Genomic DNA, 144,179 nt, shown 5'->3' on the forward strand with positions numbered 1-144,179 from the left:
CGACGCAGATTGAGGATTCCCAGGTATGTTTTCTGTTAAGACCTTTGTGTATGTCTAATGGTTTCTTTTTTTTTCCTTTAGGTCGTGTGGCCTTTTTTTTTTTTGCAGGGCGCGACGCAGATTGAGGATTCCCAGGTATGTTTTCTGTTAAGACCTTTGTGTATGTCTAATTGCGCCTTTTCTTTTTTTTCTAGCAGGGCGCGACGCAGATTGAGGATTCCCAGGTATGTTTTCTGTTAAGACCTTTGTGTATGTCTAATTGCGCCTTTTCTTTTTTTCTAGCAGGGCGCAACGCAGATTGAGGATTCCCAGGTATGTTTTCTGTTAAGACCTTTGTGTATGTCTAATTGCGCTTTTTCATTTTTTCTAGCAGGGCGCGACGCAGATTGAGGATTCCCAGGTATGTTTTCTGTTAAGACCTTTGTGTATGTCTAATTGCGCCTTTTCATTTTTTCTAGCAGGGCGCGACGCAGATTGAGGATTCCCAGGTATGTTTTCTGTTAAGACCTTTGTGTATGTCTAATTGCGCCTTTTCTTTTTTTCTAGCAGGGCGCGACGCAGATTGAGGATTCCCAGGTGTTTTCTGTTATGACCTTTGTGTATGTCTAATTGCGCCTTTTCTTTTTTTCTAGCAGGGCGCGACGCAGATTGAGGATTCCCAGGTATGTTTTCTGTTAAGACCTTTGTGTATGTCTAATTGCGCCTTTTCTTTTTTTCTAGCAGGGCGCGACGCAGATTGAGGATTCCCAGGTATGTTTTCTGTTAAGACCTTTGTGTATGTCTAATTGCGCCTTTTCTTTTTTTCTAGCAGGGCGCGACGCAGATTGAGGATTCCCAGGTATGTTTTCTGTTAAGACCTTTGTGTATGTCTAATTGCGCCTTTTCTTTTTTTCTATCAGGGCGCGATGCAGATTGAGGATTCCCAGGTATGTTTTCTGTTAAGACCTTTGTGTATGTCTAATTGCGCCTTTTCTTTTTTTCTAGCAGGGCGCGACGCAGATTGAGGATTCCCAGGTATGTTTTCTGTTAAGACCTTTGTGTATGTCTAATTGCGCCTTTTCTTTTTTTCTAGCAGGGCGCGACGCAGATTGAGGATTCCCAGGTATGTTTTCTGTTAAGACCTTTGTGTATGTCTAATTGCGCCTTTTCTTTTTTTCTAGCAGGGCGCGACGCAGATTGAGGATTCCCAGGTATGTTTTCTGTTAAGACCTTTGTGTATGTCTAATTGCGCCTTTTCTTTTTTTCTAGCAGGGTGCGACGCAGATTGAGGATTCCCAGGTATGTTTTCTGTTAAGACCTTTGTGTATGTCTAATGGTTTCTTTTTTTTTCCTTTAGGTCGTGTGGCCTTTTTTTTTTTTGCAGGGCGCGACGCAGATTGAGGATTGCCAGGTATGTTTTCTGTTAAGACCTTTGTGTATGTCTAATTGCGCCTTTTCTTTTTTTTCTAGCAGGGCGCGACGCAGATTGAGGATTCCCAGGTATGTTTTCTGTTAAGACCTTTGTGTATGTCTAATTGCGCCTTTTCTTTTTTTCTAGCAGGGCGCGACGCAGATTGAGGATTCCCAGGTATGTTTTCTGTTAAGACCTTTGTGTATGTCTAATTGCGCCTTTTCTTTTTTTTCTATCAGGGCGCGATGCAGATTGAGGATTCCCAGGTATGTTTTCTGTTAAGACCTTTGTGTATGTCTAATTGCGCCTTTTCTTTTTTTCTAGCAGGGCGCGACGCAGATTGAGGATTCCCAGGTATGTTTTCTGTTAAGACCTTTGTGTATGTCTAATTGCGCCTTTTCTTTTTTTCTAGCAGGGCGCGACGCAGATTGAGGATTCCCAGGTATGTTTTCTGTTAAGACCTTTGTGTATGTCTAATTGCGCCTTTTCTTTTTTTCTAGCAGGGCGCGACGCAGATTGAGGATTCCCAGGTATGTTTTCTGTTAAGACCTTTGTGTATGTCTAATTGCGCCTTTTCTTTTTTTCTAGCAGGGCGCGACGCAGATTGAGGATTCCCAGGTATGTTTTCTGTTAAGGCCTTTGTGTATGTCTAATTGCGCCTTTTCATTTTTTCTAGCAGGGCGCGACGCAGATTGAGGATTCCCAGGTATGTTTTCTGTTAAGACTTTTGTGTATGTCTAATTGCGCCTTTTCTTTTTTTCTAGCAGGGCGCGACGCAGATTGAGGATTCCCAGGTATGTTTTCTGTTAAGACCTTTGTGTATGTCTAATTGCGCCTTTTCTTTTTTTCTAGCAGGGCGTGACGCAGATTGAGGATTCCCAGGTATGTTTTCTGTTAAGACCTTTGTGTATGTCTAATGCTTTCTTTTTTTTTCCTTTAGGTCGTGTGGCCTTTTTTTTTTGCAGGGCGCGACGCAGATTGAGGATTCCCAGGTATGTTTTCTGTTAAGACCTTTGTGTATGTCTAATGGTTTCTTTTTTTTCCTTTAGGTCGTGTGGCCTTTTTTTTTTTTGCAGGGCGCGACGCAGATTGAGGATTCCCAGGTATGTTTTCTGTTAAGACCTTTGTGTATGTCTAATTGCGCCTTTTCTTTTTTTCTAGCAGGGCGCGACGCAGATTGAGGATTCCCAGGTATGTTTTCTGTTAAGACCTTTGTGTATGTCTAATTGCGCCTTTTCTTTTTTTCTAGCAGGGCGCGACGCAGATTGAGGATTCCCAGGTATGTTTTCTGTTAAGACCTTTGTGTATGTCTAATTTCGCCTTTTCTTTTTTTCTAGCAGGGCGCGACGCAGGTTGAGGATTCCCAGGTATGTTTTCTGTTAAGACCTTTGTGTATGTCTAATGGTTTCTTTTTTTTTCCTTTAGGTCGTGTGGCCTTTTTTTTTTTTGCAGGGCTGACACAGATTGAGGATTCCCAGGTATGTTTTCTGTTAAGACCTTTGTGTATGTCTAATTTCGCCTTTTCTTTTTTTCTAGCAGGGCGCGACGCAGATTGAGGATTTTCAGGTATGTTTTCTGTTAAAAAATTTATGCTGTCACCTGCTTGAAAAAAAATTTTGCACTGCTGAATTTGAGAATAGTGAAAATAACAACAGTTGAGACAGTGAAACAGCAGATTATAAACATCTGTCCAGTCTACAGATTAAGCTAAAATTTATATTTATACCTTATTACTTTTTTGTATTTTCCTGTAAGTGTTTGATCCAGAAATATTTAAAAGCATTCCAAATCTCCCGCATGTACATGTATGCTACTAGATTAAGACATACTTAAAACTGCAACTATTATAAACATGATATGCAGGTGCGGATCCAGAGGGGTTGGAACCCCCCCTTTTTTTTGGCCTATCAATGCATTTGAACGGGAGCATATAGCTGGAACCCCCCCCCCCCCCCCCCCCCATTACTCTGGGTTGGGAACCCCCCTTTTTAAAATGGCTGGATCCGCCCCTGATATGGTCATTTTATAACAGGGATAGATATGGTATCATATTAAAGCAGTCTTTTAAAGTAGCCCTGATTGTGTATTTTCCTTTGTATCATTCTGTATCATTTTTTATACCTCTTTTTTTCAATGGAATATCAATTATCATAGTTGGAAATAGTCCAAATAATTATGACGTCTTGAAAGGCTATTATAATTTTTTTCTTTGACGCCTTACATCGACGTCATAACGCCAAACTCATATATTCAGTTGGACTTTGATAGGGAATTTACTGCTTTATAAAAACGTTTAGCTGATTTCTCCTCAAGATGCTTCATTAAAGGTGTATAAAATATATTTTTGAACCAAACTCGGTACATTTTGACCAACCTGAATTTAATATCGATATAAGTGTAACGGGAGTGGAAGTTTCCACTGGCTTCGTTTTCCCGTTGTCTACCCAAGTTCTGGGATATCGGACAAAGTACGTAAAACTACGTAAATATAAACAAGATGTTTATTTGAAGACATACATTATGGTTGAACATACGATTACATAAATAAATATACTGAAATACGGTGGTGGCTAGTCTACTTGTCCTTATAACGTTCCATATTTGAAAGCCAAACGATATGAGCGTCTGCTCATTTCAAATCCTTAGTGTAGACTGCCCCGAAACCCGGTGAGTGACGTCATACTTATAGTTCCTATGGACAACGAGCCCGGCCGGGCACGTGCCAGAACAGGAAGTCCCGACAAGGATAATTTCATGGCCGGTCTCGGAAGAAAGAGTTACGGAACTATAAGTAATTCTAAAGTTAACCAATTTCCCCAAATAAATAGAATATAGACAAGTAAACAAAGTGACCACCATTACACTCCCCCTCTCTTAAGACATAATGTGCCCACACATTAGTCCAAAGATCGGCGAGGTATACTTACCAAAATTTAGAATACAGACACATATAATTATCAACAACAATTAATTTACTGTTAATGTCAATAAATAATTTGAAAAATAGTTCAAGGTATTCAATTGTCATTCACTAAATGTTCAAAAGTCACAAATACATCACGAGACATCATCACGGAGTACGGAATCCAATTATAAAGTTCTGGTGGAGCATCATCCAGGCATACATCTTGTCCAAAGTTCCAGGAAGGTAAATATGGTAAAATTCATCTAGTAGAGTTTCCAAATCTGTAAAGTAGTCCAAGTAAGTGTTTCCCAACATTTAATTCCATGTGGTTTAGTTACGTTAAACTTATCGGCAAAAAGGCCAATATAAAATCCAATATGTTCCCTCATTGTGGCCAGCTATCCACGCACTGAAACAATTTCAGTTTTACCACCTATATTCTGTCAGACACTGGAATAAATTAAGAAGCACATTCTTCTTGTAAAATCCTGACTCACCAAGAGTCTTAAAAAGTCTAGATACACGAGCACTGCACCACTTGATCGGGTGCCCCAATATGTAATTTTATAGGTCACCGAAAGCATATAGCCCATGGTATTATTTTAACCATGTAAAACACACATTTCTATACTAAAATCCATACAAACTGATTGTTTGTTTATTAAATATATTAAAAAATTAGAAAGTCATATAAAACAATTGGACTGTAATAATAAATCATTCCTTGTATTCCAGTAATCCCCAAACAATATCCTTAGCCATGTGGACAACATACCCATGGTGAACCAATTAAGGTTTACAATAAAAATGTATACGCAAAATATATACCTATTCTCGCGCCGTTCTAGCACCTAAGGTATTTCCAAAATTGCCTCTGTATACACCACCGAAAGCAGCTTCCAACAACAGCTAAAATAATGAGTGTACGTTCTTCTATTATCTTTATTCTAGTCACAACTCGTACAAGACAACCCTATTCCAGCTGTATGACAAAAATGTCATTTTAATCCAAATCCTCGCTATATCCACAATTTCTACATTTACCGCTAAATTAAGCCACATTGCTTAGCAACCTACATTTACCGCTAAAGCCACATTGCTTAGCAACTGAAAAGATTCAGTATTAATTTCCTCTACGTAACAATCCCCCCAAACTGAAACAATTCAGTTTATTTCCAAAGATCAACGTTAAAATAAATATCAAGATGATATTATATTATAAATATAACCGAGTACAAAAACTGTACTTTAATCCTTTTTACAATATTAAAATAAACCGGACAAATTTCCAGTATAATATCCATGATGGCACAATATAGCCTATGACTTACGGTACCACTTTTAAGTTTGAGTATTGTTAATTCCCTCCTTTCCATGCAAGAAAGGTAAATAATTGTTATTACATCCACACTGACAAGACATATATATGCAGACAATACTGCATGCCAGAAATGCAAGTACAAAATGTACTTTTTAATCCAAAACAATTTGAAGTATAATCAAAACAAATTATTTGATTTTCCAAATCCATTTATGACAATAAATATGAATACGAACCAAAAAACAGAACTAACAAATTAAACAACTTTTTCATGGTTAGAACGACAATGAGTATTCCCCATTGGTACCTCCTCCATACAAACATTCCTTAGATGGCAGGTGCTTTGACGTCGAAAATATGACGTCATATTGTAAACATGGCGTAAACAATCGCCGACTTCCTGGAAATTGAAAAGCCATAAGCTTTCTACCACGATAAAATGCAGCTAAATATTTTATTTTGATGTGGTGTACACAAAAATGTTGTGTTTGTTTTCTTTTTATGCAAGAACAGCATATTTCCTCTGGAACGTGAACAAAATGTTCACCTTGTGCTCCAATTTGGAATTTAAAATCTGGATTTCTAATTTCATTTTCTGAAAGTAAGTTACCGTGACTTAACTGTATTGTTGTACAAAACGATATTGAATGCATTACTGGTCATTGTCGGACCGGCACAAACAGCGGAAATGATAAGAAGACGAACAATAAACTGTTCGATTTTGACTCCTAGGGATACAGAAATCCCTTTTATTCCAACCATATCGCCGAAATAATGTACAAACACAATGTTTGTTTTAGTTATTGTCGTCTAATATCCCTCGGACGAGCCCCCAATGTAACGGGAGTGGAAGTTTCCACTGGCTTCGTTTTCCCGTTGTCTACCCAAGTTCTGGGATATCGGACAAAGTACGTAAAACTACGTAAATATAAACAAGATGTTTATTTGAAGACATACATTATGGTTGAACATACGATTACATAAATAAATATACTGAAATACGGTGGTGGCTAGTCTACTTGTCCTTATAACGTTCCATATTTGAAAGCCAAACGATATGAGCGTCTGCTCATTTCAAATCCTTAGTGTAGACTGCCCCGAAACCCGGTGAGTGACGTCATACTTATAGTTCCTATGGACAACGAGCCCGGCCGGGCACGTGCCAGAACAGGAAGTCCCGACAAGGATAATTTCATGGCCGGTCTCGGAAGAAAGAGTTACGGAACTATAAGTAATTCTAAAGTTAACCAATTTCCCCAAATAAATAGAATATAGACAAGTAAACAAAGTGACCACCATTACACTCCCCCTCTCTTAAGACATAATGTGCCCACACATTAGTCCAAAGATCGGCGAGGTATACTTACCAAAATTTAGAATACAGACACATATAATTATCAACAACAATTAATTTACTGTTAATGTCAATAAATAATTTGAAAAATAGTTCAAGGTATTCAATTGTCATTCACTAAATGTTCAAAAGTCACAAATACATCACGAGACATCATCACGGAGTACGGAATCCAATTATAAAGTTCTGGTGGAGCATCATCCAGGCATACATCTTGTCCAAAGTTCCAGGAAGGTAAATATGGTAAAATTCATCTAGTAGAGTTTCCAAATCTGTAAAGTAGTCCAAGTAAGTGTTTCCCAACATTTAATTCCATGTGGTTTAGTTACGTTAAACTTATCGGCAAAAAGGCCAATATAAAATCCAATATGTTCCCTCATTGTGGCCAGCTATCCACGCACTGAAACAATTTCAGTTTTACCACCTATATTCTGTCAGACACTGGAATAAATTAAGAAGCACATTCTTCTTATAAAATCCTGACTCACCAAGAGTCTTAAAAAGTCTAGATACACGAGCACTGCACCACTTGATCGGGTGCCCCAATATGTAATTTTATAGGTCACCGAAAGCATATAGCCCATGGTATTATTTTAACCATGTAAAACACACATTTCTATACTAAAATCCATACAAACTGATTGTTTGTTTATTAAATATATTAAAAAATTAGAAAGTCATATAAAACAATTGGACTGTAATAATAAATCATTCCTTGTATTCCAGTAATCCCCAAACAATATCCTTAGCCATGTGGACAACATACCCATGGTGAACCAATTAAGGTTTACAATAAAAATGTATACGCAAAATATATACCTATTCTCGCGCCGTTCTAGCACCTAAGGTATTTCCAAAATTGCCTCTGTATACACCACCGAAAGCAGCTTCCAACAACAGCTAAAATAATGAGTGTACGTTCTTCTATTATCTTTATTCTAGTCACAACTCGTACAAGACAACCCTATTCCAGCTGTATGACAAAAATGTCATTTTAATCCAAATCCTCGCTATATCCACAATTTCTACATTTACCGCTAAATTAAGCCACATTGCTTAGCAACCTACATTTACCGCTAAAGCCACATTGCTTAGCAACTGAAAAGATTCAGTATTAATTTCCTCTACGTAACAATCCCCCCAAACTGAAACAATTCAGTTTATTTCCAAAGATCAACGTTAAAATAAATATCAAGATGATATTATATTATAAATATAACCGAGTACAAAAACTGTACTTTAATCCTTTTTACAATATCAAAATAAACCGGACAAATTTCCAGTATAATATCCATGATGGCACAATATAGCCTATGACTTACGGTACCACTTTTAAGTTTGAGTATTGTTAATTCCCTCCTTTCCATGCAAGAAAGGTAAATAATTGTTATTACATCCACACTGACAAGACATATATATGCAGACAATACTGCATGCCAGAAATGCAAGTACAAAATGTACTTTTTAATCCAAAACAATTTGAAGTATAATCAAAACAAATTATTTGATTTTCCAAATCCATTTATGACAATAAATATGAATACGAACCAAAAAACAGAACTAACAAATTAAACAACTTTTTCATGGTTAGAACGACAATGAGTATTCCCCATTGGTACCTCCTCCATACAAACATTCCTTAGATGGCAGGTGCTTTGACGTCGAAAATATGACGTCATATTGTAAACATGGCGTAAACAATCGCCGACTTCCTGGAAATTGAAAAGCCATAAGCTTTCTACCACGATAAAATGCAGCTAAATATTTTATTTTGATGTGGTGTACACAAAAATGTTTTCTTTTTATGCAAGAACAGCATATTTCCTCTGGAACGTGAACAAAATGTTCACCTTGTGCTCCAATTTGGAATTTAAAATCTGGATTTCTAATTTCATTTTCTGAAAGTAAGTTACCGTGACTTAACTGTATTGTTGTACAAAACGATATTGAATGCATTACTGGTCATTGTCGGACCGGCACAAACAGCGGAAATGATAAGAAGACGAACAATAAACTGTTCGATTTTGACTCCTAGGGATACAGAAATCCCTTTTATTCCAACCATATCGCCGAAATAATGTACAAACACAATGTTTGTTTTAGTTATTGTCGTCTAATATCCCTCGGACGAGCCCCCAATGTAACGGGAGTGGAAGTTTCCACTGGCTTCTTTTTCCCGTTGTCTACCCAAGTTCTGGGATATCGGACAAAGTACGTAAAACTACGTAAATATAAACAAGATGTTTATTTGAAGACATACATTATGGTTGAACATACGATTACATAAATAAATATACTGAAATACGGTGGTGGCTAGTCTACTTGTCCTTATAACGTTCCATATTTGAAAGCCAAACGATATGAGCGTCTGCTCATTTCAAATCCTTAGTGTAGACTGCCCCGAAACCCGGTGAGTGACGTCATACTTATAGTTCCTATGGACAACGAGCCCGGCCGGGCACGTGCCAGAACAGGAAGTCCCGACAAGGATAATTTCATGGCCGGTCTCGGAAGAAAGAGTTACGGAACTATAAGTAATTCTAAAGTTAACCAATTTCCCCAAATAAATAGAATATAGACAAGTAAACAAAGTGACCACCATTACATAAGGCGTCAAAGAAAAAAATTATAATAGCCTTTCAAGACGTCATAATTATTTGGACTAAGTTGGAAACAGTGGATGTTTATAATTTGGAGCTACTCACTCTTACATATGGCAATGGTGGCCACTTCAATTGCAGTATTAAAATTCAAGGACTGTGGTACCTGTATGACGGACTCAGAGAATATCATTATGTAGAAAGTGGGCTAAAAAAACAACAGATCGAGACAACAGGATATAGACAGAGCCATGCAGTTTACATTTTACATCAATTAAAAAATTAAAATGAATTAATTTGTAAATTTTATGGTTTTGAGAAAAATAAATGTATTTCTGTTCCACATTTTAGGAAAAAAAAATTTGCTTTCCTTCTCATAGAAAAAAAAATTATCGGCGGAAGCTAGGTTCCGAAAAAAAAATTTATGACCATAATAAAAATCCCAGGCCCCCCCCCCCCCTCCAGATAAGAAAATGGTTGTTGCCTTAAATGAAAGATAAGACTTCAATATTTGTAATTCGTTGTGTCCATGTGTCCAGACACATGCATGTCAACTTTTTGCACCGGAACCTTGCCCTAATCGAAAATAAAGGTGGAATTTCCCCTTCTCGGAAGCTCTCTGGCTTTATCAATACCGGTGTCCTAAAAGTTTGAAAATGAGCAGCTAGAGTTTTCTGAATTTTGGTATGTTTTGGGATAAAAGTCAAACTTTATGCACACCAAACCTTATCGGAAAAGAGCAGGTGGATTTTTTTTTTAATTGTCATTATGTTTTGATAGACAATTAAGGAAAAATAACTGTGTTCTTCGGCCTTTATAGGACAAATTTATGGACGTTTTGGTCCCCTAATTTCACAGGCACATGTTTCTGTCAATGTGGGGTTTACTATCCATACCAGTACACAAAAAAACACATTTTTGATGCCTAATTTACCATATTTTGGGGTTGTTAAGTTTATATGATGAAACTTTTGCGTCAAATCTCAAATCAGGGGCTCATAATTTTTCTGTTTTGGGCAAATTCCTCCTCATTCTGATAAGAAATATTTCATTTAAAGGACTTATTCCAAAATATTGAGCAAAATTACAAGAAAAAACTACCCCTAAGTAATATTAGATTAAATGTTTACTTTATTTAATTGGTGTAAACACCAATTTCACATATCTTTTTGAAGGATTTGGATGGGTGGTCCTTAAAAGGACCTTTGGTTGCATGAGTTGCTGGGTTACTGTCTCATCTATGGTGCTGGTAATAGTTTTCTCTTGCAGTTAGTTCTATGGCTAAGAAAGGCAGGTACTGGGTCCAACTGTCCTTTTCTGTAAACATCTTGCTCTTTACTTTTTAGCTTGGCCTCTCTATGTTCCACTATTTTTTCCCCACTCTGTGTAACAATGTGTAAGACATCTATGTTTAACTTCAGGTTTTTTTTCATAGTCTTGCTTGTAGGTAAACTGTTTGTCCATGCTTTGCTGAGTTTCTGGCATGTTGTTTCTGTGAATTCCAGATGCCAATCTGGCCTCCATGCCTCTTGAGAAGATTACATACATTCTTAGGTAAATTCACACTCAAAGACCTGTGTTGTTGGTGGTGTTGTAAAGCTTCATACTACTAATTGCATCTTCGCTAAGCTTCATTCTCAAGATCTCTTGTAGTAACAACTTTTCTTTTTCGTCCATTTGTATGATAGTAATGTTATGACAGCCAAGGATCAAATAATCTGGGTAGGAATTTATGTGATTTTAAATGAATTTAGAAAAGTAACCTTAATTACACAATGATGTGTTCTTCTTTTGGAATTTTATTATTGATTTAATTTCATCAATGTTTTTACTTTAACAAACACTTTAGTTTTTCCAAAAACTTGCACTAATAAAAAAGTTATGAGCATTTAAATATAGAAGGTATTTTGAGGGAAATGAAAATTCCATTCCAGAAAAATGATAAAATTTTGGTGTGAAGGTTGTGCTAATTGTCTGCATTGGTCAAAGGGATTTTTTTTAAAAGTTTTACAAAACTGGAACGAAAACCTGTTGCGACTAATATTTATAACCTTTCCATCATTATTTAAAGCAAATTTGTAATATAATAAATACATGTACATAAAAATTGTAAACACATATATCATGTTATGGGGGTATTTGCAAAAAAATATTAGTTATAACTTGAGGGACTGTTAAATTTTCCGAGCCCCTAGACAAGGGTATTTGGTCTCGAGGTATTTTTAAGGTGTCATTAATAACTGTTAACAAAACTTGGAACTTTTGAAAAACTAAGTCTTTCTTCCTCAGGAATAGATTACCTTAGCTGTATTTGGCAAAACTTGAAGGAATTTTTGGTTCTCAATGCTCTTAAACATGTTAAACTTTGTCCTCTATTTGGCCTTATAAACATTGTTTGATTCGAGCGTAACTGATGAATCTTTTTTAGACGAAACATGCTCTTGTATAAATATAATATTTTGAACCTGGTATCTATGATGAGTTTATTATATTTGAAATACCATTTAGTAATACAACAAATTGCTGGCCAATCCAACAGAAATCTGATTGCCATACTTTTAATAGGGATCATACTTTAGTTGAAGTAGTTTCTCATGAGTCCATAAGAGTCCAAAATAATTTGAATGTTTTCATTATTACAGGGATTCCTTTTAAGACTTCCAACAGTTTTCAAGAATTGCAAACAATTAGAATTATTAAACCAAGTAGTTTTAAATTTAAGTTTAAATTTTGTTTAGTTTTGACTGTTATCCTTTTAAGGAACCTGGGGATTTCAAGAGTTAGTTGATGATGATCTTACACTTAATAACTCAAAATGTGGTGATTAAGTTGAAAGCATCTATCCCATTGAACTAGAGATAAAGGATACAACAGATACAATTACGTCTGCCTCATATCTTGACTTACATCTAGAAATTGACAAAGAGGGTTGGTTGAAAACAAAACTTTACGACAAAAGCATGAAAAGAGATGATTTTAGCTTCCCAATTGTGAACTTTCCATTTCTATGTAGCAACATTCCAGCAATGCCTGCATACAGAGTACATCTTCCAATTGATGCCATATTCCCTGGCTTGTATTTCCTATCATGCTTGCCTTGATAGAGGGCTGGTGCTCACAAGGAAGCTATCAAATAAGAGTTCCAAATAATGAAGTTGAGATCATCCCTTCATAAATTTTCTGGATGCCATCACAATTTGGTTCACCTTTTTTTATGGAATAACCGTTTTACAGATGATATCGGAAATGTTCCTTACATGTATGTCATTACTACAATCCCCTTCCCTTTTTACATATGTGACCTATCAAATTAAACTATTACCAGGTTTAAATGAACAACACGACCTTCTGCTTATCCTTTCAGAGCACCGTTATTACAGCTGGTTTTTGACTGTCCCACTGGTATCTTTCGCCCCTCTTTTGAGACTTCTGAAGGATCACGTTAAGAATATTTTAAAGACGAAACGCACGTCTGGCGTACTAAATTATAATCCTAGTACCTTTGATAACTATTTAAAGAATCATGGTTAAATGCTTTCCAATTTTACCCTTATGCTAGCCGAAAAGGACCATTTGACGTCTAACGGCAAAAGGCATTACTACCCTCATTACTAGACTGAACTTGTCGACCTGGAACTTAATTCATAACACTCAAGTAATATTAATCATTTCAAAATGAAAGGGTCCAGAATTGAGTATTTTTTAATCAACGGCATTGTCCTATGTTAGTTATAAATAAAGCTGAATTCTTTGATTCACAGTTTTTACAAAATATTTTAAAAGCTAAGAAAACTGTATCTTATAATCAGCATGACTTTATCAGATGACAATACCCAAAAAATACTAAAAGTTCAGGCTAAAATAAGGCTATACATAGTTATATACTGAAATTCAGTCACAAACCCATGATATCGCAGGGGTGTTCTAGTACATCTTAATAAAAGTGTAAGGGGTGGTAGAAATTGTGGGGTACTACACTTTTTGTTAAATTTTGAAAGTTTAAAATCATATATGGTATTTTTGTCTGAATTAAATAAATTATTTGTATTTTACTACTCCAGTTGCCATGGTTGGATAAAAAAGATATTGGGAGATAGTTTGGGATATTCTGGTGACTGAAAAACAGTAATTGGCGCAAAAGGACTGCTGCCCTGGTTTTGTACCAACAAAGACTGGTAGTTTAAAAGATATGTTAACATGTCAACTTAAAGCAAAGTAAAGAAATGTTATATACTGTACATCATTATTGTAATGCTCAGTTAATTATTCTTTTGCATTAAATATTGTTTCAATTATTTTTCTCAAATAGTTTTTCCATATCGCAGCCAGCAGAGCATTATTCCATGGAAGATGGTTAAAGAAATCTTCAACCAAGTCAGAAATTCTGCAGCTTTACCAAGAAAATAAGAAAGGCAAGTTTATTTAAGCCTAACAATTTCTATACATTTTCTAGTAATATTTGATAAAAATTAAGAAACTTCTTATTCTTCTTCCGAAAATATGGAGCAGTGGCGGATCCAGAACTTTTCCTAAGGGGGGCCCGCTGACTGACCTAAGGGGGGGGGGGGGGGGGGGCTCCAGTCGTGCTTCAATGATTCCCTATATAATCAACCAAATTTTTCCCACGAAAGGGGGGGCCCGGGCCCCCCAGGGCCCCACTGGATCCGCCTATGGGGAGAAGACTCCTAGTTAGGAGTGTAAAACTTACCGGGAAACAAGAAACAAAACTTTATTTTCTACATGCAAAACACTGAATTATTTTACCTGTTAAATATTTAAAGATACGTGTACCAGGTATATCAACAAGATTTACTATTAAAATTATAAAAAGTAAGCCTACAGATTGAAATATTACTTCCAAGGGGAGACAATTTCAACCAAGATTTGTTTATTCAATAAGAGATAACTCAGTAAATTATTGAGATTTTTGTGCAGTTGAAATCACGTCATTATTCTTTTACTTCTTTTTTGTATTACATCTTTATAGGAATTTTACAAACTTAAGTGTTGATATAATACTAATCTGATTTATGTAGTAAGAAATCAAAACAATATTTAGTAAATGTTATCTTGACAAGTGAAATGGATTTGTAAAATATTTAATGTATCCATTTTATTTTATTTTTAGGTTCTTTCAGTGAGATGTTTTCATGGTGTTGGCAATAAACTTTGTTGTCTTATACATCTTATACAAAGGTATGTACCAGTCTGTTATTTTGTTAAAAAAAATATATCATTTTTTTTATAGAATTTCTTTATTGCTCTAGGAATATAAGAGTTGGTCAGAACTCAGAAGTCTACTCTCATTTATCAGTACCATTATATGAGTAAATTAAAGGATATTTGTTAATTGCATAAGTAATTGCTGTGTTGCTGGATAGCTGTCTAATCCATATATTCTCAACATGTATTACCTTTATATACTATAAACCAATTTTTGATGATGAAGCATTTTATATTTTAGGTTAGCATCACAGCTTGTCCATAAGGATAGAGGCTGGCAATAGCCACTGGGGCTGACCTTTATGGTGAGAATCAGGAGACAGATTTATGAACTATTTATCTAATAGCATGTCAATGTTGATTTTTACCACTATGATAAAATTAAGAGATGCAGTGTGATTGCCAATGCAATGAGTCAATTGACACATATGACAAAGATTTTAGCAACTCATATCACTTTACCACCTTCAACAATGAGAAAAAACCTATACTGTATTGTTAACTATAAAAGTCCACATTATGAAAAATGAGAAGCATAATGGCCTGATGCAGATTTCTTGAAATTTACATGGGGAATGAAACGTAAACGCTAGAAAAATTGATATTACAACCTTTTTACATCCTTAGTCTAGTATGTATTAATTTGGAAGAAAAAAAACAACACACATTTCTTTTTAAATAGATTTTATTTGTCTCACATAATTAATAGGTTTAAAGGTTTAAATGTTTCAGCTGCCATCGGTTCACTTCTATTTCTTAGTTTGTGTCCAAAACGGACGTTGATTAGAGAAGCTCAAGATTGGACGTCGATTAGAGAATGCCAAAAAAAAGGACGTCGATTAGATAGACATAAAATTGGCCGTCGATTTGGAATGTTATTTCATTGTGTCGTCAGATTTGGACGTCGATTTGAGGAACGGATGTCTATTAGAGACCGGACGTCGATCTGAGTCTTACATATATATTATTCTTATTGTTATGTCCAGATAATTATTCTCTTGCATTAAATAGTGTTTCATTTGTATAGTTATGACTGAGATATGTTTAAGAATCTATATTTCTTTTTCAGGTAACTTCTACTGTGGCTGCATAAAAGGTTTGTGGTGGATAACTATAACAAAAATACAATGTAATTCAGACAATTTTTGTGTATGCACAACAACAACAGACCATGGAGAAAATGGCAACTCTGACCTAAAGCCACAGCAGAACCAATAGCCAAATGGATTCCACCGGTAGAAGCTAGCACTAAACAGGAAATAACTCCAAAATTTAGAATCGTAGCAGCACCATCTAAATACCCAGCCTAAACACTGGTTAACACATAAAAGACACCAGAAAAATCAACCATAGATGTACTGACAGAGAATACTTACACCTCAGCAATCCTGAAGATTAAGATGACGATGTAATATGTGTTGAAACGGCAGGATTGCAGAAATACAGTACAAACCACCACTGCTATTTAGTGGAAGAAGAACATTCATACCAGACTACCAGTAGTTATAAAAAAAAATACCAGTAATAATTGAAGGATAATTGAATGACACAAGTAACAGTACGAGGAATATATAACATCTTCACCAGTGGAAAACAGTGGACAATGATATTTTAATTTCTAAATTGTATTATTTTGAAAACTTTGCAACTTTATTAACATATTCTTTTAACTCACTACATTCAACACATAAGTAACGCAAACTAAGAGAGACAATAGATAGAACATTATGATGTAAAAAACTTTAACCAAATTAGTGACATACAAAGAGTTGAATAAAACTCAAGTTGATTACTATATTAAGGTGGTACCTAACACTACAGGGAGATAACTCTGTAAAATCAACTAAACATTTAAATTACGTTGTGTTGTTAAGGGAATATTAAGCTGCTCGATTATCAAAATAAGTGCTTGTCAAACTGCTATATAACCAGTGTAATTTTTCTGATAAGACGGTTGGTTCAAATTTTTTGAAATTTTTATATTTTTGTCAAAGGGTCAAAGTTAATACTTTGTCAAAATTTTATGAAAATTAAACGAGCCAAATTATATATTTCTTTTATAGATAGATCACCTTTTGAAAAGGTTCATTTATCATTCTGTAAATATATACATGTATTGGGTGTTAGAAAATGCTCAACAAATTTGGCAACTCAGCTTGAAGTTGGAAGGTTACCAATAGAAAATTTTATTTAAGTCCAGTCTCTACTTTATTTGGCTAGGCTACACACTAAAGATACTAATCCTCTTTTTAAAGAATCATTTGAAATTTGTAAGATGTTAGAAAAATGTTATCAAAAGAGGAATTTCAAATAAATATAAAAGCCTCTATAAAACTAATATTGAAAATTTATGTGAACATAATAAACTTTTTCTCTACAAAGATCTCAAAACAGATACTGAGACAGAAATTTACTTGTTACATTCAAACTTTGAATTTCGTAAACTTATTACGATCCTAGTCTGTAACTTGAATTAGGTAGACATAAAAAAGTACCACGAAATCTTAGATAATGTAATTTTTGCCCTATTAAAGATAATTAATGATAAATTTCACTTCTTCTTTCATTGCGTAATAAATAAAAATTTAAGAAATAATTACTTAACTGAAAATGCTTCTCAAAATCCCAACTTTATGAGTTGCACTAATAAAAAAAGCTACAATATATACTTAATCCATCAAATTTTCAACATGTACAAAGTTTAGGTACCTTTTTAAAACAGTCAATGGAACTGAGGTCAGGGGACTCCTAATATACCAGGGTTAAAAGTTTTGTGTTATATTATTATGTTGTAATTGGTATTTTGACTTGTCACTATATTTTATACTTGCAACAATTGATATATATATACATTTGTACTAGTATATATACATATGCATGAGTGTATGTTAGTTGTTTTTGTTTTAGTTTGTCACAAACGTGTTTCATTTGTTTATATGGCAATAAAGATTGTTTATTATATTGTTTGATTTGTTTAAGCCTAAATATTTTAGGGGTAGAAGTTATAGTAACTAGATATAAGAAGATGTGGTATGAGTGCCAATGAGACAACTCTCCATCCAAGTCACAATTTGTAAAAGTAAACCATTATTATAGCTCAAAGTACAGCCTTCAACATAGAGCCTTGGCTGCTGAAATACCATTCAAACAGGAAAACCAACTGTCTAATTTATATAAAAAACGAGAAATGAGAAACACTTATGAAACACATCAACAAACAATGAACATCAGGTTCCTGACTATGGACAGGTGCAAACAAATGCAGCAACGCTATAATAGGCGCTTAAAAATACTGGTCAAGTTAGTTTTTTTTACAATAATTGTTTAAGAGTTGTGGCTTGCCTTTGAAAATGGTATTTCACATATTTCTGGGCGATAGTTTTAGTCCCACTTGTGGTTTTTGTGATTTTACTTTTGACCCAATCCTTTGAAATTGTATACACTATTGTGGATCATCGAATGCAGTTTAAGGTCTATTTTTTATGGTTTTTGTAGACTTCTGTCGCAGAAAGCTCGACACAGGGATAGTGATCTGGGTAGCGTTAGTTAAACTATTAATAGCTTTATATTTTAGAAGGTGGAAGACCTAGATGCTTCATACTTTGTATATAGATGTCTTATGTTCCCTCTTTTACATGTCCATTGTCCTTGACCTCTTTTTCATGGTTCAGTGACTACTTGAAAAAAAAGTTGAGTTTTTGTAATGTTAGTTTGTCTTTTATTATGAGATATAGGATAACAATATTTGGTATGTGTGTACCTAGCAAGGTCATCATGCCTGTCAAACTTTTTTCACTTGACCCTGACCTCAGTTCATGGGTCAGTGAAATAGGTTTAGTTTTGGTGGTCAAGTCCATATCTCAGATACTATAACCAATAGGTCTAGTATATTTGGTGTATGAATGGATTGTAAGGTGTACATGTCCAACTGGCAGGTGTCATCTGAACTTGACCTAATTTTCTTGGTTCAGAGGTTATAGTTAAATTTTTGTGTTTTGGTCGGTTTTTCTTATACTTTATGCAATTATTATAGTGACTAAGTTCTATCATATTTGGTGCATGGAATGATTGCAAGGTGTATATGTCTAGCTGGCTGGCAGGTGTCATTTGACCTTGACCTCATTTTCATGTTTCAGTGGTCAAAAGGTAGGTCTGGTAAGTGCTGATTTTGGCCTCAATTTCAGGTTCATCTGACATAGATTTTGCACATTTTTTAAACACTTAAAAAGAAACCATTTCAATTGATTCAATTAGTTTAAGTGAAAGATCTCAACTGATTTTTAAAATCATTAAAAGCGCTCTGATTCTAGCTGAAATATGAAAAATCTATAAAAATTATCACTTTTCAGATGTTTTTTGTCAAAAATGAAAGTGGACGCAGGGTTGGGATCCCGCTAACATGTTAAACCCCGCCACATTATTTATGTATGTGCCTGTCCCAAGTCAGGAGCCTGTAATTCAGTGGTTGTCGTATGTTTATGTGTTACATATTTGTTTTTCGTTCATATTTTTACATAAATAAGGTCGTTAGTTTTCTCGTTTGAATTGTTTTACATTATCTTATCGGGGCCTATTATAGCTGACTATGCGGTATGGGCTTTGCTCATTGTTGAAGGCCGTACGGTGACCTATAGTTGTTAATGTCTGTGTCATTTTTGGTCTTTTGTGGATAGTTGTCTCATTGGCAATCATACCACATCTTCTTTTTTATAGCATCCGTGCTCATCCTCAACCTTTATACATGTTATGTATTATCATCAAATACAACTTACATTTCAATATTAAGAATGAACACAAATGTGGCCACTATCATTTAAGACAGAAACCGTCTAAAATTCAACTAAAATGCTAAAACTGTGAAAATTTCAGTAATTTAACATGACTCAATGATGCTAGTTCACAAGAAATGTGCATTGAATTGTCAAAAATAGCCCATATTTATATAGCAGAAGCATTCTACTTTCCAATAAATAACTAACAGGTTTCATTTTAATGATGTTGTAAAACTGCTATAATTTTGGACCTACTCCTTTAAGTTTTTGAGTTTTTGAGTTTTTTCTTATACTACTACTGTATATGCAATAGGTCAACTATATTTGGTCAATTTGGTGTATGGAAATATTTTATGATGTACATGTCAGTATCACAGGTTTTATTTGACCTTGACCTCATTTTTATGGCTCATTGCTCAGTGTATAGTTTTTGTGCTTTGGTCTATTATATATATTTGTTGCAAAGAAGGAATGTAAGCTGTACATGTCTGCCTGGCATGGTTCATCTGACCTTGACCTCATTTTCATGGTTCATTGGTCAATTTTCTTGTTTTTTAGAAACTATAGGTTGCAATTCTGTAAATATAGACAATGCAATTTGCCATAGGAACTTGGATCTTTGCAGCTAAAACTGTAACACTTTTACTAGGAAGTTTCTTGAAAAATAACATCCCAGAAAGGAAAATGTATATGCACTTCTACAGACATGTGACAGAGTTGTCAAGCCACAACAGTTTGGGTCTCATAACTGGGGATTTTTTATCAATTTTTTTTGGCGTACCCAATGTTTTTTGTGTGTTGAAACTGCATATCTTCCTTTTTTTGTAAAAAGAACTGATTCCATACCTGCAGACACCTGCCATTTTGACTTGATAATAATAGAAGATAAGGGGTTTTCAAATTTTTATTCATCATATATATTTTAAGATATGTAATAACAAGTTACAATAACAGAACAATATAAAATTTCAAACAATAGTCCCTATGTTGAATGTTTCTTATAATGTTTATACTAAAGCACTAAATCAATAAGTTATTTTACACAACAGTTAAAGCACACTTGTTTAAATGTCACAAGAGAACATGATTTTAAATAAACATATAAAGCACAGTTTTTACAAGAGCACTAATCATTGTTAAACATTAATTAGTTCAACCACAATTTAAGAAATTGACTGTTTGTATAAGGCACAAGCTGCTTTGCGGCTTTGCCTAGTTCTAATAGTACTATTTTATCAAAGGTCAAAATATAGCAGTGTGTGGCATATTTTCAACATTAATACGTCCTGAACATCTAAAATTTTAAACTGACACTAAAATTCTATCTTTACCTTCATTTTTGGACCTTATTCGGTGAAATATTTTTGATCAACAATATGAAAAGAAATTAAATTCCAAAAATTAATATATACTTACTTAAAAGATCTTAATCTTTTAGTGTTGTTTTTTTTCGTTTTCAAAAGAGAACTTACTCGTACTGCCGAGCCGGCTTCAGCTGGTCGAAATGGGCAACCAAAGTTTGAAATTTTGCCATTCACAGTTTCCATAGATCTGTTTTATTGAATTTTAAAATTTTTGTCTTTTCATTTCTTAATCTTGATTATTAGTATTTAAGAACCAAAAAAAAATCTTGAATCTTTGCAGAATATAAATTTGAAACAGGAAAAACAAAGGTCATATACACTATTAATAATGTATCGTGTGTTTTCTTAAAATATTGTCGAGAGCTTTGATTACGAATACACTCACGATAAAATCTGAAGAGTTCCTAGTAAGGTCAGGTGACCTTCGCCCATTGGTGTTTGTTGGCAATTGATATATCATAAAAAACAGAATTTAAACAATTTTTCAAGATACTTTAGATGTCATAGTTTCCAAAGGTAACATATAATCACATATATTTAATTCTTCCAGTAATTTACAAATACAAATCGTCATTAGTAAATAAAATAGAAACTAAGACGCCAGAATAAAACTTTCTACGACTATAAATAATATGCAGTAAATAATTGGAAGAAACATGACTTTAGAAACATTTGAAACATGACTTTGGAAACATTTGTCCACTTAAATATCTAACTCTGATGGAGGTTCATGGTTTTCTGCATTGTGGAGAGTTGTCATGGTAGCAATGTAGTAAAAATGATCATCACAATTTTCGAAAAAATAGGGCCATCACTCTTGGTGAATAAAGTACTGAAAGACATTGGTGTATCACAGGATAATTGAAAGACTGGTTTATTAAAGCTTCTGTTTGCCTGTCGTGGTAGCTGCACAGGTGACACTAAAGTTTTGCCATGTACCCGATATTGAGTTTTGGATATGTATCACTTGGTGTTGCATCACTATTAGTTGATGAGTTATCTCCCTTTCTGTTATTTTGTTCATTTTCCATGATGCTCAATTGAGGATAATTTGTTGCATCAAGGCTTGTATCCAGGTCCAGTCTATTATCTACAAATATATAGACTTAAAGTATATAGTGTATGCTGTAACAAGAAAGTCTTCTAGTTTGCTATTGACCAAAATTCAATTAGTAAAAGAAAATCTTTAAGGCAGAAAGACTATATAGCACATGATATAAACTATTTTTTTGGAAAAGGGAATTCTTGCAATCATATCTGCTTAAGAAAAGTTTACAATAATGAAAATATATTCAGTTTATAGATTATTCACTAAATATTTGTTTTTACATTTAAAAGTAGATCATTTTAACTTATCATAGTTTATACATATACTGTTTTCCACAGAAACAATATGATATTTATCACTGATTGAGAATAGTTTGTTTAAAGACAAATGATTTCACAAATCCTTCTATTCAGATCTACCAATAATATCTTCTTTATATTTTATTTTTACTTTAGGTTAGGTAAAAGCTTCAAAATAGAAAATAAAAAATTGGGGTCACCGACCTCGTTTTCGATTTAAAACGCCATCTTTTTTTATGGAATTAAGAAATCAGGACTTCTAGTCAATAGCAGTGTAATATTTTTTTTAAAGTTGGTATCCCATAAAACTTGTTTGTTCTGTTAACCTAGTTGTTAATACAAATTATTTTATCCATATTCTCAAATGATTTGGCAGAACATGGATCAGACTCGGAGTTGTCAAATACAAAAACTTACAATCATTATGTTAGAAGCGTATATGTTAACTTCTCTAGATGATGATAGATGGACTTTATTTTACACGTTTGCGTCCATGGTTACTGTTTTGTTGGTGTTTATCAGAAATCTAAATATTATATTCGTGTAAAAATGTAATCGCCGTACACATTCAAAATATGTATGTGCAATTTACCATATCCATATATAGGTATATATGTACGAAATGTACCTTTTGCTATAGATACATTGAATTTTGATGACATGATTGATGATTTTCATACTTTCTTAATGACTTGTGGAAATATAAATACAATTATAAACCTACCAAAGAGATTGACTCTAAAGAACAGATAAGTCCATACACGTAGCAAATTATGGAAATTAGTATTATATTATAATTTAATTGGCTCAACTTTTTGTTGAGTATCCAGATTTTGTTTCGGTTCTTGACAGCTAGTTTTGTGTGTTTTTTGTTGTTAGATTGCTGTATAGTTGACTTTCTTTTTATTCATATATTTTGTTATTTGCTGTTTTGTTGTGTGTTTCAGCTACACTAAATTCACATAATTAATGTGTATATTTAATTCTGGAACATGTCTATTATATAAAAACAATTTTCATTTTCTTCTCGGCAAATCTACCTATCAAACGATTGTCACTCTCTCCATCGGGTCAGAGGAATAACTCTCATTAACGTTTCAGGTTCGCGGAAACCGCGACGTCATAAACCGCTGACGGCATAGTACTGTTGCGCTTGTATATGCGCAAAAACAATAGAGGGATTTGTCTTTAATGTCAAGTTGCAAATATTTCAATCATATTCAAAACAGGGTTTTTTTTAATTTTAAAACAGTAGGTTTTCCCAGGGGTGTTGACTAAGACAAAGAACAAACATTTTGAGACTCACTCTATAGGAGGTATGACAGACGGGATTCCGATTGAAAAGATGATATATGCAGGGGGTGAGTGTAGGTCATCAATTTGTTGCAAGCATTTTCTAGGATGAAAAGAACCATGGGATATACCTTGATCATGTTTATCATAAATTTCTGCATCTACTATCAGGTTACTTTCCAAAAATCTCCTGCCCATTAATGCTGCTATTTCTTTAGTTATAAGAATATAATCTGTAGGCAAACCTGGAACTAAAATAGATAATAAAAAAAAACTTAGTTTCTGTCCATCATTCAATTATTCCTAAACTTCTATAAGTTGAGAGAGACTTACAAGTGTATGAAACTTTGAAGTTTATTAACCATACCCCATTTTAAAAGATTATAAGTGTCTCTATAGAAAAGTTACAAAATAAGATCGATATTTGATATTGTAGAAAATATCACAAATAATATCTGAGGATTTTTTGTACTTTCGACCTTTTATATCCTTTATCACTATCTACAGGAGTTTTGTTTAAACTTTCAATCTGGTAGAAAATGTGCTTTTCTATGCTCACTCACAATCAATGGTAAACATAAAAATTCAGTCTACCTTGTTTTTAAATTGTTTTTTTTTTCAAAAGAAGGAAGCATTGTTGATCTCAGTAAACTTGAAGGCTGTACAGTGGTCTTTGATTGTTTACATTCACTTCATTTGAACTCTGATCGATAGCTGTCTCTTTGGCAATCATACCATATCTCCTTCAACATGGATGGTTGATACAGCACAATTGCCATTGATAGTATTCCACATACAATTTACATGTATTTTCTTCTAAGTATATAATACTGTATATCATTTTTTTTCACTTTACTCCTGGCATCTAAAGAAATGCCAAAATATGACTCCACATATATTTCCTTGCATATCCTATCATTTATGGCTGTTTGAAAGACTATTAATCTGATGTACAGTAGTTGTCGTTTGTTTATCTAATCTATACGTGTTTCTCGTTTTTTTATATAGATTAGACCGTTGGTTTTCCCGTTTGAATGGTTTTACACTAGTAATTTTGGGGCCCTTTATAGCTTGTTGTTCGGTGTGAGCCAAGGCTCCGTGTTGAAGGCCATACATTGACCTATAATGGTTTATTTTTATAAATTGTTATTTGGATGGAGAGTTGTCTCATTGGCACTCATACCACATCTTCCTATATCTTTTTAATTATTGTGTCTTTTGTGTTGTTTGAGAGATCACAAGAATATGTATGTATACTTCATAAAAACATCTGATTTCATAATGTCAACACAGCAATCATTGACTGGTTAAAAATGTTTTTAATGGCGTTCCATTGATTATTGTCATCACCCTAACGTTTTGCATGTAATGTAAAAAAAAAAGAAGACATTTACACATATATTAGTATACCTTGTGTCTGTAATGTTCAAAACCTTCAACTTTATTATACTCCAATGTGGAAATTTTAATTTCCTTGAAAGTGTTTTTTCATTTGTGGTACTCATTTGTTTGATATTGATCAACTGTTCGTTAAAGTCTTATGAAAGGAGTGACTAGTGAAAAATAGTGTTTATCCAATTCTTGAACCAATGCATTTATATATCATAAATTTAGTATTCTGTGCATGATTTTATCATTTTTTAAGGATCCATATAAAGTATAATCGTCAAAAAAAAATTCTCACGATCTGTTGATTTGAAAATATGGCAGCTAATTAATTGTCGTGTTTTGAGGCTGAAGTGTACAGATTGTCACCTTATAGTAAACAATCAAAAAAGAAGCATGGATATTGAGTGCAGGTTATTCAGTGTACACCACATTTTTGAAGTTATTTCTTCATAGACAGAAAAAAATATGACAGTTATTCCTTAAATTAAAAACGTATTCATAATTTTTTTTTATTTGAAGTTTCATTTGATTTATAAAAGTAAGTTTATGTTGATTACAACTTTAACAATTCAATAGTTATTTTTTCTCATGTATTTTCCTATTCAGTGAAATTTGTACGCAGTGAAAATTTAACCTGCCATCATATCGTGAAAAAAAGCCAACACATGAAAAATCTTATATACGGTAATAATTTATATACCACAACCAACAAAATATAGATGAGGGAGAAAATCTGAGACCACTGTTTGACTTACCTAATTGTGAACTCAGTGGTTTAATCAAGTTATGGTTTTCCATTATCCACTTGACAAACTCTGATCTGCTGAAACCTAAAAAACTGTATGATTTAACAACACTAATAAAAACATAACTTCACTTCAGAAGTGTTTGCTTTGCTCTGGGAAACCTGAAAATATTTAAAAATAAAATATGAGATGCATAATTTCAAAGGTGCAGAGGTTTCTGTGTTTATATTCAATCGACATAGGAACAAACAAATCTTTTGAGTTACATTAATTTCAGAAATTATTGCAGGCATTTTTTTATTGCATATTATGGTTAAGACTAGTTAAGTATCGCAATAATAAGATCTCATTGGTTGATGTGCCTTGACATCGACCAGTACTATTTTCTAGCTATGTTAGGAAAACACTAAATGATATTGAAATGTTACTTATAAATCATTCATAAGGTCTTTGCTTACATGAAAGTACAGCCAAATTAAGCAAAAAGTTCCTATAACTCCTGTAAAAATCATTAATGACTAGAACACACCCGCGAAATCACGGGAATTAGAGCTTGGTTGAAAGTAATATAAACTGTTGTAGGTAGATTTTTTGTAAAAGATTTTGAGTCTGGAGAATTTCAGTAAAAGATTGCATGTCTGGAGAATTTTGGAAAAAGGTATCAAAATTCACAAGTACTAGAAAACAGCCCTCTCTCTTGTTTCCAACATTCGTTATTATTTTTTTTTTCTGTTAAATTCTATCATTTTCACGTTTCTGTACACTATGAACGTACGTTTACTATAAATAAAGTGTATTTGCTATTAACTATCAATTTTAAATTTCTTCTCGACTCCTAGGCGATCACTGCTATTTTATATAGAGAGTCTCCATCAAAGCGATTATTGTCCTGTCCCTGAGTACTCTTATGAAATTTTTGTCCATGTTTAAAACAGGAAGTCATGTTTGACTTAAAAGGGAAATCGCAGGCATTTTAAGCTTGGTTGAAAGTATGTTAACTATTTTAGGTTGATTTTTTGTAAAAGATTTTATGTCTGGAGAATTTAAGAAATGATATCAAAAGTCACATGGAGACAGGACAATATTTTTAAGCTCTCTCTCTCTTTTTCAAAGTCCGTGATTATTTTGTTTTCTGTTAAAGTCCATTATTTTCGAGTCTCTGTATACTAAGAACATACGTATCTATATTATAAATATTAAAGTGTATTTAATTTTCTATTAACTATTAATTCTAAGTTTCTTCTCCATAGCGATCACTGCTATATTATATAAAAAGTCCCTTTATACTATAGTAGTATATAAATCATAGTATACATGCAGATAATGGCGAAATAATTGTCCTGTATCCGTCCAAGTACTTATGAAAATTATGTGTAAGTGAAACCAAGGTTTAATAGTAGTGGTTCTTAAGATCTAAATACCACGATATCACGCTCTGATTGGCTTATTTATTTTTCATTTTTATTATCTATCATACAATTGGTTCTCAGTGTTAAAACCGGTAGTCATGTCTGTCTTAAAAGTCAGTCAGATGTTGGAAACAGTGTCCGGACGCCTTTATTTTCTTTTTTCTCACAAAATAACCCAAACTGAATACTCATAAGAATGGATGACAAATGCGACTATGCATGGGTACCTATAGGACATAGAGTATGATGATTAATTTATTGTGGGAGGAAGAGAAGCTTCACACAAAGTGAGATCTTCTCGTTTGATAGTATAGATACCCTGATTTTTCTATTCCTTGATTAAGAAATTAAGAAAAAAGAGGAGATAATCAGCCAAATAGATAAACTTAAAGCTACAGAAAGAAGTTGTGATGACCTGATGATGGTTCCCTTCCCTGATTTTCAAAATTCAAGGGGAGATAATCAGCCAAATAGATAAACTTACAGCTTCATGTAAGAGTAGCAATACCCTGATGGTTCTCTTCTGTCATAAACTTCATAAGATGCTGGAAAAACAAATATCTGAACAATTTTAATTGGATTTAAATTAATATAACAAGATGACAAATTAGTAATCACATTTTCAATAAAAGTAAATTTTCAATTTTCACTCTGATCAAATGCAATTAAAATTTGACAGTTAGCAAAAATATCTTAAACATACATTTTTATATTTCAATAGATATATATTGGGGTAAAAAATTTATTTTGGCATTAAAATTATAGATAATTTAGTAGGGAACATGTGTAAGGTACAAAGTTTCAAGTTGATTGGACATCAACTTCATCAAAAACTACCTTGACTGAAAACATTTAACCTGAAGCAAGACAGACGGACAAACAAACAAACAAACAAACAAACGAACAAATGAACAAACAAACAGACCAACTGATCGTAAAACATAATACCCCTAGGTTGAGCATAAAAACAAAATCCTCATTTTCATGTATCTAACAATGATCAAAACCATTCCTTTACATTCAATAGTTAGCAAATTCTGTTTACCTCTGCATTAGAATGTTTAGTCTATGTTTTCCCATATTCTTCAATTTTTTTTCTTCATAAAATGCAAATAAAAAATAAAAGAAGATACCCTTTTACCATTTTTATTGGTTTTAACATACCGTAAAGGCATTGTATCAAGAGCTGAGCATATTCTACAGAACCATGATCTCCTTTAAGTACCTCAAACACTTGTTTTTCAAAATTCTAGAATAAAAAAGACAATATATGACTAACAAAAAGACCTTTTATTATTAGTTAGTGGCTTTGAACTAGCTGTCAGATAACTGCAAGTACTCTCAGATCTGTTCCTAGTTTCTTTTTGTTGTTGGGATGTACAAGTACACGGTCATATCCACTTGAATTTTTGTCCATCTGATGAGTTAAGCCTTTTTCAACAGATTTTTATAATTCGTTCTTATGTTGTACTGTTATACCAATGTCCCAGGTTAGGGGGAGGTTGGGATCCCACTAACATGTTTAACCCCGCTGCATTATGTATGTATGTGCCTGTCCCAAGTCAGGAGCCAGTAATTAAGTGGTTGTCATTTGTTAATGTGTTACATTTTTGTTTTTTGTTCATTTTTTGTACATAAATAAGGCCATTAGTTTTCTCGCTTGAATTGTTTTACATTGTCATTTTAGGGCCTTTTATAGCTAACTATGCGGTATGGGCTTTGCTTATTGTTGAAGGCCGTATGATGACCTATAGTTGTTAATTTCTGTGTCATTTTGGTCTCTTGTGGACAGTTGTCTCATTGTCAATCATACCATATCTTCTTTTTTTATATTATATCAGTAGATAAAAGTAAGAACCCAAGTTTTTATTGATTATTTATAACAGAAAAAGTGTCATACTTAAATTGGATTTTTAATAAGGAAAACTTTTGAACAATTTATCTAAACAAGACCTTTGGTTTTCCCAGTTTGAATGGTTTTACACCAATAATTTTGGGTCCCTTTATAGCTTGTTGTTCATTGTGAACCAAAGCTCTGTGTTGAAGGCCGTACATTGACCTATTATGGTTCACTTTTATAAATTGTTATTTGGATGGAGAGTTGTCTCATTAGCACTCACACCACATCTTCCTATATCTAAGAATTCATAATCTAAAATTGACAAAGTTTCAAGAAAACTCGTAATGTTTAGGAACTATTATGTTTTGACAAGGTGTTGCTAAGCAATCGGATAAAATCAAGCTTAATGTGAGCTTAAAATGGTACCCTTTGCAAGGTCCACGAGTTTGCTTATGAATACCCCCAAAATAATTTGGATAAAAAAAAGAAAAAAAATAGCAATGCAATGCAAAATGTTTATGGTGAACATTCTGAGAAATTTTCAATGTAGGGGAAGTTGCTGATATTCAAAAGTTGAACAGACAAGTGAATAGACAGACGAAGAAAATAACTCACAGATGGACTCCCCATTACTAAATACTGCATGATTTTTGTACATTGTATAGAAAAAAAATCTTCTCTTTCCCATTTCTAAAGACAAACCAAGAGAAAATGATTTAATACTTTCTTATTCATTTCAACATTGTCCTCTTTTTGAGAAAGGCTAATACATAAAAGAATAGCAAATAGAAACGGTGGTTGTGTCAAAGAGACAACTACCCAACAAAAGAGCAGAGCCAGATCTGTGCTTTGGCTGGAGCCTAAACAATAATGTTTATTATTATGCCATTGAGTGAACTAAATGTCTGTGGTTTTTTATGTTTGACTTACCCGGACTATAAAAATCCAGAGAAATTCCATGACTCTTCTGTAACAGCTTCTGTATAACCACTCTTGTAATGAGTTAATGTAAGACTGTAGGAACTGTGTTAATGGTAATAGACATACTTCTACTGGTACCAATAGTCTCTTCAGGGATAGTAATACAGTCACTGCATCATTCACAAATAAATTGATCTATAATAAACAAATAATACCAGGATAATTTGTTGACTTTCCAAGAAAAATGATATATTTTTCATTCTTAGAGGATTTGATTAAATATAATAAAAAAAAATGGTATGATTTCCTATGAAACAACTCACCACCAGATACCAAATGATATAAATACATGATTATTTACCTTGTTTTAACCAGCCTTTTGAATAAAGGAACACATTAATTCTTTAATGACCTTGCTTTTGTCTGTCAATGATATGTTTACAATGTTTAAACCTTTCTAAGATAATTACCCTGTATGCCATAATTCGACACAATACACCAACTACATGTGATATATGACAGAAATCTGATGGATTCTGGGACGTCTGCTCCTTCCAATCATCACTATCTGTATAAATATGGGAAAGTAGAAAAAATTTCATAATTCATTAAATAACTTTAAGATATACATGTAGTTGTAAATCTTAATCTGCTGAGATTTCAATGAATAGTTTTGTGATCTATCTCCAGTCTCATTTAGATTTTCAAAAAATCTTTAATTAGGTTTTCCTAACAAGTAATTTTTCTCCTGGAAAATTAATATTTCCCCCTTATTGGATAACGCAGTGAAAAATTGATCTAGATTACAATATACCTGCACTTTTCTGTTGCTGTGAAACAGGGTTATACAGAGCCTTAAACTACAATATACCTGTGCTTTTCTGTTGCTGTGAAACAGGGTTATACAAAGCCTGAAATTACAATATACCTGTGCTTTTCTGTTGCTGTGAAACAGGGTTATACAAAGCCTGAAATTACAATATACCTGTGCTTTTCTGTTGCTGTGAAACAGGGTTATACAAAGCCTTAAATTACAATATACCTGTGCTTTTCTGTTGCTGTGAAACAGGGTTATACAGAGCCTTAAATTACAATATACCTGTGCTTTTCTGTTGCTGTGAAACAGAGTTATACAAAGCCTTAAATTACAATATACCTGTACTTTTCTGTTGCTGTGAAACAGGGTTATACAAAGCCTTAAATTACAACATACCTGTGCTTTTCTGTTTCTGTGAAACAGGGTTATACAAAGCCTTAAATTACAATTTACCTGTGCTTTTCTGTTGCTGTGAAACAGGGTTATACAAAGCCTTAGATTACAATAAACCTGTACTTTTCTGTTGCTGTGAAACAGGGTTATATAGAGCCTTAAATTACAATATACCTGTGCTTTTCCGTTGCTGTGAAACAGAGTTATACAAAGCCTTAAATTAAAATATACCTGTACTTTTCTGTTGCTGTGAAACAGGGTTATACAAAGCCTTAAATTACAACATACCTGTGCTTTTCTGTTTCTGTGAAAGTGTGAAACAGGGTTATACAAAGCCTTAAATTACAATTTACCTGTGCTTTTCTGTTGCTATGAAACAGGGTTATACAAAGCCTTAAATTCAATATACCTGTGCTTTTCTGTTGCTGTGAAACAGGGTTATACAAAGCCTTAAATTACAATTTACCTGTGCTTTTCTGTTGCTGTGAAACAGGGTTATACAAAGCCTTAGATTACAATATACCTGTACTTTTCTGTTGCTGTGAAACAGGGTTATACAAAGCCTTAAATTACAATATACCTGTGCTTTTCTGTTGCTGTGAAACAGAGTTATACAAAGCCTTAAATTACAATATACCTGTACTTTTCTGTTTCTGTGAAACAGGGTTATACAAAGCCTTAAATTACAATATACCTGTGCTTTTCTGTTGCTGTGAAACAGAGTTATACAAAGCCTTAAATTACAATATACCTGTACTTTTCTGTTTCTGTGAAACAGGGTTATACAAAGCCTTAAATTACAATATACCTGTGCTTTTCTGTTGCTGTGAAACAGAGTTATACAAAGCCTTAAATTACAATATACCTGTACTTTTCTGTTTCTGTGAAAGAGTTATACAAAGCCTTAAATTACAATATACCTGTACTTTTCTGTTTCTGTGAAACAGAGTTATACAAAGCCTTAAATTACATTATCCCCGGCTTAGTATATATCTAGGAATTTGATTGGTTAAAGCACGTCGTTACAAAACCCATAGCCCCTGGGTGTTGCTAACCCATATCTCCGGACGTTGCTAACCATTACCCCGCGGGAACTTCACGCAAGTTTTCCTTAGTTCCATGATTGCTCGTTGTGAAAAATTGAATTCTGTAGATTATCCATGATGTTTGTAATTAAATATTTAATTCATTAACGCCTTTTGTTCTATTATGCCGATCATTTACACTCATTTCATTAAATGCATCACTTGACTGCCACATTTTGAAGGAATGGGACTATAGAACTAGCTATGCAAATGACCCATGTTGACGTCACACCATCTATGACGTAACTCTCACAACATTGAGCGCCAAATTTGACTCATTCCAGTTTCTCTGTCTCTGTATTAAAAACGTCTTATATTTGACTACCTGCAGGGTTCTACCAAAGGTAGTACCCTACACCTCGTAAAAAAGATGTAAAATTTCCAAATTTCAATAAAACTTTTTTAGATTATGAAAAACACGTTGTTTTCACGTTACACTTTGTACCCTAATTTCCATAAAACTCGGCCGATTCGGACTAAGACCAGGGATAAATTCGTTATCTACGTTCATATCCGTAGATATGGGTATTTTATAGCGAACCCTATGATAGTTTTCCATAGATTCACCTGCAAGTTACCTGTCGATTTAAACTTTTGGCAGTTCTATTGTCCCATCTAACAAATACAACAGGTATTGTTCTCTGTGTAGTTTATTCACCAGGACCTTTAAATTTCTTCTAGGAGAAATATATCACTCATTGATTAATTTACCTGAACAAAAAATTGAACTGTCAATGATGAAAAAATACTTATACCAATACTAAGAAAGGACTCACAAAACTGCATGTGGTGTTGTATTTTTTCAAAACCAAAAACTTGTTTTTAATGTGTTCAATATTAATAATGATTTAAAAATTAAAAGTTGATTTCTGATCAAATATTCAATAAATATTTTTGTGTGTTTGATAAATAAAAATTTGAATATTATTATTTTTAAATTAAGGTCTTCATAAACATAGTCTATAAATTAACAACAACAAAAACATGCAAATTCTTTGGAAAATACTAAAAAATGTGTCTAAAATATACTTTTTATTATTAAATCAGATTTTATATTGAACAGATTGAAAATATATTAATAGTATATTGAATAAATACAATATTGCATACAGTTTATGTGAGTTTATAGAAGTATTTCAATAAAAAAACAGATAATTTTTTGGTCAGGTAAATTAATCAATGAGTGATATATTTCTCCTAGAAGAAATTTAAAGGTCTTGGTGAATGAACTATACAGAGAACAATACCTGTTGTATTTGTTAGATGGGACAATAGAACTGCCAAAAGTTTAAATCGACAGGTAGCTTGCAGGTGAATCTATGGAAAACTATCATAGGGTTCGCTATAACACCCTTCAGTACCCTGTACACCCTTCGGCTACGCCTCAAGGTGTACTGGGGTACTTCAGGGTGTTAAAATACCCATATCTACGGATATGAACGTAGATAACTTATAATATACCTGTACTTTTCTGTTTCTGTGAAACAGGGTTATACAAAGCCTTAAATTACAATTTACCTGTGCTTTTCTGTTGCTGTGGAACAGGGTTATACAGAGCCTTAAATTACAATATACCTGTGCTTTTCTGTTGCTGTGAAACAGAGTTATACAAAGCCTTAAATTACAATTTACCTGTACTTTTCTGTTGCTGTGAAACAGGGTTATACAAAGCCTTAAATTACAACATACCTGTGCTTTTCTGTTTCTGTGAAACAGGGTTATACAAAGCTTTAAATTACAATTTACCTGTGCTTTTCTGTTGTTGTGAAACAGGGTTATACAAAGCCTTAAATTACAATATACCTGTACTTTTCTGTTGACACTTTAAAAATGTTTCCTAATCTTTTATAATAGACATCTATACATTCCAACAGCATGAACACATTATTAATCCTAGTACACATCTACAAAGTAAACATTCAATTAAAAAAATATACAAATATTCCTGTATTCAATTTGTCCTAAAACGCTTAAGTTCTGAATTACAGAAATCCAAGCAAAAAATAGTTTTCATTTTTAAACTTGTGAGTGAAAAGAGTAAAAATATTAATTTTAAGCAATATATTGTATCATACTCAATTCCACTATATTTCCTTTTGTTTTATTTACTCTTTTCAGAAATAAAGAATTTTACTCTATAACAATGAACAAGAATGCACACTAAGCATCCCCTACTCATAATTTAAAGTTTGGTATGGGCAAATAGACAAACAAGATGGATGCCATATAGCCCCACTTTTGGTATATAAAAAATATTAATAAATCACTGGATCCGGCTTTATTGACAATCACTGAATTGAGCCAATTTATTAGAATCATAAATGACAAACTGGATTCTCTCTGATGGTAACCTGTCGGCTGTACTGCTTCTGATAAGGTTGTAATATAGTAATAACTCATGTGTGTGCTTCCTCAAAAAATGTACAATGTATGTTTTTCTGTATACCTTTGTTCAACTTAGGTGATACCAGAATAATATGATATACTACATCAAAAGACTCTAGAATACTGTCATATAGCTCAAATAGGTTTAATAGCGACTTTAGTCAAAGCTTGATATTATAAACTTTAGAGCTAACAAAATGCAAGATGGAAAAAAAAATGTTGAGGTTATGAATGTTTAATGATAGTTTGTAATGACATGCTTTACAAGTATTTTTCCCTCCTTATTTCTATTGGCTTTTAATAAACTGGTAGATGAAGAGTAAAGATACTCACCAAGGAACCAGTCAACTTCCTTGTCTCACTATTTGTAGTTCGTTCCACACAAGTCAAAACATAAAATGTTATTTGCATACAAGTGAAGAATGTTATTCATCATCTACAAAATAAATATTAATCCATACATGTTTTAAAGCAAAAGTATTTGATGGAAAATAATGTTATCGATTTCAAAAACAAAAGAGAAGAAAAATGATTGTTAAAAGTATCTAATCAACCTATTTTAGGACAACAATTTGCTATCAATAAATATAATTGAAAATTGAAAATAAATAACTAGCGAAGTTCATATTATTTAAGATAAAAAAAAATCTTCATCAAATACCAAACATTTATCTTTTAATATATCTTGTGTTTTAAGACACTATTTATCTTTTGCGCAGGGACAGTTTTTTTTAATGAACAAACAAATCTTCATACTCAAAGTCAATTTTTTTTTATTGTTATACAGGAATAAGACCTAACCTTTTATTCAATTTCCTTCTGGAATAAATATCTTTTTACTAGAAATTTTGAACCAAACAATTTTTTATTTTAAAGAAAATTTGACCATCCCTCCCTCCCTATCCCAACAAAAAAAGATGAATGGTTGGCATCTAAACTATTCATAGATATCTATATGAATCACTGTACCTTTATATTTGTTTCAAGTAATTTCCTCTTCATTTCATAAGAAGAAATGGAAGCCATCTGGTATGTTCCAACTGTCCACACACTCTGCACAAATGACTGACATAATGGTTGACTGAATTCCACTAGTCTTTGTAAAATAACAACTATATCCAGAACTGGACCTGATACAGGTAGTACAGCTGTTTTCTTCACCTTTGAACTTGTATTGCTACACGAGGAGATTAACCTTACAGACGGTTCTGCTTTAAGTTTATGGGCAATTGGCTTAATAAGTTTTGGACTGGCAGTTTTTATGTTCCCAAAATTTTCACTTTGATCTGAATCTAAATATGGTACAAGTGGTACAGTTTTAATATGTCATGGTTGGCCAGGTTCCTCATGTACAACATTTTTTATCACAGTTTTTACAGGATCTAGGTTGGTCATTAGTTTGAGCAATTTCAGACAATCGAATGATCTGAATCTGTATGATCCATTTTCAACGTCATCTTCATTGATGTCATTTTCAACGTCATCTGCTTTCTCTCCCTTTTTATCATTGTGTGTTTTTATCATTTACATCACTTTCATTGTCATTTCATCATTGTGTGTTTTTATCATTTACATCACTTTCATTGTCATTTCATCATTGTGTGTTTTTATCATTTACATCACTTTCATTGTCATTTCATCATTGTGTGTTTTTATCATTTACATCACTTTCATTGTCATTTCATCATTGTGTGTTTTTATCATTTACATCACTTTCATTGTCATTTCATCATTGTGTGTTTTTATCATTTACATCACTTTCATTGTCATTAATTTTAACCTCATCTATTCCATAATCCTTTTCGACACATTCTATTTTTGTAACATCATCTATTTTGACGCTTGTTTCAAAGTTGTCTATTTTATTGTCATGTTCAATACTCGCTTTTCTACCATCACCTCTTTTGAAATCATTTTCAAAATTGTCTGGGTTATATCTATGATTGAAAGAGCTGGTTGTCTTTATTGATTCAGAAGTTTTTGGTTTGAAAGCTGAGGTTTGTACAATTGATTGGGATACGTCACCAGGATGGCTCCACTGAAGTAAAACATATAACACAGGTAACATAGAACACTTATATATGAGGAAAAAGTAATATACGAGTATTAAACCATGTATTACTATTATCAAAAATTGTAGGTCATACAATTAATGTTAATTTTTTTTTTAAACTGTGTCTTTCTAAAATTAAAGAAAAAGCAAATAAAAAAACAATTTTCTGACAAATTCCAGATGGATTTGGTGTTTCGAGTTTTGTACTCTGGTACTGGCACTGAGAGCATGCTCTACATATACCTTAAGTCTAAAATAGAATTAGCGAATTAGAAATGTGAAATATCATATCATTACACTATATGTATTTAGAAAGGTTGATGCTTGTAAGACAACTGCATGTGTTTATACCGTAATATAGAAGTTTATATCTTGACATCAGTTATTCTCAAAATAACATTTAATCTAATTTCCCATACTTCAATTTTTTTTCTCATAAATCATGATGTAGTATTCATTTAATTTTATTTTCGGGGTATTAGTAATCCAAACTTAATTAATTTGCCTTGTTTGCTAAGATTTGCATAAAAATATATTAATAATAATGATATTAGAATTCAAATGTACTGTTAAGCCATAATCTCTTTGTAAAATGGTGAAAAGCTATGATAACTTTAAGTATACCTACAATATTACTGTAAACAGGTGTGGAATTAGACGATACTAGTCCACTGAACGCACTGTTGATGGATGGTGTTATTGATTTCAAAGACATTGTTCTATCTCTGGGACTGGATACAGAACTTAATGATACTTGGTATGTTGATCCAATATCATCAAAGCACTGGGTAGTAAACTGAAAAAGAGACCAACTATTGTCACAGAATTAAGGGATAGAAGGAGGTCTCAATCAAAATTCAATAGAAATAAAGCACCTATCAACATTTTCTTTAAAAAATATCCAGTCTTGAATTGCTGTGACATCAGATCAAAATGTCATTTTTAAGCAGATACACAGTTTTTAAATATATTTATGTGCTGTTCGCGTATGATTTTTGAAGTATGTAATTTATTCTATTGTGTTTTCAAAATGGTTGTAAACCATTTTTGGGAGTCATTATATAATAATTACATTAGATGTATATTTCATTATAATACCTTATTCTGATTGGCTAACTACCGATCTCGTGATATTCCTTAATCAATTGCATTACACAATGCAACTTTTCATTCATGATGACACGAGGTCCCACAATAAAGTGCACAGGTAAATGAAATAAAAACTTGATAGAAGGCGTGTTTTCATGATCCTATAGGTAAATATGTAATTATAAGTATTGAATGCTTTTTTTTGTAACTTTATAGGGTTGTAAAAGCGTTGACCGTGCGCACATGTACTTCGGTCAACGCTTTTGAGATTTAACTATCAAGGTTTGGGTAGTGATCATTGTCGTACGTTTCTTTTGTATTGAAGTTTAATTTCGTTATGTCTGATATCGAGCCTGATAACCTACCTGATATGGAAAGTGTAGAGCTGCCGTGTCAAGCTGATTCTGATGAAATTACAAATGCTGATTTGTTGTCATTGATGAAAACCTATTTTACCAGAAAGTTGACACGAATGGAGAGAAATTTTGCAGATACCACACATGATCTTGCACGAAAGGTACAGAAATCTGAGAGTTCCTTCCAGTTCAAGGGTAACAAAGTTCAGTTTGACTTAAATTCTGATATGTTGGACAATATTGATATTGCTGTAGACTGTATAGAGCACCAGAGATATGAGAAGGCCGTCAAAGTGCTGAAGGAATCGGGGAATCTTTGAAGAAAAGGAATAAGCTGATTCGTAGAGCGGATAAATCTGAAGGTGGGTGGAAAACTGTCGACAAGTATTTGAATGATGAAGTTGCTAGTGACTCTGAGGATGAGAAGCGTATTCAGGCAGCTGATTGCAGAGCAGTAAAGAATCTGTGATGGTCAAAAACGATTTGACATTGTCAGGTTTTGTTTCTAACAAGGACAAGTGTTTTATGGACACCTGTTCAAACTTTAGTTAGGCTTGGTTTCACTTGAAATTTGAAAAGTTCTTTGATGGAGTTGCCGTTAATTAAAAAAGAAAATTTTATAAATTTGATTGATGTAATTCTGTCGAAAAGCTTTTAAAGTTAAAATTAGGTTATTAGCTAAATTATGTGGAAAAATAATTTCCTTTTCACCAGCTATTGGAAATGTTACTTAAATTATGGCAAGGTGTACTTGATGCTCGTGCAAAATCTACAGTAGAAAAATATGCTGGATATTTTCAGAGATTCGTTAAATGGACTGGAAAATACTCTGAAATTAAATGTGTTTTACCCTGTCAAGATTTATATGCAGGTCTATATTTACAAAATTTAATGCAATCAGATAATCATTATAGCGTTATAGAATCCACTTTTTATGGAATTAAATGGGCACATAATCTTGCTGGGGTAGCTAATCCATGTGATTCTGAAATGGTTTGATTGACCGTAGAAGCATCAAGAAGAAAATTGAACAGACCTATAGAGAAAAAGAGTCCACTTACTTTTGATATTATGATCAAATTATTTAAAGTACATATCAGTTGGTCGTTCTCTTACAGATTTACGCCTATTAAAAATGTGTGCACTATCTTATACCGTATTTTTAAGGTATCAAGACCTTTGTAGTATAAAAACAAAGCACATTACAGTTTGTAATCAATATATAAACATTTTTATTGAGATAAGTAAAACAGACAAGACATGTATTGATATCAAAGCTTGAGACTCCACAATGTCCATGTACAATATTAGACTGCTATTTAAGAGAAGCAAATATTCACTTATCTTCTGATATGATATTTTTAGACCTTTGTCATTCTTGAAAAAATCACAGACTTTTGTTCTTAGGAAGAAAAACTATAGTTTGTCATATACCAGAGCGAGAGAATTGATTAAATGTGCATTATCAGAGATTGGTTGTAACTCTAAAGATTTTGGTCTACATAGTTTTAGATCAGGTAATGCTATACGTACAGCTGCCGCTCAAAACAATATTTAAGATAGGTTATTTAAAATGCATGGTTGGTGGAAATCAGACCAAGCTAAAGATGGCTATGTATTAGAAAGTTTACAGAAGCGTTTGTCAGTATCTCAAAATCTTGGTATATAATATGTACTTAATGTCAAGTTTGCTTTCTTTGTGCGTCGAGATGGTCATTGCGCCTAACAATACCTAAATATGTATTTAGTTTTCTATTATGACTTTATCATATAAAGGTACATATCTGAATGTGCTCAGATATGTATGCTTTACAAAAACCTAGAGAGATTTAGCACATAAATACTTTATGTTCATTTGAACACAGTGAATTTAGAACATAATGCTTATTATGTTGGTTTATGTAGATAAAGTAAAGTTATCTCCCCTTTATTAAGATTCTGATCAGTTGATGGACATGTGTTTGGAATAGCCTTCAGTATATTTCTTTCAGAACCATTACACTCATGCCAAACCTAAGTAATAAACAGTTGATAAATCAAACAATTGCAAAATTTAAATTAAAAAATTCATTTTGGTCTCTTTGTGGACAGTTGTCTCATTGGCAATCATACCACATCTTCTTTTTTATACTTGCAAGTGTGGTATTTCACTGTCAAATTGCATCAATTATATTATTATTTGTAAAAAAGCTACTGACTGTAAAAACTCTCTGCTAAGACAAAATGTTTCCATAGAGTTTTATTTATAACATAAATAATGAAAACATGTTTGTGTAATGGTACATTATCCGCTTCAAGCTTTGCACTGTTGTTTTCTTTTACTTATTCATTATCAGAGACAAGTTAGAGGGGGGGCCCTTACCTGGAAAAAATTTGGTTGATTTTATAGGGAATCACTGAAGCATGACCGAAGCTAGCTTGGCCCCCTTTTAGGCAGTCAGCAGGCCTATACCATGGAAAACCTTAATACAGTATAACATCACTTACTTTATCATTTGCCCATTTCTTGTACAAGAATTTTGATTTTCAATCATCTCCAAGGACACATTTAAAAGTGTGGGGTTGGGAATGGTCACTGATTGGATTGATAAAATCCTGAAATAGAAGAAAACAGTGTTAAATATTACTGTGTTATTAAGCTGTTTCTGCATTGGCCCTGTTTTAGATTCAAAGTTAGCTGTATTGGACCTGAGACTAATGTGCATTACAAAATCACAGATTTCCATTACAAGTCATTGGACCTTACAAAACACTGAACATCATTTAAACTTCCTTTATATGATATTAAGTTAAAAAAAAAAAAAGTTGCCACTGATTTAAGCGACATTTTGATTCAATCAATGTTCCATTCATGTTAATAATGCATAGCTGTGATTTTCTAATGCATGTCTGTAGCTAATTCTTCATTCATAATGACCAGTTGTCGAAATTTTCCTTTTATAAAACATGGGCATTTCTATACATAATGTAGTTAGTTGGTTAATAATTATCAATAATAGGCTGTTTTACAAGGTAAGTATGTTGGCAGTATTGACTATATATCTCCTATCATTGCTGCCTAAGTTATATGACTAGGACAGACTTCCGACGTGTCCCTTTCTAATTTTTCCCTTCCCTTAAAGTTAGGGGTCTGACATCATTCCAGTTATAACTAAGAGTGTGAAATAACATGTATATTGACACCTGCTGAATAATGCCTTTCTCAAAGGGCAATAAGTATCATGGCACTTCTCAGTACGTAAACAAACAAATTATAAGATATAGGTGTAATACCACCAAATCATGGTACGTCACATCCGGTTGCATACGAAAGTAGGCCTAAAAAAATATTCCCTTGAATTTGACAGTTGTAGAAAATTAACCCTGCATTTCAGTGCACTTAAATTTTTCTGAGTCGTAAATATGTATGTTGGATGTCTGAAAGCAGCATTCTTTTTTTATTTGATGGTCTTATAAAATATTTTGGAGCGTTAAGGTTACATAGTTACCAAAGCAGGTAACCAGTAAATAACAGTGTAAGAATTGGGTTGTTTACTTCCGGTGCTGGTTACTTTCTTATATGCAATGAAATGTAGTGTGAAATTTTCACTGTATCACTGGAAAGGATTAAACTTTATACATGCAAAGTATTTCTTTGGTTGAAATAAAGGTAAATACTATACAATTTTTTTGAAAGTGCCAATTTAACAAAGACTAATAGGGAAAAATCAATGGTGGTATTACACCTATAAATAAATAAAAGAAAGGGAATTGTAGCAAGTCCTTTTAAAAAGAACTACATTGACATCATTATTCATTGTGTGTCTTGCTATGCCCCATGGTTGCCTACATTTTTGTATTGCTTTTGTAAGACAACTTAATCCTTTGAGTCCCAGGACACAAAGATATGTCCATTACATATACATGTAGTTATTATTTTAATTGACTAAAGCTTGTTAATAAACAGACTGAATCCATACATATGTACAATGTGTATATATATTATACTGATATAATAATGTAACATGTCACATGCATTTTATATAAGAAGATCTCATAGATTTAAACTATTTTTTTCTCACAAACTCACAAATTGAATAAAAGTCAAAAGGATTTTCATGTTAAGCTTGTGAGTATGTGATCCAGTTTACAAATCAAATATGATATTCTTGAATGAAATAGGATTTTAATTGAGGGTCTGATCCATCAATTTTGTTTTTGAGTAGCAAACTGTCACAATGACTTCTGTACCTTAATCCAATTTGTAACATCATAAACATTATTGGTTTCAATTGCTTGGGGTTTTGGTTGGAAGCAGTTTTCAAACGCATGCATTAGTCTTGGTAGTGTAAAAGCTGCATGTTTATTCAACCATACTGAAAATCTGAAAAAAATGTTTGTTAAAATTATGTATGAAATAAATAAAGATATGTAATGTAAGAAAGCCGTTGTATTATAAAATGATGAATTTCATTTAATTGTATGATTACATGAAAGAATTAACTCATTCAAAGTAAACACAAGAGTGCACACGCTGAACTGTCTCAGCTTCTTTACCTATCATTGATATTATGTTGATAGTCTTAAATATAAAGCTACAACTGTCACATAGACTTAACCAAGAAAACTAAACATAGACCAATGAACCATGAAAATGAATACAATGTCAGATGAACCATGCCAGGCAGGCATGTATAGCTAACAATTCTTCCATACAACAAATATAGTTGACCTATTGCTTATAGTTTAAGAAAACAGACCAAAAATCAAAAACTTAACACTGAGCAATGAACCATGAAAATGAGGTCAAGGTCAAATAAAGCCTGCGTTACTGACATAGATCATAAAATATTTCCATACACCAAATATAGTAGACCTATTGCATACAGTATAAGAAAACAGACCAAAACACAAAAACTCAACTGTAACTGTAAGTGATAAATTTGTCCTGGTAAAATATGTCTGGGCGGACAAACATTACTAGTATAAAAAGTCCATGGTTACATAATTTACTAGTATATTTAGTCCGATGTTAGTAATATATGTCCCCAGACTAATTTTCCTAGGTAATCATGTCCTTTAAAATCATATAATAAATTCAATTACATTTAAACATGTGGAAATTTAAATGTTATGTTTTAGTAATGTTTAAGAGTTGCATAGTTATATTTTTGATAAAATTCATGTCCCCAGACTAATTTTCCTAGGAAATCATGTCCATGTCATTAACAGTCCTAAGTTAAAATGTCCATGCCCTTAATTTTAAAAGGTGAATATGAATGTAATATGTTTTAATATTGCTAAAGACAAAACGAAAAAGTTGTGTATCAATTTGTTAAATAATTTTCCTAGGAAATCATGTCCATGTCATTAATAGTTCTAGGTTAAAATGTCCATGCCCTTAATTTTAAAAGGTGAATATAAATGTAATATGTTGTAATATTGTTAAAGAGTTGTGTATCAATTTTTTAAATGTCCCCAGACTAATTTTCCTAGGAAATCATGTCTATGTCATTAGTATTCCTAGGTAAAAATGTCCACGTCTTTTATTATAAAAGGAAAATGTTATAAGCAATGGGAACTCAATATTCATGTTTTAATTACCGGTAGGTTATAAAGGAAATGTTCTTCATTTTAATTGGAAAAAAATAAGGAAATTTTCCAATCTTATCTAACATTTTTTTCATCTATTTTAAATACATTTTATGATACTAGTATAATAAAACTATAAGAAAAACAAGTCTTGGGACAATTTTTCCTAGGAAAACAAGGCCATTGGACATGTGACTGACGAAAAGTTTGTAACATGAGGCATCTATATACACAGTATGAAGCATCCAGGTCTTCCACCTTCTAAAATATCTAGTGTTGTAGCTGCAGCAATATCACTTTCCCTATGTCGAGCTTTCTGTGACAAAAGTTGCAGGCTCAACAATAAGCAGTTGCATTTCATTTTTTTTAGCATAATGCAAATAAAAGCATTATCCAAGGAGTTACTGTTCTAATAACTTGATATCGTGTAAAAGGCTGATTGAACCCATGACATACAATGTAATGAACTAAATGCAAAGATTTTGTCAATATCTTAATAGAGGGAATTATATTTACCTTGAAAAAAACCTGATTGATGTCTTCATGAGTGTGGCCAACCATCAAAAAAGAAACACTTTCAGTTCAACCAAGAGGCTGAGAAATCCTATTACAAATCTAGAACACAAAAAGTTATGAATTACAAATAATCATATACTATTTAAATTGAGATCAACAGTAAATAATTACATTAGATGTACATTAGATGTAAAGCGTTGACCGCACTTCATACAAAATGTACTTCGGTCAACGCTTTTACACCCCAATGAAGGTACAAAAATAAGCATTCAATTCTTAAATATTTTTTCAAGATTTACTATCTTGTTATGAACAAGTCCTATTTCTATTGATATCTAAAAAATATTTTTAAATCATCTTCATAAATTTCACCTTTAAAGTCATAAGAAACCTCAAATTAAAACTAAATGGATAGTTTTCATTATACAACTTATGTACATATACTTTTTTCTGAGAAAAATTCTTTAATTTTTCCACATTTAGAAGAAGTTTACTTATATTTAATTGCTTGCTTCCAGGAAGCAATTCACCGACATATTTTCCGTATGCATAGTGACCTGAGCGTGACCCTCCTCATGAAAATCTGGTGATAGCAATACACATGAATCTGTCATTAAAATAAACAATTATCTGATTATACATGTTAAACACGTGCTCAATACCCATGCTTTTTGTTATTTGTTTACTATAAGGCGACAATCGGTAAACGTTGGCTTCATAACAAGTCATTTAATGAGCAGCCATATTTGTTAAATCATAATTGAATACTGGATACCATTGTTTATAAAATTATCATGTTTGATTTCCCAACATGTATGCAGTTTTGCTAAGAAATTTTAACATTAACTTCTAATCTTTAAATACTAAATATCATTATTAATACATGTAGTAACATTATATTATGAATCAGTATGTAACATATATTTTCATTATTTTTGTTTTTTCTCATGACTTTATTGAAGGTGAATAATCCAAACTCCTAAATCCTTGGGGGCACTCATCTGTTTCCATCTGAGTTTTTGGACCTTAATGGAATTTTATCACTGGTCATTTCTAAAATTTCATTCATCCCCAAGCATTTCGGGGACAAATTTTATCAAATTTATTCCAGTGCCAGTTTGATAGACCCCTGCTACTTCACAAGTACATGGGCTATCCCCCAGGCAGACCCTTGCACTACCTGGCTGCCGATGAGACGCCTAGTCTCATCACCTAAGTGGAGAACCCTCGCTTCACATTCCCCGGCTTGCGCATTGTCGGGCAGGCAGGTTCTTCCTTACACTGAAGGTTGCAAGCTGACTTGCTCAGGCAGGAACTCAAAATTCCGTTTGTATGCTGAGTGTTTCTCAAGGGCCAAAATTAAATGATTTTTTAATAAATATTATTATTTATTCTAACGGTCTTTCTGCTTTAAGCCAGTATGATTTGCTGAGACTATGTTTTGGTTTACACACAGAAACCCCTTATATGTGCCTTGGTTGCTGTTTGTTTTGGAGCAGTTATTTGGTCTTTTTTGCTCATTTATGTGGGCTAGTTATCATATTGCCATGCTGACTTTAATTGAGATTTGCTATATCAGGAACCCTCAACAGTTACACAAACAAAAGATTACACAACCTCCTACTGAAACTACAGAAATAATATTCCCACTATGAGACTACAAAAAATAATATTTCCATATGAGACCACAAGAAATATATAATAAGAGTCTACAGAAAATACAATAGAACACTACAAGAAAATACAATATGAGACCACAAGAAAATACAATATGAGATAGCAGGCTACAAACACCTTTGAAGTTTGTATAAAATAGATTAAACAGAAGTAATCCTGACTGCTATACTCTAAAATATATTTCAAAACAATAATGTGTCCCCAGTACAAGGATGCCCCACACACACTATCATTTACTATGTTCACTGGACCGTGAAATTGGGGTAAAAACTGTAATTTGGCATTAGAAAAGAAGGATCTTATTGTACAGAACATGTGTACTAAGTTTCAAGTTGATTGGAATTCAACCTCATCAAAAACTTTAACCTGAAGCAGGATGGACAGACTGATGGATGGATTGTCGAACGAACGGACACACAGACCACAAAAAATAAGGCCCCTCTACTATCCTAGGTGGGAACTAAAAGAAATTTATTTCTGTTCTGTTAAGGAATAAAAATTTTAATTCAAAGAGGGGGAAATGAATTTTGAATCCAGATTTTCACCATACCTTCTAGTGTTAACTTTTGAAAAGAATAAGTTGATTGGTTGCTTAAAAAGTAAAAAATCTGAATAAGACAAAAAAATCATAATCCCCTTAAAGTTAAATGGTTGCTGACATTAATTAACTTGATGATGCTTGCTGTTGTATTTCATAAGTGTTTTGTAAAATTATAAATCATGCTGTTTCTACAATTTGATATCCTTAAAATTGCAACCGCCATCTTTGTTCATGCACCTTTTAATTAATATTATTTGATTACTTGATATAAGAAAGCATCAAGTTTGAAATACTTGAAATTATTAATAAAACTCCCTGAAAAATATTCTAATGCAATTTTTATGTAACATGTTTTTTTCATTGGTTAAAGGTTACCATCAGTTGACCAGGCGTAACTAAGGAGGGAACCACAATTTTAAATTGATTGGATCAACAAATGTTGGATTACAACAATATTATCAAAAATAAAACAACACCTACCTTAAATTCCCAATTTTAATGTGATTTTATCCGAATTTGAAATGTAGCAGTTGAAAAGATCACCAGTTTGTAGGTTTTTATATTTAGCCATGACGTCTTTGCACCAAAATTATTCATGAAGTTCTGCAATTTTTTTTCATTTGACAAATTTATACTTTTTTCAAGCTCTAATGTATTATTTCGTTTTGTAATGCATTAGAATCAGAATAACAGTACTGTAGTTGAAGAGAAATCACTGTACATTTTGATTTGACGGTCAAAAATTTCCATTTTACTTATTTACAGTCTCGTCATGCATCAACAGTAAATGTGCATTTGCAACTGTCAAATCAACAATTGAAAGATTCAAATTTTCAACTACAGTATAGTTATTCCATAAATACCATAATTTGGCATTTAAAACAATTTGTTACCTTTGCTTTAATAAATGCTGTTCTCTGGTTCTATTTAATTCCATTCTGGCATTTTGGTCCTTAGCTTCAACCATCTTGGTTTTTATCTGTGTACATATGTTACATTTTGATAGCCTTGAATTCTGTAAAAATATATTAAGAACATTGGTTTCTCCCGAGTTGACCACTTATATAGCTAAATTGTTATTTTTTTTTTAAGTGTATTATTATTGTTGGCTTCTGCATTTTAGGTATTGAAAAAAAGAAGACCTTTATCATATACTTAATTAATAGATAAATGAAATTAAAAAAATGTGGTCACCATTCATTTAAGCTCACAATCTGCCTCCGAAAGAAGCATAAATTTTTGTTAATGTCCTTTTTTTAATGTTGAACTAACAGGAGAAAGAGGTTATATCGAAATAAAAACAGAAATAAATTACAGAAATTGCTTAAATTTTATAATTATTTAGTTTATGTACAGCTTATTTTAAACAATAATAAAAAATATAGGTTACCGATGAGTTAAAAAAATATTTCAATCTTAATGCCAAAAGATGGTATTTTTGCACCAAAGGGAGATAATTTGGAGATTTTTCAATGATATAAACATTTTAAAAGTCATCTGGAGCCCAACGGAATCGATATTTTTGATTGATTTTTGTACCAGATCATAAAGCATTAACTAATAATGTAATAAATAATATGTGTGTAATGAAAAAACAAATGTTTAATTTTTTGCTGAAATTTTTGTGAGCCTCCTGAACTCTACTCTAATACTACAAAAATAGATGTGCTGGATTACATTGACTTCTTTTTTATATTACAATCCACAATGTGACATTGTGGATTCGTAAATTTTTCGTGGCTATCAATTTACACTGTTAAGGTAAAATTGTATTTTCATCAGTATATCATTTCTTGGTATTACAACAGTCTGTATATCCTCATATAAAAACATTGTACTTTGTTAAACATATAAACTTGTGGTTTTGTGTGCTAACCAAATTCCAATAAAATTGCTATCCCACTAATATTATATCTGCAAGAAAGTTATTTAGTTATCAATAATTTCTGAAATTTTTTTGAACAGCTAATCTTAGTCACCTACCAGTTCATATAAGTTGCTTTGTTAGGACTGGAGAGCCATCTTTTGACTTTGTTCTTCAACTTCAAAAGCCATCACCTATCAAATAAAACGATATCTAGTTACCATAGTGTGATAAATTATTCTGAGGAACAAATTAATAGAACCTTGCGAATAGAAAAATGTGGCAGGATTGACTCCGACAAATATGCGTTAAACTAAAACATGACATTGGGGTTAATAATTATGTGAATTAGCTCAAACCACAATTTCTTCAACAAATCAATTTGGATCCAGTTTATCTGCATTATCTCAAGTGTGACTGAAAAGATACAGTAATACGTCAAGTTAAACCTTATTATAACCAACTACATTTTCTATAGTTCTTACCTTATCATTTAGAGCAGAATTTTCTGATTGAAGTTCAGCATTTTTTGTGGCATTAGTTTCTCCATTAATTCTACTTTCTCACATTCTCTCCTTTGACACCCTTCCATTTCTATGCTTAAATCTTTATTGCTAATTTTAAGTTCTGAGACTTTGCATTTTGTGAAGCTATTGTATTTTGTGCTCTGAATAAAAAGATAAATTTTGTTTAATATCATCTACAAAAGATTTTCTGGTTTCTAAAATAAAGATTATTATTTATTGCCTAAAAAATATTGTCTTGTTTAAAAACAAAACCTGGAAAACCTTTAAATTTTCTCAGTATATAAATTAAGTTTTGTGGAAAATTGTATTACTGGCATTGTACCTTAGAGATACCTTTTAAATATTTTTCCTGGTTATTTTTTATGATGTGATAAAAGGTGCAGATCTACATTTAAAATGAGTGCATCAAAAGAAGCACCTGGTAGAAACTTAACGGATCTTTTCCCTACATTTACCCAAAATAACCATATTTTGGTGTCATTTTGGTCTCTTGTGGACAGTTGTCTCATTGGCAATCATACCACATTTTCTTTTTTATATATTATATATACCTTTTGAAATCTGATTGTAATTCATGTGTTCAGTTTTATCTTGAACTGTTTTATTTTCAATTTTCTGTTTCTGTAACATATGTTTATAAATTTATTCAAAGTTTCTTCATCTGTTTTGTGTTCCTCTTCCAAGCACATGGTTTTATCTTGGTATGTATGAAGTTCTGTAAGTGTCTAACGATGTTTCATTCTTAACTGTTCAAGTTCCTTCATGGCTGTTGTATATGGAAGCAAGTCATTTTGAACCCTGCCATTTCGTACCCGAATCTGCCATTTGTACCCGAATCTGCCATTTTGTACCCAACATTTACCATTTCATACCCACGATAATATCCATTTCGTACCCAATGGGCCAAATGCATCTACCATTTCGTACCTCATGGACTTAATACATGTAAGCTATTTTGTATCATATTTTTACATAGTTTTTCATGAATTTCGTACCTCATGGACTTAATACATGTAAGCTATTTTGTATCATATTTTTATATAGTTTTTCATGATTTTAATGGGTTTTTTTTATAAAATAAAACATATTAAATAAAATTGTGCTAAAGACGTAACAATTTTATAAAGACCGATAAATAGTTTGATTAAGCAGCATTTGGAAACTTCAATAGTTATAATTACAATTTGTTTGTTTGCAGGATTTGTCCCAACCTTGTTGCTCTTGAAACAATCTTTACTTGTATACTTGTAAGTTTCCTGACGTATAAGTGCCATTGAGGATGAGTTCCAGAGGTCCTTTCTACCAGACAAAGCAGACTAGTAGCGTTTGTTAATTTGATTGTTGGGAGAGACGAGACCAACCACTTGTATACAGATAAACAGAATTACCATATAAGCTTATGTTGTGAACACTATCAGAGAAGAGTTTCCATAGTCGAATGTGGTACATGAAGGCTTCCAAGAATGTACAAGTGACATGTCCGACTCTAAACAGTTAGTAAACGGACTTAACAGTGACCTATAGACATAGACCGCTAATTGTTCTTGATATTTGAAACTGCATGCATATATACGTTTTTGAGAGAGATTATTTATCTTGTGTCTGACGAAAACTAAATGCCTGCATGGTTATATCTTGCCATACGTTCGTGTTGTTTTGGTGAGTGTTCTCTCAAAATAGTAATTCAAAAATTGTTTAAGTGAGATCTAGATTTACACCAATACCAAATTTCGTTTATATATTTCACAAGTATATACCACGGAGAAGCTCTGAAGGTATTTACTACTTCCATTTTGTTTGCCGGGTGTTAAACATCGAGGTTTGAAGCAATATTTAATGAATAAAATGATGATGGTAGAAAGAAATATGAGCGTCATGTGGCAAATATTACATGATCTCCGACCATGAGTTGTCAATCTGTATTCCAATACAACCATATTGAGTAGCTAGTAACTTACAGGGTTCTTATGTCGTTTGACTCTGACACACATCTTTTACTAAGATGTATGAAAGGTTCTCTCTCTCTATATATATATGATATGTAACAATAATCAAACCGTTATGAAGATTTTTTTATACAGTTTACACAATCATATATAAAGAAACACAGCAACACTACAATAGAACAAATGGAAAACTGAATTATTTTTAAGTTATAACCATGCTATGCAGACATCAAGTAAGTGCAAGTGAACATCAATTAGGAACATGATGTGTGATTTTGTATAACTAAAAATATCAAAGCGAACAATAACTTTGTCATGTAAACATTTGTTTCCCAATGTGCCTCTCTTTTTATCTCCGCTTCTTTGCAATAACTATTTCCCTTTTTTGTCGATCATTTATAATAGATAAAAAAAAATGAAGAAACTATACTAATTTAAGAAATCCACTTCAAGGATTGTTTTTTTTTTAGAATGATAAATTACAACATTTGTATTATTATATGTACATGTAATAGATGAATACAATAATGAAGGTGTTAATGGGTGTACATTCATGACGAATAATGGTAAAAATTCTTGCCCATTTTTTTTCAAAAATGATGGTAAATTAACATTAGTAATTTGAGACCTCTGACGAATCACGTTAAAATTTTAATCAATTTGACGCTAACGGTAACCGAAAATGACCGTGTGTCGCCTGACAGTAAAGGACATTATAACCCTCAATAATGCTACATGTAATAGTTTTGTCTTTCTTTGTACGATGCATGAAAAGGGTTTATTTTCACTTGTTCATAATTTTGTCATTTTTTTCAGCGTCAGCGACCAAATGGTTCAATATATTGGTGGTGCTCTGTACATTCAAACAAATCTAGATGTCCAGCAACAGTTATCCAGTCTGGTTCAAATTTCAGACCAGGTTCTCATCAACACAACCATGACTAAGCTTATGGAGCAATTATCAAACTGAAGATAGTTTCACAGGTATTTCACAGGTATTTACATATTAGTTTTCATAACATACCTATGTAAATATCATTACAGAGAACATAATTTAAAATAACAGTTTACATTTCCATGTTATCAACATTTAGAATTATTTGAAAGATATACAAAAAAGGCGATGTGGTATGATTTCAACCAGAGTTCAACTGACATAGATAGAAAGAAACTATTTATATAAATTAATATTTGAGCCTGTTGATTTTACTAAATTGATCTTGTTTCATATGAAATCAAACTTAACATATTTCTCCATTCACAGTCTAAGCAAGAAGCCGCAACCAATGTCTTCAAGCCAGCAGCACAGATAGTCAATGAAGCCATGGTTAGTCATTCCGACCATACAGCCCCAGCTGGTAGCAGACCCAATGTACACAACCTTCAGACGTCAACTAACTGTCTACGTGAGAAAAGCAGACCAAAAGATCCAACAGATTTAAACTTTGAGGTATGATTTGAACTAAGTGAATGGTTTCTTCCAGTATTATCAGATTATTTACAATAATTATATTGTAACGTTCCGGGGTTTTCTTGTCAGGATATACACCCGTAGTTACTTTTGTGGGCCTCTGGTGAAGGAAGTAATAATAAAGATCATAATGGAAGTTCATTAATTGTATTATTTCTATTTAAACAATACATCAAATACAGCGGTTCAAGAAACAAAATACGTTAATAATTATATACAATAAGTAATACGGCAAGGTGCATTACTTGCACTAAGATAAATAAAACAATTGCTTGGTGCAAGAAGATCTCCTTGGTGCACAGCATTCAAATACTCAGCGTACTCGGTGCTACAAATCTACTTGGTGCACTGCATTCAACTTGAATACTCAGCTTACTCGGTGCATGCAATTCTACTTGGTGCACTGCTTTCAACTTGAATACTCAGCGTACTCGGTGCATGCAATTCTACTTGGTGCACTGCTTCTAAAAACTCTCATACTTGGTGCAGGAAAATCTACTTGGTGCACTGCATTACTTGGTGCAGCAAATCTACTTGGTGCAGGAATCTACTTGGTGCACTGCATTTAAATACTTTCACCAAGCAACTTTACTTGGTGCAGCAAATCTACTTGGTGCACTGCATTTAAGAGAGACTGCTAACTGCATGGAGGTTGTTGGAGAGAATCTCAACGTAGGAACATGCGTTCCTTACTTTATACAACGTGTGACGTAATACACAAGTTCTTCATCAACAAGAACACGTTACTTTACATTTGGCGCGCTATACTGAAACTAAGTATAAACAAATACAAAATGAATAATTACACATATAAATAGAGTCGATATATAGATTTAAAGAAGTCAGCATATAATATAAGGTCAAAGTAAGCTATTTCTTCTGTAAATTACGAATCAGAACACAACAACGGACATCTGCGTGTATCAAGTGTGGAACGAAGACCACAGTAAAATATCATCTTTCAAATCACCGGGGTGTAACAATATGATATGTAATTTATTATCCAAAATATAAATAAAATTGATATAAGATGTGGTATGAGTGCCAATTAGACATAATTGAAGTGTAAATACACAGCTCAGCAACATGAAGATTAGTGCGTCCTTCAACAATGTGCAATTTATTATCCAAAAATATAATAAAATTGATATAAGAAGATGTGGTATGAGTGCCAATGAGACATAATTGAAGTGTAAAAACACAGCTCAGCAACATGAAGATTAGTGTGTCCTTCAACAATGTGCAATTTATTATCCGAAAATATAATAAAATTGATATAAGAAGATGTGGTATGAGTGCCAATGAGACATAATTAAAGTGTAAAAAAATCAGCTCAGCAACATGAAGATAAGTGTGTCCTTCAACAATGTGCAATTTATTATCCTAAAATATAATAAAATTGATATAAGAAGATGTTGTATGAGTGCCAATGAGACATAATTGAAGTGAAAAAACACAGCTCAGCAACATGAAGATTAGTGCATCCTTCAACAATGTGCAATTTATTATCCTAAAATATAATAAAATTGATATAAGAAGATGTGGTATCAGTGCCAATGAGACATTATTGAAGTGTAAAAACACAGCTCAGCAACATGAAGATTAGTGCGTCCTTCAACAATGTGCAATTTATTATCCGAAAATATAATAAAATTGATATAAGAAGATGTGGTATCAGTGCCAATGAGACATTATTGAAGTGTAAAAACAACATTGTGCAAAACTCCAACTGCATGGCAAATATAAAACATTTTATAGCATTATACATTGTACTAATTTGTTTATTACAATAAATATACATATTAATATAATAGTATTTAGTCCCTATTTCAGACCAACTATGACTCTCTACCAGAATTTTTTTTCAAGAAAGACGTTTGTGACAGCAATCGACACCTCATTTTTGCCACTGATAGCCAGTTCGACATTTTATCTTCAGCCAAAGTGTGGTACATGGATGCAACTTTCAAGATCATCAGTAAACCATTCTACCAGATGTTTTCGATACACGCATTGCCTTCGTACTGGTGAAGATAACTCACAATTATGTCATAGGAAAGATTTTGAAGTTGAAGCAAAGGAAAAAAAAATATGAAACAAGTATAACATTTTAAACTTAGTAAAAATAAATTAAATAGTCCTGAGTCTGAATCCGGGACAGTTTTTTTTAATCACTTTCCTATTTTCTTGTGTTAAGATGACTAATTGGTAAATTTTAAAAAGCTTCAACAGGTGCAATATTTTAAGCACACACTAAATTAATTACAATGCTTCATAGATAAGACATTTACAAATGTAGTGCAGAAGATCTCATGTTTTTATCTCATGTTTTATCTCATGTTTTTGTGCTCGTTTGCCATTTTGGCATTATATGACTGTTTTTATTAGTGCTTTCTGTTTATATTCTTTTGTATATGCATACCAACAGTACAATAAAATATTTATTAGGTCTGTCTGGTTTTTTTTAATTATTCATGATTGAGTAATTGTTTATTATGCGCATTTGGACTATAGGTCTTTGAAACAGTTTTCATCAAGACAAGTAACAATCTTCCATGAGGTACAAAAAGCATACATAGTAATCTCCATGCGGTACGAAATGGTATTACATATAAATATTCGCTGAGGTACGAAATGGCATTTATATTAAACTTTCATGAGATATGAAATGGTATTACATATGAATCTTCGATGAGGTACGAAATGGCATACATATTAATCTTCCATGAGATATGAAATGGTATTACATATAAATCTTCCATGAGATACGAAATGGAATAACATATAAATCTTCCATGAGGTACGAAATGGCATACATATTAAATCTTCCATGAGGTACAAAATGGTATTACATGTTAATATTTAAAATGGTCAAGGTACGAAATGGTCAGGGTACAAAATGGTTTTTGCCAGGGTACGAAATGTGGGGTACGAAATGGTTAGAGTACGAAATGACTATAATTCTTGTATATAACTGTAAACAAATAAAAATAAATATATTGGTTATCTAGAAGTTTTATTAAATTTCTACGAGCTGTCGTTAAATTTTAATGAATTGGTACAGCACGGCTGATACCAATACTGTGGATTCCTTTTTATTCGTTGGATACCAATTTTCATGGATTTCGTGGGTACAGGGGAACCACGAATTTAAATATTCAACGAATTGCAAATTTTCTAAAGGAATGTATGCAAAGTTTGCCAAAACCACGAAATTAAATATCCACAAATATGCAAGTTTTTCTCAAAACACAAAAACTGGTACCCACAAAAATAAATGAATCCACAGTAAATAATTTTTTTAACAGTCTAAATATTTGGTTAATTGGTTATATTTGTATGGAATATGCAAATGTAACCTTTAAAATTTATGTGCTCTTTTGTGGTTTTTTTATGTTTCATAATACATGTCAATTCCAATGCACTGACTCCTGAGCTGATGATACTCCCGGAGACTAGGAGTCCACAAGCAGTGGCAGTATCTCGTCAGGGCTAGAAAATGAAAATCATATTTTATAAATTTGGTGTATTAGAGGGGCTTCTGAGATTCACCTTTGTCAGGAATACTCAATGTAAATTAAGACAGACAATAAACATTTTTATCTACCTCTTCCTTGTCTTTATTTTCTGTCTCCTGAAGTAAAAGTTCAGTCTGTTTTTCTTCAGTTGTTGATCCGGACTGTTGGATTTTATCTCCTCAGATTCCTATAACAGTTATTTTGCAATTACAATAATGAATTTCAGCAACCTTATTTAAACTTTTTCTGAACACTTAAATATGTGAGTATTTACATTATCAAGGGCAAAATACATTACAGCTATTTTTATACAACCACAAAACAATTTTTGGAATCATATAATGGTATGATGTCGTAGTCGTCTGCGTCCTTTGAAGACACATTGGTTTCCGGACAATAACTTTAGTTTACGTGAATGGATATTTAAAATTTTATAACAATGTATAAGAAGCCTCAATACCACGAAAAGAAGGTTGGGATTGATTTTCAGGATGATGTTTCCAACTGTTTATGACTGGAATAAGGGCCCCAAAAGAGGTCCTAAACAAGCATTTTTCTACTTTCAGGATAATAACTTGTGTGTAAGTATTTCAATTGCTCTGAAATTATTCCGCAATGTTTAATACCACAAGTAGAAGGTTTGGTTTCAATTTGGGGGTTATGGCGCCAACAGTTTTGGAATTAAGGGCCAAAAACACATTTTTGTAGTTTCTGGACAATAGCTTGTATGTAAGAGTATGGATCTATCTGACATTGTACCACAAGGTTTCATATCACAAAAGGAAGGCTTGGATTGAGTTTGGGGGTTGATACCCCATTCATGCAGGAATTGGATCCAAAAAAAAGGGCCAAAATTGAGCACATATTTAGTTTCCAGATAATAACTTGTGTTTAAGGGTATGGATCTCTCTGAAATTGTACAAGGTTCCATACTACAAGGGAAAGGCAAAGATCTAGTGTGGGGGTAATTGCTCCAAGGGGGATTTCAAAAAGTTTTGGGAGGTGCCAATTTTTTAAGGGGTTCAAATTTGTTTCCCTTTTTTTTTTTAAAGTTTCAAGAAGAAATCTTTAATTGCACAGTATTGAGCAATAGATTTGTAAGATCTTGATATTGTTTTGTGTCAGAAACCTATTTTATGACAAAGGAGTATGGGCTATAATGGCCTATAATGGCCCAAGTTTATAAGATAAAAAAAATTCTAACAGAGCAGTTTTTCTCCATAAATTATTTGAATATGAGTCAATGATTAATAAAAACTGTTTTTATCTAAAAAGAAAAAAAAAAAAAAAAAAAAAGGTTCAATGACGTCACAATGGTAGTGGCAAATGGCGTCATACCTGGGGAAATAAGCAAAAATACAGAAATTTTGATGTTTTTTCTAAATTTTGACGACCTTACTATACTTGCACCGATTAAAAATTTAAGCATTTTGACAAGTTCATACATATCAAACTTAAGATAAAAAATCTTTTTGGTGCAAGGTTAGTGCGATAGTTTATTTTATATTTTTCATAGCCAAGCAGAGCAATAAAAAGCTGAAATTTGCCTTCCAAATTGGACCTATTCATCTGACAAAGTTTAGTTTATACATTCTTATGCCTATAGAAACTTAATTTTTTTGTTTATGAATGTAACATGTATTCCTAATATTATTTCCGTTAGTATATGTCTAGTTGCACTTCTTAAAAAAATCCGAAAGCAATGAACTACATGTGTAAGGGAGTCAATAACAACTTTGAGGATATTTTGTTTTTAATTATGAAATTTTAGATAGACATGCAATATAACAAAATCTGTACATTATTTATGTTTCTGCTAATTATCAATTCAAAATCTGGTGTTTGAATGTGGCAATCTTCTCTCCCTGGTATTCTCTCTCTGGTATTAGGGTCAGATCCATGATTTTATGTTAGGAAAAAGGGAGGGGGATGGGGGGGACAAGGTATACCAAATTTAAAAGATTGTTTTGCTTAAATTACATAATTAGTGAGAAACATGAAAGGAGTAGGTCCAGTAAGGGCCGATTTTGGCCTCAAATTTCAGGTTCATCTAACGAAAGATTTTGAACATTTTTAAACACTTAAGTGTCTATTTCAGTTGATTCAATTAGTTTATGTGAAAGATTTTAACTGATTTAGGCATTAAAAACGCTCCCTTTCAAGCATTAATATGAAAAATCTATCAAATATGCCAAAAATCATCACTTTTCATAAGGTTTTTGTCAAAATTATAAAGTAGCCGAATCCGTGTTCATCCTCAACCTTTATATATGTTATGTTATATCATCAAATACAACTTACATTCAATATAATGAATGAACACAAATGCAGCCACTTTCATTCAAGACGGAAACTGTCTAAAATTTAACTAAAAAGCTAAAATTGTGAAGATTTAAGTAATTTAGCATGACTTAATGATGCTAGTACCCGATATATGTGCATTGTATTGTCAAAAACAGCCCATATTTAAGTAGCATAAGCATTCTACTTTCCAGTAAATAGCTAAAAGATTACATTTTCACAATTTTGTAAAACTGCTATATTTTGGGGCCAAAAAGGGGTCTTACTGAACCTACTCCTTTATTTTAAAAATGAAACTACCTATATTCCAATTGGATGTGTCTTTGTTGGTAATGAACATAGAGAACAAGTTTTATCAAATTTGGTGGTAAGAGAACGGAAATGGCAAAAGGTAGACAAGATAAAAAATCATAAAAAATTTAGCCCAACTGTTCAGGGTTCAACCTCTGCGGTTGTATCAGGCTGCGCTCAGCAAACATTTCATAATATGCAAGTATGTGTAGAAATTTTAAGATACAAACAATAAATCAAGGTAGTTTTATTTGTATGAAAATCATACCATTACAGGAAAAAATTACTTTCCCATTGATTCAAGGTATTCCTGATATTCTGTGATTGCAATTTTGGTAGAATGGACATCAACGCTAAATTAGCCATTACATGAAATGCTGTATACAAATTAAGCTATCAAAATTTAAAGTGTGTGTATTTGTATTTGCTATACCTATAGCAAGTAGGGGGTGTAGGATGTTCTCGCTGTGTTGAAGACTCATTGGTGGCCGTGGGCTGTTTTCTGCCTTTTGACAGGGTTGTTATCTCTTTAACACATTCCTCATTTCCATTACTATTCTGTCACAGTTTTCTCAATAATAAAGACATCCTAAAAATTTCTTGTTTACATTGTTCTTTCAGGCCAATATCAGAATAGGTATTTAAACCATACCTGGTAAGTTTTGAAAATGTCCCTACAATTCCTCCTGATTTGTTCTGTTTCTTCCTTCGCTTCTTTCAATCGCAGATTTATTTTCTCTTAATTTGCTTTTGTCTCCTTAAAAAAAAAATCAAATATCAATAACATTTGTTCATTTCACTAACATATATATTTCAATAGGTAATGAATGGGTTATAATATCTATTGTGCAAATATTAACATTTGAGGAGAGACCAACTTACATGTATATGTGTATCATCTTACAAATATATTGATTAGCCGTACTTCCTACACTCTTTGTAGAAAAAATTAAATTCAAGGTAGATAACTTTGTTTATTTTCATTTTAGAATGATATGAAAGAGTGTAGGAAATACGTTTTTATTGGCGTAGGAAGCCGTATTGCCTGAAGAAAATCACTGACAGGGGTGTGGAAATATTTGTTGTGAGCTGGGCAAGTAAAACAGTAAATTTCACTTGTCCGGAAAAAAAGTTACTTGCCCTGATGGTCCCAATAAATATTGAAGTATTTCATCGTTAGGGCTATTCTAGAAAAAAATGTATGGGGGTGTTGGAAGGCAGTTTTTGTCAGCATCAGCCACCCAGACAATTGTAATTGAGACTTGTAGTGCATTATAGTGTTAAAAGTTGCTCTGATACCCATCGCCCATGTATTATTAATATAATGTGCCTTCCAACCCTCCCATACATTTTTTTCTGGAATAGCCCTTAGCTAATACAATGTATCATGAATATATGATTCTTAGCAATTTTTTGCATCACAAACAAATGAAATCCATTTGTTTATATTGTGTAAACCTTTAGGAAAGTAGGAAATGGGTTAACATCAATGGGACAGATACCTAACAGCAAACCAACCAATGAGATAACATGCAGAGGACGATTTTACAGCAGTTTTTGTATAAAAATTGTAGCCAGTAGGTACATATACTGAATTACCGGTAAGAGGACAGTTAGTGAACATGGTGAAGTTTTGGTGTTTCTCTCAACTGACACATGTTTTGTTTCTTTCGTAATTGTCTTGAGTAGCAATTCAATCATCTCTTCTATTAACCACTTTGACAACAAATGATGCTGACCTGTCTTCTATAGATATCATAAGACAACAAATTATTTATTTTACGAATTTCCATCCAAGATAGCCAGGGCAATCTAATATACACGATGTCTGAAATTGTCGCTTCCGAATCTTTTTTTAAAATACGTGTTCTTCTCCATCTGCGTTTTAGGTTTTCTACTCGACTCATAACTCATTTTGTCTTGCTTGACCGGTGTCTTTTATAATATTTATCAATCTGACTGTCGATACAAAAATTAAAGAAATGATACTTCCGGTGAATAATGAATAAAACCTAATCGACGATCCCGGGTCAATGGACAAAATCAATGCAATGTTACGCGACTCGGGTTCGCATACCTAATTTTTTTTTTCAATTTCGTTATCGATCTTTTTCGGTATCATGATATTTATCGTCATGGACATTGATGTTTTTACTCGCTGACTATTGGTTTCTTTACATAAATTAATCATCTTTATATGTTTTGGAATTCATTCTATATTTTTGTTGGATTTGAACTTGTATATTTTTTTTACTTGTCCATGGGCAACCGAGACAAAAATAATTACTTGTGCGGTTGTTCAAATGTACGAGTCGGGCGAGTCGGGCATAGCATTTCCACACCCCTGACTGACCTTCCATTGAAATTGAGTGCACTTGTAATCACTGGGTTAGAAATAACAAGCTCAGTGTTGACTGGCTAGTGATTACAGTAATAACTACTTAGACTAACTCAGCCACCTAGGCACATGTAGGATTTCTTAAAGAATCATAAAGCTGTAAGGAAAATATAAATATCATTGCAACATTTTTAAATCGAAATTTAATTCATCTTTCAAACTTCTTTTTTTTTTTGGTCCTTAGCTTACTTAGTGTGTGATTTCATTGTTGAAGGCTGCAGTCACCTATGGACCTTGTTCTGAATATATTTTAGTGTTCTGCGTTGACGGGATTAGTGTCTCATGAATTATAACATTATTGCATGTTTCTTTATATAATTATCTATACCAAAAACAAACCTTATAATCAAGCTTCAAATACTGTTTACAGTTGGATAATTGTGGGAATATACCATCTTCCCATTCTTTGCCCTTCAACTGTTTGCCCAATACATTTACAATTTTCTTCAGGTCATCAATACCTTTGGCTCCATCAGCTGTATAGTTATCTAGACCTTTCATACTTTTTCTGATATTAGGTTCAGTGGGCTGTAATATTCTCATATATGATCTGTCACTTGCCACATCACCAATTCCTGATTCCCTACAAAAAGTCTGATACTGTTCTACAACACGAGAGCAAACACTATTCAAAATTATTTGAGGTACTTGATAAAGTTCTCCATATGATAGTTTTAATTTTGTTTCCAGAAATGGTGAATCAGTCATTACGCTTGGAGACATAACAAAATCAATAAAACATTTAATTTGATGTTCAGACAACCCTTTGCAGGTATAAGGTGAAAAATATACAGGCTGTCCTTTTTCTGAAGCATGTTTTCTGGCTGCTGTATATCTATATTTTGTTAAATCTGGAATATAAGTACTCATTTCTTTAAAAGTAAAGTTATTTGCAAATACTGACAAAATCTGTCTCTGTGTTACCCAATCAGATGATAAATCATAAACTGTAGATTTTCAAGCGTTTTGTCAGATGATGTTGAAGGAAAAGAATTCATGACTGAATGTAGAAGATGACTTCCTTGTCCTGGTGCAAGAACATTAACCACATGTTCAAATATCTTTTCGGTCTTCATTGAATAGTAAATTGGGTGTGTTCGGATGATTGATTCCAGTTGATTTTAAGTTGTTTCTTCACAGGGCTAAGAACTCAGGATTGCAAAAAATTATCAAGTGCTTTACATTTCACTGAAATATCATAATGAGGGATGTCTGAGTTGTCCATATGTTCACTGATGTCAGTGTACTGGCTATTCGGTAACCACAAACTACCCTGAGATTCAGCATTTGAAATCTGAAAAGATAAGAAATATTATGATATTCTAGATAAAATTGAGATTCAAACCATCTCTTGAGGCTGCATAGATAAAATCATGAAGCTGAGTCAGTTTATATTTGATAACCAAAAGTAAGAGTCAGGACATAAGAGCCTCAACATGGTCAAATTTATCAGAAAGTAATCATTATTTGCAACACATGGACACACCATTCAAGCTCGATACAGCTCAGAATTTGAAGTGTGATTAAATATTTGACACAGCATAGGTTTCTGACAGAGAATGAAATTGGTCCAAGAACTTAAAAAATTTAATTTGGACATCTAAAGTTGAGAATGGAAATGTGGAATGTGTCACAGAGAAAACAACTCTGAAGGTCAGCGAGAAACTATAAATTATACACCAGAAACTTAAATTAAAAATCATACAAGACTAACAAAGGCCAGGGGCAAGGGGCTCCTAATAATGTGACGGGTTAAACATTTTTTGGAGATCTCAACCCTCCCCTATACCTCTAGTCAATGTAGAAAAGTAACGCATAACAATTTACCTATATAGGTCCAATATCCAAAATCTTAATTTGTGGTTAGATACAGCATATCAAAGAACCTTAAGAATTCAATTTTTGATGAAATCAAACAAAGTTTAATTTTGGACCCTTTTGACCTTAATATGGACCAATTTGCTGATATGGCCAAAAAATCAAATATCTAAATACACGATTAAATTCAGCATATCAAAAACCCCAATATATTCAATTTTTGTTGAAATCAACAAAGTTTAATTTTGGACCCTGATTTGGATCAACTTGAAAACTGGGCCCATAATCAAAAGAAATCTAACTACAGGTTTAGATTTAGCATATAAAAGAACCCAAAGATTTCAATTTTTGTTAAAATCAAATTCAGTTTATTTAAGACCCTTTGGACCTTTATGTAGACCAATTTGAAATTGGAATCAAAAATAAAAAATCTAAATACACAGTTAGATTAAGCATACATGTATCAAAGAACGATCCATACACTTACACACAAGTTTATAATTGTCTGGAAAATAGTATTAAAGAACCTATGTGAGCACGCTCACATACCCCATGTCCCCACATTTTCATTGGAGAAATGAAATAAGTGTAAGAAAAAAAACAAGAATGTGTTCCTAGTACACAGATGCCCCATCCACACTATCAGTTCAGTGGACCGTGAGAATGGGGTAAAAACTCTACTTTGGCATTAAAATTAGAAAGATCATATCAGAGGGAAAATGTGTACTAAGTTTCACGTTGATTGGACTTCAACTTCATCAAAAACTACCTTGACCGAACACTTTAACCTGAAGCGGGACAGACGGACGACCGAACGGACGCAGACCAGAAAACATAATGCCCATAAATGGGACATAAAAATGAATCTTAATTTCCTGTCAATATGCACATCTACATAATATTTCCTTATTATCTACAAAGTTTCATGAAATTCTATTGTGTAGTTTCAGAGGAGTTGTAGTAGTACATTAATGTAAATAAGTTCAAAGGGACGTAACTCCAAGAAAAAAAATTGAATCCTAATTTCCTGTCGATATGCACAACTACATTGTATGTCCTTATTATCTAAAAAGGTTTTGTGAAATCCTGTTGTGTGGTTTGAGAGGAGTGATGATGACAAGAAACAGGATGGACGGACGGACAGGGAAAAAAACCCTCCGCAACTTCAATGCATTGGGTTTAATAATGCTTCTTTGGGCCCTTTTTTATGCTCTTAATTCATTAACTATTGGGACCATAATCCTCAACCTTCCTTTGATGGTTTCAAACTTTGCGTTAAAATTTCATAGAGTCCATTCACCTAAACTAAAGTTATTGTCAGGAAACTAAATATCTTCAGCAACATGATACTAATATACCACCTCAAATTTTGTTTACGGTTGTATAAAAAGTAAATACATGTGTAAATTACACAAAGTATCCCAAGAATTCAATTGTGGTTAAAATCAAACTAGGTTTGAGTTGGAATCCTTTAAACCTTTATGTGGACCAATTTAAAAAAACAGACAAAAAATCTTTAAAATTTAGATTAATTTTTTCAATTAAGCACATCTACATGTAGGTCCCCTAGAAATAATTTTTTGTTGAGGTCAAATAAAGTTTAATTTTGGACCTTTTAGACATAAACATTGACCTATTTGAAAATTAGGCACAAAAGGTATTGACAAGCTTATACAGAGATATTTCTTGCATTATGAAATTTTGACATGGTTAAATGAATATTTTGAAATTAAAAGTGCAATATTTTGAACATGTTTACAACATATAATAAATATCAAAGTCAAAATCTTCAGTCATTGACGAAAAAATCTGGGAAACTGATTATTCATGTGAATTTTTTGAAGTTCAATTATAATTCTGCACACAATTATCAGATCAGAAAAAAAAATCAAAATTGATCTGTAACTTGTCATGATAAAACAATATACCAAATATCAAATCAATATCTTCAAGCATGCAGGGAAAAGTGTGGAAAACTGATTTGCCGGACTGACAGAATTGACATGCAGAGGGTCTGAGGAAAGACAGTTATTTCGTGGTGCATTTCCTTAAGACAATAAATGGAAATAAAAAAATCCCACCTGCAGTTTCTCAATAAAATTCTTAGTGTGTTGTTCTACTTTTGGGACAAATTATATCAAAATTATAGAAAACTTTATCGGCTCTAACTCACAATACAGACACATGTACACTAGGGAACATAATTGTGGACAACAAATATTCAAGGGACAATAACTGTGTACTCAGCCCAGAGTGCAAACCTTAAGTTCACTTCGCCTTCAACAGTAGGGGACTAATAAATTGTTTGCAAACTAGAGAATCCTTGTATTTTGGCCATTAAAGTTAGGACAGTTAAGGTTTTCATTTTACCTGTGTGCTACAGCTTGCAGCATCTTCTTCCTGATATTCATCATTTTTGTTCTGTTGGAAATCACAGGAAATATTGTCTGGGCTTGCTCTCTGTATCATAATAAAAGAAATAGATTGTATACATCAAATGAACTTAGGGCAATATTATATATATGAATTTACAATATTTCACATACATGTAATATTGACCTCATGTGGCTTATTTTGTAATTTACACAAAGCTTATTTATAGCTAAAACAAATATAAAGTAGCATATTAATCTATTGCAATAAAAAATCATAATATCTAATAAAATCTGTAGATTTAGCTAACAAAGTCCTTATATTTGTATAAAGTAACATTCGTTTATAGTGGAAAATTGTTTAAACGTTGAATAAGCTACAATTAAAAATTGCTTGCTGGTCCCTCTCTGTGATTACCATTATATTACGCTGGTTCATTTCCCAATCAATCTGTCACCAAGGGAAGATAAATAAATCGATTTTCGTTCATAGTCTTTTTCAATCAAAGAGCTGAAAGCTCTGAAGAAAAATGACACCACTGTCTCTAATATTGGGATAGTTTTTATGCAAGTCTTGATTTTCACATACCGTAATTAGTTTAACAATGCAACATGTATCGTAAGCATATAATTGATATTCGTATATGTGTGTGTGTGTGAAGTGAAGGTGACAACTGGCTGGTTTTTTAAGACAAATGAATAGGTCAAGACTAGCTGAATTGTACAAATAAATACCGTAGAAAGGCTTGTATATTTCTCACTGGTACATAGTCTGAATCTGAGTCCGTTCGCTTCCATTCACGTTTGCGCCCACTCATTTTCACCCCTTTCACTTTCACACCGTACATGTTCGCACCCAATCTTAATTGGTTTTGTGTTTAATAACTATGTAAGCAAGTGTTTTCTTATAAGTATAATTGTTGTCATTGTCTCAAAATAAAGTGAGACAGCAATTTTTTTTTTGTGTTGAATAAATCTTAATTATGTTTTGGATAAGGTATTGCTAAAAATAATAATAATCCTTTCTAAATAAAGTGGTATTTTGTCAACGTTTTATTTTGTGTTGAATAACTCTTAATCATGTTTTGGTTAGTGTATTGCTATAACTTGTTTCATTGACTTGTTTCAAAATGAAGTGAGATTCTGACTATGTTTGTTTCTGCGTGTTGAATAAATTTTATCATGTTTTGGTTATATTAGTGGATTGCTATATTTTGGTTTCTATGTTTTATTGTTTCGTTGTTTCAGATCAATGGGACCAAGCTGTTAAAAACAATTATCTTTTGTGTTTTCTCCTTTAAAATCTTCAATGTTTTACTCATACCAAGCTATAAATACATTCAGTATTTACACCAAAGCAATTTAAAACAATAACCATAATTTTCCAATTATTCAACTTGAATTTGAATTAAAATTGGGCGTGAATGAGTAGAGTGTGAATGTGCGAACGTGTAGAGGTGCGAAAATGTATTGGGCACAAACAGACCTGATGCCACACAGTCTGAACCCCCTTCTCCCACAAAATATTAAGTAAATAATCTTTTTGTTACTGCTATCAAAGGTCTAATGAAACTCAGATAGTTTCAAACATTTGTCAAAGAATTCTAGTCAAACTGGCACCTAGTTAAATTGGCACCTGAACGTCGTAGGAAGGCGTCCCAGAAAAATAATAAAATAGCCTTGCCAGACGTCATAATTATTTGGACTAATACATGAGATATTGTGTATTTTTCTGCATTATTTTAACAGTTGAGCATTTTACAGGATTGTTGGTTTAATGCTGTTTAAACTTTACTGAAAAACAAACACCTTAAATTTGCTAATTATTTGGCATGAAAGTTTGATTTATTGAAAGGGACTCATAGTTTTCCATTTTATTTTAATAATTGACTTGTTTTTACAATTACACAAATTGTCTAATTGTTAAAACAACAGCTTTGGTAAGGGCTTCGTTGTTTACCTTTATACACTACATATTCACTTTCGTTTCGTGGTTTACCAAAATACACAACAACATATTCACTATGTACTTGGTAACAGTAATTAATTAATTGAATAGAAAATATTATATCAAATATTATTGGATGCCGAATTGACGTCGAATTCTCAGATCTGCAGTGACATCACAACATGTAACTGACCAATCAATGATTAGCATTTTTGTTATGTAAACAATGTTGATAGGTGATGCGGATAAGATTCCTCTAGATTTTCCATAGACTTATTGCAAATTAATTTAATTGATATATATCATAACCAGTTGAATATAGTAATTTTACTCTTTTAATACTGTTAAAGACACTATATACTATCTCCATTTTGATTTTTAACATACTATAACCTCTGGTTAAAAAATAATCGGCAATTTAAATGATCAGTTATCCCCTTCAAATAGATGAAAAATCTAGAGGATTCCGGATTTCATCACCTCCTGACAAATGTAAATGCCAGGATGTCCGGATCTGAGAATAGGTGCCGATTTGACTAGATGCCAATTTAACCAGGTGCCGACTTGACTTGTACGTTTCAATTCCTCTGCGATCGTTTGCGGTATTTTCTTGAGAAAACCTATTTCCCATCATCAAAGAGAAGAAGAAACTGCTTTAACATGATTCTGGAACGCTTCATGATTGTTAAAATAAGTTTAATTCACTCAAAAACAATTTTAAAACTTGCGATTAAACAGGAAGTTTCCAAAGCACGTGTAAAAGAAGAAATTAACCGGTGAGAGTGGAAATCCGTATATGACAGATATCCCTATAGTACGACTTTGAAAGTAAAACAGTTCAATCCTTTTGTAAAACAATCTTTAATATACCTATCACATTAATGTTTGAATGGTCTTAAGCTTATTCAAACCATATAAGTCGGTATGAAACACCAAAACGGAATGAACAATAACCGATTACGTTTTGTAGTTTACAAATTCTAAAACTGGTTCCCGTCAAACTACAACACTTTGTTCGAGTGTAGTGGAATACAAGCAAAAACCAGTGTAAACTGGGTCCTGGCTGGTTTAATACTACACAATGATGCATAATGATAACACAAGCAGATTCCAGTTTGTTTGGAAAATAGGAAATACGAAACCAAGCGCGGTAGGCAGAGCAATGTTATGAAGCTCAGGTCGGCAGTTATGGAACAATGACTGCATCATTTTCCAAAAATGATGAACGGTTCTTTATATTGGTACATTGTTTGTAATCATTTTAAACGTTTCAAATTTATGAAATTATATTCGTACATCAATGTTTTTGATACATGTACACCAATAACAAAAACTGAAATATATTGAACTGATACATTTTGTAATTATTCAAAATTATATCAGAAACCTAAACTTAATTATAAAATAATGAACCTGTTAAGGGGAGAGAATACTTGCATAACTTTTTCGAATTGGCACATAATACAACGAAATGTCACTATTGCATACAAATGGCACATCAATATAATTAATTATCTGCGAAATCGTCCCCCACCTTCAATGATGATTCTAAATTATAAATATTACCAAAAGTTGTTAATCTATAGATAGTTAAGACTAATGAAAGCTAACCCAATGTAATTTAAAAATATTTCTTTGCAATTTTTCAAAACTTCCTCAGAAAAATACTCGAGCCACTTGACTTTCATAGCTCAAAATTAAAGTTTTTACACAATATTTGAATAAAGTAGTTAAAGATTATTCGCTTCTCAAAGTGTAAGACGCAATAAAAGTCGTATGCTTGCACCATCCTACCGAAATACGGATTTAATTAATTCCTGAACATTTCGACATTTCTTCGTATATTTTGAACAAAACCGGTTTTAACCAAATCACAAGTACGTGTTAAGATCCGACTAAATACCTATTTTCCTATATGGTCAGGTAAAGTTGCTATATAAAGGGATGTAAAAATTGGTCAAATACTTGAAATTGGTTAACAGATATATCTTTTGCAAAATCCTGTTTATATTTCCATCAGAAAATATAACTTTCCTAATTATGCTAATGCGTGTTACAATTTTTTTTTTCAATATTTTAAATCTTGCTATTTTTTTCTGGAGTTCAGAAGAAAAATGAAGAAGCTAAGTATTGGAGGCTTTTCATAAATAGCTTTAAAGGAAGGATCATCTTCATCAACATCTTACATGCATGATGATGCATATTATTGGCAGTTTAGTGTATTTGCATGATAGTCATTTACGAACCAATAATTTGTTGCAATGTCAGAAAAATATGCAATTTTGATGATGTCAGTACATACATGTAACTGCTCCATTCTACTGTTTTACTTGGAGAAAAAAAAAGTTGTTTTGATACTTTTTTTATAAATCAATAGCATCTTACAATTACAGTTTCTAAGAAATACTGTAGCTACTTTGTAATACTTATTTTAAAACACAATTTGTACTGACTTTCCCAAAAGTAAATTCTTACATTATATATCATATATATTTTCACCCTAACAAACATCTCACAGTAATATTTCAATCATATCTGTTACATGTATCATGGTTATTGTAATAGAATTCCTACCTCCTCTGAGACAGTAGTAATGGTGGTACATGTATCTTCAGAATTTGCTTTTACAGGTGCATATAGGCTTTCTGTAGGATTATCTTTGTCCAGGATGGCATGCACCATGTCACTTCTACATTTTCGACAGACTTCTGTGATGACAAACAAAAAATACAATTTTATCACCAGATTATAGACATTTTTAATATAATGTACACAGTGCTCTAGCTAGAATTCAAAAGGGGCAGGGTGCCAGTGGAGGGCAGGGCACTTTTTTATGATAGGAGAAGGCACTGCTCATTTTTTTTTGTCTACGTCCCTGCGTGTATCACGATTTCACATTTTTTTTTCTGTTTATATTGTTAATAAAGATGCATAAGTTGTTGTTTTGATTATTTATTCTATAAAATTTGCATAAGAAAAGTCATTCATACTACATGTTCTGAAAACATGGCAATACACATTCATACTATTAACCAAAGAGGCAAAATAAACTTACTTTTCTCCCCCACCCCCTCTCCTTCCAAAAGAAAGATCATAAACTAAACATCTCATAGTTTACCATACATGTACATGACAGATAATTTAAAATTTTCATCTAGAGCTTGGCCATCAACACCTGTTTTCATTGTTCATGTTCAAAAATATATTATTTAGTGTAGCTTCATCAAGTTGATTTGTGATGAGAGTATAACTGCACACTTTTAGGTTAGAAAGTACACAGCTTGGACACCTGTTCAGAACTTATACAATTCATATTTCATTTTTGACAATGTATAAAACATGTAAAACATGGATTGCCAAAAGTATGATTATCAAAAATAAATTGCAATATATTTTTTTTTGTATGTTCAAAGACAGTTAATATCCTTAAGATAACATTCTTATATAATTTTGTATTCAATTGGTTATTTTTTCCTATTTTTAGTGCTAGATAATATTTTAGGAGCACAATTTTGTAATAAGCTTTTTCAGGGGAAATAACTCCAAAATTAATTTCCATGTTTACGTCTGCTTGTCGCTCACAAGTTGAGATGAGCGATGTTTCTGTAAAGGCATAGTTTTATTTTGATAACTTCAATTCAATTCTAAATTCACGAAAGTCTTCATTCATACACTCTTCCATAGTGACTTGAGGATCGAAAAGAAAATGCCGACACATTCATCATATTTATGACAAAAAGGTACATTGTCTTAAAATTAAATTACCTAGTAATTTAAAACACCTTTGAAGTCTTATCCACTATAATTGATTGTAATGACATGATTAACCTTGTTACCTGGGGGCAATCACCAGGTGTCAGATATGTAATTGAACTTCTGATAAGAAATCGATGAAACAAAAGGCAATTTTACCAAAACGGCACAAGGGTTTTTCGAAAAACGGCGTCAGGGCAGACGGGCGCGGCTGAGGGCACACAGGGCGCGGCTGAGGGCACCCAGGGCGCGGCTAAGGGCACCCAGGGCGCGGCGCCCTTCTATTTTGGGCTAACGAGACCACTGGTACATATATATATATTAATTGGAGAAAAGAATGAGCTACATGTACTCAAGTATTGATACAATGGTCTTCCTCTAGACTATATAAATATAGGAATGACTGTAACCATACATTAATTCATCCTGCAACAAACCAACTATTCAACTATTGTACAAATTGCAGGTACACAAATACATGCATTGACAGGTATAATTAAAGCTCCACCTTTTTTGCAGGACTGCTATTATGTGAAATTGATCTTGTACTGCGTGCATGCCCTCCTTTATCAAGGTTAATGTTGCAAAGGTTTTATTATGTCTACATATATATATATATATATATATGACTAAAATAACATGTACAGATAATAACACAACTGTTACAATAAAGTACAAAATTCCAACATTTCAGTTCTTATGATTTGAGTTTGCTTTTCAACTGACAATGCAACAAGAATGTGTCCCTGGTACATAAATGCCCCATTGGCACTATCATTTTCTATGTTCAATGGACCGTGAAAATTGGGGAAAATCTCTAATTTGGCATTAAAATTAGAAAGATCATATCAAAAGGAACATGTGTACTACATCAAAAACTACCTCGACCAAAAACTTTAACCTGAAGCAGGACAGACGGAGGGACGAACAGACGAATGAACGTACGATTGACGGACGCACAGACCAGAACACATAATGCTCATAAATAGGGCATACAAATCTTTCAAGGGCCTTAAATGCCGACCGGCATGAAGAGAATAGGTGAGGTGAGGTGACAAATCTTTCATGACGGTTGAAAATAAAATAACAAGAGTGCACACGCTGAAATGTCTCTCCTTCTTTACTAATCATTGATATTATGTTGATACCGGTAGTCCTAAATATAAAGCTTAATTACAATTTAAACATAAACTTAACACTGAGCAATGAACCATGAAAATGAGGTCAAGGTCAAATTCAATCTGAGCGACTGACATATAGTCATCAAATATTCCATACACCAAATATAGTTGACTTATCGCATATAGTATTGGATAAACACCAAATATAGTTGACTTATTGCATATAGTATTGGATAAAAAGACCAAACTCAAAAACTTAACTATAACTACTGAACCATGAAAATGAGGTCAAGGTCAATTGACACCTGCCAGTTGGACATGTACACCTTACAGTCCTTCCATACACTGATTAAAGTAGACATATTGTTTATAGTACATGTACATGTATCTGAGATATGGACTTGACCACCAAAACTTAACCTTGTTCACTGATCCATGAAATGAGGTTGAGGTCAAGTGAAAAATGTATGATCGGTATGAGGACCTTGCAAGGTATGCACATACCAAAATATATAGTATCCTGTTACTTACAATAAGAGAGTATTTCATATTACAAAAAAATCTTAACTTTTTTCAAGTAGTCACTGAACCATGAAAATGAGGTCAGGGAAATTGGACATGTGACTGACAGAAACTTGGTAACATGAGGCATCTATATACAATTAAAGTATGAAGCATCCAGGTCTTCCACCTTCTAAAATATAAAGCTTTTAAGAATTTAGCTAGCGCCGCCGCCGGAACACTATCCCTACATGTACAATGTATGTCCAGCTTTCTGCAACAAAAGTTGCAGGCTCAACAAAAATGATAGTCTCATATTATACACTAGGACAAAACATGCTTATACATTTTGTACATGTAAATAACAAAAAAAAGAAATAATTGTTTACAAAAGCTTACAAAACTGGTCTACATGTGAGTCACATGTACATTGTATATGTACGTTAGCATAACTTGTTGCATTCCTAATACCAGTAAACTGAGATACATGCATGTTTCAAATAAGTAACACAAATGTCATGTATGTTGAGTTGATTTTTTTCTAAATCAAGAAGTGGGAGATACAAAGTTAAATAATCATGGCTTAAGTCAGGGTATTTGTAATTTACATGTAAAAAAATGTTCAATGATCATATTAAGTTGAAGAATTTAATGTTATCTTATATATACATGTACATGTTGTATATTTACCTTAACTTTGGGACCAGGGCCAGAGGACTGATTCTGTGAGTCTGAGTGAGTTCCTGGAATGGGTGTAGAGAACTGCAGTCTCTTTCTGTTGCCATTAGGAGTTAATCCTCTGGGTGGGCTGAATTTCTTTCCTTTTGGTGTTAGAAGGGGTTAAACAGTCCCTGTTTCGCCTTACACTACGTACATATTCTAACTTAATTGTGAAATTCTTAAAGTTATTAGAACCTTTTTTTTAGAGTGTCAGTCAACTGTTTGCATTGTTTCTGGCTGTTGTATATTGTTTTAAGAGATTTAAAACATGCATCACATACATAAGGGTCTTCATTTTCTTCAACATATACTTTCTCAACAGATTTTCCTCCAACTGGTATCAATTTGCAGTAGTTTCAATTAGACCAACATCACTATGTTTCATAAGTTGTTTACGCCTTCGCTCCGTTTTTAAATTGTTCACATCAAAAATTACAAAATAATGTTGACCAAGGATTTGTAAGACTAATTAATACAAATCCTTGTGTTGACAATGCAAACACGTGTTGTCAAATTCCATTGTTATTAAGGTGTTTACTTTTAATCATGCTCCGCCTTCTTTTCCAAGAATTTGCGAACAGGTAAATACTTACGTAATAGGTAATATAACCTACTGTAATCGTATCATCTGTTTATGCTCCGCCTTTTTCTCCCGCCAAATCTGTAATTGTAAACAATAGCCCATAATTCACCGCGTCAATCAATTTCCGCTTTGACGCGTTCTAACTGTGTTAGTCTGTTTCCCGGCCGTTATTGAAATTCTTGACAATATGGGTGTTCCATTTTAGGTCTGCTGAGTTGCCTGTCTGTCTGTCTGTCCGTCAACATGTTGGACATTAACTTTAAATATAAAAAAGAATATGTGGTATGATTGCCAATGAGACAACTATGATCAACTATCCACAAAAGACCAAAATGACACAGACATTAACAACTTTAGGTCACCGTACGGCCTTCAACAATGAGCAAAGCCCATACCGCATAGTCAGCTATAAAAGGCCCCGATAAGACAATGTAAAACAATTCAAACGAGAAAACTAACGGCCTTATTTACAAATGTATGTAAAAAAAATGAACGAAAAACAAATATGTAACACACTATGATAAACAGAGACATATAATACAAATGTCTCTGACATAAACAAACGACAACCATTGAATATACAGGCTCCCATTTACCAATTTTCATAAAACTTTGTTTATTTCTATTGACGTGAGCCAGTTTGAATTAAGATATTTCACACTATTGCCGGCACTGTGTGAAATATCTTAATTCAAACTGGAAAAATAGCCATTTCTATAGAAATGGATATTTTACCGGAACCAGTCTATGGAAGAAGCGATTCGATAAAACCTTTTCTTATATCAACGAGCGATATTGTCTTATATCAACGAGTTTCATTGTGGGAAATTTCAGACGAATGTTAGCATTTGTACGAAGGAAATATAAAGTAATGATTCTTTTTTAAAAACAGGGTGGCATGATTTAACAAGACATACGTCTGCTGTATAATTTCCATGAATTATTTTAAGTTATACCAAGCAAGGTGTATTTAAACGACAAAATTGAATTGTTGAATAAATGAAACATAAATGCACGATTTATCATTTGTAGATGTACAAATTCAATAAATGTCATGTAGCAAATGATGTGGAATGCAATTGAGATGAATTCAATTGTTGGATAAGCCAAAATCGCCTATAAGTCAAAGATACTGCTGTATTTAAAATATCAATGCGATGTTTGTCTTATATCATAGCGATATTTTTTTAATATCAAAAATTTATGAATGCTATACTTTTCTGTTATAACTGCTATAGTTTTCTAATATAAGATTAATACGATGACACGTCACAATGCATGTCAAAAGAACCGCAAACATAATTCACAAACTTAGTTCATGACCGGCTTAATGTTTGAGGATCAATATCACTAAAATTTCGTATCTGTAACAAAATTAACGCTTACACGATCTTATCATTTTTTAAATGTTGCTTGACCCTATTGATATTTGAAAGTGTTAACAACCTGTTCAGTCTATTGTTTTCAATCACATGGTTTAACCGACTAATTCTGTTTGAAGTGATGATGCAATGGTGGAATTTAAATGCGGTTGTAAATAGACTACCAACCTATTAGATTCTAATATAGGTCCAGTGGCCGATTAATGCATTTGAATTGGGACTTATGGTTGGACCCCACCCCCTTATCATAGGTTTGGAACCCCCTTTTGAAAACGGCTGGATCTGCCCTTGAGGTCACACTGCTATAGCCTATCCACATGGGTAATATCGAAACAGACAAAAACTAGATATGTCAAAGCAACAAGAATTGTCCCTTCTTAAAATGTTGAAAAATTTGCAATTTCAATAACAAATGTGGACACAAACATGATGGTAGTCTCACATGTCAAAAATCGGCTCAAAATCTAGAGGCGTATAGAAAAAGAGTCTGTTTAACTGTGATTTTCAACAATTTTCGAAGTTGTTAAAGGGAAACTTCGCAAAAAAATCAAAAATTGATATTATGTTCATTCTGTATAAAAATGTTCAAATTCATAGATATTAAAGTTTTATTCCGCTAGATAAGCGATCACCATCGATTTTAAATTTAGAGTATCAATTCTCCGAGATCCGCCATCTTGTCTTCTTTCCCGATGAATAAAAACGATATGTCTATAAACCACAAAGAAACAAAACTACAGTAACCGATGTAGTCGTAATTGCGTGTCGATATCTTGTCAATCGTACGGTTGTTTAATACGACTAACTAACTTGATACGGAAAATATTCTTACTTTTTTTAAATTACCATGGTCTGTTGTTTTTAAACTGTTGATATTGGAATTAGGTGAAAAGTCAAAGTTGAAATCATAAATAAGTGTTCCGTGAAAATTGTTTTCGAAAATCTAATTTGTTCATAATTCTTTAAAGTAATAAACTTTTTTCAAATATATTTTGATCTTCCCTCATCTGATCACCAGCATGGCTAAAGGTATTACTTCCAAAGGTATTGTGAGGGGTGTGAGGTGACACGTCCAGGTATTCAAGCGATTTCCTGTCGGGCTTGCAAGTTCATGCATCGTTTCACTTCTGCAGGTATTGATCAGTGTACACGGCTGATAACTTATAACTTATAACTTTCCATTTTGAACTATCAGATGTATAATATACAACTCTGTCTTACTTGTCATTACTAAACTCATACGCTTGTTTATAAATAACATTTCTGGTGTAAAGAATATAATTCATAATATATAAATAATACCCAAAAAATAAGATTTGATGAAATTAAAATCTATTTAAATATTTTTTCCAAGGGTGAATTTGGGAAAATGTAATATATAGTCATTGTCAATAGTGAAGGACAGATTGGAACAGACCAGAAATATGGGTCCGTAGAAATACCGCAAAGGACTTCTTAGTGCACTCAGAACTTAAATTTTGCACTAAGAACCATATAGAGTAGTATTTTTGGCACAAAGAAAATGCAGTATGGAAGAAGACAATAAAAAGATACATACTTTAAATTTTCAGAATTGTATCTTTTGTAATAAAGAAGTTATTTAAATATAAGACTCGGCACGTGCCACAATACCCTAATTATCACCCGCGGAGTGTGTAATCAATTAAACAATTGTGTGCATTCATCCATGCTGGACCAATTTGTTATTTAGATTGAATAGGTAAACAATCACAGTCAACAGTTTTTGTTTTGTTTTTCAGTATAACAATCGATCTAAATCTTGTTTAATTGTATATTTTTCCAAGTTTCCAAGAGAAATAATAGTCTAATAGTAAAAGAAGCCCGTAAAATTGTAATTTACAGCATATTCAACGTTACATTATGTAAAAGAATTAATTAACTAATAAAAAATAACAATCGGAAAACAGCGGAGATGAAAGGAAATATCTTTGCTAACACATTTATAATATATAACACTAGATGTAAGAAAGTGTTTATTTTCACGGCTGTTACATTAAAAAAATCTTTTAAAAATTGCACATTTTGTTCCGAGTGTGAATAAATTTTCTATCACGATTTTTATTTTCTTTTTATAATTTTAAAACGAATATGATATCTTAACGTAAATAATAACATACAAAATTGCAACCGTTTGATTTAAAAATCAATTTAGGCGTAATTGAATATTCTATTAAATTTCGTGTTGGAATTAGTTGTAGACTTCTTGATTTGTGAAAAATGGCTCATTTTCTTTATTTTCTTTGCAACCAAGATGATTTGAAAATATTCCATCATTTTAGAATCGAATGATATATCTGATACAGCCGTGTAATAGTTTTGACAATTTAAAAAAATATTTACTAACTTTTTATACATTGTTACTTGGATGGAGAGTTGTCTCATTGGCACTCATACCGCATCTTCTTATTTATATAAGGTGAACATTTTGAACAAGCAACCCTGTTCGTAACTTTTTACTCTGTCTACTATACTGTTTCTATAATTACTTCGTATCAGAGATATTAAGTATATGTCTATGTTCGAATGTAAAAGTAATAAGAACTACCTCTTGCAGTCTTTCTATTTTTTTCTTGTAGTCGGGTTTTTCTGAACCCCACGGACGCCACATTTTCACACTACCAGATACCAGATATATCTTTATATGTTAACTCGTTTGTTTTCAAAGATAAAGTGAAATAAAAGATGCAACAATTTCTAACAAAATCACTCAAAACTGGCTTCTTGAAAGAAATCAAAAGAAGTTTATTTAACCATTTCTATTTGAGAAATTCATAAGAAAACATTGTGCACAAAATTAATTATTTTTGTATTAATTCCCTCATCAAGCTTGATATACACCAAGCCCGAACATCTTCGTTTATTCAACAATTACCATAAACCTATCAATTAGTCATGATCAAAGATAATTGTTTATTTGTTAAGGTTGATTGAACATGATGATTGGCGATGACCATGTACATCAAGGTATTAACGACAGTCACGTGCTTAGTGGCACGCGCTGATTAAAAAGTCGAATAACTTCATAATTATTAAATATTTTTTTATCAAACTTTGAATTTAATGTTTGTAAGCATGGCCGTTATTAAATACATGTTCTTTGTGCTGATTAAACACTGTTTTCACCTTCTTAGTGCTTAATTCTTGTTCTGAGTGCACTAAGAAGTCCTTTGCGGTATTTCTACGCACCGCAGAAATATTGATTTAAAAAAATGTACGCACTTGCCGACGATTCGTTTATACGACTGGATAGAAAGTTACGGAACTATAGCGCAATTTAAAATATATACGTGTATACATTGAACATAAGAAAAAAACATATATTTTGAATAAATAGGGGTAAAAGTGTTGTAAATAGACTAGCCAACGTATGCCAACAGTATGTAATCATCGAATGTCGATAGACTACAGTTGTATACCAAAAATTTGATTTAAATACAGGTCGATGTATAACTTTTGCTTTGGTTCATTGAAGCTGTGGACCTAGGAAAATCACAGATTTATATTTCAATAAGATTGTTCTCAAACAAAGGAAGCAATTCGTCATCACAATTGTTATATATGCCACTGGACGAACACTAATTATCCCCAGGGGATGTGAATATTTTGCTGGGAAACTTTTGAGTATCAAAGTTTCAAATTAATTTCGGGATTTATTTTCTTTCTTGGTATTCAATAACCGAAAAAAGAATAAATTACTTGTTCGCTAAATAGGGATATTCTTGTCAGATAAAAGAATTTTAGTTATATTTAAAAAATAGGGAAATATGACATTAAATTGGTTCTGTCTTTTTTTAAACATCGTTAAAACGATGTGTGTCTAAGGTGAACGCCACAAGAACCCTGTAATACTAGTACGAGAGTATAGCATGTAAACATTCCTTCTCAATAATATGGTTGTATTGGAAAACTTTTCATACAGATTGACAACTCATTGTCCGATATGCATGTAATATTTGCCACATGACGCCCATAGTTCTTTCTACCATCATCACCTTATTCCTTGATATTGCTGTAAACATCGATGGTTCACACCCAAACAAAATGGGAGTAATGAACCTTCAGAGCTTCTCCGTGTTATACACTTGTGAAATATATAGACGAAATTTCTGTATTGAAATGAATCTACATCTCACAAACAGGATTTTCAAATAACGATTTTGAGTAATCACCTTACAAACCAATATAAACGTATGGCGAGATATAACCATGAAGGAATTTAGTTTTTGTCAGAACTCATCACTATATCATAAACGTATACGTATATATATGCATACAGTTTCAAATATCAAGAACAAGCGTTCGATGTCGATAGTCTGTTCTCTAACTGTTCATAGTTAGACATGTCACTTGTTCATTCTTGGAAGCCTTCATATTCCCCGTCTAACGATGGGAACTCTTTCTGATTGTGTTGACTATAAATGCTTGTATGGTAATTCTGTCGTTTATCTGTACAAGCGGTTGCATTTCCTCTCCTTTCCCAACAAACAAACGAACGAAACGCAACTAGTCTGATTTCTCTGGAGCTCATCCTCAATGGCTCTTATACGTCAGGAAACTTACATGTATACTAATAATGATTGTTTCATGAACAACGATGTATGAACGAACTATTATAAATTCGTCAATATCTGTAATGCATGACTTAAGTATAACTTTTATTACAACTACTGTATTACTTATTTGGATTAATGACGGCTATCATGTTCAACATTGCACAACTATTATCATAGAATTTAAAAAAAAATCCTCAAAAATCCTCAAAAGATATAATGCCTTAGCTTAGATAATTAGTATTCTTTTCACAAAAAGTTCGTGTAAATGATTGTCAAATGAATTTAATTATGTAAGAATAAAATGTTAAAAAGAAACTAAAAAAAAATTATGCATGTTGTATGTTGTATTTTTTTGTCAATTAAAAACTTTAAAATTGCAATAGTTTTATTAGCATTTAAACACAGCCAGATTTGAATACAAGTTAAGAAATTCCGGTAAAGTCAATGATATCAAACAGATGTACAATGGTATATCAAATTGGGTAATATTGCATTTAGTTTTTATTAAAGATTAAAACTACTATTATTTGCTTCATATTTGAATCTTTACGCCAATTGCCGCTAAGAAAGTAATCAAAAATTGTTTCCTTTTATTTTTATACACTTTCGGAATTACGAATCTGAATTTTATTTTCAATTAATTTACACAATTTAATTATTGTATCTTTATTCTCATCGTGCATTTAATCTTAGTGTATTAACATCATGACAGCATATACTCTAATCCTTTCTATTTATCCTTTCCAAATAACAACATTTATACCTGTGTACGCTTGAACTCACACCTGCGGCTAAATAGCTACAAGGTAAACGAATTGACCTCAAGCCGAGAAATATACAGTGACCTTTACAAAATAATATACACACTCTGCTCACACATTAGTTGCATTGAAATGATTATCAAAACAATAACGGTAAATAGAACTGAAATATTTTCAGTTCAATATCAGTAAAAATGTTCAATAAATATTTTATGAAAAAAATCTCAACAATAATTAATTAAATTTATTCAAAAACATTTACTAGAGATAATTTTATAGGAGTTTAATTCAATCAATACAAAACGGTATATATATGCATATTCACTTTCGTTCATTCTTATATTGTGGTTTATAACTTCGACCATTCGTCAGCTGTGCGCTTTTAATTACGTATATTGTCGATAAGCTATAAGAGTTAAACAGATTTTATTTTTTCCCAGAATTCAATAAATCGGGCTAATACGTCACGATCCACTCGAGAATTCAACCAAAAAAGTTACAAATACTTGATTTTCTCCGTTATTAGAAGGAATATAAATTTAAAACTTTGCAAATGTGTTTTTTATGTTAAGATGAACATAATTAGATGATAAGTAAAAAATCGCGGAATTTCCCTTTAACCCTTAATTTTTGCCAAAATTAGCGGAGCAAAACAATTTTAAATTTCATCTGCAAATCATCATAGTTAGCTCACATACAAAAAAAAAATCAGTCCAATATCTGAAAGCATTTAGAAAAAAAGTCTGTATAACTGTGATTTTCAACAATTAATCATAGTCCATAGCCCGTAATTTCGGCAAAAATTAGCCAAGCAGAACAAAACTTAAACTTGATCTGTAACTCATCATGGTTAACTCACATAACAAAAATCAGCCCAATGTATGAAGGCGTTTAAAAAAAAACCTCCGTATAATGGTTTTGTTACGGAATGGCGGAATTTCGAAATTACGGAATTTCAGAATGACAGAATTTAGGAATTACGGAATTTCGGATTTTCGGATTTACGGAATTTCGAACAAGGGTAAAGGTATATGGCACCGACAACTTCGTTACTTAAAAGAAAGGAAAAAAAACATTCTTTCAAACAGTCCAATCCAATACAGCTCCAAATAACAATGAATATTCAAATGGTAAAATAAATATTCCAAACAAATTAAAATGTACAAATGATGATGTCCCGAACTTTGAAGATACCAACTGAGTAGACTCAGACTATAAATTGAACAACCTCAGATACAACGAAAATCATAAATCTTGACAAACAGAAAATGTATTTATTATTAACATAGAAAAAAAAATGAGAAGGAAAACAGTTCTTTTTTATATCAAAGACTTTCCCCGTTGTTAAATCTATATCACTATGAACATAATCAGCTCGCCGCCTGGACTTGACGCTCTTTTACATCGCGATGACCGTGAGGGCATTCCGATGTATTGTTACCACAGAGATTTGACTTGCGTTTTTGACTAGTAATCGATCGTATAAATACGCGAAAATTTCTTAGTGGAAAATAACAATCCGTATCGCTTGTTATAAATTCATTTCTTCAATGAATACTAAAAAAATGTTTAGAAAACAAATGAATAAGATGTAAATGTCTGTTGACGTTAGAAATGTATTTTATATTTTTTCTATATTTATACATTTAGATCGTTTAGTGCTGTGTATTTGGTATTTTTATTGACGTAATCGTTCTTGTACCATCACGCAGCGATGTTAAGGGCATTTCAAGAAATTTCCCATTTTTATACACAAGAAACATCATATTGAACTCAGAGATATTTTTCTCTGTCTAAAAGTCAAAATACACGTCAAAGGAGTAAACGGATGAAAAAGGGTCTATTCTGATTTACATTCCAAACTTTTATTTTTAGAAAAATATAAATACACTAGTGTCACGTGACTTCAAACTGAAAGTAACGACAATTTCCAAAAAAGTCAAAAGTGCAGGTTGAAGATGATATCGGATCACCCTGATTTTGGTCTCCCTGTAATCGGCATACATTGTTTTACTTGGAAAGTGCTGTTACTAGTTTTTTATTAGATGTCGTTACCTTTAAAGCTTTAGACGTGTGTTAGTTCATATTGCACTTAACAAAAGATTCAGCACCCAAATGACTTTTTGAAGGACAGGAAATCAGTTATTTATAAGGGGTTTTTCTGATATAAGATTTATAGATGTAAGAAGATGGTGCACGAGTCGAATGAGAGAACTCTCCACCAAAGTAATAGTTTGTTTTAAGTAAACCATGCATTATAGATCAAAGTATAGGGCATTAAACACGGAGCCTTGACTCACAGCGAACACCTCGCTATATATAACCAAAAAACTACTAGTGTTAAACCACTGAAACAGGAAAACCAACCGTCTAATTTGTATAAAAAAGGAAATTCGAAAAAAGCACAGGCCAAAATTTGTCGAATCAATCTGAACGAGGACAGTATGATTCATCTTTGTCAGTTAGTTTCATTGTTATCAATAAAGAAAGTCTTCCATGCATGCGTTGCGAGCATATCTGATATATATTATTTCGGTGCGTTCGTTATAAATTTGCTAAATGTTATATATATGTGAACAATGATTTTGATACTTAGCTATTTGATTGCGACATTGTTTATTAAACCCCATTGGTACTGGCATTTTCAATTTTTGAAAATGGTGGATTGAACCTGGTTTTATTGCGCTAAACCTGTCACGTGTATGACAGTATCATCAAATTCTGTCATATTTACAACGATGCATGAACAAAACAGACATAATAGGTAAAATTGTCAAAATATGGATACAGCAGTCAAATATTAATAGTAATGAGTACTAATATTGATATAACAAAAACACCGCTATGATATTTTAAAAGTATCGCATTGTTTATTTATGTATATATAAGAAAAACACAGCACTTCAAATTTTACACGGGCATAAACTTAAGCTTCTAACTAACTTCTGAATGTATATTTAGACTCAATTGTTGTTTATATTTGAATAATAAGTTTTAAAGTAAGTATTTTCTTAATTTTTCGTTGTTTATATCTCCTGCGCCTCTTTATCATAACGTTATTCATATTGACCAATCAGGATGCAGCATATAGGTACAAATATAGCTTTTGTATGAGGTCGATACAAGGATATATTGACCTGAAAGAAGTATATTGACTGAGGACGAAGTTCGAGGTCGATATACTTCTTTGGGTCAATATATACTGTATTGACCTCATACAAAGGCTATATTTGTTATATTATTAATTTCCGACCATGTTTGTATCAAAATCGTCATTTAGGTTTGTTGGAACTTTATAGATATTACATTGTCTCCTTGACAATAACAACATATTTAAGTTGTTATTTCATTTACTTTTTTTGGACATCTTATGTATTTGAAGATTTTTTTTAGTCAAATAATCGATCACAGATATCATTTGTTTCAAAACGTTAAACAATATCCTGAAATTCATTACATGACGTCACAAAGTATATCGGTTTTTAGATATTCTCAAAATAACCGTGCAATATGCATTTTGCCGGTCAATATGCTTTTTGCTATCCGCCGTTTTCTCTCTACCTTCGAAAATATAGTTTAACATGTGACTATCCCTAAACGAATCAAATTTGTTAAAATATACGAATTAATAATATTAGACAATATCGCTATGTGATATAAGAAAAGTTCTTATCGATACGCTTCTTCCATAGACTGGGCACCATTTATTTAGTGTCTTTTTGCCGGCGCTGGAAAAATAGAATATAAGTTAGCAGATGGACATTTTATGTATACATGATAATAATAAAATTAATTAAAACTAATAGAGACAAGTCCCGTTAGAATAGCAAGTCCCTGGTAAGCGGAAGCCAAGTTGAAACCTATTTTATTTAAAGATATGGTATGCAATTCAAATAACTAGCTATTATTTCAAAAGCAATCCAGTTTTTTTTTAGCTATGCGATCGTCTATGTCATATTGTATATATATTTTTTTTATCAAATTTATGATGATGCAATAGATTTCTATAGAAATAGCTTTTTAAAATGGCTGGATCCGCCCCTGGAGCTGGTCAAATAATCATATTTGCTATTTTGCCGATGCCCGATTAAAAGCCTTTACTTTAATGATCTTTAATATAATTATGTTTCCCCTTATTATATGGGGACGAAGTCCCCAATAACAGTAGAAAATTCAATAAAAAAAAAAAATTCGGGAAAATTTCCCGAATTTTTCATTGTACTAATGAACTCAAAATCGTTCAATTTTTTTATGTCATGTTTTGAAATCCCGGACCTGCGCAGAAATGTACAATATACTTCCTTTTTCCGGTCTCGTTTGTATGGAACTTTGAGTAAAATACATATTTATCAGTCTAGTATAAAATAGGAAGGAACGTGCAATACCAATTTCATTTTTTATAATTCCTTGATATGAAAAAACGTTACCTAATGATAGCGTTTCTTTGTTTACATTGCATATGACGTCATAATTTAAATAACGTCACAACTAAAATCCCTAACAACAGAACCAAAATCGGAAACGTTACGGTATTTCCGTTTCTTTTTTTTTGACAAATAATTAAGTTACAAAAAAATAATTCATACAGACTTCGTCCCCATTTACAGGTAATGCCTGCCTCATATTATGGGGACGAAGTCCCAAATTACGGTAGAAAAATAAAAAAAAAAATAAAAAATCGGGAAAATTTTCCCGAATTTTTCATTCTACTACGTTAACTTTTTTATTCAGATCTACTTCCTGTTCCGGTCTTGTTGCTTCCTGTTCCGGTCTTGTTGGCATGAGTTTTGAATAAAATGTATATTTATCAACATATCATCAAATATAGGAAGGAATTCAACACCCAATCATTTTTAATAATTGTTTGATATGAAAAAAACGTTACCTGATAACAGCGTTTCTTTGTTTACATTAAATATGACGTCATAACGTAAATAACGTCACAATTAAATCCTAACAACAGAACCAATATCGGAAACGTTACGGTATTTCCGTTTATCAACATGTTTGAATAATAAAAAAAATAACACAGACTTCGTCCCCTTTCACAGGTAATGCCTGCCTCATATTAAAATCAAGAATTAATGAGTTTGGGATGTTTTCACGAAATGGTCAAGAAATTACTTCAGTCTGACGTTTAACGCCATTTCAACTGGTACCGTATGTGGACGTCGTCAAACCGGGAACTGAAACGTTCAAGTTCAAGGCCATCATTAGCTCATACCGACCGTTAATATTTGTATATTGTATTCCGAAGGCATACTGAATGTTTTACGAAGGGGACCAACCTAACCAAAGATTTACCTTTAGCTACACACTCAATGAAATCGGCTGTAATCGATATTTAAATATGACAGTTGTGTTGTAGCTTCAGTAGTAGTTGTAGTAGCAGTATTATTATAGTAGTAATAGTATTTTTGGGGTCTTTTTCCGAACATATATTTTAATTTACCCTTTCAGACTACATTTAATAACCATTTATATCAGTCCCCGAGGGTATCATCAGCTCAGTAGTCAGTGCTTCGGTACTGACATGATTAAACAAACTTTACTAAAATTGTCCGTTTATAAATTTTGAAATTATTATGAAACTAAGGTTTCAACTCCCTCAGGCAAAGTTGGCTTTAGATGAATTTGGCTATTTATTTTAGGTATTTTTAACATATAGCTCTTCAACGATTTTCGGTACTTATACATCTTCGGATTTCACATGTTTGGCTTGGAGCGTTCCTGATGAAGGTAAATCCAGAAAAGCGCTTCGGACGCAATAAATTATTAAACGTGTTGTTTTATATTTTTACATCTCTGGGTCGATACCTCTGCTGGTGGACTATCAGTCCCCGAGGGTATCATCAGCTCAGTAGTCAGTGCTTCGGTACTGACATGATTAAACAAACTTTACTAAAATTGTCCGTTTATAAATTTTGAAATTATTATGAAACTAAGGTTTCAACTCCCTCAGGCAAAGTTGGCTTTAGATGAATTTGGCTATTTATTTTAGGTATTTTTAACATATAGCTCTTCAACGATTTTCGGTACTTATACATCTTCGGATTTCACATGTTTGGCTTTGAGCGTTCCTGATGAAGGTAAATCCAGAAAAGCGCTTCGGACGCAATAAATTATTAAACGTGTTGTTTTATATTTTTATAATGAGTTTTTATTTTTAAGAGTTCGGTGATTCCAAAAAGGAGTGGGAAAATAATTGCAGTGAACCCCTTCATTACGAGGAATTTCATCAATTTCAAATACCGGGTACGTAACACTAAACCTTAGTACACTCTAATCAACAATAACACTGAACAAGAATTTACAGCAAACTGACGCATTGAGTGTGTAGGTAAAGGTTTTATCTTTGGTTAGCTTGCTTGCTAGCTGAACTGGGATTGGGTATACTACCCTCCGTTAAGAGTAGACTAGTTCAACAAATAACAAATCTATCTGTCTGACAACAACTATCGGATACCTAACACTGATCGAGAGCTAAGATTCTACAAAACACTTTTTGTACAACTCTCATATTGTACACCTATACTGACACAGACAAATAAATAGCAGGTTAAAGATGTTAGAGATATTCAGAAAATAGGTTGGTGACAACACCGGCGAATCTTTAAATCGCATTTGTTCGAATAATACACAAGAAACGTTGGTCAATTTCCCCCATATAATCTAACTTTTTGAACATTCTAGTCAATGAAATCCATAAAAGTTAAGATAACAAAAGATTGAGAGACGTAAGAATTTAGACAAATAAAGGTACGCTGTACAATACAACGTGTGACTATAACATTCTTTCATTTCAGGAAACGATTCAGCCGAGTATATCACAAAAACTAAATGAACAGATTGGAAAAGCAGGGCCGTAACTACCTATGAGGCAGGGGAGGCAGTTGCCTCCCCTAAATTTTCTACACCAAAATTTATTTTTAAGTAATAAAATGAAATGTTGACAATATCATATGTACACAAAAAACTTGAATTTATATGATAAACAACACAAGTTTACAGTTTTAACAGTGTTATCATGATACGTGATATATCTGCAATTTTCCGGATTTTTGATCGAAAGTGAACCGTTTCAGTATTTGTTTTTGTTTTGTTTTTTCGTGTGGCCGTCTGTCTGTTATTCAGTATTCATACGAGAACACGTATGAAACTTTGCTTTCGTCAATTTTGAAACTATTCACATTTATTTAGGGGCTCAATTAAACAGAGGAAGTTCCCTTTGTATTGTGAATATTTTATGATATCGGAAATTCGTTACCGGCTGAATCAGCTGTTGGGTCATTTTTTTTAACGTCTCCCGATCGTTCGGGAAAATTATGGTCAATGCCTTAGTAGTTAAACACTCCCATTCGTTGTAGCAGATACATTTTTTTATCGAGGACCTTGAATTTCAATATTGTTGAAAGCTGAACAGACAACCACAACCATGCAGGGACTTTCTATACTAGTATTTCAATATTGTTGAAAGCTGAACAGATAACCACAACCAGGGACTTTCTATACTAGTATTTCAATATTGTTGAAAGCTGAACAGACAACCACAACCAGGGACTTTCTATACTAGTATATTGTTGAAAGCTGAACAGACAACCACAACCAGGGACTTTCTATACTAGTATATACTTAGTATAGAAAGCCCCTGGTTGTGGTTGTCTGTTCAGCTTTCAACAATATTGAAATTCAAGGTCCTCGATAAAAAAAATTATCTTGCGTTCTATGATCTTGCTTTATATGTTTTTTTACCAGTTTGATTTCTAACAAAAATATCTTTAAATACAGATAATAATTGTTTGCATAAAAATTGCTTCCAGGATCCAGCAATACTGATGTTTCTTTAAGTAAGGAAATTGAGGGAAAACAGGTCACTTTTAACCATATTGAGAAAAAAATCCGCGGTCATATTGTATCTAATGTTAATAATTATAGGTCAAAGTACGGCCTTCAAGACGGAGCCTTGGCTCACCCCGATCAACAATCTCAGCTTGTCTAGTTTGCATAAAAATTGCTTCCAGGTTCAAGCAATACTGATGCTTCTTAAAGTAAGGAAATCGAAGGAAAACGGGTCATTTTTAGCCATTTTACTGAAAGAAAAAAATCGGCGGGGGGCTCCAACCCCCTCTCTAAGTGGCCTCAATCGGCGGCCCCCAAACCTCTGCCTCCTCTGAATTCGAAACCTAGTTACGGCCCTGAAAAGGAGAGAGAATTCAAACCAAAAAAGAAACGTTATTGGGGAAGAAAAGGGTAAAGGAAGAAGAAATGATCTTTAAGAAGTACTTAAAGGTAGCCAATAGGAGGATGAAACTAGAGGCTCTCAAGAGCCTGTATCGCTCACCTGATTCTACTTGGGTTTTTGAAATCATATGAAAAAATATAAAATTTGGCTAAAAGTGACAACACAACCTCATTGATAAGGAAAGGAACATGTTTAATTTCATTCAAAAGTCCCCCACTGGCGGCCATCTTGGATGGCGGATCGGCTACAAAGTAACAACACTTGGTCAGCACCTCATAAGGAACATTCATGCCATGTTTGGTTTTATTCCATTCAGTGGTTCTCTAAAAGAAGTCATTTGTATGCATTTCCCATAGGGTCCTATGTTAAACTAAGTCTCCTGCTGGCGGCCATCTTGGATGATGGATCTGCTACAAAGTAACAACACTTGGTCAGCACCTCATAAGGAACATTCATGCAATGTTTAGTTTTATTCCATTCAGTGGTTCTCTAAAAGAAGTCATTTGTATGCATTTCCAATAGGGTCCTATGTTAAACTAAGTCCCTGCTGGCGGCCATCTTGGATAATGGATCGGTTACAAAGTAACAACACTTGGTCAGCACCACATTAGGAACATTCATGCCATGTTTGATTTCATTCCATTCAGTGGTTCTCTAAAAGAAGTCATTTGTATGCATTTCCCATAGGGTCCTATGTTAAACTAAGTCCCATGCTGGCGGCCATCTTGGATGATGGATGGGCTACAAAGAAACAACACATGGTCAGCACGGCATAAGGAACATTCATGCAATGTTTGGTTTCATTCCATTCAGTTGTTCTCTAAAAGAAGTCATTTGTATGCATTTCCCATAGTGTCCTATGTTAAACTAAGTCCCCCGCTGGCGTCCATCTTGGATAATGGATCTGCTACAAAGTAACAACACTTGGTCAGCACCACATTAGGAACATTCATGCCATGTTTGATTTCATTCCATTCAGTGGTTCTCTAAAAGAAGTCATTTGTATGCACATCCCATAGGGTCCTATGTTAAACTAAGTCCCCTGCTGGCGGCCATCTTGGATGATGGATTGGCTACAAAGTAACAACACTTGGTCAGCACCCCATAAGGAACATTCATGCTATGTTTGGTTTCATTCCATTTAGTGGTTCTCTAGAAGAAGTCATTTGTATGCATTTCCCATAGGGTCCTATGTTAAACTAAGTCCCCCGCTGGCGGCCATCTTGGATGATGGATCGGCAACAAAGTAACAACACTTGGTCAGCACTCCATAAGGAACATTCATGCTATGTTTGGTTTCATTCCATTTAGTGGTTCTCTAGAAGAAGTCATTTGTATGCATTTCCCATAGGGTCCTATGTTAAACTAAGTCCCCCGCTGGCGGCCATCTTGGATGATGGATCGGCTACAAAGTAACAACACTTGGTCAGCACCCCATAAGGAACATTCATGCTATGTTTGGTTTTATTCCATACAGTGGTTCTCTAAAAGAAGTCATTTGTATGCATTTCCCATAGGGTCCTATGTTAAACTAAGTTCCCGGCTGGCGGCCATCTTGGATGATGGATCGGCAACAAAGTAACAACACTTGGTCAGCACCTCATAAGGAACATTCATGCCATGTTTGGTTTAATTCCATTCAGTGGTTCTCTAGAGGAAGTCATTTGTATGCATTTCCCATAGGGTCCTATGTTAAACTAAGTCCCCCGCTGGCGGCCATCTTGGATGATGGATCGGCAACAAAGTAACAACACTTGGTCAGCACCTCATAAGGAACATTCATGCCATGTTTGGTTTCACTCAATTCAGTGGTTCTCTAAAAGAAGTCATTTGTATGCATTTCCCATAGGGTCCTATGTTAAACTAAGTCCCCTGCTGGCGGCCATCTTGGATGATGGATCGGCTACAAAGTAACAACACTTGGTCAGCACCCCATAAGGAACATTCATGCTATGTTTGGTTTTATTCCATTCAGTGGTTCTCTAAAAGAAGTCATTTGTATGCATTTCCCATAGGGTCCTATGTTAAACTAAGTCCCCGGCTAGCAGCCATCTTGGATGATGGATCGGCAACAAAGTAACAACACTTGGTCAGTACCTCATAAGGAACATTCATGCCATGTTTGGTTTCATTCCATTCAGTGGTTCTCTAAAAGAAGTCATTTGTATGCATTTCCCATAGGGTCCTATGTTAAACTAAGTCCCCCGCTGGCGGCCATCTTGGATGATGGATCGGCTACAAAGTAACAACACTTGGTCAGCACCTCATAAGGAACATTCATGCCATGTTTGGTTCCATTCCATTCAGTGGTTCTCTAGAAGAAGTTCAAAATGTAAATTGTTAACGACGACGACGACGGACGACGACGGACGACGACGGACGACGGACGCCAAGTGGTGAGAAAAGCTCACTTGGCCCTTCGGGCCAGGTGAGCTAAAAATACAAAAAGGAAAGCAAGAGACAGCTGGAAAAAGAAGAGAAGGAAAACAAAAAGAAACTGAAAAAGGAACAAAAGGAACGAGCAAGACTCGGAAAGAAAGAAATGAAAGACAGAAAGAAATTAGAGAAAGGTATTTTCTGCAACCTACTGATTATCATACTTGGGTTGTTTCCTGATATGGTTAATCAAAATGTTAAATAGTTTTTTAGATAGCCTTTTCTAGCTAGTCTTATCAAGTTCTATACAGCTATTTTATTCTTAAATTAGTACTATACTAGAACACACCCGCGAAATCGCGGGCATTCAGAGCGTAGTTTATAGTATGTAAAGTGTTGTTGGAAGAATTATGTACATTATTGAATGACTGGAGAATTTCAGCAAAAGTATCATAAGTCAAAGGTTATTGGGGACAGGAAAATGTTTTTTTTTATCCCTCCTCCTTTATTTCCAAAATTCCCAATTTTGGTTTTCTATCAATTTCAATATGAACATAATACATTTAGTGGGGAATTTTAGCAAAAGTATCATAAGTTTCATGAATTTGACCTACCGAATTAGACTATTTACCGGATTTGTAATCACATAAGCAACACGACGGGTGCCGCATGTGGAGCAGGATCTGCTTACCCTTCCGGAGCACCTGAGATCACCCCTAGTTTTTGGTGGGGTTCGTGTTGTTTATTCTTTAGTTTTCTATGTTGTGTCATGTGTACTATTGTTTTTCTGTTTGTCTTTTTCATTTTTAGCCATGGCGTTGTCAGTTTGTTTTAGATTTATGAGTTTGACTGTCCCTTTGGTATCTTTCGTCCCTCTTTCATAGGTTATTGGGGACAGGAAAATGTTTTTTTATATCCCTCCTCCTTTATTTCCAAAATTCCCAATTTTTGGTTTTCTATCAATTTCAATATGAAATTAATACATTGAGTATGTTATGAACATTTAAGTAAGGAGCCTGTAATTCAGTGGTTGTCGTTTGTTTATGTGTTACATATTTGTATTTCGTTCATTTTTTGTACATTAATAAGGCCGCTAGTTTTCTGGTTTGGATTGTGTTACCTTGTCAGTTCAGGGCCTTTTAAAGCTGATTATGCGGTATGGGCTTTGCTCATTGTTGAAGGTCGTACGGTGAACTATAGTTGTTAATTTCTGTATCATTTTGGTCTCTTGTGTTGAGTTGTTTCAACATGGCTATCATACCACATCTTCTTTTTTTTTTGTAATCAATTAATTTTGTAAAAGATTTAATAACTGGAGAATTTCAGAAAAGGTATCAAAAGTTCAAATGAATAATTTTAGCGCTTATATAAATCTGTATATTATGAACATTCATTACTATATAAATATAGTGTATTTACTTTCAATTTTAAGTTTACTAATCGACCCATGGTGGTCATTGATATAGTATACAGACCCTCTCTATTTAATAAACTATGTGACCGCCGTGGATAGTAAACTTGAAAATGATAGCAGATAGAATTCTTAAAATACAGTATACAGAAAAACGCAAACCGGAAGTCTAATCAGACTTAAAATTTCGTCCAATGACGGGACAATATCCGTATGCCTTTTTTCTCGTTTTTCTCCCAAAATCACTCAATCTGAATAATCATATGAATGGATGACAAATGCGACTATGCATTGTACCTATATGACACAGAGGCGTGTTGGTTAATTTATTGTGGAAAGAAGAGAAGCGACACAAAAAATGAGGTCTTCTCGTTTAATAGTATAGATAAGTACTATAATTTAAGAATACAATATCTGTTTTTATTACTGTATAGGTATAAAAAAATTTACACACTCCCTTAAATTGAGGTCTTTTTTAAATCTGTTTTCAACTTATTTAGAAATTATGAAGAAAGAAGAAATAGAAAAAAAACGATAATATTAACATGCCAGTAGTTATTGAAAACATGGACATTGCCATCAAGAAGAGTGATGAAGATTTTAAAGATGATGGAAAAGGAAATCTAAACAACGAAGAAAAGAAAAACACAATAGGCAAAAGAATACAGGATTTTTTCAGATCTTTGATATGTGCTTAGAAGTGATGTAGACATCAAGTTAAGAATTTGTTACTTTTAATTTTAGTTATATGTCAGTTTCATCTCAATACATTATTCAGTTCATTTGTTCTCTCCATATATAAACCTGGTTTAAGTTGCATTAACATTTTTCCTTGATTTGCACTTTTTTTTTACTTTAGTTGCACATAACAAATATCTGTCTTTGATCTCAATATTGATTTTTTTTATTTATGAAGTTATTAAAAAAATATTTTTTAATTAAATTTGTTGTTACTTAATACTTACCAAGTCGTGTATATTTCACAAATTCAACAACACAATACAGCGCTGGTAAATTTAATCATGTACAAACAATATCAAATCTCCGTAAGAGAAACGATCAACATGGAGATAGAGTTTTTTATGCAAGATATCAACACTTTCTGAAATGTTATCTTCTCTGTTAAATGCATACCAACACTATCTGTCCTAATTTGAAATTTGATGGTCTCTTCCAATAAAGTTGAAAATATACCTTTTTTTTGTTGTGGTATTTTTCTTTCATGCTAGAATAAATGTTATTCGTCTCCAATTATATGTTTGACACACATGTTGTATAAGCCCATACTCCTATCAGTATTGTTATATCTACCGAGTTCTGTTTTTATAAGAGAGGCGAAAGATACAAGAATGAAAATTCAAACGCGTAAGTAGAAAATAAACATGACAAAGCCATGGCAAAAAAAGACAAAGACAAACAATAGCCTACAAACACAACACAAAAAACTAAAGACTAAGCAACATGAACTCCATAAAACAAAACCAACAGTGAGCGCATGTGCTCTGGAAGAGTAAGCAGGTCATCTCAAATGTGGCACCCATTTTATTGCTCAAACCTTGTGATTCATCTTAATTGGTAAGTCACATTCGGGGAAAAGAGAACGGAACATATTCTTCGTCATCTGTGAAACAGATATTCCATACCGGCTAAGCAACTCGTGATAGCGTTCTTAAAATGTTCGAAAGAGTGATTTCAACTTCACCATGCACTACTGGAATTATTTGTTCAAAAGCTTCCTTGTCAGCAGCAACCTTACATCAATGATGGTTTAACCTTGTTTTAAAGCTTGATAGACCTTGCAATTGTATGATAGATGTTATCAACAAAGTCGCTATGATTTTTTTTTTGTAGTTGATACCATCAGTATTGTTAAACATAATGACAAAATTGCGTGAAGTGAGTTTTTTTTTTTTTTACTTCATGTGAAACACTTTCTGTAATGAAAAACAGCAGTAAAAGCGCTGGTGCTTTGCTCTTCTGGACTCACCAAAATAACGAACGTCAAAAGCCCCCCCCCCCCCCCCCCCCCCCAAAAAAAAAAAAACAGCACAAAAAAAAACAAATAAACAAAGAGGGTTGCACATGTAATAGCCACGCAAAAAGTCATACGCTCAGAATAAAAACAAGAGGCTCTCAAGAGCCTGAATCGCTCACCTGGTAAACAATGCCTTATTGAACATATTGAACCATGCCAGGCAAACATGTACAGCTAACAATTCTTCAATATTACAAATATATATGACTTACTGTTTATAAATAAAGAAAATGAGACCAAAACACAAACACTTAAAACTTAGCAATGGACTGTGAAAATGAGGTCAAGTTCAAATAAAACCTGCGTAACTGACATATAGATCATAAAATATTTTCATACACCAAATATAGTTGACCTAATGCATAAAGTATTAAAAAAATAGACCAAAACTAAAAAAGTTAACTTTGACCACTGAATTATGAAAATGAGGTCAAGGTTAGATGACACCTGTCAGCTAGACATGTACACCTTACAATCATTCTATACACCAATTTTAGTAGACCTATTGCATATAGTATAAGAAAAACAGACCAAAACACAAAAACTTAACTATAACCACTGAACCATGAAAATGAGGTCAAGGTCAGATGACACCTGCCAGTTGGACATGTACACTTTACAGTTCTTCTATACACCAAATCTACTAGACTTATTGCTTATAGTATCTGAGATATGGACTTGACCACGAGAATTTAACGTTGTTCACTGATCCATGAAATGAGGTCGAGGTCAAGTGAAAACTGTCCGACAGGCATAAGGACCTTGCAAGGAACGCACGTACCAAATATAGTTATTCAATTCTGCCGCCGGATCACTATCCCTATATCAAGCTAACTGCAACAAAAGTTGCAGGCTCGACAAAAATGATCAAGACAATTTTTTTAACTAATCATTTATTAAGAGAAAAAAATCACACTATTTTGCTTTTTACGTTTTATTTATATATCTTCTATGGAGATACATTTATAAAACATTCTCTTCTCAGAAAGTCTATATATATATATACATGGGTTCGAATCCCGGCGAGGGAAGAACCAAAAATTTGCGAAAGCAAGTTTACAGATCTAACATTGTTGGGTTGATGTTTAGACGAGTTGTATATATATATATGTATATACAATGTCAGCCTTTACATCTCACTCAACTGTTGAATTAGTCCATGCTTCATGCATACTAGTCAATCATTATAGTAAATGTCCTTGTTAGATTTTATAACAGTGCAATATATATTGCTTACAATATTCTCTACACATCAACATATAAATTGAATCAAAAATACAGTTGAAAGTGTTTAGTACATAAGCAGTTATAAAAAAGAGTTCTTAAACAACAATATATACTCATGAAAAATTATAGAAACAAATAACAAACTATCATTTAAATCAGATCCATAAAGTTTATTATATGACCATAGATGACTTTTTTGTTTTGTCTGGCCCTGCGACACTGCGCATATGCGAGTCTAGTGTCTGTATTGGGAGACTGATCTCCTGCATATGTATCAGGTTTTTATGCCACCACATTCTTGTTTGTTATTCGTGCATGGCACAGGACACCTGTTATCCTAGCATAGACCCTGACATTACATTATACCAGAACTTTTCTTCGAGCTATTTCTTATAATATAAATGTTTTTAAAAAATTTGCTTGCTTTAAAAAAAAAAAGGTTATTTCTAACATTTAAACCTGTTTTATAACTGCTTATATACTAAATACTTTTAACTGTATTAACACATGTATATCGTGAAGTGATTTATTTTTCTACAATTATTTTAACAACATGAAGATCATTCATCTTATCTGATACTTGTACTATTAAATTATCAAGATTATATCACAGCCATCACTATATGCTACAAATTGATCAATCAACTACAAATATCAAAGAATTTAAAAATAAAACACAAATGATACCTCAATTATTGTTCTTAAAACATTTCAAAATGTTTCAATAAAAATTATTCAACATTTATTCTAATGGACCAAAAAATATATCCTAGATTCTCATCCCCTTTATACATGTACCCAATTTTTCCTGCCTTCACAATAAATTATTTAGATTTTTTGTCACATTTTCTTATAAAACTTAAGTATGTTTGAAAGCAGTATTAATGGTAATGGTCCTTTTGGCTCCAGATGTAGCAAAATTTTGAAATGTGGATTATTTCTTTGTGTGATATATAATATTTGATATAAACATGTTTAACAAAATATAATAATCTTGGTTTTCAGAGGCCAATTATGCCCCTTACCATTCATACTCTTTTAACTGTATTGTCAGTTCCTTCAACAATTACACAGGCAAATTTTGTTCACGTGAATTTTATGTGAATTTAATTTTCACGTGAAATTCATGTGATGAATTGAGCTTATACATGAAATTCGTGTGAACTCATTTCATTTGAGTTTCACATGAATATCATTTACATGAATTTGTTTTGTTGTGAAATTCACATGAATTTTTTCACGTGAATTTCACAATCATTTCATGTGAATTTCACATGAATTTGTGTGAAATTCACATGAACAAAATTTGTCTGTGACCCCAACCTTTATAAGATGGTGAGGGGAACCCATGAGCAAAAATAACCCCTCTTTGGACATTTAAGGTTGTTCTATTGAACAAACTTAAATGTCCAAAAAAAATGTGGTGGGTTTTACACTTCTTACTTTAATATGTTTAATGTAACTGAACTGTAACATAAATAATCTGATGGTCGGACCAATAGGCATCAAGAATATCTGTCTCATAATGAAAAATTTTATCAATATTTAGGAAAATATGATCTAATAATGTTGTGTATAATCTGGTATGCTTAGTAAGAATTTGGGAGCACATAAATGTGTCCAACATAAAGTTCAGGAAATTATCATGTCCAGATAGCAAATCAAAGTTAAAATCTCCCATTATAATTAAATTTGAGTGTTGTAAATCCAAAGTAGGAGCAAGATCATAGAGGAAAGCTGTCTTCAAATCTTTAAGGGAACATTCTGATGCTCTGTAGACAAACACTACTTGGAAGAGTCCTTTGTTAGGCACAATTATTTCCACTAGTAGAAATTCTAATGTAGGTGTTGAATAAGGCAATTGTCTTTGAAGTAAACAGCCATTTTTCAAGAATACAACAAGTCCATGTGGAGGTCTAGTATTTGGATGTTTTTGATTTTGATCAACTCGAATAGGTGTTTGAAATCCAGGAAATAAGTAATTTTCGTTGCAATCTGAAGGGATTAACCTTGATTCTGCGATACCAATGACATCAGCATCCATAATGCTGGGATCTGCTCTAATGTCTTCGTGATGCAAATGCATAGATCTCGAATTGTTAAAAACCACCTTGAAATTTTCATTTGGCAAAGAATACAGTGGTTTGAAACACAATGATAAAACCGCCTCAGATTTCAATCTCTCAACTTCATCCTTGACACAGTCAGACACAGCAATATTTTTTCGATTCAAGTTAAGTATTTGCAATCCTGATAAAGTTGTTACTCTGCTTAAAGCAACATAATGAATATGAGGAATCTTCCCTTTGCATTTAGAATCAAGACTCACAACTACTTCTTTTAAAGTATCACCTTGTGACTTGTGGATTGTTTTTCCAGCAGCAGGTCGAAGAGGCATCTGGATTCGTTCAAAATTTTTGTATCTATAACTAAATGATCTCTTAATATCAAAAACTGGTGTCCATCTTTTGTCAATATTTTGACTGTACAAGTGGTTATACTTTTTTCTTGTATTTGTTCCAATTTTCTCATCATTAAATTTGACCCATACTATACTTGGTCTTTGAGATTTCGTCTTGTACTCAAATAATTTCACCTGACAAGATGAACCATTGGTGAGACCATCTGTTACTTCAATGTTAGCTGTTAGATCATATTTCATTCCAATAGCTAGCTCCACTTCTTTGGCTAAATTGGCTGTGTCAGACTGCTTTCCAGGTAAAGAACTGATCAAGTTTGCTTTAATAGGAGGGGAAAAGTCTCCAACTACGGTGTCTACAGCTTTTACACTTACTTTCTCAGATGTCAAATTTGTTATAAACTTGTTGTTAAATTTATCAACAAGATCATTTTGTACAAATAAGTGTGTACTGTTTTTATTGTATGATTGATCTTCAATCCGGACAGTCCTTGTATCAAGAATAGCAAAATCATTGTCATTGAGATTATTAAGTCTCAACCTATTCAACAACTCTGCAAACTCTATATCATCTTTTTGTCTCATTATCTGTGTAAGTTCATGAACCTTAAATAACTCCTTCCACAAATTAGGAGAAAGAGCAGATATGCCTTTGTTAAGATCTTGAAAAATCCAACCATCAAATACTGGCTTCAGTTGAAAGAAGTCTCCAATTGCAATCACACTTACACCTCCAAATATCTGGTTGCTGCCTTTGATTTTCTTTAATCTAGCATCCAAAAGGGAGAACATTTTGTTTCCAACCATTGAGATTTCGTCAATCATTACAACTGATAAATTTCTATATTTCATTCTTAGAGTATTTAGAACATCACATGACAGAGATTGATTTAATCCTTTATTGGGCTGTATTTGAAAAGCATTATGTATGGTCAAACCATTAATATTATAGGCTGCTTTTCCCGTTGGAGCACATAACAGAATTCTTATATCATCAGGATCTTCACCTTCGGTGGAACACAAATGTCTATGCAGTGCTTGAAATAGAGCTTTGACTACTACAGATTTTCCTACACCTGCACCACCTGTCAAGAACAGATACAATGGGTCACATTTTCTTTTAATCCATGTGAGTACATGAAGGAAAAATTCTCTTTGTTTATTATTTAAAGACCGTATGAGCTTGTAATAGTCATCATCTTCAATGCGATTGGCATGACTTTTTACATCTATTGTTCTAGCTGCTACACCAACTTCTTCTGAAATATCATAATGTCTATGTTCTGTTGGTCTATCTGGGTTGAAATGTACATACTGATCTGCCTCTGTTGACCCTTCTTCAACATCTTCAAGCTCTACCTGCTGAGTTCCAGGAGCTATTTCATCATATTGATGGCAATCATTCTCTGCTTCCTCAATGGCTTTGTCAAGTTTTTCAACATTATGTTCATACTGTTTGGCTTTACTCTCTACTATTCTTCGAACAGAATTGTACATACTTTCATATGTTTCGTTTGTTCCCTTTAGATCAGATTGTTCATTTCTCCAAGGATAGAACAGTAGCAATCGTTCCCTGTAAAAATTTTCAGAATCTGTTTTTCTATTGTATCGGACATACCTAATCACTTTTTGTGATTTTCTTTGTCGAATGATTATGCCATTTTTAAGAGTAATTTTTATTTTTCTATGATTCTCATTTGACATTTCTAGCTCATCTTCAGTTTCAGACTCATTCTCTGACTCACTTTTGTTTTGTTCGTCATCTGAAGCAGGAAATTTCACTTCAAGTTGAGATATGTAGTCTGCAAGACACCAGTTTTGTAGAAGTGCTGGTCTTTTTAAATAACGTTTGATGTCATTGTTTGACTCTACATCAGTAGAATCAGGGGATAATTTTTCAAGCTCTGATGTTTGTTTTAGCAAGAAAGTTCTCTTGTCAGGTGGAGAAGTGTTTATGAATACTACATGTCTGGTAGCTTTTGTCAGAGGCATTTGTAGCAATAAATACACAGCTTCTTGAGCACAGGTTTCGACTGAATTTGTAAAATAATTTCCAATGTGCCTAACTTGTCGCTTGAGGTCCAAATTTCCTTCTCTAGCTTCCTTTGCAGCTTGGTCTAGCAATCCACTCATTCCCTTTTGAGACTTGCTTATATATGAAACAATGTATACAGCACATGCATATGGATCTAGGACAAACTGCAAATCATGATTTGCTTTCCATGCCGGTAATAATGCTTTCATGTATGGATTTACACGAAATTCACTTGGCTTTCTTTTAAGGAACACCTTTAGACTAGATAGATTGCTTCTGATTGCTTTAATATAATCCTCTCGACTTAACTGTAATACATTGTTAAGAAGCTCATCAAAAGTAATATCTTCAACATTATCCATTGTATAAAGTGAATCGACCTTGGTTTGGACTTCTTTATAAATTGCCTTGTATTTATCAATATCTTCATCTAATGGTTCTAAAATTACTGTCTCATCCAAAGGTGGCAAAGGAAACCCAAAGCGACATATTGGCCGACCTTTAGTTCTGCAAGTCTTTGAATGTTTGTGAACTTGTAAACTAACCAAATCAGATGGAGCAGATGATAATGAACAACTTACATATTTGTCAATAAACTGAACGAGGTCTTCATTTGAATCCTGTTCATAAATTGGAGCATTTTCAATCCATATCAACATGTGAATGTGGGGTGACCCTCTTTGTTGAAATTCAACACGATAGAAATAATCAATCACTTTCCCAATAGGGTCATGATCACTCTGTAAAACTGTCTTGATGAATTGTTGGACACGATAATCAAAAAACCTAGAGCATGTGACAGGATCTTTCTGTACTAGTCTGGACTTTGTATTCCAGTCCATTTGATCCAATTCATCATCAGAATAATATTTACCATCATTCAACTTTCCAAGAATTCTAAGTAAATCCTTCCAATTTGTATCTGCTGAAGAAAAGGAACCAAACCATGTCGGTAAACCTAACTGTCTGATCATTGCAAATACATCTTTCTTTTTCTTCTCAAGGTAAACAGGAGAGTTTCTAAGTGATCTGAAAATGTAATATCCTTCATCTAACTTTACTATATCATTCACAGTTGAAGGGTTCAAAAAGTCTCTTACTGTCCATTTTTTCCCTTCTGATTTGCATCTACGTAAGGCAAGATTTACTCTATCATTTATATGTTTCATTTGTATTTTCTTTAATTTGAAAAACAAATTTGGTACTGACTGTGCAACCCTTCTGTCTACAGATCTCAGTTCCCACTTTACAATATCTGAATAATGCACAGAAACTAATCTTTCTTTGCTATCTGGTCTGCGTTGTCCACAAAATATACTTGGGAATGCTAAATACTCAGCATCTGTGTCATTGTACAAACTCAATGGTCTCTGCCCTTCACCAGGAGCAAAAACATACTGAGAACTGCCTGTGTTACTGGTCTCATCGAACACTTCGTCTAAAAGCGTGTCAGTATTTCCTGCATGGAGTTCCTCCTCATTGATTTCATCAAATTTATCACCTGTGCTTGTTTCTTCATCTTCATTGCTGGTATTATTAGCTACTTCACTTTCATCATTGTTTTGTACAGCAGTGATTTTTCTTATCCAGTTTTGATCTATTTGTACACCAGAGGTTTTGTACAAGTCACTATTCTGCATAAGATAATGCAATGCACAAAGTACAGCAAATGGCCTAACATTCTCACTGAAATCACATTTGTTATATGACAGTTTTTTTTTCTCAGTTTTATTGGTATTGTACCTGATTTCTCCAGAGTATGAGTAAGGGAATTAATTGTAGGTTGTACATCGACAGGTACATTTACTACATTTCCTTTGACTGAAAGTTGACCTCCTCGTGGTAACAACCGAATTTGCATAAATGGTATTCTTAATGACAATAACCTTTCTTCTAATGGATACAGATTCAATTCTATTGGTTTTACTGGAAATCCCATTTTATTTGCAACAGAAAGCCTTGGTATTTTATTTTGTCTTATAGATTGTAAACATGTATTGCAAATCCATTCAATATTGTTGACAGATTTTCTATCAGTAAAACATTGCTTCAAATCACCCTTAACTGTCTGCTTTATTCTACAAGCATTAACAACTGAATTACTAAACCATGTCTGAGTACATGATGTGCACAGGTAAGTCGGACCTTCAATAATGTTTTTAGAAAATATATCAATGCATTGTTCAAGAGAAGAGCCTTGCTGTTTTTGTTTCTTTAATTTTGATTCATGACAGGCAAATTCTTCTGCCTTCCTCTTTTGACTCTTAACTGATCTATCATAGTTTCTAATCTTGGATCGATCTCTATTTCTAGAAGCTTGTTTACATAATCTTTCTTTTTCATTCACTTGGTCATCCTTTCTAGCTTTTCGCTGGGCATCTAATTCTTTCTGTCTGACTTCATCATCCCTTCTCATTTTTCGCTTGGCATCTAGTTCTTTCTGTCTGACTTCATCATCCCTTCTCGTTGTTCGCTTGGCATCTAGTTCTTTCTGTCTGACTTCATCATCCCTTCTCGTTTTTCGCTTGGCATCTAGTTCTTTCTGTCTGACTTCATCATCCCTTCTCGTTTTTCGCTTAGCATCTAGTTCTTTCTGTCTGACTTCATCATCTCTTCTCGTTTTTCGCTTGGCATCTACTGCTTTCTGTCTGACTTCATTATCCTTTCTCGTTTTTCGCTTGGCATCTAGTTCTTTTTGTCTGACTTCATCATCCCTTCTCGTGTTTCGCTTGGCATCTAGTTCTTTCTGTCTGACTTCATCATCCCTTCTCGTTTTTCGCTTGGCATCTAGTTCTTTCTGTCTGACTTCATCATCCCTTCTCGTTTTTCGCTTAGCATCTAGTTCTTTCTGTCTGACTTCATCATCTCTTCTCGTTTTTCGCTTGGCATCTACTGCTTTCTGTCTGACTTCATCATCCTTTCTCGTTTTTCGCTTGGCATCTAGTTCTTTTTGTCTGACTTCATCATCCCTTCTCGTGTTTCGCTTGGCATCTAGTTCTTTCTGTCTGACTTCATCATCCCTTCTCGTTTTTCGCTTGGCATCTAGTTCTTTCTGTCTGACTTCATCATCTTCTCTAGCCTTTTGTTTAGCATTAAGCTCTCTTTGGTGTATGTATGGATCTTCCCTTCTTCTTTGCATGTATGTTTTCATATATACCTTACGTTTATCACATTCGTCTGTCAGGGCTTTGGTCGAAATTTGAATTATATTTCTACGATTTTGATCTTTAAAATAACTATTAATCTGCCTCTGAAGTACTAATGAGTTGTCCATGTCAATTAACTTCACTGGAAGAATTTCATACTGTGACTGTAAATCAATATGCATGCTTCTGTAGTGAGAGTACATATAATTCACCAGACTTTGGATGTCTCTGAATCCTATGAGTATTGACATGCCTTTAGACTCTCGTGGCTCATATAAACCAGACTTGTTATATATATATGTTATATTTGTTATTCTCGTGGGATTTTGTCTATATGTGTTACATTTTAGTGTTATGTCGTTGTTCTCCTCTTATATTTAATGCGTTTCCCTCGGTTTTAGTTTGTTATCCCGATTTTGTTTTTTGTCCATGGATTTATGAGTTTTGAACAGCGGTATACTACTGTTGCCTTTATTTGTCATGTGAATGAGAGTCAAAGAAAAAATAAGTATCGTTGTCAAAATAAACACCAGAACATATAGCGCCTATCATAACTAAAGCAGCCTTAGCCTTTTCAAATGCTTCTACAAGGGCTTCTTGTAATGTAAGGAAGTCATTTGTTGAATCAAATTGAACAGCAGTACCAAACAAGACATTTTTTCTTTCCACTATAATTTTTTGTCCTCTAATTTCAAAGATATTTGGAATTTCGTTTAAAGTCAATAACATGTTTCTAAATCTACCTTCCTGTTTGAGATTCTGCACAGTTTTGAGATAAACTTGATCTCCTATTTCCAAAATATCATCTAAGTTATACTGTTGGTCATCTATATTCTTAGTTGCAAAGGCCAAATAAATTAAACAATTGCACGTGCATTGATTTCCTCTAGTAAAATTGGAAAAACGACCATCAAATTGATCAAAACTTCCAAAAGTCAACGTAAAATTGAGAAAGGAAATGGTGAATATGTCAAAGCGACAACCACCCGACCATAGAGCAAACAACAGCCGAAGGCAACCAATGGGTCTTCAATGTAGCGAGAATTCCCGCACCCGTAGGTGTCCTTCAGCTGGCCCCTAAAATATGCATAATAGTACAGTGATAATGGACGTCATACTTAACTCCGAATTATACACAAGAAACTAAAATTTAAAATCATACAAGACTAACAAAGGCCAGAGGCTCCTGACTTGGGACAGGCGCAAAATTGCGGCGGGGTTAAACATGTTTATGAGATCTCAACCCTCCCCCTATACCTCTAGCCAATGTAGAAAAGTAAAAGAATAACAATACGCACATTAAAATTCAGTTCAAGAGAAGTCCGAGTCTGATGTCAAAAGATGTAACAAAAGAAAATAAATAAAATGACAATAATACATAAATAACAACAGACTACTAGCAGTTAACTGACATGCCAGCTCCAGACCTCAATTAAACTGATTGAAAGATTATGTCTTCATCATATGAATATCAGGTACAATCCCTCCCGTTAGGGGTTTAGTATCATACTATCATAAAATATATGAGAAGAACATAACCCGTGTCATGCCAACAACTGGTTTTTTAAGAAATAAATGTGTTTAGTTCCGATGCAAAGACCCTATCAGTGAATCAATGTTAAAGCCAAAATATGCAATCTTTAATGACCTGACAACAGTATCGTAACTATATCCCCTTTTAATAAGTCTATTTAAAGGTTTTGTTAGTTTCTGAGGAGAATACTGACATTTTTGTGCTTTATAAAGAATATTTCCATAAAATTTTGGATGTGAAATACCTGAACGTATAAGATGTCTGCATGTTGAGTTATATTTACGAATTATTTCCTTATACCGGTGATAAAATTTAGTAAATGTTTTGACCAGTTTGTGATATCGAAAACCCTGGTGTAATAATTTTTCAGTAATACATAAATTTCTCTCGCTAAAATCTAATACATTGTTACATACACGAGCGAATCGTACAAGTTGAGATATATAAACACCATAAGATGGTGACAAGGGAACGTCACCATCTAAAAATGGATAATTAACAATAGGAAATGAAAAATCATCTCTTTTATCATAAATTTTTGTATTAAGCTTCCCGTTTATGATATAGATATCAAGATCGAGGAAAGGGCAGTGGTCATTGTTATCATTAGCTTTATTTAAAGTAAGTTCTACAGGATAAATTTCTTTAGTATACATACTGAAGTCGTCATTATTTAGAGCCAATATATCATCCAAATATCTAAAAGTATTGTTAAATTTTTGTATCAAATGTTGTTTTGATGGGTCTTTGCTAATTTTAGTCATAAATTGTAACTCATAACAATACAAAAACAGGTCCGCAATAAGTGGTGCACAGTTAGTCCCCATTGGAATTCCAATAACTTGACGATATACGGAATCTCCAAAGCGAACAAAAATGTTATCAAGTAAAAATTCAAGTGCATAAATAGTATCAAAGCATGTCCAATTGACATAGTTCTTTTGTTTATTGCTACTAAAAAATGATCTAAAAGAGTTTGAACATATGTACTCGCATTCCGACTTTTTAAATGCCCAGTTAATTAGGGATGTGAATTTTTTCTTAATAAGAATATGAGGCAAAGTGGTATATAGGGTAGAAAAATCAAAACTTTGAACAGATTCAAAATCACCAATATATGCATGCAATTTATCAAGTACTTCCAACGAGTTTTTGACACTCCAAAAGTAATTAATTCCACTATTTTCAAAGGCCTTATTTGAACAATTTATTATCAGGTTTTTTATTGTACCAAGTGTACTAGTAAGTAAAACAGACAATTTAGTAGTTGAACAATGGCTAGAAGATGAAATAAATCTATATTTGTAAGGTTTTTTGTGCAGCTTCGGAAGCCAGTACATAGTTGGGACTTTCATTGTGTTTGGTTCTGCTTGTAAAGAAGTAGCTAAAAGTTTATGTTTGTTACAGATGTCGTTTTCTGAAAATGAAGTGAGTTGGAATGTTGGTGAATTCGTGATTTCCTTTTGCAGAACCTCTATATAAAATTTACGTCAAACAATAATGATATTATTAGCAGCTTTATCAGCCGGGACAAAAACAAATTCCTTGGCTAGTTCTGTTAGTTTATTTTTGATACGCGAAATAGGGTTTTTATAGTTTTTGTTGAGGGTAAAATGTTCTTTAAAATGTTGTATTCGAATATCAACTATCTTCATTACTGAATTAAAAAAAGAGTCCAAAGATTTTTTGTCAGCTTTTTCCCGTTTTACCCATTTCAAACAGTAGGCGCGGAGTGAGTCGTTGATGATATTACGACACTCATTCCAGTTAATAGTTGACGGGGGACGATATTTAGGTCCTTTACTGAGGAATGATTTTAACTCTCGGTCGCGAACGATGTTAAGGTCTCCTGTTATAACATGGGAAATTGGTCCATAGGTGTATTCTGAATTACTGCAATTACACGACATAGGTGTATTTTCATCAAAAATATGAAGAGCATTTATTACTGAGTAGTTCATAGGTGTATCATTCGCATATTCTTTAGTATTTTTACTTTTAGTATCAGAAAGAATAGTTCTTGTTTTCCCACAAGGGGCATAATTTGCAATCTGTTCAGTTTTCCTACAAGAGGTGAAATGTACAATCTGCTCAGTTTTCCCATAAGGGGCATGCTCAGTTTTTCTGTTTTTAGGGAGGACAGACTCCTCAGGCTCATTTTCAATAGTATTCCCACAAGGGGCATTTGTTTTTCTGTTTTTATAAATGAGGGCAGACTCCTCCTCTCTGTCATCTACTGAGTGTTGGTCACCAGTCTTCGTCATTGGATTGGCAGCCCCCATGATGGCTTTGGAACGTTTCCAGTTCTTTCTTCTAGGCATCTTGAATGACTGCGAAATCACAAAAGAATGTGTAAAAATCATCAAATGAACAAGAGAACTTTCGAACATAGGCATCCTCAAGTTGGAACTCTGTTGCATGTGGGGACAAGAAACTGATTTGTTATTTATTGCTTTCATGAACTCTGTTTTTGTTGAAGCTAGGAGCATCTGTAACTTTGACACTAACAGTGTACATGTAATCAATCATCATGCACCTAAGACTTCTAATACAGACTGAAATAATACTCACATGTGTATTTCATGTTGGTAAATATTTTTTGTATAAATTACAATTTTTTCTTTGAGCAAACGTTATTTTTTTCGAAATGCACTCTTGTTTCAGTTTAATAAAATATTTAGGATTATCCTTTAATGTTATGAACTTGAAGTGTTTCATATATATATATAAAAATAGAAGACACTTACGGCACTGAATTATCTACTTTTTACATTTACACATAATAAACTCTGGCCAAAGTCGTTTCTTACTTAATCAGATGTTCATTCTGATTCTTTCAACAAGATCATTAATGTGCCTTAGTAATCGTTATCAGGCATATACAAGAGCTTGGAAAAATATCAAATGCAAATGTTTCTTTTGGGTTAAATCTGTACAACACTGAATATTGTATTCATTCAGTCTATAAAACTTTTAAAAGACCTAGAATAAATAGATTATCTAATAACCAACAAGATTTTGCAATGGACGAAATGACGAATTCCTGTGAACAGTATGATTTCTATCATATCTTATATACAACAACTTTACATCACTATATCATGTATACAAACAATTGGCAAGGTCTTTTATCCACTCTAGATTTCAAGTGCTGTACCTAAAACAACTCTAATACACATGAAATCTCGAGTTGATTTTGACCAGTCGGAACTACTATTTTTGTAATGTTGCACTACAAATAACTAAGTTATTGTGTTCTGATTACATTTTGGAACTTTTTAATGCAAAATGCAGCTTTATCAAACAATTTAAAAATGAAACATAACACAGTTTGTTTTATAAGACTTGGTTGCAATTAATTAAAATTAAAAACAATGCATATAACATTCAGAAGTAGGATAATTTGCCTTAACTCATTATACCCCCCATGAAGCAAACAAAATCGCTGGAGTCTAGATACCATTAAAGGAAAGCTGCCTTTAAAAACATGCACTACATTGTAAATGTACATGAACTGCATAAAAATACAGATATACTGCATATTGCTCTTATTTCTATTTCTTGTAAATGTACACGAACTGCATAAAAATACAGATATACTCCATATTGCTCTTATTTCTATTTCTAGAGAAATCCAAAAACTAACATACATGTATAGTGCATTGTGTAATATAATTTTGGCATAAAATTTTGAATTGTGGTGATTTTATTCTTATCAATTCAATTTATGTATGGATAATCATTCACTATAGCGCTTGTATTTGTGAAAAAACAAAAATGTGTCCAAAGTACACGGATGCCCCACTCGCACTATCATTTTCCATGTTCAATGGACCGTGGAATTGGATAAAAAAATATAATTAGGCCTTAAAATTAGAACGATAATATTATAGGGAACATGTGTACTTAGTTTCAAGTTGATTGGACTTCAACTTAACCAAAAACTACCTTGACCAAAAACTTTAACCTGAAACATGCACTTTCATTTTCTATGTTCAGTGGACCGTGAAATTGTGGTCAAAAGTTTAATTTGGCTTTAATATAAGAAAGATCATATCATAAGGAACATGTGCACTAAGTTTCAAGTTGATTGGACTTCAACTTCATCAAAAACTACCTTGACCAAAAACTTTAACCTAAAGCGGGACAGACGGACGAACGAACAGACGGACGGACAGAGGAACGGACGCACAGACCAGAAAACATAATGCCCCTCTACTATCGTAGGTGGGGCATAAAGATTGAACATTTGATCTTGTTTATTATGCTCAGGGGACAAAGAAAATATATCTGGACACTTCAACTTCACCAAAAACTACCTTGACCAAAAACTTTAACCTGAAGCGGGACAGACAGACGAACGAACAGACAGACAAAGGAACGGACGCACAGACCAGAAAACATAATGCCCCTCTACTATCATAGGTGGGGCATAACAATTGAAGATTTGATCTTGTTTATTATGCTTAGGGGACAAAGAACATATATAGGAACAATGGTACCACAGCCGTTGTTCTAAGGGGCTGCATAAGCCAATTTCCAAACCGTTGTTTGGTGTCTATTTACATCTGATTTTTTCTTTTATATATATTTTTGTTTGTAAGTACATCTTGTGGCAGTTTGCTATGCATTCTAACCAAAATAAAATAGTAAAAATTTGCATTTGTTTTCTCCTCGTCAGAAAATGAAAATGAGTGATTAAAATTATGACTAAACAAACAATAAAACTTGAAACATTTTTACATCTTTTGGTGTTTATTTTATAAAAATCGGTCTTGTAGTTACTTGGCAATATTTTTTTTAAAAACATCGATTTTGGTTGAAATGATAGGACATTTTTTGAGTGGGAACTCAATCTTGTCCAATTACTGTATAGTCTAAGCACTTGTTTCATGAGCTTGAGTAGGCTTATTTTATCAAGAACAATTATTGTTCTTAATAAAATAATATTTGCGTACGTCTTGTCCAGGAAATGCAAACCAAATGACATCTGACAGAGATATACAAAAAATAACGTACACGCGTGCTTCCAATGTTTTAATTATTTTTCCTGAATATAAGAGAACTAGCGGTGAAAATCGAAACAAAAAGTCTTTATATATCGATGGAGAAACAATACCAACAATGCTGGATGAACAACAACACTAAGATTTACTAATATTAAGGAAAATTTTTTCAAAAGGCTGAATGCAGTAATATTTCTTACCATCAAGTTACGGAAAGACTGTTTCCGGTCGGTCACACTAAAAACAACCCGGACGCGTCCGAGAGCGCCGGAGAGAAATACAAGTTCTACCATGTATACACGTTTCCTTCTAATATAATATGCATACAAGAAGAGCGGCAGGGCGTTATTTTTATTACATTATAGTTACAATAAAAGAATTTTAACAATAAAATTGTTATTGTTACATTATAAAATTGTTATTCTTTCGAATTTCTTCATTCATGATTTGGATTTATTCCACTGCTGAGAAGGGGCAAGAGGCTCCAATAACAGCAAAACAGTTAAATGATTTCATTAATAACAGTTAGGCATGGACCATTTAACTTGTAGGGGGGCATGGTTTTTTTTTCTGGTCAGAATATTTTCTATATTTTGGAAGTAACACAACAAATTATTTTTTTTGCAAATTGCAAATTGAAAATTTCAGGACAGGTAGACCTTGACCTAATAAATATTTTAACTTCTAGTCTTATTTGCTCTAAATGCTGGAGTTTTTTTAGATATAAGCCAAAAAACTGCATTTTACCCTGTGTTCTATTTTTAGCCATGACGACTATGTTTTTAGACAAAATAGAAAATAAAACACAAACTTTATTTTATACACCCTACTGATCATTCAGTTGAAGTTTGGTTGAATTTGGTTGAGTAGTTTTAGAGGAGAAGATTTTTTAAAGTTAGCAAATATGATGAACAAATTGTGAAAAAATTGTCATTTAAGGACAATAACCCCTTAAGGGGTCAATTGACAATTTTGGTCATAATTAACTTATTTGTAGATCTTACTTTGCTGATCATTTTTGCTGTTTACAGTTTTTCTTTATCTATAATGATATTCAAGATAATGACCAAAAACTGCAAAATTTCCTTAAAATTACCAATTAAGTGGCAGCAACCCAACAATGGTTTGTTTGATTCGTCTGAAAATTTCAGGGCTGATAGATCTTGACCTAATGAACATTTTTACCCCATGTCAGATTTGCTCTAAATGCTTTCGTTTTTGAGATATAAGCCAAAAACTGCATTTGACCCCTATGTTCTATTTAAAGTAAGGGCGGCCATGTTTTTTGACAGATCAAAAATCGAAGCACACACTTTGTGCAGGATAATCTAAGGAACTATCATGCTAAGTTTCATCCAAATCCATTCAGTAGTTTCAGAGGAGAAGATTTTTTAAAGTTAGCAAATATGATGAACAAATTGTGAAAAATTGTCATTAAAGGACATTTACCCCTTAAGGGGTCAATTGACAATTTTGGTCATATTAACCTATTTGTAGATCTTACTTTGCTGATCATTTTTGCTGTTTACAGTTTATCTTCATCTATAATAATATTCAAGATAATGACCAAAAACTGCAAAATTTCCTTAAAATTACCAATTAAGTGGTAGCAACCCAACAATGGTTTGTTTGATTCATCTGAAAATTTCTGGGCTGATAGATCTTGACCTAATGAACATTTTTACCCCATGTCAGATTTGCTCTAAATGCTTCCGTTTTTGAGATATAAGCCAAAAACTGCATTTGACCCCTATGTTCTATTTTAAGTAACGGCGGCCATGTTTTTTGACGGATCAAAAATCGAAGCACACACTTTGTACAGGATAATCTAAGGAACAATTATTTTAAGTTTCATTCAAATCCATTCAGTTGTTTCAGAGGAGAAGATGTTTGAAAAATTGTTAACGACGACGACGACGACGACGGACGCCAAGTGATGAGAAAAGCTCACATGGCCTTTTAGGCCAGGTGAGCTAATAAAGAGATGTAGTATTTGCCAATGAGAACACTTTACCCCTAAGATCAAATAAAGTACGTGTAAGCAATTATAGGCAACCGTACAGCCTGTTACAATGAGTAAACTAATAGTATACCCCCTGCCATGAAAAAGATGAAACTCTGAATTACAGGCTCCTGACTTGGGACAGGCACATAAAGAATGTGGCATGGTATATATAAAAAAGAAGATTTTGTATGATTGTCAATGAGACATCTCTCTACAAGAGACCAAATAACACAGAAATTGTCAACTATACGTAGGTCACCGTATGGCCTTCCACAATAAGCAAAGCCCATACTGCAAAGTCAGCTATAAAAGGCCCCGAAAATTCAAATGACAATGTAAAACAATTGAAACGAGAAAACTAAAACATGTTTCAACTCTGTCACGCTAAATGTCTCCTGTAGTGCCTAACGTACCTGAAAAGGTTATTATACACGTGTCCATCTTGTTACGTCTGTTACTATGGTTATTATGATAACAGTAACAGGATAGACAATATTTGACAGAAATGTCTTTTAAAAGGTTTATAATTGCGTATAGTTTTACATATAATGAAATGATTAGTTGTTTGAACTCAGTTAAATGTGTTACAACTGATACTGAACAGTACTCAGTTAAATGTGTTACAACTGATACTGAACAGTAAAAAAACAATTATATCAGGTATTAAACAGTAAAACCAGGAAAAATAAACTATCATTACTCAGAGAGAAAATATAAAGACGTTTTTATTCTTGAAAATCAGCTTATTGGCTTTAAAAAATACTAGCTTAAAATTTTATCGAAACTTTTTCTAAATATTTCAAAATTTTGTTTGAACATGAAAACAAAAGTGACAAAATATAACCTATCAAAATATTTCTTAAATATTCTTGTATGACATTATCAAGATTGCATCTTTTCCAAAATTGTTCGATAAGTACTGGGTGTTTTTTTTTATTTGCTTATGAAGATGGTTCTTTGAATTAGTAACTTGATCTATAAAATGAATGAATACGACAAAAGAGTAAAAGAGGACGAAAGATACCAGAGGGACAGTCAAACTCATAAATCGAAAATATATTGACAATGCCATTGTTAAAAATGAAAAAGACATACAGACAAACAATAGTACACATGACACAACATAGAAAACTAAAGAGTAAACAACTCGAACCCCACCAAAAACTAGGAGTAACTGTTGTGAAGTAATTCAACACAAAACAAACATTTACATATATATTACGGGGTTTGTATCTCAACCCCTTTTAATCTCGACCAGAGGACTAACAAAACATATAAGAAAAAATAAATAAAGTAAGTTGACGAAAAAAAATAACTTTGAAATAACGATATGAATAATAATTTAATTATTGGTTGCTTAATTAACTCACAGATGCATATATGTCATGCATGTTTGGGACGTAATATCGGTATGCTGTATATAACAAAACATTTAGTTATCAATCTAGAAAAAAATCCTTTCATTCATACGTTGGAAAATAATGATAGATTGATTAACGATTTACGGTTATACTCGCTGTCTAAACGAAGAAACGATGTACATATAGACAATGTTTGTTTTTTTTCATTTCACGATAAAGTGTGAGAAAATTGTTAGCCAGGGAAATGATACGAATTACATAATTATATACTTTTTTAGTTAGTTTTGCCAATTTCAAGACTGTAACCGTCATAAAAGTACAAATATGTGAAAAAGTCACAAGTGAAAATCTTAAAAACGTACAAACTCTATGGAAATGATATCCTTTTTGTGCTTCTTCGTTACATTTGTTGTTTTTATAGTGATTAAGATGATAACACAATGTAGACTGCTGTACCCCTATTTTTGACATTTTTACCTATTGTGTCTGTTTATTTTGTTCACGCATCGCTGACAATATAATGGAATTTGATGCGACTGTCATACAAATGAGAGGTTTAGCTAGCTATAAAACCAGGTTCAATCCACCATTTTCTACATTTGAAAATGCCTGTACCAAGTCAGGAATATGACAGTTCTTGTCCATTCGTTTTTGATGCGTTTTGTTATTTGATTTTGCCATGTGATTATGGACTTTCCGAATTGATTTTCCTCTGAGTTCAGTATTTTTGTGATTTTACTTTTTACCAGATATACCACCAGCCAAACAGACATATGTAGCTATGGACATGGAGTTGTTGATATTCTCGTCATTTGGTCTCTGGAGATATTTGTCTATATAGTAATCTCCTTATTTTATTTTCTCGTTGAATCCATTACGGTAAAGTTTCATTTAGACATTAGACATTATTTTATTTTACCAATCATGGTCCACTGTCGGGCAAGATATATACATACACATCATAATACAATGATTATTATAAAACAAGTTTAAAGTGAAATACACAATAAGTAATACACAAAGTAAAAAGTTATAATACAAGCAATGTAGGATATTACTATGAAGGATTGAGTGTCATGCGGTTGGTTTTACAAAAAATAATTAAGAGCATATGCTATAAAATGTATTAATGGGAAACAATAGAACCAGAAATATAGTTTCTCATTTTGTAGTATAAGTAATATATTATATATCAGATATAAATAAACTATAAACTACATAATATATCTTAATAAGACTTTGGCATAGAATAACAAGTATGCACGTAGGTCGAATTCCAAATCGTATTTTCCAATGGGATTCAACTTTATCAGAAAAATATAAGAAAACATGGTACAACGAGCTAAAATCAGTGATGGAAAAATGTGAACTTTTGGAACTATTTAACAATAACTACACAAATGGACTTAGTGTAAAATTTATTGCCAACTACTCAGAACTTTTGCTCCGTCAAAAACATCACGATAAATGGAAACTAGATATTATGAACAAGCCAAAATTACGAACTTTTAGATGTCTTGAAACAAACTTTGAAACACAGCAGTACATTACCACTAATATGACACGACAACTGAGATCGACTTTAGCCAGAATGCGTTGTGGGACTTTTCCGTTGGAATTAGAACTTGGGCGTTATCGTGGTATCCCGTCAAATAGACGTTTTTGTAAAGTTTGTAATGACAATGTATCCATTGAGGACGAAAAACATTTTTTAGTTAAATGTCCTTTATATTTGTGTGAAAGAAACAATGCCTTCGCTGACTTTCAGCAACGTAACAACATCGACCTTTCCGTTCTTTCTGATGAAGAAATACTCATTAAATTACTAACTACAGACTGTAAACTAGTGTCAAACTATATATTCAATATTTCAAAAATCAAAACTCAGTTACTTTCTCATTGTGATATTTAAATAATCTTGTTTTAAAATGTTCTTGAAGTATTAATTTCATATTTTCTATGTTAGCGCAAATTATAGATATTAATTGACAGTGCTTCGTAAGCCTTTGAAGGCTGGCTGATTGACTTTGTATAAATGTATGTAAAATAAATGTTATATCAGGTTGCACTATAAATAAAATTATATAATTAGATATCTTATAAACTATAAACTACATAAAATATCTTAATTAGATATCTTATAAACTTGATAAAATTATCTTATAAACTTTTATAAGATATAAAAAGACTAGATAGTTTATACATTATACCTCATCTGTTTACAAAGATTGCAGCAGCTGATTTAAGGGGGTTCGCGGGTCTAAATCATTTATATAGGATTTCTCTATATTTTTCTATAAATGAACTTTATCTTATAGTAAATAGAAAATTAAAATAAAAAAGTGGGGTCACCGTTCATTTGCGCTCACAATCTGCCTTCGAAAGAAGCATACATTTTTGTAAAGGTGGTTGAAGTAATAGGAGAAATATAGGTAATATTGAAATAAAAAAAGAAATTTATTACAGAAATCGCTCAAATTTTACAATAATTTAGTTTAAGTACAGCTTATATGGAAATTATATTAAAAAATATATGTCACCGATGAGTTAAAAAAGATATTTCAATTCTAAAGCCAAAAAAGGGCATTTTTCCACCAAAGGGAGATAATTTGGAACTTTTTCAATGATGTACACATTTCAAATGTCATCTGGGGCCAACACGAATTGATTGTTTTGAATGATTTTTGTACCATATGATAAAGTAACAACTGCAAAAGGTAATAAATAAAATTTGTAGTGAAAAACAAATGTTTATTTCTTTCTGAAATTTTTATACCCTCGAGCCTCCTTAAAATCAAATAAATTCAAAACACTGTGTAGAATAATGCAAAACTCCTTCTTTTTCCTTCCCCTCTTTTTTTTCTTTAGTTTTTTCTTGAAAAGATGCAATGTGTATTTTTGTTATCTTTTTGTGTGTTTTATCTTAAGTATCAGAATTGTTACGAACCTCCCAGTGGTGAGGGCACATTAAAAGTCATGAAACGGGCTTTATCAACTTTAGGGGATTATCATGTTTCGAATGATTTCTAAAAAATCACATTTACACTATTCAGAGTTGTCTTTATTTTTTTGCAAGCATACATTCATTTGACCTACATTAATATTTATCAAATTTTTGTACAGAGTTGTCTCTCCATGTATAATACGTTCGATCCGATAGCGAATTAAGCAACAATAGCTCGCTCAATTGCATGTTAGAAAAAGAGATATGGGTCATTTTCAAAAAATGATGAATTTTAAAATTGAAAAATTTATTAAAAGTTAATTATTCAAACAACCCTCTACATAAGCAAATCAAAACAAACAGTACTTATAGACAACATATTAAAAGATGCAATCTTAATAATGTCATACAAGAACATCTTGAAAAAATTTTGATAGGTGGTACAATATTTTGTCTCACCTGTTACCATTTTCCAAAGAAATTTTGGGTTATTAAGAAAAGGTTTAGATAAAACTTTAAGCTTGTTTTTCGTGGCAAATTAGATGGTTTTCAAGAGAATGAACTTTCCTATATATTCATTCTGTGAAATAATAGATTATTTGCCAATTTTCCAGGTTGTACGGAAAAATGCCTCTAAAAATTGGTTTTCAAAGGTTGAAAAAATTACCATCAGTAATGCAAGTCTAAGATAGCAATTCATATTGTTCGGCACTTTGTCTCTCTTTCAAATAAACCCAACATCAAGTAAATCCCTCACATGTTAGTCTACTTTTGTCTTTATTTCATTGGTAACAGGAACGTACGTTAATGATATATCACTATATAAAGTTCTATCCTGTTACCGATATCAGTATTGCACCCGCAAATGCTAAATTGGGAAGATTAAGACGTTATAATAACCTTAAGATGAGTTCAAACAACGAAAGATTTCATCCTGTTTGCAACTATATGTTATGATAAACTTTTTAACGACGTTTCTGTCTACAATTGGCTATACTGTTACTGTATCCATAGATAAAGGCAACAGTAGTATACCGCTGTTCAAAACTCATAAATCCATGGACAAAAAACAAAATCGGGATAACAAACTAAAACCGAGGGAAACGCATTAAATATAAGAGGAGAACAACGACATAACACTAAAATGTAACACATATAGACAAAATCCCACGAGAATAACAAATATAACATATATATATATAACATCAAAACCAAATACATGAATTTGGGATAGACAAGTACCGTGACACGTCTTATCGCAATGTGAATTTACACTAAAAAATAAGAGAAAACAAACGACACAACGTTATAATGTAATACACACAGAAACGAACTATAATATAACAATGACCATATTCCTGACTTGGTACAGGGCATTTTTAAAGGAAAAAATGGTGGGTTGAACCTGGTTTTGTGGCATGCCAAACCTCGCACTTTTATGGCCATGTGAAATATAGCAACCATAGTAGCAGGATAGAAATAAAAGGATAAAACAACTTCTTCATTTTTGAATGCCTTTGTGAAATAACTACTCCCTTTGGTGAAGTGATAATGTTTTGCTGTTGTGAATTTGGCTTCCAACACGTTATTGCACTTTTAACAAGTATACCTTTGGTGTGATTTATTAAAATTGTTGGTAACAGCATAGACATGAAAAAAGTAACCTCTATTTTTTCCCCTAAATCTCTTGAATTTCTTTCTCTACACTGTGGTTCAAGAAACGAGATGTGTTAAATATCAATGTTACCATGCATTTTGAAATCAATACTGACTAATTCAATATGCATAGGGAGAACAATTTAACGGCTGATTTAAGTAGCGGTAACAGGTTGGACATGAACTTCATGTACGCTGATTGAATTTAGTTTGTAGACAAAATGTTACATATAATGATACAGAAGCTACGATTTTTCGTTAGAGGAATTTATAAAGTTCTTAAAAAGTCCCTTTTGCAGATATCAAGCTGATCAGACAATCGGAAAAAAATCATTTGAAATGTGTTTTTCTGTTACTGTACGCACACAAATTATCCAAAATCGGATTTAAATACATTCTAATCTTATCAAAATAGATGTAAATCGTGTTTATTATTAATGTTCTGAATCACAATTCCTACAAGCTTTCATTTAAACCATTACAACTGAAATTTCCATTAGAAATAAAACAAAAATTAGCATGGGTGTACTGAACATTCGACATTTTTTGAAAATGACCCATATGTGAAGCATCGGCTCGCGGACTAGTCAACTAGTAGAAGACATTAATGTTACTTACTGGCCAATCATCAATATATTACTCAAAGAGACGCAATATGCATTATTCATTCAATTATACAACTTACATTCGATTCTCGTATCATAATATTGATAAAGAACTAAATTCACCGTGCAACTGTTTATATGTTTGAATGTTGCATTACATACGATATCAGTATATCAACATTGATTATTTATCTCCGAAGGTCAGTGATTGGGTAAAAATACTGATAATACAAATGGTTCTTTTAACTTCCTTGTGGTAGAAGCAGGTATATATATATATATATATATTTATGGCAGTTATACGGATGTTTTTCTAGAATCGCAGGTTTACACTGATTCAGGACACTTTGAGAAATATAAGTGTATCTTTTTTTTCAATTCAGAAAACAATTCAGTCTGCAACCAATTGATATCAAGCTGCCACCACCCAAATTTTCATCTACAAAAGAGCTTAGACAGTAAGACGAGAACTGTGTACAGGTAAGGATTTCTCAAAATCGCAATACATCCTCGTTTGTTTTCTTAAACAATTTTGTTTTTGGTTGCAACAGATTCCATACTGTGGTGGTATAATGAGATATCGAAAGAGATTCTCTAAGATGAGATATACAACTGCAGTTACATAATCAAATGTACTTGTTAACGAAAGAAACAATGCACAGCATTTAAGTCTTCTGTTCTTTTGTTGAATTGCATATTAAAATTAACACACATTTTCTTTTTTAAATTCAAAATTTATGTAAAAAAGTAATGTTTAAGGTTAAAACTAAATAGTTAGCCAGAATACAAAATTTTACTTTAAAAAAAAACAACAACACACACACACAAAGGATTAAACATATTTTGTGATTTTTGTACTTCTTTGTTCAAGATAGATCGCTTTTAACCAATCATATTCCTAGAAGTGTATATGAGGTCAGATTAAATATTATCCGAACTCGGAGGAAGGCATATTAGGTCCAAGGGCACAGTTATCGTCCTAAGAATATAGTCCTTAGTGTGAACTGTGAACAGTGTATTACTTGCATTTTTTTGTTGTTACACTTTCCTAATTTATTTCTAGATATTTAATGCACATGACATATTAAGTAAGGGGATAAAATTACATGTTAAAAAAGTTTGGTTGCTAAATATTTATGTTAAGTAGTGATTTGGTCCAGTTAAAAAAAGGTGTAAAAGTAGTACGTTAAATTAGATCTGTCAAACTGAATTTTAGGCCACCTTAACACAGAATTGTCAATATTTTGAGTTAGAGCTTATAAAAGTTACTATAGTTTTGATAACATTTGTCCCAATAGTGGTACACTACACTGAATAAATCTTTTTGAGATAGCCGGAGCAGGTGCGATTTTTTTTTTTTTGAATTTATTGTCTAAAAGATTTGCACTACGAACTATCTGTGTTCCCGGGTCATTTATTTCAAACGAGAATCATTTCAAAAATGATTTTTCCTGAACTACGCAGGTTTAATATTTCCCCTATGATTTAAGCGAAGCACACGAGCCAATAAAGAAATTAAAATATAAAAAAAAAATGCTTTTGCTGAAATGTCTTCACGAATGACCTACAAATTTACACCTACCGTAAGATTATGTTAAATTGTTTTTGTTGTTACAGGTTATGGCATCATTAAATAGTACATTATGTGGTGTATGTGAATCCCAACATGTGACGACAGACGCCACCTTCTGGTGTCCTGAATGTGATGAAGGTTTGTGTTCGACTTGCCTTAAGTATCACAATGCTTCCAAATTGTCGAGAAATCATGAGGTTATCTCTGTTGATAACTACAAGCAGCTACCGTCATTTGTAGCCAGCGTACAACAATACTGTTCTGACCACGACAAAAAATACCAACTTTACTGTTTACAACACGAAAGTCCATGTTGTCCTCATTGTGTTACAACCACCCACAAGAAATGCAACTTAACGGCACTCGATGAAATTGTTAAAACTTCCAAAACCTCCGCATTATTTGACAATTTGGAACAAAGCCTGGAAGATTTAAAGGAAAATTTAAAAAGAATAAAAGAAGACCGAGAAAAGAATTTATCAAAAGTACAGCAGAGCAGAGATCAAATACAGTCTGAAATAAAGACAATGCGCGACAAAATAAACAAACATCTCGACAGTATTGAGCAGAAAATACTTCAGGATTTGGGGGATGTAGAAAAGGGAGTTAACTCAGAGCTACGATGTATTCAAACAAAACTTCTCGATCATACCAAAACCGTAGAAGAGTTACAGACCAATATTTCTGCAATTAAGAATTATGCATCCGAATTACAGGTTTTTGTTGGAATGAAGAAAATTGAGACGGATATAGAACATGAAGAAAAGTTCGTGGTGTCATTGTTGGAAGATGGTAGTCTCCAACAAGTTGATATCGACTTTAAACATAACCACAAACTACCCGACATATTCTCCACTGCAGATTATGGAAAAATATTCCGGATTGCTAGTTCTCCAACAATTGCCATTAAGCTTGAGAAAAATAAACAAGCCCAATTCTTGGTCGCACCTTCTGTCGAAAAGAAAACAATTAATGATATTAATGTGTCTTCGCATAGAAAACTTAAGTTACCAGAACTTTTAAATTATCCAAGTAGATTTACAGGGTGTACAATTACAACTGCAGGTAGGATTGTTCTTGTGGACTGGAATTATAACCATGTATTCGTCCTTAACGAGAACGAATCATTAGAATGTAAAATAGATGTATCATTTCAACCTTTAGATGTTACTTGTATTGATGACAATACGATTGCAATTACCCATAACTATAGTCCATTTGAATTGGAGATAATAAACATTTCTTCTAAGCAAAAAGAGAGACAAATCAGAAATTCAAACGCGTGTTATGGAATAACAAAAAGACAAGGAAGGCTAATATATTGCTTAAAAGGAACAGGTATTCAGTCAGTAGATTCTTTTGGTGAAAATGCATCCACTTTAGTCACGACTTTAGTAAAGCAACCAAAGATGTCTGATTGGAATTATGTTGCAGCCTCTAAAGATAAACTTTATCATACCGATACTAGAACTGACACCGTCACGTGTTACACAATCTCAGGAGAGAAGATTTGGGAATACAACGATAAATCAGTGTTAGATGATATACGTGGTGTCATTACTGACAAGGACGCCAATGTTTACGTTGCATCCTTTGGAAATAACAGTATCGTCATTATATCATCAGATGGGGGAGAAGCTAAATGTCTTATAGGGAAATATGATGGTTTAAATCAACCGCATGGTATTTACCTTGACAAGGCCAGAAACAATCTTCTTATATCGTGTTATAATGGAGACGTTCATATGTATAAGGTGTCATGAGAAACCTTTCATTCTTTTCAATTTGTACTTGAACACCATGTATGTTTGCTAGTAGCAAACTATTTTGTTAAGGTCTTTTATTTTATTTGCTCATTAGTGCTTGTTTAGATTTGAATTATGTTTGCTTTTTGCATGAAGTAGTATGACTAACAGCTTTTTTTTTTAAATACGCATCTGCTTCATCAAATATGCTACATTAATAAATATATTATATATTATTTCCACTAGTTCACTATTTCAGATGGGAGATTGTTAGTCAAATACAGTAACTTCATCCAAGGTACTCAATGCGTTGGTGCTTTTATGAAAATACTATTTAGTTTACACAAAAAAGACTTTGAAAACTCTTTGAATTGATTGATAGTCTCTTTCATATGTAGATCTAATACCTTGGTATATAATCTGGTAGGCTAGACTTTTTAAATTCCCTTTATTAATTTAGATTTTCAGATTATTATTTTTTTGATTTATTTTTATAAATATAAAGTCCGTCCAAAACACATCAATACCATAAGATCGATTGACATGTAACTTTAAATTAAGGCAACAGAAGTATACCGTTGTTCGAAAGTCACAAATTGATTTAGAGAAAACAAATCTGGGTTACAAACTAAAACAAAGGGAAACACATCAACTATAAGAGAAAAAAAAAAACCAAACGACAATGCAACACACAAAAACGAACTATAAAATAGCAACTGCCATTTTTCTGATTTGGAACAGGACATTTGAAGAAAAAAAAATGATGGGTTAAACCTGGTTGTGTGGCTAGTAAAACCTCGCACGTTTATGGCAATGTTTAAAATAACATTAAAATGACAACATTACATGACAGGAATACAGTACTAATAAATGGAAGCACAAACAGGACAGAGAAACACACAAATTAACAATACGATAGTACATTTCGACATGCTAATAATTATCAAAGGTAACAGGCTTATAATTCATAACGCCAGGGGCGCGTCTTGTCTACATAAGAATATTCAGTGACGCTGAGAAATAGTTGAAAGCCAAAATTTAATATTACAATTTGTCGTGATATTCTCTTGACGGTGCTACATTGTTATACATACACTTAGATGTGGTTACGTACAAATCATCACTATCACACATACGAAAAAAACATTCTTAATGTCAACTATGAATAACATATTTCCATATGATATGCTAAACTCTAAAATGCACTGAGTATAAAAATGATGTAAAGAATAAAAAAAGGCATATAAAACAAAAAAAAATATTCATCAACACCAACTAAACTCTTCAAATAATCCAAATATTGATGACATACACAAAATACCGAAATTAAACAGGAAATGCTACTCCTTCACTGACACTATTCCCAGATTTGAATGGAGTTCGTAGTGTCCTTACGTAACTTTTGACATTGAACTTCTTTGTTAATCGCTCGTATGTTGTTGTTGTTTTCTGATTTTACTCAGGTATGGGGTGTTTGGTATACCTAAAAAAACTACATATATGAAGGAGACGAACGACATCAAAGGGACAATCAAACTCCAAGATAAGTCCTAAATAAACTGACAACGTTGTTAAATTGCATGGCAAAAGATTAAGGAAAAAAGACCAAAAGGCAAACAACTATACAAAACAACAAAGAAAACTAGAGACTGAATAGAAAGATAACATATTAGAAATTGTAAAAAAAAATAATGACCATATTAAGAGAAAAACTCAATTCAAATTCCCTATACCACCTTGAGGCACTAACATAAAACAAACATACCACGAGTAAAATGTTTGAACACATATTACAAAAGAAAGGTGAAAGATATCAGAGGGACATTCAAACTCATAGATCAAAATCAAACTGACAACGCAATGGCTAAAAAAGAAAAAAAGACAAACAGACAAGTTAAAGTACACCAGACACAATATAAAATCTAAAGACTAAGCAACACGAACAAAACCAAAACTACGGGTGATATCTGGTGCTCATTAATCGTAAGTAGACCCTTCTCCACAAGTGATATTCATCATGTTGGTTAGTTAATACAAACCTGGTTAAAAAAAGTCTAATACTGTAAAGGTCAGATTTGTGAAACGGGAACGGGATTGTAGTAACGACATAAGGAACATATCCGATATCATCTGTGAAACGGATATGCCATAACGGTCAACCAACTCGTGAATAAAATTAACGAAGGTATGATTTCAACTTAACTATTTATACGATTGTATGTAGAAAAGGAAAATATAATAATTTTACATAACACAAATACATGAGGGAGTAGTTACGAACGATCTATTTCACAGTATTTTAGAGTAATATGTGGATGCTTTTTAAATATAATTTGTATCAGGCCTCAAATAACTTATTGAATGCAAAAGATCACTATTTGTTATCTTTATTTTATACTTCTTTGTTGTAACAACACATAACTCGACCTTCAGCTTTGATCCGAATATCCATGTGCATTGGTCACTGGATGACCAGGTTAATTATCAAGTAAATTCATAATAATTATATGTGGTAAGTTTTTAAATTTTTTAATAAAGATCTTACATTTCTGCTATGAAGGTATAATTGGACAATATAGTTCTTTAAGTCACATGAAACCTCAAATTTAAAAAAAAATATTCATTTGGTTTTTTTTATAACAAAATGGATAGTTATCATTGTTGTAAACGTAGAATTCCGAGCGTTCATAAATTTATAACTTAACACCATCTTTGTAGAAAATAACAGTCACGATTTATTCACACTATATGTATATACACAGTTGGAAAGCAAGTCCTTGGAAACGTCCGTTGTCGTCAAGCTTTATCAGCAACAATAGCAGGGGGAATTAATTAGGTGGCGCTACAGTCGTCCGTAACGTCAAAAAGTCCGCCAAATCAATCGGCTAAAAGATTGATGTTTAAAGTATTTTTTGCAACTTGTCATGCTTTTATTACAATTAAATTTAAAAATTTGTAGGTTTTGTGACCAATATAATTTCTTTACGACATACAAACATTACAAAAAATAGCTTGGTATTGCTATTCCTTTATCCTGTCCGTTCTAAAAAAAAATAGCCATCTTTTTTGTTCGCAAAAAAAAATCGATTTTTCCTAATTTGACGTTTGCGTATCAAAATACAGAAAAGAACGGTTATAATCTTAAATGAAACCGGGAAACCTATTTCAAATTTATACACTGTTTTGAAGCCATCAATTTTTACTTTTATACATCAATTTTAGTGACCACCAGCCATGTCAATTCTTATCTGGTTTTAGCTACGTTTCTACTTTAAAACAGTAAAGTTGAGCTTCTTTTCATTGTACCTGTTTCAAAGTGCTCTAAAATACTGATTTTATTAAAGACATGAATGAAATTTTGATTAAAAGTTGTGGATTTTCACAATTCCATACGATACTTGTATTTTAAAGTAACTAAAACCCCTTTTGATCCCCTACACAAACTGACGGTGACATTGTTTTCTTTGTTCAACATACGTCATGTAACGTTTAACAAAATATGTGTCAGGGTCATGTGCATAGTAAAAATTTACACATTGGAAAAGTGAAACAACAAACAAAGATCTTCTTTATTGCGTTTAAAGCTAAACGTCTTGGAAAATTCTGACAGATCTGACAAATTATTGATAGCCTACTGTATGGATGGACAAAAGCACAAAAATAGCAATAGAAAATGCATTGCAAAGAAAATTCTGTAGGAAAAAAACATATGAAAAAAGAAAATGAAGGTCAGTTAATAAAATCTTGCTTATAATATTATCTCTTTACTTAGTAAGCTATATTTCCATTCTCAATTTTATAGTAATAAGAGCAAAAACTAGCTTGACATCAGACTCGGACTTCTCTTGAAATGAATTTTAATGTGCGTATTGTTATGCGTTTACTTTTCTACATTGGTTAGAGGTATAGGGGGAGGGTTGAGATCTCACAAACATGTTTAACCCCGCCGCATTTTTGCGCCTGTCCCAAGTCAGGAGCCTCTGGCCTTTGTTAGTCTTGTATAATTTTAATTTTAGTTTCTTGTGTACAATTTGGAAATAAGAATGGCGTTCATTATCACTGGACTAGTATATATTTGTTGAGGGGCCAGCTGAGGGACGCCTTCGGGTGCGGGAATTTCTCGCTACATTGAAGACCTGTTGGTGACCCTCTGCTGTTGTTTTTTATTTGGTCGGGTTGTTGTCTCTTTGACACATTCCCCATTTCCATTCTCAATTTTATCAAGCCAAGTCAGCCAAACAAGAAGTTTATTCATAGAGATGTGTTCTTACAAAATTGAATTTATTCAAATGGCAAATTCTTGTCAAATTTAAGCATCTTTGATCATTATTGAAGTAAAATGCACAAAATTTGTCCCACCAGTTTCATTTCATTTCCTTTTACTAGTATTCAGGTAAAGTATAGATTCTATATACAATACTTTGTTTATAAATATGTAATTATTTAAAGAAGCTGATACAGCAACCTGTTCAAGAGAAGAAGCCCCATTTTTTTCCCAAAAAGGTTACTTTCATAATCTATAAAATACCCTGAGAAATAAGACAAAGGGCTACTGTGCAAGCTAATCTAATAGTTTAATTTTACAATAATAATGATTCTGAAATTCAAAATTGTGTCACTTTCACTTATAATTTAAAGCATATTTTTTTTACAGAACTTCTGTCAATATTTTTGGTTTTAAACTTATAAATCCCTTTTTTGTATTTTACTGTTCAACTAAGAAACATAGGCTTGAGTTTAAAGGCTCTCTTTTAAATTTGAGGAAATTTGTTGTGACTCTTGGTCACACTTTATAGAATATAAAATATATATGATCAGTACTATTTATTTAATAATTATATCAATTTTTAGAAAGATTATTGAAATTGTATAAACTATGTTTTATTGCATTAAATATGATCAGAAGTGTTTAAAAACATTCTGCTAAGAATGATCCCACATATAAAAATTACATGTAGTATATTTCATCCGCCAGATCTTAATTTCTTTCAATATAGCTAGGTTTTTAATTTTACATGTAGGTGTCATTATCCACATTTCTGAATTGTTTTTTGTTTATTGCAGTAATATTTTGTCTTTTAATATTTACATTTAGTCCTTCTCTGAAAAATAGGGGGAGTATCTCTTCTTTATATTATCATAACATAGTTATAAATCGAGTTTCGTTTATTTTCTTTCTAAGTTTTGTAAAGAAACTCCTTTTTTAATTTTTATGCATTTTGCTGGGTTTTTATTTTTGACTGGTGATATTAAGGGGAGATAACCACTTGCACAAATCGGCATAAAAACCACCGCTTCGGTTTGAAATCAATTTGACGTTTGCGTATCCAACATTCTATTGCCGATATATTCATATCGAGTATTTGTCTGAATGCGATGCTTTATTAAATTTAAATTCAGCACATCATTTTTAGATTCCTCGTAAATATTTAGATTTTTCGTTCAGGAGACTTGACAATTTTCACCAAAACTCCAAGTTTGCAGATAAAATAAAGAATAAAGGACTTTGATTTGATGTGTGAGCTTTGACGAGAATAAACTATGGATACTCAAGATTAGTTAGGTCAATAAGTTTTTATTACGACAATAGTATTCAGTGAGTTAAAATGAGGTTTGTCTCATCCGTTTTTTTACTGAATTTTCACGGTCACGTGACTCTATTGTTGCTGATAAACTTGGGGTCAAACCGTGACCTGCTTTCCAACTGACAGACGTTACATAAAATAAAAAATACTCGGCATACACTCCAAAAGGAAAAACATTCAGCCATCTATTCTTGTCCATCCAGCAACACATCTCCCTCTCTCACGTCACTATCACACAACGTCAAAAATACGGGAAACAACGTTAACACTGTTTTGCGACATTACGGACATGAAGACAAAGTTACATTCAAAACACTGCTCCCTCTTTTCAAGAATATTTCGTCCTCGAAATAAAAGATAATCAAGACAAATTGCGTTTTCGTGTCAGTTTCCAGTTCATTTCAGGTAACATTGACGATCGACAGGAGCAAAAATCACGTGTATACCTGTTTTCACAGATGTTACTATCTCTAAATTGGGTGAACCCATTTACACGTACAAGTTCTTTATATGTGAAGTCCTTTCCGTATACTGGTCTCGATAATCCAGTATATGTTGAAAAGACGGACGAAAGATACCAAAGGGACAGTCAAACTCATAAATCTAAAACAGACTGACAACGCCATGGCTAAAAATGAAAAAGACAAACAGAAAAACAATAGTACACATGACACAACATAGAAAACTGAAGAATAAACAACACGAACCCCACCAAAAACTAGGGGTGATCTCAGGTGCTCCGGAAGGGTAAGCAGATCCTGCTCCACACTTTAGGTTTGTCAGGATTTTTTTTATCATCATTTTTAGAAATATCAAAACTGTACGTCACTTTGATCAATAGGTGTCCATTTTCGGACGCTAACTACCTCTACCTTACCAGAGGGTATCGTCTGTTGTTCAACGTTTGAACTTCCAAAGTTAGTTGTCATTAGCTTACAAACTTTTGCAACTGCAACCTCAGTTGCCTCAACAATTTCATTAAGTTCCTCATATTTCAATTCAACCTTTCTAACGATAACAATCTCTGTACCACCAGTAACCACTGTCTGCTTTTCAACGCGCGGAAGTTCCAAGATAACTATCTCTTCGTCCAAAACTTTCGCAACTTCAAATTCAGTTGCCTCAATAACGTCACAAAATTCCTCATGTTTCAATTCATATGACTCAGCGATGTAATAAACAGACTGTTCACTCGGATACACGAAATTATTACGTACATTTAATTTACCAACAGTATAATTCTCTTTTCCCAATTTCAAATTACTATTATACATGTATAAACTAATGTCGTTTTGCATAGCAACGTCAGTATTTTCAGAAACTTTATTCCTCCGAATATCATACTCTGTGAAATTCATATTACGCTTATTGCCAATTTCAAAATGTTTCTCAAAGTTACTATCTTCAGTGCAACGCGATTTTTCTAAGGACTTTAAAGATTGTCTACAATGTTCCTGTCACAATATTTCTTTGATAAGTTCACTAACTGTTAACGGTTCTTTAGTCAGAACTCTATATCCAATGTTACCATCAGGATATCCATATATAGCATACTCAGTAATTAGCTTCACTAATAAATCTTCGTTCACACCAGGGAACGATTTCCGAACATTTATCTCAGTTCTACATACGTACTCTTGAACGCTTTCACTTGTAAGCATAGTTATATTTCTCAATTTCATTTTACAAATCTGAGCAGTCTCAATATCACCAAATCGACTTTTCAATGCAGAATACAAAACAGATACATTATAAAGATCTCTCCGTGGTAAATACGACACATATTCTTTTTTTTTTATAAAGCTTTACCTCTCAGTGAAGTAACCAAATAAAAAGCCATATCACTAGATGGCCAATTAAAACGTTCAGCAAAGATAGAAAATTTCATCCAGAAACCTTCAAAAAGTTCAGTATCGTCAAACTCTGGTAAGTCACACCAGCTCATGGTTAATATATATCAAAATGCTGACAAATATAAGTTATAGACATACATAAAACAACAATTATTTATAGATAAACGTAACAATGTTGATTTCTTTCAAATTTGCACCTTAGATTGTCATTTTATCCTTGATGCTAACACCGAACAAAAATGTTTAATTAATTTCCGTCCACTTTTGTCGATTAAATCTTTTCTGTGAATTATGTAGTCGAATCTGTTTTAATTCCAATATCAGTTTTAAAATGGTGAATCTTCGTATTCAAGTGCCGTATCGTCCTTCTGTTGTAATGTATACATTTGGTCCCAATCGTATTGTCGAATAAACTTGTTTACGGTACATTCATTGTTTAATTTCATATTTCCTCCCCTCTTTAAAAGCATTCCGTCTGTATCAAAATATAAATCATCTGTTTGCGTAGATTCGTTTTTGTTCGCTGCCACCAATGTTGTAAACGTAGAATTCCGAGCGTTCATAAATTTATAACTTAACACCATCTTTGTAGAAAATAACAGTCACGATTTATTCACACTATATGTATATACAGACGTTACATAACATACAAAATACTCGGCATACACTCCAACAGTTTTTCATTCAGCCATCTTGTCCATCCAGCAACACATCTCCCTCTCTCACGTCACTATATCACACAACGTCAAAAATACGGGAAACAACGTTAACACTGTTTTGCGACATTACAGTTGGAAAGCAGGTCACGGTTTGACCCCAAGTTTATCAGCAACAATAGAGTCACGTGACCGTGAAAATTCAGTAAAAAAACGGATGAGACAAACCTCATTTTAACTCACTGAATACTATTGTCGTAATAAAAACTTATTGACCTAACTAATCTTGAGTATCCATAGTTTATTCTCGTCAAAGCTCACACATCAAATCAAAGTCCTTTATTCTTTATTTTATCTGCAAACTTGGAGTTTGGGTGAAAATTGTCAAGTCTCCTGAACGAAAAATCTAAATATTTATGAGGAAACTAAAAATGATGGGCTGAATTTAAATTTGATAAAGCATCTCATTAAGACAAACACTCGATATGAATATCTCGGCAATAGAATGTTGGATACGCAAACGTCAAATTGATTTCAAACCGAAGCGGTGGTTTGTATGCCGATTTGTGCAAGTGGTTATCTCCCCTTAATATCACCAGTCAAAAATAAAAACCCAGCAAAATGCATAAAAATTAAAAAAGGAGTTTACTTTACAAAAATTAGAGAGAAAATAAACGAAACTCGATTTATAACTATGTTATGATAATATAAAGAAGAGATACTTCCCCCTATTTTTCAGAGAAGGACTAATTAAATGTAAATATTAAAAGACAAAATATTACTGCAGTAAAAAAAAAACAATTCAGAAATGTGGATAATGACACATACATTAAATTAAAATCCTAGATATATTGAAAGAAATTAGATCTGGCGGATGAAATATACTACATGCAGATTTTTTTTTAAACACTAAGTCTTCTGATTATATTTAATGCAATAAAACATAGTTTATACAATTTTAATAATCTTTCTGAAAATTGATATAATTATTAAATACATAGTACTGATCATATATATTTTATATTCTATAAAGTGTGACCAAGAGTCTCAACAAATTTCTTCAAATTAAGAGAGCCTTTAAACTCAAGCCTATGTTTCTTAGTTGAACAGTAAAATACAAAAAAGGGATTTATAAGTTTTATACCAAAAATATTGACAGAAATTCTGTAAAAAAAAAATATATGATTTAAATTATAAGTGAAAGTGACTCAATTTTGAATTTCAGAATCATTATTATTGTAAAATTAAACTATTAGATTAGCTTGCACAGTAGCCCTTTGTCTTATTTCTCAGGGTATTTTATAGATTATGAAAGTAAACTTTTTGGAAAAATGGGGCTTCTTCTCTTGAACAGGTTGCTGTATCAGCTTCTTTAAATAATTACATATTTATAAACAAAGTATTGTATATATACTTTACCTGAATACTAGTAATAGGAAATGAAATGAAACTGGTGGGACAAATTTTGTGCATTTTACTTCAATAATGATCAAAGATGCTTAAATTTGACAAGAATTTGCCATTTGAATAAATTCAATTTTGAAAGAACATATCTCTATGAATAAACTTCTTGTTTGGCTGACTTGGCTCGATAAGCTAGTTTTTGCTCTTATTACTATAAAATTGAGAATGGAAATATAGCTTACTAAGTAAAGAGATAATAATATAAGCAAGATTTTATTAACTGACCTTTATTTTCTTTTTTCATATGTTTTTTTCCTACAGAATTTTCTTTGCGATGTATTTTCTATTGCTATGTTTGTGCTTTTGTCCATCCATACAGTAGGCTATCAATAGTTTGTCAGATCTGTCAGAATTTTCCAAGACGTTTAGCTTTAAACGCAATAAAGAAGATCTTTGTTTGTTGTTTCACTTTTCCAATGTGTAAATTTTTACTATGAACATGACCCTGACACATATTTTGTTATAAACGTTACATGACGTATGTTGAACAAAGAAAACAATGTCACCGTCAATTTGTGTAGGGGGTCAAAAGGGGTTTTAGTTACTTTAAAATACAAGTATCGTATGGAATTGTGAAAATCCACAACTTTTAATCAAAATTTCATTCATGTCTTTCATAAAATTAGTATTTTAGAGCACTTTGAAACAGGTACAATGAAAAGAAGCTAAACTTTACTGTTTTGAAGTAGAAACGTAGCTAAAACCAGATAAAAATTGACATGGCTGGTGGTCACTTAAATTGATGTATAAAAGTAAAAAATGATGGCTTCAAAACAGTGTATAAATTTGAAATAGGTTTCCCGGTTTCATTTAAGATTATAACCGTTCTTTTCTGTATTTGGATACGCAAACGTCAAATTAGGAACAAAAAAGATGGCTAATTCTTTTTAGAACTGACAGGATAAAGGAATAGCAATAACAAGCTATTTTTGTAATGTGTGTATGTCGTAAAGAAATTATATTGGTCACAAAACCTACAAATTAAAAAATTTAATTGTAATAAAAGCATGACGAGTTGCAAAAAAAACGTCAATCTTTTAGCCGATTGATTTGGCGGACTTTTTGACGTTACGGACGACTGTAGCGCCACCTAATTAATTCCCCCTGCTATTGTTGCTGATAAAGCTTGACGACAACGGACGTTTCCAAGGACTTGCTTTCCAACTGTACGGACATGAAGACAAAGTTACATTCACAACAATCATTATTAAGCTTATGTTCATATACTTTTTTCTGAAGAAAATTCTTTCATTTGTCCACATTTAGAAAAAGTTTTTTTTTTTTAATTTCTTGCTTCCAGGAAGCAATTCGCCGACACATTTTCCGTATACAAGTTACCATAGCGACAAATGCTCGTAAACATCTGGTGATCACAATACGCATGTATCTTTCGTTGATTGTACATGTTATACACGAGCTCACTATCCATGCTTCTTTGTTGATTGTTTACTATAAGGTGACAATCGGTAACCTTCGGCTTAAAAACACGACAGGTAATGAACTGCCATATTTTCACAACATAACAAACAGAGAGAAAAGAAATTGACGATTATACGACATGTTTGCGTAAAAAATGATAAAATCGTGCATAGAAAACTTATGATACATACATGCATTGGTTCAATAATTGGATAAACATTATTTTTCATCCGGTCACTCATTTCATATGACTTTAAAGGGGCACTAGCAACGAGATATGAAAAAAAATAATATAATTTTGTTTAGTTGAATTGAAATGAAGAAATAATAATTTGTTTTTAGCAGCCAGTTCGGTTTTGTCAAAATAAGAAAAGAAATATCGCAGATTAACTATTCACTTACAGGTGATGAATTCGACCTCATTGAATCCGTATTCATGTAACCTTTAAATTAAACCAATTTGCTATAGATTAGTTACGCATTCATAAGTCTCGGTTATTGTATAGAAAGGTATCTTCTATACTATTAAACGAGAAGACCTCATTTTGGGTGTCGCTTCTCTTCTTTCCACAATAAATTAATAGTATAGATACCTTTCTATTCAATATCCAATTTAGCACATATTTACAACTTGAACAATCGTGTAATTAGTCTATTGGTATGTTTTGGCTGACTGGATGTAGCTCATTTACGTAGTTTTGTAAATCTACTCACTATAATATCATTGTAAAAATGGGATTTCAAAGGCCCTTGACTTTTGAATGTAAAGAAGGTAGCTGCTGGTGTAAGTATGTTTATTGATATGAACGAAGCGTTGTTTCACTATACATGTACTTATTTACATGGTAAGATGACAAAATGAATTGACCAAGAGCAGACAATTCTTAAATTGCAGTGAAAGCTTTACATTCTTGAAAACATTTTTTTAATTTCACATAAAACCTAAAACTATCTTAATACAAACAGTTGGATCCCCCTCCCACATCTTTGGTTGAAACACCTTTTAAAAATGGATGGATCTGCCCCTGGTATTTATATTTATCAAAGTTGTACATATATCGATGCAAGTTTGTTTTGTTTGGTAAGGTACACGTGTGTATGCTATTTATAGATAGGTCTGTTTGATTGGATATATAAGGAATGCGGGTAACATTTCATGCACGGGTGGTTTTAAGGTAGTTCAAGTCATTCGAGTCATTGCAGTCAAGTGTTCCAGAGGCTTTTTTCTAAATAAATAATTATAAAAAATTATTTATTTACAGGTTGATAGTCCAGGATGGGTCGCAAACATTGATGTGCTAGTCAGAGACAGACAATTAATTTATCACAATACTCATTGGTATTAAATGAATTACGTGTATTTATTATTTGAATAAAATGCACTTGACTTTTGCAAGTGGCTACTCCCAATTGAGAGTTTTGTATTATATTGATAAATGCTTTATGTTCGGTTGAGGTTACGAATTAGAACATAAGTACCCATAGGTAGTCTAGTGGATAGTTTATATGCATGAAATATTTGTCACTGGACATTAGGCAACCAATTATCGACCAATTTATGACTAAATATATCAAATTGCTTTATTAATAATTTCCCTTCAAAAGATTCCGGGTTGACTCTTTTTGTGTACAAAGTAATTGAATGGAAGATAAAGGATTACAAATTTTAGATTGAGTTGTACTTTAATCAAGGTATAAAGCACCATTATTATTACTCTTTATTTAAATGAAAGAAACTTTTTTAATTGTCAAAACAAAATTTAGATCAAAAGATTGATTAGTAGGATGTTAAAAATCTTTTTGAAAACTAATTACAAACTATTTAGTTAAATTTGGAACACAACATTTATTTCAAAATAGCCAGTAGCAATTTTTGTTCTAATATCTTGATTACAATACAATGAAATCTTACCCTTGTGGTCATTCATGCGTAGTTACTTAGTACACAGAAAAAATATGTACTATGAAAATTAGAAGGCAAATTCAAGCAATTTGATTGGACGAGAAGTTGTAAGTATGTGCTAATTCGTTTTCAGCTATTAAACAGAAAAGAATGTCAACATTGAAAGTGAAACAAAAGTGAACAATTCTGTTGGCTGATTCGGTCCACAAAAAACCCTTCTTATACAGGTAAAACGTTAATTAACTTATTTTAACGTATACGTGTAACATAAAATCAAAAACAGATCAACTCAGTTTTTGGTGGGGTTAGTGTTGCTTAGTCTTTGGAGTTCAATATTGTGTTTTGTGTACTGTTGTTTGTTTGCCCTTTCCTTTATTTAAGAAATGGTATTGGTGTTTTATTGTCCCTCTGGTATTTTTCGTCTCATTTTTAAAACTTTGGCAGAAATGGTACAACTAAATAGAAATTCAAAGCATTCAAAGCTCAAGTATATTGTTTTTGTTTTTATAGGACTATTTATGCTGTCTGTATCAAGTATATAAATTGGTCGATGTTTCAGTTATATTCAAGACGATATATTTATATTTTATCCAACGCAATCGTAGGTTTGCACGTTGTTTTCAATTTAGACTTCTTTATCATCAAAATGTGATCTATTAAACTTACTATTTATACTATATAAATATACAAGCTTTTGACGGATTATAAATGTCACAATGAATAGATACGATGTTCGGTATATCAATCTAGATACACTCATCGTAGAGGATCAGTGATTGGATAATACAGATAATATCTGATAGTTCTTTTCACTTCCTTGTGTTAGAAACAGAAAATACATGCATTATTTACAGTTATACTGTTGTTCCTCTATATTCATTGTTTGTATTCTAGTTTTTTGCTGACATGTGAATGATGTGATACTCGAGTCGGCAACAAAATTTGGACCTTTTTTAGTTCATAAAACCATTCACAGTCTTCAATCAATTAATATTGCATGCATTTACGCCCCCTTACGTTACAATCAAACACTTGTACGAAACTCGACATCGATGTGACATCACCCGATTGGATTCTCAATACTGTGGTGGTATATGAGAAGTTTGCTTGAGAAATATACATTTGATTTACATAATAAAATATACTCGTTAACCAAAGAAACAAATAAGTTGTAGCAATATATATTTAAAAGCATGCACAACCGGTCTAATATTCCTGTTTGCCGTTCTTTCTTAAAAACTCAAAACTTCACGTAAAAAAACCAATTTCTTCTCGAAATTCAAAACTTTGTAATGGTAGGAGTGTTTTAAGGGTACACTTAATATTAAGGTATAACAACAGATTTTCTTTTTAGAAAACAATTTGATGGATAAAATGTTATCGAATTTGGATTTTTCAAAGACATAGCGGTATTCAACCACTGACGGATCCAGAACTTTTCATATAGGGGTGGGGGCGCTGACTGACCTAAGGGTGGGGCCGCTCCAGTCATGCTTCAGTGATTCCCTATATAATCAACAAATTTTTTTCCCATGAAAGGGGCGGGTATTGCCATTTCTAGGACCATTTTCTAATTTAACCACAGGTTTTGCCTTTTTCTGCCTTTTCCCAAAACAGTCTTAAGTCATTCTTAATCATTGTTATCAATCAAAATCATTAAGGAGGATAAAGTTACGATACTGCTGTCAGGTCATTAAAGATTGCATATTTTGACTTTAAAATTGATTCACTAATAGCGTCTTTGCATCGGAAATAAACACAGTTATTCTAAAAACAGTTGTTGGCATGATACGGGTTATGAATTTAGCTGAAGCACGCCTCCGAATGAGGGAATTTCTCGCTGCATAGAACCCTATTGGTGGCCAACGACTGTTGTCTGCTCTTTGTTTGGGTTGTTGTCTCTTTGACACATTCCCCATTTCCATTTTCAATTTTATTTTCGTAATCACTTTTGAATACACAATAAACTTTTTTTGGAAAGTGATATCTTTCGAGGTTAATTTTGCCAAAAATAATTATGAATATTTGCTAATTACCATCAACGGCCTTTAGCAACAGTATTATATAACGCTTTAAATGTACTGAAATATCCAAATTAGTTGTGCAATCATGAAAAATAAAATATGGTAGACTATTTAAATTAAAATATTAGTACGAAGTAAAATCTTTAAGGTTTGTCCCTGTGAGGGAAACACATACAGGGAAACAATATCCTGACCTCTTCTTGACTACGTATTGGAAATGATAATATAATAGTGTACCAATTTTACTGCACAAGATGTGCATTTCAACAATAAATGTCTCGTCAGTAATGTTCGAGACCAGAATATTTAAAAAAAAAAGAGGAGCTGATAACCAAACAGGAACTATATCAAAGGTATGGCCAACGTTTTGTATAAAATCAATTCCTCTCCAAAATTTCCCCCTCAACATATAACCTGTCGCTATTGATTACTCGAATTGGATTTGGAAATCGAATACAAATGCATTACACTTTAATCATTAGTCGGTTTTGGTGGGGTTCGTGTTGCGTTAGTTTTTCCATATTACTTTTTGAATACGGTTTTTTTTTAATTCTTGCTTTCCCATGTCGTTGTTCATTTTATTTTCGACTTAGGAGTTTGAATGTCATTACTTTTGATGGTATTTTTCGCCTCTCTTTTATGAACGATACTCGGAATGTCTTTTTGGTTTAAATTTTTTTCTCTTTCTTATACGTTAAAAAGATATCTAGAACAGTGTTAATTTTGATACCCAGTGAGTCAATAGATGACAATAAAAAAAACACCACAAGAAGGATAAGAGTAACTTTAAAAAACTCGGGTGCAAAATCCACATTCAGTTATCCTCTTAATGATATAAATCAAGTGATATTAAAAGTGCTATAACATTATAAATATCAAGTCTGAAAATTCAGATATCGTTATTACAGACAACTACACCAATACCACTATTTGGCAACGATAACGATACAGAAGTCTTAATTGGTATAAATGAAAAAGTAAAAAGAAAATTATCTATCGATGATAATTTTATCACCTGTATTTCTGCGCAAATGCCCCCCCCCCCCCTTTTTTTTTTTTTAGATAAAGCAGGTTTAATTTTTCATAGGCTAAATCATTTCAAGGATATACACGAGACAGTATTCACAAGAAAAGTATTAAAGAATTAATATATTTCAAAAAATCTGTCATTGTTGTAACTTATCTCTAATGTTTCTGGATTGCCCTCAACCATGTACTAAAAAGTTTACACCTTACAGCAAAATCTGCATGGTTTAATTCTTCTATTTGTGATGTTACAGGTTATGGCATCATCCAATAGTACATTATGTGGTGTATGTGAAGCCCAGCACGTGACGACAGACGCCTCATTCTGGTGTCCTGACTGTGATGAAAAATACCAGCTTTACTGTTTACAACACGAAAGTCCATGTTGTCCTCATTGTGTTACAACCACCCACAATACATGCGACTTAACGGCACTCGATGAAATTGTTAAAACTTCCAAAACCTCCGCATTATTTGACAATTTGGAACAAAGTCTGGAAGATTTAAAGGGAAATTTAAAAAGAATATTAGAACACCGAGAAAAGAATTTATCAAAAGTACAGCAGAGCAGAGAGAAAATACAGTCTGAAATAAAGACAATGCGCGACAAAATAAATAAACATCTCGACTGTATCGAGCAAAAAATCTTACAGGATTTGGGGGATGTTGAAAAGGCAGTTAACTCAGAGCTACGATGTATTAACACAAAACTTATCGATCACACCAAAACCGTAGAAGAGCTACATACCAATATTTCTGCACTTAAGAAATATGCATCAGAATTACAGGTTTTTGTTGGAATGAAGGGAATTGAGACCGATATAGAACATGAAGAAAAGTTCATAGAGTCATTGTTGAAAGATGGTAGTCTACAACATGTTGATATCGAATTTAAAGAGGATCACAAAATGTCTGACGCATTATCCATTGCAGAATATGGAAATATATCTCGCATTACCAGTTCTCCTACAGTTACTATTAAGACTGAGAAAAATAAACAAGCCCAATTCTTGATCGCACCTTCTCTTGCAAAGAAAACAATTAATGATATTAATCTGTTTTCACATAAAAAAAACTTAAAATACCAGAACTTAATAGTTCAAGTAGGCTTACAGGATGTACAATCACACCTTCAGGTAAGATTGTTCTTGTTGACTGGAATTGCCAAAATGTATTAATCCTAAGCGAGAACGAATCGTTAGAAAATCAAATAAGAGTATCGTATCAGCCTGTAGATGTCAGTTGTATTGATGAAAGAACCATTGCGATTTCCCATAAAGCTGTTCCACTTAAAATCGACATTTTGAACATATCTTCAAAGCATATAGAGAAAAACATTATAACAGCATATCCATGTTACGGTATCACGTATGGACAAGGAAGACTTATGGTATGCTCATCCAGCACAGGTATTCAGTCAGAAGATGTTTCTGGTGATGATTTTTCCACTATAGTTGAGCAACAACAGCTTTCTAGTTGGAATTATGTAACAGCATCTGAGGATAAACTGTATCAAACAAATCCTGGAAGTAACACCGTCACATGCTACAACATCACAGGAGAGAGGGTATGGGAATTCAACAATATCTCAGTTCTTCGGGATATACGTGGTGTAACAACAGACACGAGCGGCAATGTATACGTTGCATGCACAAGGAATAATAGTATCGTGGTTCTTTCGCCGAATGGAACACAAGCAAGAAGTCTTGTAGGAAAAGCGGGTGGTTTACATAAGCCACATGGAATTTTCTTTGACAAAACAAGGAATAACCTTCTTATAGCGTGTTATAATGGAGACGTTCATATGTATAAGGTGTCATGAGAAACCTTTCACTTTTTAAACATTAATTTGTAATTCCATGTCTGTTTGCTAGTTGCAAAATCTTCTTTTATAGAGCTTATATTTTATTTGTTTTAATGACTTTATATATGTTATAATGCGAGAAAATTTCATTTTAAGATTTAAGATTTTCTTATATGTGTTTTACCCTATATAATTTACAGGATTTTGCTCATCAATTTTCGTCATTTTCGATGGTTTAGGCTCCTTAGTGCTTGTTTAGATTTTCAATTTATTTTAGCTGACAGAAGTAGTATGACTAACATTTTGTTTAAATACGCATTGGTTCATCAAATACGCCACTTAAAATTAACAAAGGAAATGGGGAATGTGTCAAAGCGACAACAACCCGACCATAGAACAGACAACATCCGAAGGCCACCAATGGGTCTTCAATGTAGCCAGAAACTCCCGCACCCGGAGGCGTCCTTCAGCTGGCCCCTTGAAAAATATGTATACTAGTTCAGTGATAATGGACGTCATACTAAACTCCGAATTATACACAAGAAACTAAAATCAAAAATCATACAAGACTAACAAAGGCCAGAGGCTCCTGACTTGGGACAGGCGCAAAACTGCTGTTATCTGCTCATTTGTCGGGATGTTGTCTCTGTGACACATCCCTCATTTTCATTCTCAATTTTACACTAATAAATATATCTATTACTTCCACTTGTTCAATATTTCTGATGGTAGTAACTTCAACCAAACTACTTAGTGCTTCGGTGCTTTTATAAACTTACTATTTAGTTTATAAAGAAAAAGACAAACCTTGAAAATTCTTTTGATTTTAAGGATAATCTCTTTCATAGGTAGATCCAATACATTGGTATATGACCTGGTAGGCTAGACTTTTTAACATTTTCTTTTTCATTATTTAAGTTTTCAGATTTTTGGTAATTCTTTATGAATAAATCCGTCCGACCGAAACACCTCAATACCAAAAGACTGATTGACATGTAGCTTTAAAACTTGATAGGATTATTAGGTCGTCATATTCTCTTGACGGTGCTACATTCATCACTATCATACATACGATCAGAAAACCTCTTAGGGTCAACTATAAATGACATATTTCCTTATAATATATAATAAACTCAAAAATGCACAGAGTAGAAAAATACTGTAAAGAATAAAAAAGAAGACATATAATACAAAAAACTTGCATCAACACTAACTAAACTCTTCAAATAATTCAAATATTGATGACATAGACAATATACCGAGATGAGACATGAAATGATCATCCTTCACTGACACTATTCCCAGCTATGCGTGGGGTTTGTATTGTCCTAACGTTACTTTTGACATTGATATGCGTTTTTGGTCGCTTGTTTGTTGTTCTCTAATTATTTGGTTTCTGATCTCACTCAAGCATGGTGTGTTTGTTATACCTCATTATCTACATATATGAAGGGGACGAACGACATCAAAGGGACATTCAAACATATAAGTTCAAAATAAACTGACAACGTTGTTATATTGCACGGCAAAAGAAAGAGGAAAAAAGACCAAAAGGCAAACAACTATATAAAACACAACATAGAAAACTAGAGACTGAATATAAAGATTACTTAATAGAAATCATATAAACAATAATGACCTTATTGAAAAAGAAAAACTCACTTTACATTCACTAACCACCTTGAGGCACTCACATAAAAATGTTTTACCACGAATAAAATGTTTGAACACATACTATAAAAGAGGGGTGAAAGATACCAAAGGGACATTCAAACTCATAGATAAAAAATAAACTGAAGAAAATGTGGCTTAAAAAGGAAAAGACAAACAGACAAATTATAGTACACCAGAGACAACATAAAAAACTAAAGAATAAGCAACACGCACTCCAACAAAACTGGGGGTGATCTCTGATGGTCATTAAAGGTATGCAGATCCTGCTCCACATGTAACAATCGTCATGTTGCTTTGTTATTACAAACATGGTAAATAGTCTATTCCGGTAGATCACATTTGTAAAAAGGGAACAGGATTGTATGAACGACATAAGGAACATATTCGATATCATCTGTGAAACGGATATTCTATAACGGTCAACCATTTTAAACGATTGTATGTAGAAAAGGTTAACATAATTTAACCATACACAAACATTAATAAAAACATGAGAGAGTGGTCACGAATAATCTATTTCACAGTTTTTAAGACAAATTTGTTGATGCTTCTGCAATCAATAAGTTATTTGAGACCTGATACAGATTATATTTATCAGGTCTCAAATAACTTATTGATTGCAGAAGATCACTTTGGTATCTTTATTGCATACTTCTTTGCTGTTACAAAAAATAACTCGACCGTCAGCTTCAAGCTGAATATCCATGTGCATTGGTGACTGGATGACCAGGTCAATTACCCAGTAAATTCATAACAATTGTATGTGGTACGTTTTAAAAATTATTAATGAAGAACCTATATTTCTGCTATGAAGGTATAATTAGACATTTTAGTTGTTTAAGGGGCACTAGCAACGAGATATGAAAAAAAAATATAGAATATAATTTTGTTTGGTTTAAGCAATAATAATATTGAAATGAAGAAATAATAATACGTTTTTAGCAGCCAGTTTGGTTCCGTTTTGTCAAAATAAGCATAGAAATACCGCATATGAACTTCATTTGCAAGTGATTAATTTGACCTCATTGATTCCTTATTCATGTGACCTTCAATTTAACCAATTTGCTAGAGATTGGTTACGCATGCATGTTTAGTGTTCAGCCATTTAAAGGAAAAGAATGTCAAATTTGAAAGCGAAACAAATGTGAACCATGTTTATGTCTATATCGGGTCATGTGATCATCGGCAGTATTCGGAGGTCATCTCGATAGTTAATAAGATGGCGTTTACTAAAATAAACTCGAAATTCTAATAAATATTTATTATCGAGTACATTCTTGTTAATTGTAATTTCAGATTTATTTAAATTTGAATATAGGTTTTAGTATATTATAAATCACATTTGAGAAGTTGATTAAAACCGGTGAACATTAATTTGACAGCTTGTGTCGATCTAAAGGTAATAAGGGGGTTCGACATTGAGAATTTTACGAACAAGAGTTTGTTCAAGTTGATCCCGTAGTCTTTTCCCCGAATAGGACATACATTCTTATCCCCGGGTTTGTACTAACATAAACAATAGCTTCCGCTATTTGCGCTGGATCTCCTCACCCTTTCGGCACACCTGAGATCAACTTAGTTGATCGTGGGGTTGATGTTGCTTAGTCTTTGTAGTTCAATATTGTGTTTTGTGAACTGTTGTTTGTTTGTCTTTGTCTTTTTTTCTTTAGAAATGCTGTTTTTGTTTTCGACTTATGAATTTAATATCCCTTTGGTATTTTGCGTCTCTTTTTTAAAACATTTGCAGAAATGGTACAACAAAAAAGAAATTCAAAGCATTCAAAGTATATTGTTTTTGTTTTGATAAGTCTATTTATGCTGAGTGACTGTATCAAGTTCATATATATTGGACGACGTTTCAGTTATATTCAAGACGATATATATCATCCAATTGCAAATGTGATATATTGAACTTACTGTTTATACAATTGTCGACAAGCTTTGACTGACTATAAATGTCGCAATATATTTGATGTTCAGTATATCAACCTAAATACACATATCGTAGAAGGTCAACAATTGGATATATGCTGATAATGTCAAATAGTTCTTTTAACCTCCTGGTGGTAGAAGCAGGTAAATACATTCTTTACAGTTATACGAGGTTTGGCATGCCACAAAACCAGGTTCAACCCACCATTTTTTCCTTTAAAAATGCTCTGTACCAAGTCAGGAATATGGTCATTGTTATATTATAGTTCGTTTCTGTGTGTATTACATTATAACGTTGTGTCGTTTGTTTTCTCTTATTTTTGAGTGTAAATTCACATTGCGATAAGACGTGTCACGGTACTTGTCTATCCCAAATTCATGTATTTGGTTTTGATGTTATATATATATATGTTATATTTGTTATTCTCGTGGGATTTTGACTATGTATGTTTCATTTTAGTGTTATGTCGTTGTTCTCCTCTTATATTTAATGCGTTTCCCTCGTTTTTAGTTTGTTATCCCGATTTTGTTTTTTGTCCATGGATTTATGAGTTTTGAACAGCGGTATACTACTGTTGCCTTTATTTTATACCCTTGTTTCTCTATATTCATTGTTTGTATTCTAGTTATTTGCTGACTTGGGATACTCGCCAAAAGAAATGTGGACCTTTTTCAGTCCATAAAAACCATTCACACTTGACAGCCTGAAAACAATTTTGATGCATTATTTTACGTTACAAACAAACACGAAATTTCACGACATCGTGAGACATACACATTTGTGAAATCAGCAATTTGGTTCTCAATACTGTGGCGGTATCTGAAAAAGTTGCTTGTGAGACACATTTTATTTGCATAATGAAATATACTCTTTAACGAAAAAGTTGCAGCAATAAATATTTAAAAACAAGCCCATCCGGTCTAGTTTTCCGTTTGCTGTTCTTTTCTAGAAACTAGAAATTTTACGTTGCTGCACACTTTCTTCTCGAAATTCTAAATTTTATAATAGTATAAATGTTTGAAAGGTAAACTCAATGTTAAGTTATGTAAGGTATGTACTTTAAGGTTCTCACAATATAATGTGATGGCTTATTTCTATCTAACCAGATGATCTAAATATAACTACCTGGCGATAGTTGAAAACTTAGATAGAAATAAGCCATCACATTATATTGTGAGAACCTTATATTGTGATCAAAATCTATTATTTTTGGAAATAAAAAAGTTTATAATCACTTTTGAACACACAATAAACTGTTTTTGGTAAGGGACTTCTTTCGAGGTAAATTATGTCAAATAAAAATTATGAATAT

The 144,179-nt window shown here is 32.7% G+C and overlaps 6 protein-coding genes and 2 long non-coding RNA genes across 12 annotated transcripts; 4 read left to right on the plus strand and 4 right to left on the minus strand.

The window, feature by feature from the left end:
- Nucleotides 1–10,204: 10,204 nt before the first annotated feature.
- LOC139520003 (uncharacterized) lies at nucleotides 10,205–17,752 on the plus strand. 2 transcript variants are annotated; one of them, XR_011663787.1, is made up of 5 exons: nucleotides 10,205–10,254; nucleotides 13,880–13,982; nucleotides 14,699–14,766; nucleotides 15,035–15,098; nucleotides 15,863–17,752. It is a non-coding gene; the product is annotated as an uncharacterized lncRNA (long non-coding RNA). The 2 variants fall into 2 exon arrangements; XR_011663786.1 differs by lacking the exon at nucleotides 10,205–10,254 and adding an exon at nucleotides 10,256–10,313.
- Nucleotides 17,753–20,455: 2,703 nt separating this feature from the next.
- Nucleotides 20,456–35,969, minus strand: LOC139520006 (uncharacterized). The gene is made up of 10 exons (XM_071312370.1): nucleotides 35,524–35,969; nucleotides 34,888–34,990; nucleotides 33,973–34,073; nucleotides 30,345–30,442; nucleotides 29,884–30,069; nucleotides 28,278–28,362; nucleotides 27,598–27,658; nucleotides 25,714–25,865; nucleotides 23,701–23,820; nucleotides 20,456–22,019 (listed from the first exon to the last, which is right to left on the minus strand). Exons 4-8 carry the CDS (start codon nucleotides 30,354–30,356, stop codon nucleotides 25,832–25,834), a joined length of 378 nt encoding a protein of 125 aa, XP_071168471.1. The 5' UTR covers nucleotides 30,357–30,442; nucleotides 33,973–34,073; nucleotides 34,888–34,990; nucleotides 35,524–35,969; the 3' UTR covers nucleotides 20,456–22,019; nucleotides 23,701–23,820; nucleotides 25,714–25,831.
- A 10-nt stretch (nucleotides 35,970–35,979) lies between these two features.
- Nucleotides 35,980–44,258, minus strand: LOC139520005 (uncharacterized). Of its 2 annotated transcripts, XM_071312369.1 has the most exons (5): nucleotides 44,140–44,258; nucleotides 42,283–42,415; nucleotides 40,540–40,647; nucleotides 37,236–37,419; nucleotides 35,980–36,592 (listed from the first exon to the last, which is right to left on the minus strand). In XM_071312369.1, exons 2-5 carry the CDS (start codon nucleotides 42,360–42,362, stop codon nucleotides 36,284–36,286), a joined length of 681 nt encoding a protein of 226 aa, XP_071168470.1. In that variant the 5' UTR covers nucleotides 42,363–42,415; nucleotides 44,140–44,258; the 3' UTR covers nucleotides 35,980–36,283. The 2 variants fall into 2 exon arrangements, with proteins under 2 accessions (XP_071168470.1, XP_071168469.1); XM_071312368.1 differs by lacking the exon at nucleotides 44,140–44,258 and having other exon boundaries at nucleotides 42,283–42,463.
- Nucleotides 44,259–55,784: 11,526 nt separating this feature from the next.
- LOC139520007 (uncharacterized) lies at nucleotides 55,785–73,581 on the minus strand. 2 transcript variants are annotated; one of them, XM_071312373.1, is made up of 6 exons: nucleotides 72,877–73,581; nucleotides 69,386–69,519; nucleotides 64,862–64,951; nucleotides 61,013–61,967; nucleotides 58,928–59,032; nucleotides 55,785–55,870 (listed from the first exon to the last, which is right to left on the minus strand). In XM_071312373.1, the coding sequence occupies exons 2-4, from the start codon at nucleotides 69,491–69,493 to the stop codon at nucleotides 61,824–61,826; spliced, it is 342 nt and encodes a 113-aa protein (XP_071168474.1). In that variant the 5' UTR covers nucleotides 69,494–69,519; nucleotides 72,877–73,581; the 3' UTR covers nucleotides 55,785–55,870; nucleotides 58,928–59,032; nucleotides 61,013–61,823. The 2 variants fall into 2 exon arrangements, with proteins under 2 accessions (XP_071168474.1, XP_071168473.1); XM_071312372.1 differs by lacking the exons at nucleotides 64,862–64,951; nucleotides 69,386–69,519; nucleotides 72,877–73,581 and having other exon boundaries at nucleotides 61,013–61,662.
- A 17,308-nt stretch (nucleotides 73,582–90,889) lies between these two features.
- On the plus strand, nucleotides 90,890–93,178 carry LOC139520008 (uncharacterized). The gene is made up of 2 exons (XR_011663788.1): nucleotides 90,890–91,018; nucleotides 92,736–93,178. It is a non-coding gene; the product is annotated as an uncharacterized lncRNA (long non-coding RNA).
- Nucleotides 93,179–96,950: 3,772 nt separating this feature from the next.
- Nucleotides 96,951–102,367, minus strand: LOC139521447 (uncharacterized). Its single transcript, XM_071314921.1, has 2 exons — nucleotides 101,695–102,367; nucleotides 96,951–101,548 (listed from the first exon to the last, which is right to left on the minus strand). Exons 1-2 carry the CDS (start codon nucleotides 102,365–102,367, stop codon nucleotides 96,951–96,953), a joined length of 5,271 nt encoding a protein of 1,756 aa, XP_071171022.1.
- A 16,044-nt stretch (nucleotides 102,368–118,411) lies between these two features.
- LOC139520009 (uncharacterized) lies at nucleotides 118,412–121,754 on the plus strand. 2 transcript variants are annotated; one of them, XM_071312374.1, is made up of 2 exons: nucleotides 118,412–118,688; nucleotides 119,826–121,754. In XM_071312374.1, the coding sequence occupies exon 2, from the start codon at nucleotides 119,829–119,831 to the stop codon at nucleotides 121,542–121,544; it is 1,716 nt and encodes a 571-aa protein (XP_071168475.1). In that variant the 5' UTR covers nucleotides 118,412–118,688; nucleotides 119,826–119,828; the 3' UTR covers nucleotides 121,545–121,754. The 2 variants fall into 2 exon arrangements, with proteins under 2 accessions (XP_071168475.1, XP_071168476.1); XM_071312375.1 differs by having other exon boundaries at nucleotides 118,430–118,474.
- A 15,959-nt stretch (nucleotides 121,755–137,713) lies between these two features.
- On the plus strand, nucleotides 137,714–139,278 carry LOC139521448 (uncharacterized). The gene is made up of 2 exons (XM_071314922.1): nucleotides 137,714–138,592; nucleotides 138,778–139,278. Exons 1-2 carry the CDS (start codon nucleotides 137,714–137,716, stop codon nucleotides 139,276–139,278), a joined length of 1,380 nt encoding a protein of 459 aa, XP_071171023.1.
- Nucleotides 139,279–144,179: the final 4,901 nt, after the last annotated feature.

This window comes from Mytilus edulis, chromosome 4, assembly GCF_963676685.1.
Source record: "Mytilus edulis chromosome 4, xbMytEdul2.2, whole genome shotgun sequence".
In the NCBI taxonomy this organism is placed as follows: Eukaryota; Metazoa; Mollusca; class Bivalvia; order Mytilida; family Mytilidae; genus Mytilus; species Mytilus edulis.

Coding starts and splice junctions, on each gene's coding strand:
- LOC139521448 (XM_071314922.1), top strand. CDS start 137,714: ATGGCATCATCCAATAGTACATTATGTGGTGTATGTGAAGCCCAGCAC. Junction 138,593..138,777: donor ATGTACAATCACACCTTCAG/GTAAGATTGTTC, acceptor ATATCTTCAAAG/CATATAGAGAAAAACATTAT.
- LOC139520007 (XM_071312372.1), bottom strand. CDS start 61,543: ATGAGTACTTATATTCCAGATTTAACAAAATATAGATATACAGCAGCC.
- LOC139521447 (XM_071314921.1), bottom strand. CDS start 102,367: ATGAGAAGGGATGATGAAGTCAGACAGAAAGAATTAGATGCCCAGCGA. Junction 101,549..101,694: donor TCATACTCTGGAGAAATCAG/GTACAATACCAA, acceptor GTGTACAAATAG/ATCAAAACTGGATAAGAAAA.
- LOC139520005 (XM_071312369.1), bottom strand. CDS start 42,362: ATGCGTTTGAAAACTGCTTCCAACCAAAACCCCAAGCAATTGAAACCA. Junction 40,648..42,282: donor ATGTTACAAATTGGATTAAG/GTACAGAAGTCA, acceptor CTTCTATTTCAG/GATTTTATCAATCCAATCAG. Junction 36,593..37,235: donor CACCTGTTTACAGTAATATT/GTAGGTATACTT, acceptor GTTTTACTTCAG/TGGAGCCATCCTGGTGACGT.
- LOC139520006 (XM_071312370.1), bottom strand. Junction 28,363..29,883: donor TCTGGATTTTTATAGTCCGG/GTAAGTCAAACA, acceptor TTTTTATTCTAG/AATTTTGAAAAACAAGTGTT. Junction 27,659..28,277: donor CTTGATACAATGCCTTTACG/GTATGTTAAAAC, acceptor TTGTTTTTCCAG/CATCTTATGAAGTTTATGAC.
- LOC139520009 (XM_071312374.1), top strand. CDS start 119,829: ATGGCATCATTAAATAGTACATTATGTGGTGTATGTGAATCCCAACAT.